This window comes from Pinus tabuliformis, chromosome 5_1 (assembly GCF_031772625.1).
Source record: "Pinus tabuliformis cultivar Carrire ecotype Pingquan chromosome 5_1, CPIR1, whole genome shotgun sequence".
Classification (NCBI taxonomy): Eukaryota; Viridiplantae; Streptophyta; class Pinopsida; order Pinales; family Pinaceae; genus Pinus; species Pinus tabuliformis.
The window spans coordinates 510,706,251-510,850,429 of NC_142305.1; the positions used below are offsets into that span (position 1 = coordinate 510,706,251).

At 39.4% G+C, this 144,179-nt stretch overlaps 1 protein-coding gene across 1 annotated transcript; it reads right to left on the reverse strand.

Annotated features, from left to right (window-relative positions):
- Nucleotides 1–31,272: 31,272 nt before the first annotated feature.
- On the reverse strand, nt 31,273–86,576 carry LOC149165740 (ACT domain-containing protein ACR4-like). Its single transcript, XM_089429918.1, has 4 exons — nt 86,505–86,576; nt 32,041–32,155; nt 31,853–31,905; nt 31,273–31,758 (listed from the first exon to the last, which is right to left on the reverse strand). The coding sequence occupies exons 1-4, from the start codon at nt 86,574–86,576 to the stop codon at nt 31,273–31,275; spliced, it is 726 nt and encodes a 241-aa protein (XP_089286044.1).
- Nucleotides 86,577–144,179: the final 57,603 nt, after the last annotated feature.

A 144,179-nucleotide genomic window follows, 5' to 3' on the forward strand; every position in this document is an offset into this window, starting at 1 on the left:
TTTAAACTATGTTTGATATGTCATCGTGTCCGATAAGTTACCCACCTAATTACCATTGGATTTGTGGCCTGTTGATCGGACGACCCAGATCTTTTCGCAGGTACATTGTCGCATCGGATCTCCAAAACAAACCCATTCTAGTTAACTTGTGCGATTACTGTTGGATCTATGGTTTGTTGACCAAACAACTCAGATCTTCTCGTAGGTTTACATTCAAAGCCATCCCATCAATCAAACAAAATACTTCATTTCTTTTAGACTTTGCGGGGGTAAATAATATAAGGGAACTACATTGAGGTTGAACCCCCACAATGATTCTAGGCCACACGTTGTGGTCAACCATGCTCACGTCATGGTCAACTGCGGGGGTTGAGCCTTAATTAACCTTCGTGCTTATTGTTTCCCCGCAGCACACCTCATCATACTCATCAAGCTATCACTTGATCACGCCTCTTAAACCTGCATGGCCTTTAAACAATGGTTTGATTTTTCATTTCTTTTGATTTTTATTTCATTTTGTGATAAAATTGAAAATAAGATGAAAATAAAAATGGAAGCTACAACAGCAGTAATGGGCCTGGAAGATCAATGGATGATATGAAATGCAGAGCCCCCCCCCTTTGCCACAGTTTCGGGGTGCAGTTCCAGTCTCCAAATTTTATGGACCTCAATTTTGTAACGTAACCCGCATATATTTTTCAATGGAGGTTCAGTGTGAACCCCCACCTCCTCCCCGCTTACAGTAGGGGGTGCACGTTAGACCCTGGACTATTCGATTACCATCCCTCTGTGACTAGATCACTGCCAAAACCTAGGCTTGGCCCCTGTAATTAGCCATATGACTTTTGACTTAAGACTCTTACCCTAAGTCCCTGCTATTCCAGCCCTCTTGACCGTGTTCCACTCTACTTGGCTTGGTCATATGCGAACATTCCATTTGAACCCCGACTCTATGCCCCAAGACTTAGATCTACACCCATGCCTTAGTCCTTTTGTCAAGACTCATCCCCAGCACGTGCGCAAGGGTTAATCATGACTTTAATTCACCAATGATAGGGTTGAGGTCAACCTCTCCACAAGGAACCACTGCGGTTTTGATCTCACGACCTCCCAACCACCAACTAGTCAACTAGCATCTGGGCTTTGATTACTCGACTCACAATTGGGCCTCGACCGGTAGTCAAGCTGCTCAATAATCGGGCTGAAAAGCATTTGTGAATCCACCCACTCATATGAATTGTCGACCCTTGACCTATGGTTCCTCATGGAAAGCCCCAACCAGTAGTTGGGTTACTTAGTACTCGGGTTAAAAAATATTTGTGAATCCAACTACTTGGCTGACTTGCCGACCCATGACCTGTGGGTCATCACGAAAAATATTTAGCTTGCTTTGTGGACATTTTACACTTATAAAATTTTCATGATTTCTCTCATCTTTCCCCCAGGCCTGAACTTGCATATACGTGACCAACAGTTAGTGTGTATATATATATATATATATATATATATATATATATATATATATATGTATGTATATATGTATGTATATATATATATATATATGTATATATATATATATATATATATATGTATATATATATGTATATATGTATATATATATATGTATGTATATATGTATATATATATATATGTATATATATGTGTATATATATATATATACATATATATATATATATATATATATATATACATATATACATACATATATATATATACATACATACATATATATATACATACATATATATATACATGTATATATATATATATATATATATATATATATATATATATATATATATATATATATATATATATATATATATATATATATATATATATACATGTATATATATATGTATGTATATATATATGTATGTATGTATATATATATATGTATGTATATATGTATATATATATATATATATATATATGTATATATATATATACACACACATATATATATATACACACACACACACACACACACACACACACACACACACATATATATATATATGACATGCCATCTCTTTTGAGCTATACAAATTTTAAACTAAGGCCTGATAACCAATTCATTTCAATGAGATGATTAATTTTATACAACAAAGATTTATCCATCTCCCACGCTCAGGCCAATTAAACCATTATTCAAAGTCAAGATGAATACATATACATCTCCATCCCTTAAGAAGAATTCAGTGAACCATCAACACTTATTTATATGAAGAATCATATCTATTTTGGTGTTATGGAAAATTTAGCAACATAGTGACTAGCATGCATTATTCAATTCAAGGATACATATGCAAACATGAATATATTAGTCCTTTCGGGAATAACCATTCCTCAAAAATTACACATCATTTAACATATTTCATTCATATAGGAATCAACATTCCACATCATTGACATTGGCAATAAACCGACATATTTAACATATGCATGACATTCAAAAGTACATGGGTTTAAATAAACACTTATTTTATGAAATAAGTCTGGCAACTGAGATTGATACTTCAAATCTCCACCTAGCCTAAGACAAGTTGTAGCCAAGCCTTTCTTGCAACTATCATCCCTGAGCCATATTGTAGAGCTTGAGGAGGACTTCTTACAGGAGTAAAGTTAACACCTCAGTTGAAACAGGGTCTTCAAAGGCTACACTACCTTTACCCACCAATTGTTCAGGAGTCAAATAAAATTATCAGGGAACCACTTCCTTCAGTCTTCTCAACAACTTCCAGCATTTATACCTTTGATATTTAATTTTAGTCAATATCAATTCAAAGGTTCCTTAGAGCACAAGCATTCACAACTCAACACTAAGGGAAGGGTTCCTTTAAAGTATGGGAAGGTTCATCAACAAACAAGCTACCATGAGAGCATGGAGATCACCCTTCCAGGGAGTTCTTCAGTGAGTGCAAGCACCAATGTTCCTAGCCTAGGGCCACATCTGGTGTTTCATCAACCCTATAAGTACCTAAGTGTGTCTACCTCCTGACTGGTAGGTTCATCATTTTGCAAACTTCCTAGTGGGTTCATTAGACCATGGGAAAACCACTCATAGTGGATTCATCGACCTCAAGGCAAGCCATTGTTATATAAATTCTTTTATCTCAGCCAATAAGCCACACATAGTGGTTTCATCAATTGCACTGCTACAGAGTGAACTCTCTCTATCATAATGAGTTTTTCTTCTAGTCTAGGACGAACAACCCCTTCATTCCCACCTTGGATCTCTTAAATAATTATCTTCTCGTGCCTTCCAATTCCAATGCTCGCCCTTTCTCGGTTTGTGGAGTCATGGCTTTTCTACGTGCATAGAGATGATTTTCCCTTCTATTGTGCACAAAGGCCATTCTTTTCTCATTAATTCCTCCCACAAAATGTTCTAGGCACCATTTCTGGTTGCGTAGTCACCCCTATCAATCTACTACCGTAGCCATACTCCCATTTAATTTTGATTTTCTCTCTTGTAAGTTTTTCCAAAGAGTTAGTATGGTTCCCAACTATTCCTTTTTTAGTCGAATTTATTGTGTCGCTTGTTATCACCAAAAAATTGATCATTTAGCCTAATTTACTAGATGGATCGAAGTACACCATGTAAAGCCAATTTTACCATAGTAAAATTGCTTTCACTGTGAGAAATTACATAATAAACCACCTTTGTTAAGTAATTTATAGTAGATTGCATACAGCTGATGAATATCATAGTCCATCGGACAGAAGCGCTGTAGAAAAAAAGCTACCGGGGTTTCGCAGGCTGTGAGAATCTCCATCCATGGACAGAGGCAGAGGAGGGAGCCCATCTCCCTCCTTCAAGGAGGTCGTGGCCAACAAGGGAAAAAAGCCCCCAGAAAAAGTCAGAGAAATAGTGGAAGAAGAAAGGAGCAATATGGAAAAGGAAGAGGGGGAGAACAAAATAAGGGAGAACAACAGCACTAGAAACAAGGAGGAAGAGGACAAAAAGAAACAGGAAACAAAAGAGAAAAAACAAAAGGGGCCTTGTAAACCCAAAGCTGAAATAATACCCAGAGTCATTTTAAATGATCCTGGTTGCAAGCGCACAAGGAGCACATGCAAACCTATGCAATCATTTGCAAATTCATGGGACTCTAGCCCACTGAAAAAGCCTTACAGACTTGGATCAAGTACCACTGGAAACCCAAAGGAAGCATAGATCTACACCTTGGGTCAAAGGGTTTCTTTACAGTGGTGTTCACAAACATCGAGGATAAAGACAGAGTGTTTGAAGGAGGGCCCTACTTCTACGCAGTAGCAGGTCTCTACATGAGGCCATGGAAGATGAACTTTGTCCCAGAGAGGGAAACTTTCACCTCGGTCCCGGTTTGGGTAAGACTCTATTCCTTACCTCTTGATTATTGGCAACCTGAATCGTTAACTGCCATAGGCAACAAGTTAGGTAGATTTATCAAGACCTCAGAAGCTACTAGAAGAGGAAAATATACTTCTTTTTCCAGGATTTGTGTGGAGATGGATTTATCAGGAGCTCTTCTGGATGAGGTAATACTAGAAGTTTTTGATGAAGAATGGATTCAAACGGTGGACTATGAACATATTCCATTCAGGTGTCATAAATGTCATGAACATGGGCATCTTCTCAGAGACTGCCCTCTCAGCAAAGCGGAGAATATTACTAAAACTAACACAATGAAAGACCAGGATAGCTTTCACAAGGTGGTCCATAAAGGAAAAGGCGGAAAAAGAGGGCCAAAGCTGCAACAAAGGGACAGATATCAAAGCGGGTAGAATAGGTTCCAAGTATTGGAAGAGGAGGAAGAAAAAGCAGCAGAAAATCAAGCAAGGGAAGGAAGTACGAGGGAGAAGGAGAAGGAAGGTAACTGTGAGCAAACTCAGGAAAATGCTAAGCAAAAAGAAATAATGACGAGTGATACAGACCTAGAGATGGATCAAGAAATGACACAGAGTGAAATGGATCTGGAGGAGACAAAACTGCAGGAGATTCTAGAAAGAGAAAACCTAGATCTGGAAGGGTTTTTATTTCAAGGAACATCTGGAGGGGTGGAATCGTTACCCCTGGAAGAGCTCAATAGAATACAACAATTGTATTTATGGAAAACTCAGGAAAAGGGTCCGGAGAAAGAAAAAAAAAGGAACAGAATGAGCAATGAAGGAGTGAAGACAATAAAATCTACTCTAGGATTGGCTACCAAAAACCCAGGAAAAAAGAGAGGCAGAAAAAAGAAAAATGAACTATTGATGGAATGCGGAAAGCTCATGATAGATTCAGGTAAGATGAAAGATCTTACCAGCTACTCCTTCACAAATATTTAATGATGAAGTTCATTTCTTGGAATATTAGAGGTCTAGGCAGTAAAAGAAAGTAGAGATTGCTAAATAATAGAATGAAACAGGCTGCTCTGGATATAATTTTTATCCAGGAAACAAAATGTTCCATTCAAAGGTTAAGACAACTTCATAGCAAGTGGCTCAATAAATATGAATATCTAGAAGTTAAAGCAGAGAATACAGCGGGAGGTATTCTCACGCTCTGGAATCCCCAAAGAATGGATGTAATTGATGCCGAAGCTGCACGGAATTATTTATCAGTAGTGATACAGCCTGTTGGTGATAGGAGTACCTATCTAGTCACGAATGTGTATGGCCCTCAAAGAATAGAGGACAAACTCAAGTTTACAGAATCCCTAATGAATCTCAGGGAAAGACATGCCGGAATACCCTGGATTATGGGAGGAGATTTTAATATGATAAAATCACTTTCGGAAAAAAAGGGGGCACCAGAGCCCTTAGTAAAGACTCCTTAGCCTTTCAAATCTTTTCAGATAACATGAAACTAGTGGATGTGGAGACATGTAATGGCCTCTTCACCTGGAACAACAAGAGAGGAGGAGAGTCTCAGGTAGCTTCAAGATTGGATAGATTCATTATCTCTGAGAATCTCATGCTTTCAGATAAGGAAATAACAGCTAGTGTTCTTCCAGTGGGAGGTTCAGATCACTGGCCAATTCAAATGGAGATCCAGGGTATAGGCACCCCCCGGAATAGACCTTTCAGATTTGAGAATATTTGGCTTTCACACCCAGACTTCATTAGTAATATTGGGAAATGGTGGGCTGAAGATCTACAAATTCAGGGAACTAGGATGTTCATGCTTCATAAAAGATTAAAGCACATAAAAATAAGGCTCAAAGAATGGAATAAGAAGAATTTTGGCAACATTTTTGCAGAAAAGAAACTGGTGGAAATTAAAATGCAGGTTCTCAACCAAGCTATGATCTCGGAAGGTTTTGATAAAGATAAGAAGGATCTAGTGGAGAAATATCATCAAGATTGGGAAAACTGGTGTAAACGAGAGGAGATTTTTTGGAGACAAAAGTCTAGAGTTCAATGGCTCAAAGAAGGGGAGCGTAACACTAGATTTTTTCACAATTCCACCATGGCGAATAGAGCACACAACAGAATATCTTCACTAAAAAAGAAGGATGGAAAACTTCTTCAATCCCATGAAGAAATAGAGGCCGAGTTGGTTCAACACTTCCATGAAATAGCCCAGGAAAATAATTCTGATAGAGAACATTTCATCAAGGACGTCACTATGCATATACCTAAGCTAGTGACTAGAGAGGATAATTTCAATCTCAACAGACCAGTGACAGAAGAAGAGGTCAGTGAGGTTCTTAAAGACATGCAGAATGGCAAAGCACCAGGCCTGGATGGTTTTAATGTAGACTTCTTTAAAGCCTGCTGGAATGTTGTAAAAGAGGACATTTTGAAGGTGGTGGAAGACTCTAGAAGGAACAGAACCATCTTACAGGCGCTCAATACCTCCTTCATCTCTTTGATTCCTAAACAGGATAATGCTCAGACACCAGATAGGTACAGACCCATAGCACTTTGCAATGTGGTCTACAAAATTATTTCCAAGGTTGTATCCAATAGACTAAAACCTCTTCTCCCCTCTCTGATATCGGGGGAATAATTAGGGTATGTAGAAGGTAGACAAATTTTGGATAATATTATTCAAGTGCATGAAGTGGTTCACTCTTTAACCAGTACAAGGAAATCTGGTATGATTTTGCAACTAGACATAGCAAAAGCCTATGACAAGGTGAACTAGACCTATATCAGGAATATACTTAAGGCTTTTGGTTTTGATCACATCTGGGTAGGATGGGTAATGGCCCTAGTCACCTCTTCCAGCTTTTCAATTTTGGTCAATGGCTCTCCTTCTGAGATTTTTATTCCTTCCAGAGGGCTGAGACAGGGGGACCCGCTCTCTCCCTTTCTCTTCATTCTTATGATGGAAGGCCTCGGATGGGCTATCAAGCATGCTAAAGTAATGGGTAGAATTCAAGGTCTCACTCTGAAGGAGAACGGTTAGGCCATAACTCATCAACAATTTGTAGATGACACCATGTTATAGGGTATCCCCACTGTCAAAGAGGCTCGGGCATTCAAACAAATTCTGAATGACTTTGCCATGGCCTTAGGTATGGAAGTCAACCTCTCCAAATCCAATTTTTTTTCTTTAATACCAATATTGCTATTCAAAGAAACATCTCCAGAATTTTAGGATTTCAGAGGGATTCCCTCCCTTCCAAGAACTTAGGAGTTCCTTTAACTGCAAAACCTCTGCACAAGAGAATTTGGGAACCCTTGATCACCAAAATGCAGGATAAAGTTAGAAAATGGACGAGCAGATCGCTAAATTTGGTAGGAAGACTAGTGCTAATAAAGGCTGTGCTCCAAGCAATTCCAATTTTCGTGCTTTCAACATTACCAACCCCCATAGGAGTCTTGCAAAAATTCAGAAAAATTCAGAGAGACTTCCTTTGGGGTAGGGAGGAAACCAAGAAAAATGGGCCTTGGTCACTTGGGAAAAGATTTGTAAACCCAAGAAGCATGGGGGCTTAGCCTTAGATGACCAAGAGATCCTAAGTAAAGTGTTAGGAGCCAAACTCTGGTAGGCGCTGGGTGACAAATCCTAAGGCATAATGGGCGAACATATGGAAAGAAAAATATGCCAGCTTGTGGCATTACACTGACCTCATTAGAATGTTTGGAAACATAAAAGGCTCGGCTATCTGGAACAAAACCTGGGCAAACAGAGGTTTAGTTCAAAAAAATAGTTTTTGGGAAATCAGAGAAGGAGACCTGGGTCTTTTCTGGGAGGAAAAATGGCAACAAGAACTAAGACTGCTAGAAGAGGAGTTTTTGAACCTAAAACATGAAACTGACACCCAAGGTTTAAAAAGAGTGAAAGATTTTTGGGATAACACCCACAACAATGAAAAGTGGAGGAAATGGAAGAATATAGAGTGCAGGAATGATGAGATACTGACAACAAAGGCAGAGGCTCTTGGGAAAAAGTTGGATCAAAGAATGATATTAGTTTCTATTGGGCAGGACCAACTCAGATGGGGAAACAACAGTGAAGGCATCTTCAATATCAAGGAAGCAAAAAATATTCTCCTAGAGCTGGTTTCCCAGGCTCCAAACCGAACCTGGCTGCACCTTTGGAGACACCAAGGGTGGATGAAAATAAAACTCTTCATGTGGTTGGTTCATCACAGGAAAATATTGACCTGGGACAACATTAGAAAGAGGGGCATGTTAGGTCCTTCCATCTGCAAGCTCTGTGAAGCCCAAGAGGAAACTATGGAACACCTTCTCAACAGCTGTAATTACACTTCCAGGCTATGGGATGCTTTTGCCAACATCTTTCAACAGTCGGACAGGGATAAAGAGAGTATTATTAACACCCTTATCAGATGGAGGAGACACTTTTCGGATTATGAAGTTCTCAACCTTGCTTGGGCTCTCATGCCAAGTTTTATTATTTGGAATATTTGGAAAGAAAGAAACAAGAGAATCTTCAAAGAGGAAAAGAGACATGCTCTTAGCCTGTTTGAGCAGATCTTAAAGCAGATCAGGGAAACAGTCAGCTCTTTAATCAGGAATTTTCCCAAAAATCCTCCCTCAGGTACTGAACTTCGAACTCTCAGGCTGTTAGGATTGCAGGAGATCATCTTACCACACCAGAACAAATCAGCTAACAAAAAGGATGCTGAAAAGGAGTACTGGCAACCTCCCCCAAGAGGCTTTTTGAAATACAATGTTGATGGGGCCTCAAAGGGTAACCCTGGTAAAGTAGGATATGGGGGAGTTCTGAGGGACGAAGCAAGTAACATCCTCTCTCTTTTCCACTGTCATTTAGGAAGAGCTACCAATAACATGGCAGAATTAATGGCAATGGAGCAAGGCCTGGAATTTTTGAAGCAGGAGGACTGTCACAATGTAATCATTGAAGCCGACTCAGAGTTAGTTATCAACTCGGTAAAAAGAATTTATTGTGTCTCAAAGCCACAGAAAGTCTCACAGCATTGGAAATTGATCCGATTTTTCCAGAGAATTCAGGGTCACCTTCAAGGGCTTAACTCTGTCAGGTTCAATCATGTGCACAGAGAGGCCAACAAACTGGCAGATTTCTTGGCCAACCAAGGGGTTAGATGCAAGGACAACAGAACTCCGACGGGCTGGCAAGCTCTACCACAAAGCATTTTAAAAGCTCGCAGTCACAACCTGGTGGAAAAGGATAAGGAAGTGTTATGGAATAAATCTCAAAAAGATAGGTCTCAATGATCAGATCTTGGCTGGTTTCTCTCTTTGGGGTCAAACAGGTAAAAGGATGGCCCTAGATAATTCTAGTGGATTGGATTATCTCTTCTTCTTTAATCCACTATGTAAGGCAAAAGTTTTCCTCAATTCAGGAAAAAGCTTTAGGGAATAATCGTCTGTAGAGGAGATGGGGGCTTCCGCATCCTAATTTCTATGGTCTGGTGAATACTCAGCAGCTTGAGCGGTTTTCGGGATATTGCATCGCTTTCCAACGGAAAGGGGTTTTGGAGTATGGGCAATGATTCCATACAAAGCGTGACACGTGGTGGATGGGCGGATTCATAAACTACCCATATCGCGCCGTAAAGGTCGATTACATCCGGCGGTGCGATATCACACACAACCGTCCATATTTTCGAAGCCATCCGACGGTCAGGTTGGATCGAGCAGTTTCGTGGTGCGGGAGTTTAAATACCTTGCTTCTTTCAAAATCATTTTGCATTTCCGCCGTCAGATCAAAAGAGGATTTTGAACGAGGGCGTTCAAAGAGACTAGCCAACGGGGAGTTTTCGCGAGTTTCTGTGGTTGGCACATGGGCCCTAATATTCCCATTCCCCCTTTTTGTAAGAAACTAAAAGAGTTTGGAGGGTCTTTCTCTGTAGGGCAACATTCTGGTTGGCCCTAGTCCACAGAGGGTGGCGAATGTTTGTATATTTTGTAAATTGCTTACATACATGAAATAGAAGGTCCGTTTCTTGCTTTAGCAAAAAAAAAAGTAATTTATAGTTAAACCCATGAAGAATAATTAAATAAATCATTATTTATTTGATTTTCTTCTAGGAATAATTAATCAAACCATTGTTTAATTATTAATCTTTGTCATATTTGACCCAGTCATGAAAAATAAATAGATAAATCATTAATTATTTTATTTTTCTCCAAGAATAATTAATTAATCACTAATTAATTATTATTCTTTATCAAATTTGACTAAATCACTTAGGAATAATTAAATGAATCCTTACGTGTTTATTATTCCTTAACTAATTCATTTGGATGATGAATAAATCATTTATTTATTTATTATTTCTAAATAAAAGCTTAAATACTTTTTTCCTCCTAACCAAATATAATAAAATATTCCAAGTGGTTATTTCAAGAATGGGATCAATAATATTTTATTATTGCTCATTATTCGAGGATAACTCAATATTTTTTTATAAATAGAAGGGTTTTCCATTCATTATTAACTTTTGATTATTTTCATTGTTGCACTCATTGTTGTAACTCTGATTATTTTCATTGTCACACACCATATTTTTGTTGAGTTTATACATTATAGAGGAAAGAGACTCTACACAAGCTGAAGACGTTTGAGGATAGCCAAGAACCCATCCCATAGAGGGGGATTGGTAACATTTATCTGTTCTCTTCACAGGTGTTATAATAAAATTATTCTTTACATATCTGGTTTCCATTGGATGATTGGAGTTATTACTCTTTTTTTTTGTTTTTTAACTATGATTGTGGCATATATCCGAATTTTGGCAGGTTTTGTTTCTATCAGTTACTGCAGATCTACAATGTTTAACAACCATTTATATTGTTGAGATTGTGTGTCATCCACAATCTTAAGTGGGTTCTTTTCATACATCATTGAGAAGAAAACACTACAACATCGCTCGTTCATTTAAAGCACACAATTCCGCATTAATATCAACCAGGTTTCCTTAATCAAATTCTCCTTCCCCAAGCTATGGAATATGTGTCTCAATTTCTTAGTGATTTTTACTTTGACAAAATAGAGATGATATATACAATAAGTGGGAATTCACCAAGGGTGTCACAAACCCCTCCCTTTGGAGGAACACTACCCTTGGTGTTCCATAACTGAACATAAAACAAAACAACCTTTAAGACAAAAACAAAATTTATCTAGAGCTTTATATACACAGTTTTGTACAATTATTTACATTTTCTTTATTCAACAAACAAAAAGGGATATGTTTCTTGCATTTGATCATCTATTTCCCACATGGTTTCCTCGGACCCAATATTCCTCTACTGCACCTTAATTTGTTCTATTACTCCATTCCATAGAGTGAGTTGCCTCCGGTCCAATATCTATAGAGGTTCTGGCTAAAATTCTCCCTTTGGTTCTATCAATAGCAGAGGCTAGTCAACCACATGATTAACATCTTATACATATCTTTTAAGCAAGGAAACATGGAAAACATCATGATCAACTTTTATCAATGAAGCAAGGCCAACCTATAGGCTATTGGCCCTACTATTTCAAGCACTTCAAATTAACCACAAAATTGTGGTGTCAGCTTGGCACATGACCCAATTTTCAAGGAGTTTTTCTTAGCCCTGACTCGCAAGTATACATGCTCTCTAACTTCGAATGCTTTATGTGTTCTATGTTGATTTGCATATCTCTTCTATCTATCTTGTGCCACCTTTAAATTCCTTCTAATAGTTTCCATTTCTTGCTCCACTTATTTTAACATATCAAGCTCAATGAGCAACCTATTAGTTAGATCACTTCAGCTGATATGAGTGTTGCAACTCCTGCCACAAAGAGCTTGAAATGGGTTCATTTTTAGTGATCCTTGATACCCTTTATTGTATGCAAATTCTACAGGTGGAAGGTATTCTTCCCACTTCTTCAGTTAGTGGATTACATACGTCCTCAACATATCTTCAAGGATCCTATTTGTCGTCTCTGTTTTCCCATCAGTCTGTGGATTATAAGATGTACTAAAGGTCAACTTTGTTCCCAAGCCTATAAATAATTTTCTTCAAAACTTTGAAGTGAACATGGCATCTCTATCTGGAATAATCTTCTTGAGAATTCCATGCAATCTCACAATCTCCTTAATGAAAACTTGAGCCACATCACTTGCTAAATTTGTAGACTTAACAACTACAAAGTGTGCCACTTTGCCTAATTTGTCAACCACGACCATGATTGCTTAACACATTTTTATTTTTTATTTTTTATTTTTATTTTTATTTTTTTAATTTTAATTTTATTTTTATAAATTTTAATTTAATTTTTATTTTTATTTTATAATTTTATTTTTTCCCTGGTGTATTTTTTGAATTTTTGTTTTAATTTTATTTTATAATTTTTTATTTTTAAATTCTATTTTTATTTTTATTTTTTTATTTTGTTTTATTTTTTAATTTTTAATTTTTAAAGGTATTATTTTTTTTAATTTAATTTTGTGTGTGTGTGTGTGTGTGTGTGTGTATATATATATATATATATATTTTGGTTTTTCCCTCATTTTCGATAGTTTTTAAAATAAGAAATGATTTTTATACCTGTGAAATATAAAGTATAGTGTAATCAGTTTGGGTCAAATTGCTTTGACTCTTAATTAATTTGCAAATTTTTAAAAATTATTTCCAAAATTTAATAATTTTTTTAGAAATTGAAAAATATTTTTTTTTTAAATGTGAATTTCTATTTTTTGATTGGTAGATGTCTAATTTTATGTGGTTTAAAATCATTTTGTCATAATTAAAATTTGTTTAAAAACAAATCTCTAATCGCCAAGTGTCCTCATAAATTGGAAATATTTAAGACTTTTCCTTTGTTTTCTCAATAAAGCACCGAGGACAATGAAATGCAATTAATTATGTAAAAGATTTTTTCCATAATCAATATTTTCTTTCCATTCATTATCATACTTATTTTTAACAATAAAATAATTATTAACCTATAATCATTTGTGGCTTGTTTTCTCTTAATTGTTGTATTATTTTTAATGACAATATTTTTTTTCTAATAACAATGTGTTTTCACATTTTTCCATTAATATATTTTATTAATCATAATATTTTTTTGATAGTTTACTTTTTTAATTGTCCCATTTTTTCATAAAACTATGTTATCATGTACCAATAAATTATTAGCAATTTGATTCCCACTCCACCAAGGTTGTGGTGCTTAAATCATGCACTTAATATAGCTAAGTTATATGATCACATTCACCCCAATGTTTTTTATTTTGGTAAAAAGACTTTGACTTTGAATTCATTTTGAATTTTTTAAACAGATTTTACAAAGTTTATAAATTCCATCTTATTGTTTTTACTTTAATTTAGCTATCAATACATTTTTGCATAAGAGGAAGGTACTAAGCTTCAACTTTGCATATTACACTTGTTTTTAAATGTTTTTGTCCCCTTAAAAAATTATTTACAATTTTTTCCTTTTTCTTTTTATTTTTATTTTTAATATATATATATATATATATATATATATATATATATATATATATATATATATATATATATATATTAGATGTGGAACTAGCAACCTCCTGAGATATATTCAACAATCTGCAAGCGACAGATATTAGGAACTCATATTTCATCATATAGTTGAGATGTTCGAAGACCATCGAACATTGGAGCCGAGATCCCAAATTCCAATTAAACAATAAAAAATAAATAATTAATAACTAAACAAAAAGTATGTAATGCCACTATTAAATTCAAAGCTGACTTTATAATTTTTCATTTTTGATGGTACTAATGGTGAAGGTTGTAATGCCAATTAATTGGTAATTTTCACACCAAAAATAAAACAAATAAAAGTTAGAAAATTTTGAAAAACATTTAAAAGACAAAGCATTTAGAAAAATGAAAAATAGAAAGGTAATCAAACTTTAAATGTTGAGTATTAGATTTTTCCATAGTCATGGTTTTCGGTTTTTAATGTCATGGTTGAAAAATATTTGAATTCTAACCGTAAATAAAAATGTGATGTTGCATCACCATTTTTTCATTTCAACGTGTTTTTTCATGACTTTCATAGTAATGATATTTAGTCAATGCGACGATTGAAAAATGTTTGGATTTTAACCCTAAAAAAGGGTGATGTTGCACTAGTTTTGCATTCCAACATGGTTTTTCATGTCTTTTGTGACCATGATATTTGGTTTTAATGTCATGGTTAAAAAATGTTGGAATTTTAACCTTGAAATAAAAAGATGATGATGTTGCATCACTATTTTTCAAAATCAACATGAAAATCATGATTTGATGCGACCTCAAAAAAAAACTCGATAAAGTTTTCGCTAAAATGGTAACATTGTTAGTAATAATCAAAATTTCAATAGAAAAAATGATAGCACCAGGAATGCTTCCCTTAAGCATGAAGAATGAATTTTCAACTACATTCAAAATTGAAATAATAGACCAATCTGGTTTATGGCCTCTTAGATATGGTCGCTTAAGCTTCAGTGGGATAAAATTGTTGTATAAGAAGAAAATAGTAAGTGTATTTCCTTTTATTAAACAACTGACCAATCTTTCTGAGATATAAATTTTGGGAAAACAACATAAAAATGAGTTTATTCCATTTATTGAACAACTGAATAATATTTGTGATGCCTACATTTTGGGAAAATAACACAAAAATGTTTTTACCTAAGGTAATTGTTGACAACAAGAGCCCCACTTGAGTTGATTCACTCAGATCCTTGTGATCCCCAAACCCCCTATGTTGGCAATATCCAATCATTTATAACATTCATAGATGATTTCAATAGAAAATATGGGTCCATTTCTTAAATAATTAATATGAGGCCCTTGGGATCTTCAAGTTGTTCAAGGATCTAGCTATAAAATAGGGTGGATGCTTCATAAAGGTCTTGAGGACTAATGAAGAGGGAGAATACATATGAAATGAGTTTTTGAACTTTTTCAAAGAACATGGAATCAAGGAGTAATTTACTATTATGTATACAACACAACAAAATGGTGTAGAAAAAGGAAAAAATTTAATCATTTAGTAAATGGCTAGGAGCATGCTAAAGGCTAAGGGATTGAGTCACCAACAAGTTTTTGGGTGAATCAATATCAATTGTAGTTTATTTGTTGAATATATGTCCCACAAAAAGTGTTTTTAACATTAATTCTGGTTGTGTTGCATATGCGCATACATCCAAGGAAATAAGGAAGAAATGAGATGATACAATAGAGGAGAAAAATGCATCTTTACTGGATATAGTGATCATTGAAAGGAACACAAAATATGTAATCCTAACACAAAGGAGTTAGTAATCAATAGATATGTGATTTTTGTTGATGATGAAGCAAGGGACAATCAACAAGGAACAACGCAAGGTTTCACCATAGCAATACCTTTAATGTAGTTTTCAAATGGTTCAAAAGGTGTCATTGCAACAATACCCCAAAGATTTGACATTCATTGTGGAACACAAGATGTCACCCAAGCAACACCACCTCCATTAACAAGATTCCAAGTCATTACCCATGCTACACCTCCATCTAGTACTCTAAGAAAAACAGGAAGAAATGATCCATCATCTTCAAGAAAAACAAGAAGGTTGAATGAGATATATGAGACATGTAGATGTGAAGAGGATGATAATGAATTGGTGATTTTTGTTTTATTTTTTGAATTTTATCCTATTTACATTGCGGATGTTGTAAAATAAACAAAACAATATTTCCATAGATGAAAAATTGAAAGCAATTTTGTAAAATGAGACATGGGAGCTAGAAGACCTTCCAAGAAGAAAATAGGTTAATTGTGTGAAATGGACTTATAAAATGAAGAATATTGCAAAAGGAAAAATTGAAATCCATAGAGCAAGGCTTGTGGTCAAAGGCCAAAGGATGTAAACAACAACAAGGAAGAGATTGTAATGAAACCTTTACTCCCATAGCAAGGATGGAAATAAGGAGAGTTGTCTTGGTAATAGTAGTTCAACATAAATGTTATAGCAAGGATGGAAATAGGGAGAGTTGTCTTGGTGATAGTAGTTCAACATAAATGTTATAGCAAGGATGGAAATAGGGAGATTTGTCTTGGCAATAGTAGTTGAACATAAATGGAAAGATCATATGATGGATGCAAATTCAAATTTTATCAATGGAGTATTAAAGGAAGAAGTATATGTTGAACAACCACCTAGTTTTGAGATTCTATGGTGTGAAAATAATGCACATAAGTAGGAAAAATCTGTGTGAGCTCAAGAAATTTCATATAGCTTGGTGTAACCATATTGACTCATACTTGTTGAGCAATGATATTAGTAAAAGAAGAAAAGAGCCAATAATCTATATCAAAGTCAACAATCAAGGTGAAATACTAATTATTTTCTTATGTATAGATGATCCAATTTTATTGGGAATAATATTTTGGCCATGAAAGTGTCGAGATCAACAATGAAACCATAATTTGAAAAGACACATCTAAGTTTATTGAGATGTTTTTTAGGTATTCAGGTTAAACAAATCAATGAAGGTATTTTCATATCTCAAGCTAAGTATACAAGAGATATTTTGAAGATATTTTGGATGTTAAATAGCAAGGTAGCACCAACACTAATAACAATAGGTCTAAAGCTAACCAAAGATGGCTATGGTAGCAATGTGGATCCAACATTATATGAAAATATGGTTGAAACTTTTTGTATCAAATAACAACAATACCTAGAATTATGTATGCAATCTATATAATATCCAGTTCAATGAAGACTTCAAATTAACCACATCGACAAATAGGAAATAGAAATTTACAATATGTCAATGGCACCAAAAGTCATGAAATCTCATATTCACATCAATGTTCTCAAATTATTTGGTTACATGGACATAGAAAGAGTAAATTTAAATATATTTTCCATCTTGGTTCAAGAGCTATTTCATGGGATTATAAAACAACAACCCATTGTGTTAGTCTCCATGACAAAAATTGAGTATGTGGCAACAAATGCAAAAACATGTCAAGTTGTATGGTTAAGGAGGACGCTATTAGATTTGAGTCAAGAAAAAGAAGAAGGAACAACAATATTTTGTAATAATCTATATTTATTCATAGCCACAAGATATCATTCATAAGGGAATTGGTTGGTATTGAAGAGAAAAAATCCACTAGTACAAAATGGCTAATTAGTTACTAAAAAAAGGACTAAAATTTGCATATAAATGACTAATTCTCAGTCGGTGATCAATAGTGGCTATTATACGATACCTTATAATGCAGCAAAATTTTAGTCGTATTTAGCTTAGTCATTAATTGGCTGTCTCAATTTTATCATCTATTAATATATTTAGTCATTAATTTGGTCATTGATTTAGTCATTAATCGTCACAATTAATGACTAAATACACAACAAAATATACTACTACACGACCACTTGAGAAAACCAACTAATGACCAAAGAAATATGACTAAAATGTTGGTTTTGTTATAAGATACTATAAATTAGCTACTAATAATCATATATATGCAAATTTTAGTCATCGTTTGAAACCAATTAATGACCAAAGTAATATGACTAAATTTTGGTCGTGCTATAAGATACTTTAAATTAGTTATTAATAGTCGTATATATGCAAAATTTAGTCATCATTTGTTATCAAATTTTTTTCATTTACAGTAGTAATTTATCTTTATTTAGTAGTGTTGACGGTGCTAGACCCACCAACATGTCAAGGGGATCTCCCTAGTAAGAAGTCCCAATTAAACCTCAGACTATTTGGTGTAGGAGCCCCAACAGTGGGTCGTAAGGTAATGCCTTGACCGTGATGTCACATAGAGGCAAGTAAGATAACTCTGTCAGTAGCAAGGGTGTGACTGTTGCAGTGAGTCAAGGAAGATGTATGAGAGGTTCTAACACATAAAGGGGAAGATTAGGGTGAAGGTGAGTTCCAGGTTGAAAGGGATCAGTCCCAACTCGGTTAGGAACACACAACACAAAAGGACATACACAACTTCCGACGGAGCAATCCACTCGGATGCGGTAGTCACAACATACAAGGTAATATAACACGTAGAACACTCATGGATCAGTCCGAACGAGTGCAACGGTTGTTACAACAAGGTTCATGTGAAAGGTCTATCTGGTGTCCGGAAAAGCAGTTGACACAGACGGGGCAACATTAACATCATATACAACATATTTGCAACAAGATTCATATAATTGCATGTGAATCAATTGATACACAAATAAATAAGTTAAACAACATATATCATTAAGGAAACCAAAGCAATCCAACTACAATAACAACATATGCATGAAAATGTGTTCGCTCTTATTATATAAAAAGTGTAAGTTCCAATCATACAATACATCCATGTAAACTTGCTAGCCCCATCAGTGAAACGTTACAGCCACATCCGCTTGCTCCTCCAAAGAGATGTACTAGCTCCGTGCAGTGGAGAAGCCAAGGCATGTTACAATACTATCAAAGCTTTCTTCAAGATAGTCTTAATAGAAGCTTGGCTGACCAAAAGCCTATACAATGTGTTATGAGGGACTATTTATAGCAAAGGGTGGGGTGACCCTTGACATTCCCCTTTATGACAGTTCAACTACCCTCATGACTCTTCACCTACTTTATGGTTGTTACATCCATCTATTGACACTTGACTTACACTTGACATGACTCAACATTACAATGCACATGTACTCATGTGAGACAACATGGCTTGAGAAAGCCTTGCAAGACATCACTGAAACTCAGTCCGTTGTGATGAGACCAACTCTTTGACATGCTTGTGATGGTTAAGGTGGTGAGTTGATGCCAAGCTTGGTTGTCCGTGATGGTGTTTATGCACCTCATGGTAATATCTTGCTGAAGCAAACTATTGCCTGTGTTGAAACCGGTGCATTGGTTCGGCCCCCTTTCATCCAACTCATCTACTAACATGCGCATGGTCTTCTTGGGTGTGACTGAGTCGGAAACACACTGATGCATAGTGTTCGCACTGATCTTCAAGTATGTGCTGGTGGTCATGCAGATCAACTTGCCGAAGTACATTTTCAGCTCTTGTTAGACTTGCTTCTTGTCTTCGCCTTGGTGAATGTGTTGAATGGGTTGGATTGAATGCGTGCATACAATCACATGCATGTTGTTGAATCCCTTGCATGTGATCAACAACACTATTCAACATGTCTGCTCTGTGTCAGATACTGGGATGGATCTTTAACTTGTACGGGTGTAGTTTCATCCGTGAGTGCACGTTGCGCCCACTATTGTTCATGTTCCTACTGCAACTCATTCTTTTGTCTATGCAGCTTCATGTTCTTCCTGAGTTGTTGTGTCAGTACATGCAACTCCTTCTCTATTCCATTCTCTATCTTCACGTGATCTTCATGTCGCACCGTCACCTCATAGCATGAGTCTCCAAAGTTTCTTTCATTATCAGTGGATCTGCTTGATCTTGCAACTTTTTTCCACCTCTATGTTGTCAACAACCTTCCTCTTGCATTCATTGCATCCATTGCATTCGTTGTATTTGTTGTATTCAACGCATTAAATATGTTTCCTTCAGCTGCTGTTCATGATGTTGCTTGCTATGATATCTTGATGTTCTTGTCTACTAACAACTTGATATATTCGTGAGTAGGCAAGCTCATAGAAATTTGATCGACTGCATATCTGGGTGTGCTCTCAACGGTGTCTTCGACTCCGCTCTCTTGGAAACCATTGTACCTGCACTACCGAGAGGAAAATGAACACATACAATACCTGGAGACATCGCAACACTCATGGAAACCAATATGTTAGTCGAAAACCAAAATGGACTTGAGAACTCACTTGCAACATACTTGTGTGACTGATCATGAAGGTTGTGCAATTTCGGCTGGGAGGTCGGGAGACCGATTGTGCCAAGAATGCACAAGGCACAGTCTGAGCTGCTAGGAGACTGAATGAATGCCGGAACTGTGCAATGCACAGTCCAGTTTGGTTGTGACTGCTGGAATTGTGCAATGCGCAATCTTAGTTGGTAATGGCTGCATGCTCAGTGACGACATTATGCAATTTTCTTGGCCAACAGTCACTGTACCTCAGGATTGCGCAAAGCAGGTCTGGGAAATAGTTGCTTGGCAGAAATGTGCATTTTTGGAGAGGAAGGAAGAGCCTTCCCACTCAGGATTGTGAAATGTTGTCTTGGTGAGGCAGAGTCCGGGCCAAGGTTGGCCAAACTTGTCGACGGGAAACTGAAAATGAATGTGGGTGTGAATACTGAGTGTAAGCATAATTGAATGGTCATGTAGGAAAATGGTGAATGACAGATTCAGAAAATGGAATAACATGCATGTGGGTGAGGCGAGTCATCGAATCGATGACCGTTCGCGAAAAATAGTTTCATGCATGCGACAATAGTGAGATTTTGATGAAAACTGAAATCAAGCAAACAATACTCATACAAGCGAAAACACAAAAATCGACAGAAATGCAACACAAGGCATGGGAAGCGGGCTTACCCCAAAACAACTGAGATGAATGTGCCAATTGCACCTAGATGTGATGTGGGATGTTAGAGCTACAAGGTTGATGTGAGGAATGAGCTCTGCAGCATCCGGTTGATGAGTTTTGATAACATCGAGGTTGTGACGCACATGCCACAAATCTAGGGAAAGCGACACTTGGTGGGAGGTTTCTAAATTGATCCTTGCGTGCAACCTCCAACTGCTAAACATAAATCCCTGAAATAAGGGATGCCTTTGCATGTTGCCTTGGGAGAAGCAACCCATGCATGCAAGTCCATTTTTCTCGATCCCGGAGGGAACTGGTCAACTCGATTGCACATGCAAGAGACTGCTCGACTGCTTGAAGGAAATACGCATTTCTGGCTGGGAGTTGGGCTGACTGCCCAGGATATTTGCACAATTTCTGGGAAGATTAGCTGACTAATACCTAAATTTGCGCAAATTCTGGGCAGAGTAGCTGACTACTACCCAGATTTTCACAAATTCTGGGTTGAGCAGCTCTGCTGAGGAAAATTGTGCAATTCTTGCTGGGAGTGTTGACTGGAAGAATTGCGTAATCTTCGAGCCCAGTAGGCTGCTAGACAGGATTGCGCAATTTTTGGGGGAAAGGATCGCTACTCTCCATAAATGCGTAATTTTCAAGGGGAAGCTGCTCAGCCTACAGCTAGACCAAGTCCAGGTGAACAAACTTTGAGGGGAATGGATCGACTGTGATCAACAGGCTGCCTTTGTGTGAGGAAAACACTGAAGCTTGAGTACTTGACAAAGCAAGACAAAGTGTTGTGAAAGGTTGGTAGGAAGGCTCCAAAACAAGATAAGGCAAAGTTTTGGAGGGTGGTTGTAGCCGCTACAACACTTGGTGACACACCGATAGAACTACAACTCTTTGCATAGACCTTGTTCGTGAAAAGAAAGTCTAACACCTCCAGAAGTATTGTTCAGTTCTCACCTCATCTTGGTTTCATACAAGCTTGATTGAAAGATGTAGCATCTGCCAAACTCTTGGTCGATTGACACACATTCCAAGCCAAGGAAACACAATTGTTTCGATTGGGGTTGAGGGGTATATAAGTGCATAAGCAATATAGTCATCAGAGTCTTAGTTTCATCTCTGGTGTTTCTCCACTGCCAGCAGGCCTGGATAGTACCCCGGTGGAGTCACATAGGAACACAAGCATGGCTCCGCTGCCAGTGAGCCTGGTCAGTACCTCGACGGAGTTACTTGAATCACCTCCCTGCACAAGAAATCTTTCTCTTCTTTCACCTTGTTTATTTTTCATTTTTCATTTCTTGACTTTTCATTGTTCATTGTTCATTTTCACTGTGCGTAGCACTTATCCATTTCAGAGGCAGAAGAGGGATCCCGACTTATTGAGAGAAGAAGAGGTTTTTTCAGCAAAAAAGTAGTTTATAGTATCTCTGACGTGCTTGTTAAGGTTTTCCCTCTCACCTTACTCTACTTGACTGAGCTAACAAGGGTTAAACCAAAAGCAACCGACTAGAGAAGGTGACACTAGTTAGTGCGCAAGCGTTGTGTTATCACCAAGGTTCACTTCGAACAATACATATTTTCCTTCGACGTATCATGGATTAAGAGCAACAAGTTCATCATACAGAGGCAAGATGATAGATAACCAAGTAGTGGTAGCGGTACAAGCCCTCTTGTACTTTACCCAACTTGCTTCAAGAGTCATACATGGTTTCATGCAAGACTAACCTACGAACGAAACAAACGAGCTAACAAACATCAAAGCAAAGCAAAAGCAGAAGTGAAAGTGAAAGCAAACAAGCAAGAAAACAAAGCATATAAGCAAACAAGCAAACAACTGAAAGCAAACACTACTCCTACTCCTACACTAATGGTGCATGGGCCTGATCTCGTGAAGTGATACTTCCAATGTAGCCACCGACGCATTGGTATACCCATGTTGGTGAAGGCTTGGTCCATGAGTAACCCAGTTGTGCGAACCAACAAGCAAGAAAGATATAACAATGAAGAAAACCACACTTCGTGTTTAAAAGTTCCCATGAGACATAAGTGAGTGCATGTGCATGACGGGAAGTCCGTGGACTTACCATGGTGCTCTGTGACACTACGTGCAACTTTGAAGCATAAGCACACTCTTGACTGTGACATGAAAGCAAACAAAAGAAACAAAGATAACTTGCATCGCGAACGAGTGCTTGCAATGTAAGACTCCTGCAATGCATGAGCAATGAGATCGCGTAGTTCGAGTGGATGAAATGTGATCTGTGAGTGAGATGGATCTTTAATGCATACAAATGAGTGATGAGGAGCCTTGGGAGATTGAACAATTTCATGATTAGAAGTGAGACGAACCTCAAGAGAGCGAGGACCTGACATAACCATCAGCTCGTGTTGAAGTGCCTCGACAGTCTTAGGTGTTTCAACTTCATCATTAGATAGATCATCATAAACAGGTGGCTTTGAAAGATCAATTGCGATAGATTCGTGATTGTGATAAAAAATGGAAGTAAAAGGATCATGACTGCCACGATCAGAAAGATCAATGAATTCTTCAGCATCCTCATGATCAGACGAATCAAACAGAGGGGTAGATGGAAAGAGAACAAACTCATCCTTTGTATCTTTGGAAAATACATATGAATGATCAAGTGGATCTTCAATTAGTAACTCATCCTCTCTGTTTTTGAGTGATGGACTAACATCGGTGAGTCTTGCAAGTGATCAACAATGCGTGCATCCATGGATGAAGACATACATGCAAAATCATGGATGGTAGGTTCACCAAAGAGGCTAGGAAAGAATAGAGGGGGCTTGGACAGAAGGGAGTCATCCTTCGCTGAGTGTTGATGCTCAAGCTCCCACTCATCCTATTCATGAATGACAGTGCATGTTGGTTGTGCAACGCCAACTCCGTCAATGGGTTGTTCCTCGTTCAAAACAAGTGAAGAGTCTGGAATGGATGAACATAGGACAACATCATTTGGAGGAACATCCGAGTGCGAAGACAGAGGTCGTAGAAAAGAATGAATATGAGAACTCAAAGGACTCACAACCAAATCTGCATGAAAATTGAGTGAAGTGATGTTGGGAGAGTGTGAAAGATGAACAGGTGTGTGAGCATGATCTTCAACATCACTTGGTAGTGGTGGAGCTGTTAAATGAGAAGGAGGCGGACAGTCAGTTGAGACGGTGTCTGCATCCACATGAGATTGCACAACTCCATTAATAAAGAATGTTGAGTGAGGCTTGATTTGAAGCTTTCTCTTGGGACAAGCAGATTTCTTAAGGCAATACTCGAACCGATCCCAAAGATAAGCAAATTTCAACTGGATCCTCGGAGCTTGAAACTGCAAGTCACGGAAGTGTTGCCAAATATCAATAACTAATTCATGCGGAGCCCTCCATTGTTGTAACATTTTTTTATCAAGATGGTTTGGATAAAGTGATAGAACATGTCTTCAATGAGATCACAGAAGTGCTCAAATGAGTGCACAGTGTCAGCCAGTAGGTTGAGCACCCAAGGAAATGGAGATTTGCAAAGTGTGTGTGCAAGCAGCAAACCAACTTGTTCATCAGAAAACTCATACTCCTCACGAAGCATGGAAATAAAGTTATGTAAGTGCTCAGGCTAGGCCACTTTGCCTTCACCATCATACGTGTGAGAGGACAAGAGATTCGAAAAACACCGTGATGGAAGAAGAAGAGTGCAAGACATCTTCACGATTCGAAAAACACTACGAAGGAAGAAGAAGAGTGCAAGACATCTTCACGATTTGAAAAACACCGTGGGGAAGAAGAGTGCAAGACTCCATGAAAGATATGCAAAGGTTCAAAACTAGATGAGAGGAGACAACTTGTTATCAGGCAGTCCTTCTAGCACCAGAAATGTTGACGGTGTTGGACCCACCAACATGTCAAGGGGATCTCCCTGGTAAGAAGTCCCAATTAGACCTCAGACTGTTTGGTGTAGGAGTCCCAGCAGTGGGTCGTAAGGTAATGCCTTGACTGCGATGTTGCACAGAGGCAAGTAAGATAACTCTATCAGTAGCAAGGGTGTGACTGCTGTAGCAAGTTAAGGAAGATGTATGAGAGGTTCTAAAACATAAAGGGGAAGAAAAGGGTGAAGGTGAGTTCCAGGTTGAAAGGGATCAGTCCTAACTTGACTAGGAACACACAACACAAAAGGACACACATAGCTTTCGGCAGAGCAGTCCACTCGGATGCGGCAGTCACAACATACAAGGTAAGATAACACATACAACACTCACGGATAAGTCCGAACGAGTGCAATGGTTGTCACAACAAGGTTCATGTGAAAGGTCCGTTTGGTGTCTGGAAGAGCAATCGACACAGACGAGACATGATTAATAGCATATACAACACATTTGCAACAAGATTCATATAATTTCATGTGAATCAGTTCATACACAAATACATAAGTTAAACAACATATATCATTAAGGCAACCGGAGCAGTCCAACTACAATAACAACATATGCATGAAAATGTGTTGGCTCTTATTATGTAAAAAGTGTACGTTCCAATCATACAATAAATCCATGTAAACCTACTAGCCCCATCACTGAAACATTACAGCCACATCCGCTTGCTCCTCCAAAGAGATGTACTAGCTTCGTGCAATGGAGAAGCCAAGGCGCATTACAATACTGTCCAAGCTTTCTTCAAGATAGTCTTAATAGAAGCTTGGGCGACCAAAAGGCTATACAATGAGTTATGAGGGACTATTTATAGCAAAGGGTGGGGTGACCCTTGACATTCCCGTTTGTGACAGTTCGACTACCCTCATGACTCTTCACCTACTCTATGGATGTTACATCCAGCTATTAAAACTTGACTTACACTTGACATGACTCAACATTACGATGCACATGTACTCATATGAGACAACATGGATTGAGCAAGCCTTGCAAGACATCACTGACACTCGATCCACTGTGATGAGACCAACTCTTTGACATGCTTGTGATGGTGAAGGTGGTGAGATGATGCCAAGTGTGGTCATTCGTGATGGTGTGTATGCACCTCGTGGTGACATCTTGTTGAAGTGAACTCTTGCCTCTGTTGCAACCGGTGCATTGGTTCGACCCCCTTTCATCCAACCCGTCTGCTAACATGCACATGATCTTCTTGGGTGTGGCTGAACTGACAACACACTAATGCATAGTGTCTGTGCTAATATTCAAGTGTGTGTTGGTGGTCATTTGCATCAACTTGCTGAAGTACATGTTCAACTCTAGTTGGACTTGCTTCTTGTCTTCACCTTGGTGAGTGTGTTGAATGGGTTGGATTGCATGTGTGCGCACAATGACATGCATCATGCTGAATCTCTTGCATGTGATCAACAACACTGCTCACCATGTCTGCTCCGTGTCAGCTGCCAGGATGGATCTTTAACTTGTATGGGCGCAGTTTCATCCATGAGTGCATGTTGTGCCCATTGTTGTTCCTATTCCTGCTACAACTCATTCGTTTATCTGTGCAGCTTCATGTTCTTCCTGAGTTGCTGCTTCAACACATGCAACTCCTTCTCTATTCCATTCTCTATCTTCATGCGATCTTCATGTCGCGTCATCACCTCATAGCCTAAGTCTCCAAAGTTGCTTTCATTATCAGTGGATCTGCTTGATCTTGCAACTTTGTTCCGCCTCTGTGTTGTCAACAACCTTCCTCTTGCATTCATTGCATCCGTCGTGTTCAATGCATTCACTGTATTCACTGCGTTCGATATGTTGCCTTCAACTGTTGTTCATGATGCTGCTTATTGTGATATCTTGATGTTATTGTCTATGAACAACTTGATATCTTCATGAGTAGGTAAGCTCATACACATTTGATCGACTACATCTCCAGGTGTGCTCTCGACGATGTCTTCGACTCCACTCTCTCGAAAACCATTGTACCTGTACTGCTGAGAGGCAGATGAACACCTACAATACCTGGAGACATGGCAACACTCATGGCAAGCAATCTATCAGTTGAAAACCAAAATGGACTTGAGAACTCACTTGCAACATACCTGTGTGACTGATCATGAAGGTTGTGCAATTTCGGCCGGGAGGTTGGGAGATCGACTGCCAAGATTGTACAAGGCATAGTCTGGGATGTTGGAAGAATGAATGACTATTGGAACTATGCAATGCAGAGTCCAGTCTGGCTGCTGACTGCTGGAATTGCACAATGCGCAATCTCAGCTGGTAATGGTTGCAGGCTCAGTGACTGCATTGCGCAATTTTCTTGGCCAGTAGTCACTGTCCCTTAGCATTGCGAAAAGCAGGCATGGGGAATAGTTGTTGGGAGAAATGTTCATTTCTGGAGAGGAAGGCAAAGCCTTCTCTCTCAAGATTGTGCAATGCTGTCTTGGTGAGGCTCTTGGTGAGGCAGAGTTTGGGCCGAGGTTGGCCAGACTCACCGACAGGAAACTAAAAGTGAATGTGAGTGCGAATGAATGTTGATACTAAGTGTAAGCATAAGTGAATGATCATGCCTACAAATGTTGAATGACAGATTCATAAAATGGAACAAGATGTAGGTGGGTGAGGAGAGTCACCGAATCGGCGACCATTCACGAAAAATAGTTTCATGTATACGACAACAGTGAGATGTTGACGAAAACTGAAATAGTGCTAGGACAAGCTAATATACATGTAAACAACAATAAGCATTCACTGAAATCAAGCAAACAATACTCATACAAGTGAAAACAGAAAAAGCGACAGAAATGCAACACAAGGCATGGGAAGTTGGCTTACCCCAAAACAGCTCAGCTGAATGTGCCGAATGCACCTAGATGTGATATGGGATGTTATAGTTGCAAGGTTGATGTGAGGAATGAGCTCTGTAGTGTCCAATTGATGAGTTTTGATAACATCGAGGTTGTGACGTGCATGCAACAAATCTAGGGAAAGTGACACTTGGTGGGAGGTTTATGAAATGATCCTTGCATGTAACCTCAAATTGCTAAACATAGATCCATGAAACAAGGGATGCCTTTGCATGCTACCTTGCGAGAAGCAGCCCATGCATGCAAGTCCATTTTGCTCAGTCCCGGAGGGAACCAGTCAACTCAGCTGCACGTGCAAGAGACTTCTCGACTGCTTGAAGGAAATGCACATTTCTGGCTGGGAGCTGGGCTGACTGCCCAGGATATTTGCATAATTTCTGGGCAGAGCAACTGACTATTGCCCAAATTGCGCAAATTCTGGGCTGAGCATCCCTGCTGGGGAAAATTGCCCAATTCCTGTTGGGAGTATTGACTGGCATAATTGCGCAATTTTGGAGCCCAAGAGGCTGCTAGACAAGATTGCACAATTTCTGGAGGGAAGGTTGGCCGCCCTCCAGAAATGTGCAATTTTCAAGGGGATGCTACTCAGCTTGCAGCTGGACCAAGTTTGGGCGAACAACCTGTGAGGGGAATGGATCAACTGTGATCAACAAGCTGCCTTTGTGTGAGGAAAACACAGAAGCTTGAGTACTTGACAAAGCAACACAAAGTGCTGTGAAAGGTTGGTAGGGAGGCTCCAAAATAGGTTAAGACAAAATTTTGGAGGGTGGTTGTAGCCGCTACAACAAGTAGTTTCATATTCATTATATAAATGACTAATTTAGTGCAAGACATCACTGACACTCGATCCACTGTGATGATACAACAAGTAGTTTCATATTCATTATATAAATGACTAATTTAGTCGCCGTATATTAATTTTATTTGTGTTCATCATAATCAATTTAAACTATTAATTTAGTAGTTTTAGATTGATTTTATGTGTTCATTTTTAATCAACATAAATTAATTTGTATGATTTTGGGACTAAATTAAAAAAATGTCATACAATGTGCATGTTGATATAATATGAAAATGTAAAGTTCCATATGTTAATTACAATACTAAATAATATCAAGTACAACTATAAATTATATTATATGAAATGTCAAATATTACAATATATGTTTCCAACTTAATATTGGTTGGACTACAATTTACACATGAAACATTGTTTCATCTCTTCAAAACATTATCATTGTGTTTCCGAGGAATTGTAGTTGAATTTTCCAACTCTAAAGACTTGACCATCAGTTTGTATGTGTGTGTATCATGTAGGATATTGGCTTTAAGGGTATCACTAGATCAGTTATCTTCTTTCTCTCTCTTTCTGCATTTGTCGTTACATTGTTATTGTTCTCCTCTTTCTTCAATCCCTGCTTCCTATCATCAATAATGAGTTCATCTTTTGAAAATGAAAGAAGATACAATACAGAGTATAAGACATGAAAGACAATGAACACTAAAATATAAACTAAAGTAGACTATAAAGTATTTATACGACATATAACTCAACATCAACAATGTCAATGTCATTTTTCCCCAGAAAAGAAATAAACTCGAACAAGTTTTCTTCAATTGGGCTATAGTGGCCACTATGTGGCCAGATGACTTGTATAAACAAAGTAAATAAAACATCACGATAGAAAATAACACCTTAATATCTTCTTCCATGAATTCTAGATGTCTTGTTTCCATAATATTTAGAATCAAAATTAGCAAACTAGCACAAATCATAATAAATTCAAATTAGGGCAGCCCCAAAAAAAGGAATGACCAAATATTTTAATAAATTGGGTTACATGGATCTAAATAGGAATTTAAAAGACAATAAAGGAGAGCAGTGAGATGCAACCACAACATTCTAAACTTGACAAGAGGTAGGGTTAAGAGTAGGGGTAGGTAGGGTTAATAGTAGGAGTAGGTTCAAAAGGCAGGGAAAAGAAAATGGGAGGAAAAGAACACATGTGCACTTTCTCCCAACGCAGTAGGCAACCACCAAAGATGTGTCTGTGACATAACCTACTGATCCATGTATAGTTACGTCAAACAAAAGCCCTGCATAAAGTATAACCTTTTATTTATAACTAAAATTCACAAGAGGAACATCAAAAATATTTTCATGATTACGACACTCTTTTATAAACAGATCAATATAATAAAAGCTTTATTACAAAATAACAACATTAGCATTGACTTAAAGAGGCTAAAATACTTTTTCTGCTACAAGTCTTGATCTTTTCATTGTAGAGTTTTAAACACTTACCAAATGCAAAGCATCAATGCTGATATCACGAGCCTCTACACCATCAATAGTTCCCAGTAGAACATTCAAAGAAATATAGATATATCTATCACCAAAAAAACATTGTTGGAAACATCTTGATTGTTCTTGTCTATTGGAATATTAAAGGTAGACAATTTTACTACATACTTGAGTTGGCTCAGATGATGAAGCATAACATGAAACCATTGAAATTGCTTGATTTAAATATGCCTATAAGGCATCACAACAATAATCAAAACTAAGAAAATTCATTATTTCTCGAGAAAATATTCCTATATGTCATGAGGAAATGAAATTTGTAAGAAAAAATATTAAGGTCAGATATTTCACCTATTTATCATCTAAAATGTTTAAGGCATGGTTTCCAAATCTTGAAAAATTTAATCAATGCCTCAAGCCCATGGTGAAAAAGACAATTAGAAAAACAGAAAGAGAACCTAGTTGTAGGAAACACTTACAAATTCAAGTCCATTTTCACGAAATATCTGTGTGACATCAGAGAGAAGACCAACATGATCACCACTGCACAATTCAAGTCTCAGCCCCTGTAGATTGGATCAGATCAGACACTTCTCATCACCAACCAACCATATGCTCAGTTTGACTCACCTGGAAAAATCATAATTTATGTATCTGTATATCTATTTGTGAGTCTATGTATATCCTTGTCTATCTGTGTGTGTATACATATCTATCTATCCATCTGTCTATCTGTCTGTGAGTATATATCCCTAAAATCTCATAATATATCCCTATTATTTCAAAATTCTTATATGAATAATGTGACATACCTTAGGGAATATTCTCTATATGGCTGCTTGTAAACATTGGATTACTCGTCGTCATTTTGCTTATGAGTTCACTGGACAACCTTTACTCGTCATTGTTTTGCTTATGAGTTCACTGGACAACCTTTACTCGTCATTGTTTTGCTTCTGAGTTCAATAGAAAACCATTTATACATCTAATATAATACTCCTTCACATCCAAAAAACAGAGGCATAAAGTCCAATCAGTACACTAAAAAAGAAATATGAGTAAAATAGTTAAATACTTGATAAAAATGTACTCTCTCAAAGTGGTGTGTCAAAATCTATACCTGATAAGCATCAGGTCCTTCGACATCAATGGTGCCATGAAAAACTACATATTGCATGTCGGTTAAAGTGAATATAGGTAAAACAAATTCTTTGGCCGATCTTTGCACTTGACTTTAATAATTGAACAACCTTTTCTTGACCTAGTTCTGCAAAGTAATGAAAAACCTGACTTGATCACTCCTGGACTCTGCACCACCATTATGTGCTCTTTCATAGTCACCATTATGTTCTCTTTCATAGTCATAATTGGTGAACATAATTTGATGTATATGCCTCTCTGTATGAGTAATAACCATAGAAACAACAGTCTTGGCACCCTGCTTGTCATTATCCCCCTCCATAACACTACAAAGTTGAAGCTTGATCTTTGAAATCCTTTTAGAGTCATCAATTGGAGCCCCAGTAAGTTCATCAATAACATACACCACAACTAAAACCCTTATGTTGTGAGTCGAGACCTCAACTGCAACAATATTATAGTTAAGGTTTGTGAGAAGTACAAATACTTCAGAAAGCAAGCATGGCCTATCTATTGTTGTTAATTCGATTGTTGTGTATTCAACAAAAACCTTTACTCCAACGAATCTCCTCACTGAAGGAAAAAGGCAAGCATTAGTTCCTAGGGACTACAATCATAATAGGCAGAATTAGAAAGTGATTCCTTAATGGAAATAGGCACTATTCGAAACTTTTTGAGGCAAGAAAGAGATATATAAATACCTGCGGTATATACTTAATAACTTGTTCATCTCTAACTTTGTTGCCATCGTTGTCTATTACATGGAATACTTACATAACAAAAAGTAGGTTACATTGGATTTAGCAATTCCAGGTGCCTTCTTTCAATTTGATTCATGGTTTTACAACTGAATCACTAAAACAAATTATGGTCGAGTCTACAAATTTGCCATCCATAAACCATCCTCCACCAAAAGATATGTAAGCCATAGAAATGGTAAGATGCAAATTTTTCAACACTTGTACCACTTCTAGAAGAATGCCATGCTTATTGGCATTGTCAACCTGCAATGAAAAGCATGATTACAATTGAAATCAATTTACAATTCAATATCTAATTCAGTGAACTTAGAAGACAAGTTTCATACGTAAAATTGGAAATACTTGAAGAATACCTTCACGAGCAATACATTTTTACAAGTAATGTTGTCAATTGAACCCCTATTAGAAAGCAAATAGAACTAAGATAAATGCTAGTATTAATATCAATGACAACAAAAATATGGCTGCAAGACTAAATAAATATCAACACAACCAATGCTTGAAAACCATTTAAGGTAACAAAGCCAAGGAGTCCAAATCCAAAATGGAAACTCATATTGGTTTTATAAATTCCATTGATGAATGATCAATATTGCATTCTACTAGTTTAGAGGACTTGTTGCAAACATAAGAAACACCCCCATTCTAACTTAACTCTTCCAAGGACTACTTCTCAATGACTCATATGTAAAGCTAACTTACAGACAAACCAAATCTATCAACAACTCCCACACCTTGCTTTACCTCCTCTGCACAAAGTAATGCTAGATTCTATGAATTAAGCATTCACTAGTGATGAAAATCAAGCCATCCACATCATCAGTTAACCATTCACAACCGACATAACCACTCCATTTATGTAATTCCCAAAGACCCATTTTAACAAGAGAGTAGTTGAAATGAGATATTAACAACCAATAAAAACACACAACAATGAACAAATAGGCCAAGTGAAAAACAACGAAAATTGGAGGATTCATTCTGATGATCAATTTCTCATATTCATCATCAATGTCCAAAGAAATAATCCAATGCAATTTTTTCTTATCTTAATAATCGAAATGCAAGCTTATACTCTGCTACAGAAATGAATGTAATAAGAAACTCTCAACACACATACATAATCTTTGTAGCAGTCATATGCAAGTAATTTCAAGTGGGCATGAATTCAAAGACCCGATAAAAACCCAAACGAGGGAGAAAACATACAAAATTTGAATAAGAGGTAATACATTTTTATGGTGTTGTGGGTCTCCTACTTTGATTCCTATAACTTCACCCACCTCCTTTCTTTCCCAAATTTTTCATTGTGACCACACCCACTTTATATAGTGAAAGGCTATTTCAAACATTACCTGTCCACCAAAAAAACATCCTCAAAAGTACACCTTTCGTTCACACTGCAATTTCAGGTACTTTGAAGCTAATAAAGAACCCAAAACTCTTACCTACAACCCAAACCCTAACCCTAATTCAATACAAGCAAAAAATTCTATGATGGGATTTGACTATGATTATCCACCCTATCCTACTCAATAGAGGTTATGGAATCCCATCTTTGTCACAACTTGAAAGAACATGTGGCCTTCCTGACATGGATGATCCCAACTAACTAGGGTTGAGTGCACATTCAATGGTGTGAAAAATTCCCCACATGTCGAGAGATGGTATCTATATATTATATGCCTCGATCATTTGAATAATTTGTCCATTTCCAATCTTGTCTTTATGCAATAAAAATACCTAAAATAGATGTGTGTACCCACCTGTTGCTATTTAACATGAAAATTTATATTAATATTCTATCTTTCTTTCAAGAATGAAGACATGTTTCTAATACTTTACAACACAAGGGTTATTTTCATATCACAAGGCAGTTGAGCATGCAATAGCATACCTAAACATGATAAGGCTAATTAATTTCCTAGATGTCTACTATATAAAATCTTGTTAGAAATATTTCATAGATTTACTGTCAAATTCAAGTACATAAAGTGTGCTTAAGCAAAATAAATAAAGTTTTTTTTTCTTTAAATATGTGTGCCCCCGATAACTAGAGCAACAAAGAAATAATTAGTAAAGCAATTAAGAAAGAACAATTTAAAAAATGAAAGTTTTAAAATTCCTACATAGCATTAATGTACAAGTTGTATATGCAAAAATTCCTTTCCACTTTTGCAATATTCTTGTCATTTCTATGTTCGGTGAAAATTTGAAAAAGACAATTCTGAAATTTGTTTACTTTCTAAAACTTTTACATGTTTCTGTGCGCCAACTGGCATAGTCTCAATTTCATCTCTGAGAATGGTTGATGAAATGGCATAGGCTTGAGATAACGACTTAAGTGCATTATTTTAGTATAACTCATATCATTAACATTAATATATCCACTCTCTGCTTTTAGGGTTTAGTCTTCAAGTCTTAGCTTTCCTCTGCTCTGCATATTCATCAAACTCAACATGCAAAGCTCCCACATTATATCCATGGTAGCCATTGTTGAGGCAGGGGAGAGATGGCAAGAGGTACAAAAAATCTAATAGCTTCTTCAGTGTACCAGGAATTCTTGCAACAAACTGGATTATGATGATCTCCATTTTCCAGAACACAACACAATCGCATGTCTCGTTGCATTAGTAGAATTATGTGGTGACTGGTGTAGAAATAAATGGGAGGCATTGAAGGAGAATTGAATCCACATCATGTGAACTCATATTTCACTGAGAAGGACACTGTCGTCTAATGTTGCACTACTTCTACTTTAGTACTTCAACCAATTTTCCATGCTTCTATACGCTGTATCCTCTCATGTCTTGCACTAGTTGGGTGATCAGTGAAATTGATACTATCATTATTGTAACTCCATTGTTATTGGAGTTACCTATGGTTGACATTGTAGTTCATCTTTCACTAAGGAGGGTGCACAATTGTCTAATGTTTCACTTCTCAAACTCAATGTTTCCTTAGTACTTTGACCAATTTTCCATGCTTTTGCACATTAGATTCACTCCTCTCTTCAACTACTTGGGTGATCAATGCAATTGTAATTTCCATTCCATGACGATGAATTTTTTCATGCCCCAACAGTGAGTTCCATTCACACTTTAATATGTGGTACAACTCTATTGAACAAAGGGAAAGGTCTCCACCCATTCCTCAAAGCTGTCAAATTCACCTCCCACAACTCAATGAAATCTTCCAAGGCACTAATGCATTGATGCCTCCATGCCCAGTGTTCCACTCCTTACGAAACAAGCTGCCTAAAATGGCCTCAATGAGAGGAAGAGGATGACTAGCATGGACCGAAGTGATTGCAATTTTCAACTCTCTGATAAAGAAAACTTCCTCCTCTACCCAAATTTTCACTGAACTTGGTACCTTTCCTTTGGTGCACTTATACTCCATTACTAGCACATAGGAAATGAGCCACCTTGAGGAATTTGTTAATGGGAAGAGGGTGGTAAATGGAAACTATAGTGGTAAATAGGTAGGAGTGCTCTGCCTCTTCTGTGGTTCCCATACATGAAGGTGGGTATGCATCTTCTTTGTTAACTCAATTTCCTTTCCACTTTGAACCATATAGGTTAAACATAATACATTTCCTTGGTTGACTCCTCCATTGTATTTATTCTTCCACTTAGAAATGAATTACTTTGCTTATCCAAGCAAGCATTAGGTAATTTTAGCATTGTTGTTGCAGTGAAATTCAATTTCACTGCAAACCGAGTGAACTTTTCCTCTAACAACTTCATTGAACCACTGCTCACCAAATGATTTATTGAACTCCACTCTGAAGCCCCTATTGATACTCTTCCTTCTATGTCCAAAATCTCCACATATTCCATTGCTAGGTCACACAAGGCCTTGAACCACACTCAAAGTTGTTATCCTAGTGACAACATTCTCACTATAAGATGATAGAGGGTTTCTAGGCATTGAAGATGATCAAACTGTATGAGGCACCATTTTGAAACTGTTGACGGTGTTGGACCTGTCAACATTCAGGGGATCTCCGTGATATGGGGTCCCATCTAAAACTCACATCATTTGGAGTAGGAGTCCCAACAGTGGGTGGTAATGTAATGCCTTGATCATGGAAATGTGCAGAGGAAAGTATGATAACTTTGGGTGAGATCAAGTCTATGACCCTGTGGAGAGTCAAGTGTGATTCATGAAGGTTCCAACACATGAAGTGAAAAGGAAGTGCTCCCCTTGGAAGCCTGTAATAGTGCGCGGCTTGGAAGGAACATAAGAACGAAAAGATATCACAAGCTAAGATGCAAAATAGTCCACAAGTTAAAGTGATGAGTTAATCCAAAAACATGCATTCAACAAGATTCGTACGAATGAAAACAAAATAGTTCATAAGCATATGCGTAAGTTAAATAACATAATTTCCAATACAACAATAATGGTCCTACTATATTAACAACATATTCATGAAAGCTTGCTAGCTATGATTTTATTATTATATGTGAAAGTTCCATCCATACATACACCATTAACAACCACTAGCCCCAAAAGTGGAACATTACAATCAAAAACACCTACTCCTCCAAAGAAGTATACTAGCTCTACGCTACAGATAAACTAAGGTTCTCCACAATACTCCCAAGATCTTCCTAAGCCTAAGCCTAGCCAAAATCTTGGCTCCCAAAAGCCTCTTACATGAGTTATGAGGTTCTATTTATAACAAGAGGGGGTGAATCTTCGAATCCCCTTTGTGACCTTTGGACTACCCTCATGACTCTTCAACTTCTTCACAAAATACCACATTACATTACATGATGACTTTTCATATTCCAATATTGACACTTGGAATTTCACTTACAACATAATTACAAATAATATTGCATTTTACACTCATACCCATATAGGACAAAATAGGGTAGAGACAACTTGGTAGCCTAACAAGACAAGACACTATGATGCTTGAGTTTGGGAACACTCTAGCTCGACAACCTCCACCTAATGCTTTTGGGTCATGTATCGATGCCAAGCTTGGTATTGTGCGATGACATCCCCAAACTGCATGACGATGTTAAGATGGAAGCAGACTCAAGCCTCCATAGCGTCTTAGTATAATGATTTTGAACCAGTCTTAAATTCTCTCTTGAGCAGGAGCAACATGGTTCTAATCTGGATGGGACCACCGATGTAGTTCTGCATGTTTTGTCTGTTCGACTCTAAGTCCTCCTTGGTGGCAACCTATCTTAGCTGCTCCAAGTACTCTTCAATCTCCTGTTTGACTTTGTGTTTGCGTTTAGCTTCGGTGAGTGAGCTGACTGGTGGGATCTTGTGGGTTCTCACCGTGAATTCCAATACTATTGTACAACCATACATATGGGACCTAAATGTTTTTAATGAATGAGGCGATTTGATTGTTATTTTGAATCAACATTCAAACTCTTGCTTTATCCAACTCTGCCCGCGACTTCATATTCTTTACCAAAGTGAGAGGTGCCCCTTTGTATTGCCTTGTCCATTCTTGCATGGAAGTGATGGTAGTTTGCACATTCCTAAGAGTCTTCACAAATTCCTTGCTCTGTTGTTGTAGGCTATGCAAGTGGAAAAATTCCTTATGTATGGTCATGAGCTTCTCATACAGGTCCCGCATGGTCTCTTTAAGTGTTGATACCTTACCAAGTATCGTTGCTCTCATTCCCCCCCAAGCAGGCTTGTGCATGAGTTGCATTCTATGATGCTTCGCGGAGTTGTTCTATCCCTTGCTGGGAAACCTATAGATTTTGTATCAATTTCTTACTCTCAACCATCAAATACTGATTGTTTGATATTTTCATACCCACGAAGGCCAAGTTTCATTCAACAATGGAATTTGGATTCCTATTGGTGTCCACCACTATCACCCTTTCTCTAATGAATGCAGGTGATGCATGATCAATGCTAGGGGCTAACTCTGCGGTTGGAGGTGGTAGAGTTTGAACGATGATCAATGGGGCATTCAACATCAGATCAATATCTTCATCCTATGGTTCTCGTCTGAACTCCATGTCCACAACTTCAATCAAATATTTGATCGGTTGAGTAAGATCTCGGTCCTGCATTTGTTCACTCTTTCCCTCTACTGTTAGCCGGTTTGCATTGTTTCTTTTGTCATTAGGCCTTGCCTTTCTTCTTCTTCCTGCTTCCTCTTCTATTGTTGTTATTTCCTCCCACAGGGGCTTCACTGGGGGAGTAATACCATACCACGTGCATTCACATTGCAGGATATATATCAAGGAAAAAATGACATATTATATTGGGGAATATATAGGGGGTAAAGTGTTATTATATTGGCAAGTATAAAAAATGGAGCTCAAAGGTAATGAAAAAATATAAAGGGGTACAAAAAATGTTAATGAAAAAATGGGTACCTACAATATCTAGTGAAAGCATAGGTTTTTTAAATTGGGAAGGTATATTGGGTTTGTATTGGTAGGGGGTTAGATAATGTGAGTTTTATAGATATTTTTCAATATGTACTGAAATTAGGGGTATTGTTTAGTATGTCATGAATGCATGTGATATGCCAGAGGTTTATTGAGTAAATCCCCTGTGTTTCCTCCTTGGCTCCCGTTCTTCCTTCAGTTCTTTTTCTACTTACTTCGATCCCAGTTTTGCTACCTGCAAGCTCTGCTTTACTCTCTTCCTCAGCTCTACTCTCTGTATCCTCTACTTCCTTTTTCTTTTGCTACCAAAGTTTCCTGCATGAAGGTTGAATCTGATTTCACTCTGCATCTTTGTTCTCCCTCTATTTTGTCATCAACTTTATCTTTCACTAATCTTGTACTGGATTGTTTCCTTCTGCTACTGCTATTGGAATTGTTGCCATGTTAGTGTTGACTCCTTTTCTATGAATAGTTGAGTGTCCACATATATTGGCAAGTTAACATGTGCTTGCTCAACTCCCTCCCTAATACTGCTTTCAATGGTATCTCTTGAAGCATCTCTCTTTGGGGCCATGGTAACAATGACTACTGGAGATAAGTGCTTCACGAGTGTGGTACCCGTGGGACAAAAAGGACTCTCATGGCAAGCAAACATTAACTCTTGCAAATATAACTTCCAACATGATCAAGCAACAATTAGGGAATTCGATGAGAGGGATTACATAATTTTCACCTACAAGAGAGAATGATAGGCTATGGGAACTGTGCATTGCACACTTCCAGTAGCCAAGGGTGTAGCCTAAGGCTTGAGACTATGTAATGCGCAGTTCAGCCTGGGCAGATCTTAGGAGAGACTATGCATTACGTAGTCTTAGTGGCCAAGGTTGACAGGTTGAGCCCTGGAAATACACAATGCGTAGTTGGGGCCAGCCTGTACTGCGCACTACGCAGTTCCAGATGCCAATCTTGGAGCTTGAGCCTTAGAATTGTGCAATTCCCAGCTGGGCAAGGAAAAATTCGGCAAAGGGAAGTGCAGATCTACCCGATGGAGGTGTGAAAAACAAGCAGAACTTAGTGATAATGTGAGCTTGAGTGCAGATATGAATAAGTGAGGATAAATCAATGAAAAACAAGTGCAGAAACTCAACAAACAGAAAGAAACTCAAGTATGCGAGGAGAGTCACTGAGACGACGACTATTGGTGCAAAAACAAGAAAATCAATGCGACACTTGTGAAATGCAAATGACAGGTTGAAACAACACTTCTACAAACTAAAGCAAGTTAAAAATCCATTAGCCAAGAAGAGAAACAAGTGAAACAACACTCACACAAGCCAAACTAATAAAAGCGACAAAAAAGCGACAAAAAGTGACAAAAGCAAAACTCACCCGAAAAAGTGACGACAGTGCTCTGAAGGTTCCTTGATCTCCTCGGGAATGATAGAGCTTGATAATCGAATGTACAAATGAGATATAGAGGTGTCCATTACATATAATTGAGCAAATTGGAATTTATGACGTGCATGGCTAAAGTCAAGGAAAAGGCAACACTTGGCGGAAGTTTCTATAAATCGTGAAAGTGCCTCCTTCGAAATACTAAAAAGAGATCCCTATTTCCTAGAGATATTTTTTTTTCTTTTTCGGGGGAAACTTGCCATGCACACTCTCGAGAAAGACTGTGTAGTTCGGGGGAATTGGGCAATTTTCCGACTCAGTGTGCACTTCATAGTTTCTGATATTAGTGAGGGTTGTGCAATTTTTGGGCTTAGTGATGGGCTGCCTTCCATGACTACGAATTTTCTAAGCTCAAGGTTGACTTCCAGTCTAATCTATGAAATTTCGATCATCAAGGTTGACTGCATTCCATGACTATGCAGTTTCTTAGCTCAAGGCTGACTGCCAGTCTAAACTGTGCAATTCCAATCATCAAGGATGGCTGCCTTCAACGATTACGCAGTTCCTGGAGGAAAGACTAGAACTATTATGTGAAGAAGTTGGGAGATCAGCTTGTGACTTAGAAGAATCGACTAAGTGAGAAAACACAAGCAAAAATTAAAAGATAAGTCTTAGTCGAAGCATGAATACTTGGATCAATGCAAGATGATCTCTTGTTAGATAAAAAGGAAGGCTCCAAAATCGAAGCATAGGAAAATTTTTGGAGGGTGTTTGTAGATGCTACAACAGAAACCAACCATCATAATCACTTGTTGTCATTCATCTTCACCATAAAAAAAGAAAAATATTAAGAAAATACTACTATTTCCATTCAATATGAATGTGATTCTTCATTCATAAACAAGGACATATGTATATATAACCTTAAAACAACCTAGATGTTTAACGAATGTGCAAGAATATGTTTGGCCTGAAACAATTTTTTTGGGCTAATTTAGTAGAATGACTTAATTCATCCATTTATAGGCAACATAAAAAACACAGACTTTCCCAACTCAATCATTTTGATGTCAAAATCCCCAAACCTCTCCATATATATCCACAATGTAGAGACTATAGCCATTGTTTGTGGCTATCGCTAAAAGTATCATAATTTATAGAGGTCAACAAGACTCCCCACCTTAATATTAAATTTTAGGATTATTTTCTGTCATATAATATGCATCCTTACATAGTGAGTTTAGAAACTAAGGTCCCTGATGGCAAGGGATAGGAAACTCAAGCTCATTAGAGATCGAGCCTTAATTTTAAATTTATTATTCCTGTAACACCCTCCTCCCACATCTACTCAAGCAACTGTCCAGTCGGGGTAAAGATGCAAGGAGAGGCCACCATGATATGATTAGACCTTATAATTTATGTTAAGGAAGTGAAAACGACGAAAACACACCATATAGACATTCAACATCATCATTATGACCCTCAAAAACCAACCCAACATTTCTTCCAACCAGCCCCTGGGTCCCACTGAGATTTTGGACCACTTGACCCCCAAACGCTCCCATGTTATGGGTCTTCCAGCGTCCAGGAGGCTCTGGATGCACCCATGCTATAGGCATGCCAGTGTCTAGGGACTATTTTGGTCAGTGTTATGCAACGTCCCCAGGATTTGAGCCACTTTTTCAAGCCGAGAGCCCAAGTCACTTCCCAGAATTGAATGACACCTTCAGAATAAAGAGATAACAAGGAAACGATGATGCAAATATAAATACTTGAACAAGCTCTTAACTGGACCCTTACTAGCCATGATAGGTGTTTTGTCAAACATATCACGAATATGTAATTTACATATGTAAACAACAGATTTAAGCATAAGGTTCTCATACTTATTTGAGAATCACTATGAAGCATTATTCCCTTATATCATTTGTTGCATTATCATCTATTAGGTCATAGATACATTGTTCATTAATTTACAAGTAAAAACATGATGAGAGCCATATATAGCCACTATCATAAAACATATACATAACTATCATAATAGCAGAAAAAACCAAGGAAATCACAGCCATATGATCCACATATAAACTAGTATAATACTTATAGAAATACAATGAGAAATAACCTCATATTGATGATGCAAAATCCAAACCCAGGATGGGACATCCATGTTCCACCCAACCGTAGAATGATTGAGCCAAATCTCTCTTCAGTCATTCACCCCTGTGCCATATTCCAAACATGAATGTGGGATCTCATATAACACATCAATCCAAAACCATCCAGGGCTACCAGAGACCATCTACCTCAACCCATCAAACAATGATTCCACCTCGCGGTTCGATATCACAAAATCATCATCAGATTGGTCTTTATCCAAGCCTTCTAGGGCTCCAGAGCATTTGTTCCAACCAAGGCTCTAGGGCTAGTACATCAACCCACAACTACCATTGGGCTCTAGAGTGTTTGTCCAACCAGGCTTCGGGACTAGTAACTCAACCCACCAAGGGCTCCAAAGCGTTTGTCCAACCAAGGCTACAAGACTAGTAACTCAACCCAAGTTGTTACAGGGCTCCAAAGCGTTTGTCCAACCAAGGCTCTAGGAACTAGTAACTCAACCCAAGCTAAGGAAACATGAGAACCAACCAAAACAAAACAAGGAAATAAACCCACAATATCCATGGCTATCCAAGAAATGGCAAGGCTAGGCAATCCACTGTCAATCCAAGCAATCCTCCATGCCAGTGACAAATCATGACCAATAATCCACATGCATATGCCATGCATGCCAAAACTAGTGAGGAAAACATACATGCAACTTGATACCTGCAAGCAAAATCCATTGTAGTTGTTGATCCTAATGTCCTCTTACACTTTCCTGCTCTTCCTCTACCTTCTTGCTCCAAAAATCCAAGTATGCCACACCTCCAAGAGTGCTCCAAGAAACTCTAAGTATCCAAGAGTATGAGAGAGAGAGAGAGTAATAAGAGAGCTCCAAAACTAAACTAACAAAAGGTTACCAACTGATCCTCAGAAGCTTTTTTATGAATGAGGCCTCTATTTTCTTCATTTTCTATTATTTTCCTTCATTTTCTTCCTCACATGAAACCTGTGACCTTTCACCTCCCTTTTCTCATAATTTTCATTATTTTCATAAATAAATGTGCCAAAAATGCCATTTTTCCTTTCCAAAGCCTTAGCCATTGCCTTTGCCTATTTCCTTAGCCATATTAACTGAAATGAACACCCACACCAAGATGTCTTGCCTAACATTCAGCTTGGAATAAGTGTCCCATCAATTGTGGTTATTATATATCCTTTATTATTTTTATTACATGGAATTTTCACCAGGGTTGTTACAGAACCCCCCCCGGGGGAACACCATCCTTGGTGTTCAACAACACCTATAACCACAAGACTTGTATAAGCAAAACATAATATTGATGGAGCTTTATAGCTTAGATCGTTGTAGTATTTACAATGATCACCCCACTGAGAAGCAAACCAACATGACAAACATAGCATCATAATGACACGACACCCATATCACTTATTGGAGATTTATAACATAGTTCATGGTTTTATTTACATCCATATACATATGTACATATACCAAAACATATATAGAACACCATACCAAAACTGCTTTGCCTCAATCGGCAAACAATGAAGGATACATAGTCTGCATCTGATTCACCATCTCCCATGTAGCTTCAACAGGCCCAAAGTGCTTCCATTTCACTTTAACTTGCTTGATTTCTTAGTTCTAGAGCATGAGAACCTTTTACTACAATATACATTGAGATTCCTGCTAGAATTCTCTATCTAGTTCCACCTGCAATACAGACCAGCCAATCACATGATCAATATCCTTAACATACTTCTTAAGCGATGACACATGGAGAAAATCATGGAATTTCACTGTCGGAGGTAGTGCAAGTCGATAGGCTATTGGCCCAATCCTCTTAATAATACTGAAGGGTCCACAAAACTGTGGTGCTAGCTTGGCACACGATCCAATCCTCAAGGAGATATTCTTCGGTTTGATGCATAAGTACATTTTTTCCCCAACCTGGAACTCCTTGAACACCATTTTCTGATTTGCATAGCTCTTCTGCCTATCCTGTGTTGCCTTTAGATTCTTCTTGATTACCTGAATTTCATGTTCCATGTTTGCCAACATGTTTGGTCCAATCAACACCCTGTTAATTGGATCACTCCAACTAATGGGAGTATTGCAACTCCATCCATACAATGCCTCAAAAAGATTGATCTTCAAATATTCATGATACCCATTATTGTAAGTGAACTCTACCAGTGCAAAATACTCTTCCCATTTTAATTGTTGATGCATCACGTACATCCTCAACATGTCCTTCAATATCCCATTGACCCTCTTTGTCGGTCCATCTGTCTGTGGATAATAAGTTGTACTGAAGGCCAACTCTATGCCCAAACCTACAAATAAATCCTTCCAAAACTTGGAAGTGAACTTTGCATCCCTGTCTAACACAATCTTCTTCAGAACACCATGCAATCTGACCACATCTCTGATGAATACTTGTGCTACATTGCTAGCTGAGAATGTTGGAATGAATTGTGTAGCCTTTGTCAACCTATCCACAATAACCATGATGGAATCATGTTGCCTTATTGTCCTTGACAAACTTGTGATGAAGTCCATGGAAATGACCTCCCATTTCCATTCTGGAATTGCAATCAGTTATAGCAATCCACCTAGATGCTTACACTCTTCCTTCACATGCTGACAATCAAAACACCTACCTAGAAACCTTGGTACATCCTTCTTCAGATTCAGCCAATAATAAAATTTATTCATTGTTTTCATTGTCTTTTGATAACCTGGGTGACCCGAATATGGTTTCACATGAAACTCTCTCAAGATTACCTTCTTGAGCTCACTACTATCTGGGACATATATCTTGTCTCCGAATCTAATGAATCCATCTGTTGTAAGGAAATAATCCACATCCTATGCACCTACACTTGTACTTGTAATCCCACCTGTACTTGTACCTTTACTTCTGTAGAAATTTTGAATAATTTAACACATATTCAACAGAGATTATCCTGATCATGTACTATTGCAGAATACATACACAATACATAAGCTCCTCTACGTTGATCATCAATATAGCAACATCAATAACAATAAAACATCAAGAGCATTCACACATTAACACAGTATGTAACCCGGGGAAAGCATCTCGCTAAAAACCCCACACTATCTGTATATTAATGATTGAGACCATGTAACATTACAAAGTACAATGCTTATCACAAGCAATCCAGTACCAGCTCCACCTGTTACACACAATACAGCTAAGATCTAATCTCCAAATCTATTCCACTGCTTGCCTGCCTCCACTGCTCAATACCTGCTCAAGAATTGAATGAGAATGGTTTACCAAACTTGTATTTAACCTCCAAAGAATCACTCACACTAGGAAAGACATGAGCAGAGGCTATAATACTTGGTATTGGCCAATTCATTGGCATACTCAATCCCTTTGATTGTGCAAATCCTCATGCACAACTATAGTCACAACTGATAGCAATCTGATCCTCTAACACCTGTCCCTGTTGAACTGAACATGCAATGACATGAAACTGAGTTAACTGATGTATTCTATAGTTACATTATGAGTTAATAATTAGTTTAACAACTCATCATTAGTCTATTTGCAGTTAGACTAACTACAACTAGTTTAACTAAGTCAAACTGAACACAACTCCATCAACTCTACAATCAACTCCACCAAACTCAATTGATTGAGTTCTAACTGAAGTCATACATGCAACAAATCAACTAACTCATAAGAAAAGCGTACTTCCTTCTGACAGGTGCATGGGCCACATCTATAGCTCAAACTGAAGTGCTCCAAGAGAACAAGATCAAGTTTATAGTCCAAATATTATTATGAGACAATAATATTTGACTTTTCAATTTTTGAAAGCCAGTCTAAAAATAGACTTTGATAACTCCTGCTGTGATCATCCCTGCTGGGATCCAAAAATAGAACTTGCACCATAATTTGCCTGCGGGCCCACTTAGTGAAGGAGACTCTTTTCACTAAGCTCCATCATCTTGTTGCATTCTCAACAAGCATTTCTTGTTGCACACTTTTCAACAACTACCACCTGTACCTATACCTGTACTACTACCCGTACCTTTACCAATACTTTGCTGCAACCTGTGCATAATCTCCATATACCTGACATCTCGATGACTTGCCTACAAGATCCTATCTTGTAAGTCTTTCCCTTAGGAGATCATAACTGTTAAGTGATTTACCTATATCCACCTGCTAAGGGTATATGCCACTATGTTCTCTTTACCTTTGATATATCTGATCTCAAAATCGAACTCACTAATCATAGCCAACCACCAAGCCTGCCTACCATTCAGATTTGGTTGATCAAATAGATACCGCAACCCACTGTGATCACTCATCAACACAAATCTTCTGCCTAGAAGGTAGTGTCTCCACATATTCAATTCATGTATGATCGTTTCCAACTCAAGATCATGTGTGGGGTAGTTCTACTCGTGCTCATTTAGTTTTCACGACTCATATCATACCACTTGCCCATCTTGCATAAGGAATCCACCAAGCCCCCTATGGAAAACATCTGTGCATACTACAAACTCTTTTTCTGGATCCACAATATTTAGCACTGGAGCATGTGTCAACAACTGCTTAAGCTCCTCAAAACTAGCCTCACACTCCTCTGTCCATTCAAACATCTTACCCTTTCTATGCAATGACGTAATATGATATAGAAATATGTGAGAAGTTCCTGATGGACCTCTTGTAATAACCTACCAACCCCATGAAAGATCTCACCTCATCTACATTTCTGGTAGCTACCCACTCTGTGATGGCCCTTATCGTTTATGGATCTACAAAAATTCCCTCCTTGGTGACAACATGTCCTAAGTAGGGTACCTCAGTCTGAAATAAATTGCACTTGTTGAGTTTAGCATACAACTAATTCTCTCTCAACAACCTCAATACTGTTGCTAAATGCTCGAATTTCTCTTCCTCATTTTTAGAATATACCAATATGTCATCAATGAACACAATAACGCACTTAACCAAGTACGGACACAACACACTATTCATTAAGCACATAAATGTAGTTGGAGCATTAGTCAAACTGAATGGAACTACAACAAACTCATGATGCCCATACCTGGTCCTAAAAGTTGTCTTGTAAATGTCCTCCTCTTTGATGTGTACCTAATGATATCTGAATCTCAGATCAATCTTCGAGAACACTGTTGCTCCCTTCAACCGATCGAACAAGTCATCAATCCTTGGCAATGGATATCTGTTCTTGATGGTCACTTTGTTCAACTTCTTGTAGTGAATACACAATATGAGAGTACCATCTTTCTTCTTCACAAACAAGACCGATGCGCCCCAAGGTGATACACTTGGCCTAATGTATCCCTTGTCCAACATTTCCTTCAACTGCAACTTCAACTCTACAAACTCAGGTGTGCTCGTCCTGTAAGGTGCCTTTGATGCTGGAGCTGCCCTTGGCACTAACTCAATAGAAAATTCTACCTCCCTGTGAGGTGGAAACTCTGAATGTCCTTGGGAAATACATCCTGGAACTATTGTAGAACTGGGTACCTCCTCAAAACATCTGCATCCTCAACTTCCTTACCTTTGTCACTATAAATGTGTATTGCAAATAACACTCACCCTTTCCTGTGACTACACTTTTCCTGCATAGTTGTCACCATCCTAACTGATGTGGCTTTCTTCTTTCCCTCTAAGACTCTTGGTTCCCCATTTTCATCCAAGTGCTCAATATCTTTGTCATGACCATCCACCTTGGTTCTATGAATATACAAACAATCCATGCCCAATAACATACTGTATGATCCCAACAATAATATGTGTCGCAGTAGGCACACCATTCGAATCAAATGCACAAGCTCTTACCCAATGGTGAACTTGCTTCTTTGTACCTGTAGCCAACTATACTAACCAAGATTCTGCATGCAATTCCTTACTCAAACCACACTTATCCACCAATTCAAGACTAACATAGCTATAATTATATCTAGGGTCAATCAAAATAGAAGTAAATTGATCACAAAGCTTACCGTCCGTCTCAATGATAGGTGCTTGATGGTATTCCTATTTGTTATCCAATGTAGCATAAATACAAGGAATAATCTGACCAACATCCCCAACAATCTATGTGTCATGTGTACTATATATCTAAGGCCTACCACCCTGATATTATGGGCAATCTCTCCTGCGATGATCCCCTCCACAAGTCCAACACCACACAATCTCGTTATTCTGCTCCTTAGATCGATGTCCTTGTCCTTTATTTGATGCATTGAACTTCTTAGATGGTGCTACGTTCTCTTTATTTCCTATATCTTAGGGTCCAACCCTCACCCCTTTATTTATGTAATAGGTTCGAGTCATAGTTATAGTTAGTTAAAGAGTCAATAAAGCCCGTATTAATAATTGTAAGTGGTTGACCTACATTTAAGAAAGGGACCACAGTTAGTTGAAAACGGGCCATGGTATTAGATAGATGGTATTGAGAGAACCATGGTAATGACCCATGGTATTGTATGTATGAATCCTATCTAAAGGATAGAGACTCCCCATTGGGTAATATCGAGTCTTATTTTGTCATCGAGCTCTGCTCTGTTGGAGGTTTCCCCCTCGAAGAGGAAAGTGAACATTGCTTTCATCTTTGAATAATAAAATACTTGCTCTTTTTCTCATTTTGTTCTGTGTTATGGGTTGTATTTCTTCGCATATTTGGTATTCTGGAAGTTCTCGCAGGTCAAGAGCATAACAAGTGGTATTAGAGCACTTTCTAGGGCTGGTGGTACCTCCATTTTTGGCAGAATATTTTTTTTTAGGCTAGAGACGTGTTCCGGCGTCTTTAAACCACGGGATCCGTTGTTGAGCGCATAAACCTGCAGATTTGGGGAGGCATGTGTGCAGGAAATACAAGAGGTGGTCACGCTTGTTGGACTCCCTTATAACCCCTGTGGGTACCCCTTCGAGTAGTAGTGCATTAGACAAAAATGCGCACTGAATGCCTTCCACGTACCCTCTGGGTAGATCGAAAGCCCCCTAGGCTCTCCTGAAACCTTGCCTTAGATAAGCCATCGACCGTCTTGCTGCTATAGTACACTGAGAAAAACACTCATGGAGATTACTCACGTGTGCAATAGGGTAGTCGGGTAGTACAACTAAGGGTATGGTTGATCCTCCTTAGTCAGTGCCGTGAAATATTAGGCTGTGTATTATTATTGGACCCTTATGTATATGGCGATCTATAGCACCTGACACTCCTTTGAGATCCTAGTTCCCTCAACTCTCTAAAGATCGCCCATTATCTTATTTGGCAGATCAAATCCACCAATTGGGGTTCTACTTCTGTAGTATGACTCAGATCTAGTAGTTGGGGTTATGTCACTGCCGCAACAATCAGATCCATTAGTTGAGGTTCTACCACCATATTAGTATTCAGATCTAGCAGTTGGGGTCCTGTAGTCGCTGCAGTCCAACTCACATTCAGCCGTTGAGGTTTCGTAGGCATATTTAACCATCTGCGCAGTGAGGCTTGTGGCTCCTATAGTCTAGGCTGATTTTCGCAAGACATTAGGTAGCATCAAGTTTTCTAGAATTTGGCCACTGCAGTATTGATCAGTGGGGAGTAAAACTCTGTTGGTAGTAAAAAAAAATAAAATCTGAGGCCTTCCCGGGACGCTTACAAGAGATTTAGCCCATAATTTTTAGGGCGAAGAGCTGATCGTGGTGGTATCATTCACTTGTCAGCTTCAATTTTCAGGCGGTCCCAATTTTTTTCAAATTGACGATAAGTGACCAAGATCTGTGTATGGTAGAAACCAAACCTCAAGGCATGACCAATGAGAAGATTGTGCGCCTTGAAAAACAATTGGATTCTTTCAAGGACCTAGTGGAACAGATGCAGAAATTCATGGAACAATTTAAAGTGATCACGTCGGGGTTGCATCCAGAGGCACATGATCTTAATGAAGACCTTGAGGGAGAATCTAGCCATCATATTCACTTCCATGGAAATCACCAACATTCCCACCCTCGACCACCCAAGATGGACATGTATAAATTTGATGGCTCTAATTTGGAAGTATGGGTAGCACAAATGGAACAATATTTCATTCTGAATGATATCCGAGATGATCAAACTAAACTACGTGTGGGAGCCCTTTACTTAGACTTGGAAGGTGTTCTCAAAATCTCTTTGTGACCGCTTTGACAAAGACTAATTTTTTGGGTCGCCTTACCAAGCTCCGAAAGTTAGGCACAGTAAACGAATACATTGCAGCGTTTGAAACATCAGCCACCCACACAGAAGGTCTAGGAGATGAATTCTACTTGGAATGTTTTGTAAGTGGTCTCAAGGAAGCCATCCAAGAACATGTCTGGATGCACCACCCACCTACATGGGTAGACGCTTGCAACAAGGCTATCGAAGTGGAATGTGCTTTAGCTGCTCAGTCTCCTCGTCCAAATTTCATAGCCAAGGGACACCCCACCCAGGCTCAGGGCCCTACCCAAACACTTAAGGTTGAAAAGGTGTCTTTAACAGAAATGGCTGAACGAAGAAAACAAGGATTGTGCTACTACTGTGATGAAAAATACTCCCTGGGGCATAAATGCAAGGAAACCAAATTCTTTCAATTTGATGTTACTAATCACAGCTCACTTGAGGAAGCCCCACCCCTTGAGGGACCAAAGGACGAAATTGAGGAAACCCAGTAGGACAATGAGCTCCCAACTACGCCAGAGGAACCAATTATCTCACTACATGCTTTGGCAAGCATTTTTGCGCCCCCAACTCTCAAAATTAGAGGCTTTATTAAACATCGCCCTGTAGTAATATTGATTGATAGTGGCAGCACTCATAACTTTATCCATCAGCGAGTCACCAAAGTTGTCCATTGTTTTGTCAGGGCAGTCTCTAATTTCCAAGTCTAGATTGTTAATGGGGGGACAATGAAATGTGAAGGCCGCTGGGAAAATATCAAACTTTAGATGGGAGACTAACACGTAAAAACCCACATGTTTACAATTAACATGGGTGGTTGTGACATTGTCTTGGGTGCGGAATGGATTTGGACACTAGGCCCAATCACAATGGATTTCCAGGAGTTATATATGAGCTTTAAGCAAAATGACCACATGCATACCCTCCATGGACTCCAGGCAAATGCTCCTCCTATCATTAGCTCGCATCGAATGGAAAAGTTTTTGAAAAAGGGCCATCATGGAGTTATTGCCCAGTTTAATGCCATCCATGCCATAGAGCCCACTACTCCTCATATTCATCATGAGATGCAACAGGTCTTAAACCACCACCAGCAGGTATTTGACAAACCTAAATATCTTCCACCCTCTAGAGGGGAACATGATCATAACATCACTTTGGTCCCAGGGCCACAACCGCCGAATGTGCGCCCATATCGATATCCTTTCGCCCAAAAGAATGAAATTGAAAAAATCATCAAGGAACTCCTTGAAGCTGGTGTTATTCATCCTAGTATCAATCCTTATTCATCACCAGTTGTCATGGTGCTCAAGAAAGATGGGGAATGGCGCATGTGTCTATACTTCCGAGCCCTCAACAAGCTCACTTTCAAAGACAAATTCCCTATCCCGGTTGTTGATGATATGCTTGATGAACTACATGGTGCCAAATTCTTTTCTAAGCTAGAACTTCGCTCAGGCTATCACCAAATATGCATGAAAGAAGTAGACATTCCCAACACTGCTTTCTGAACTCATGACAGCCACTATGAATTCTTCGTCATGCCCAGTTTAGCCAATTCAATGTCTTTGAATTGTCAATCATAAATTGTCAACTAGGGCGCGTAGATTGATGAAGTAAAGGTGCACAATATGTGCTTAGAAGTTATTTATTAGATCGTTATGTATTTGTTAAGATCTAAACTTGAGATGGAGGTGGTGTTTGTCAATTATATTAGTGTTGTAATTCTTAAGGATGTTGGTTAAGTTTCCTAGGAGTTAATCTCTATTTAATTAGTTTGCAGATGGTGTGAGAGTGGTCCTACTTGTATTAGATTGTTTTGGGATTTTTGATCCTAACTCTTTATGTTGCAGCTTCTAATTCTATAAGTGAAAAGAGAAACTTATTCTATCAGCTATGGAGAAATACTGCCTGAAATCAATTGCTTATGAGAGATCTCTCACTCTTTTACTTATTCAATTTTTGCTCAAACAAAATAATCCAAGCAACATCTATACTATGAATTAAACACACTTCAACTATGCTAGATAATAAGCAAATGTAATAACCATGTTGTACTAGGTATAAAGCAAATTAAATAACAGGCTAAACTAGATATAAAGCAAATGAAAGTACTTATGCAAATAACAACTCGCTGGCAAAATCATTATGTTGCATTTTCACACAAAATAGAGCATTTGAAGAATGAAAGGAAATTGTATTGCATTTGATTAAAACTTGTCACTGTTTGTAGGGGCCCTCCACACAGCAGTTCATAACTTCCAATCAACACAACACTTGTGTTGAAAAGTGTGCAACAAGAAATGCTTGTTGAGAGTGCAACAAGATGATGGAGCTTACTGAAAAGAGTCGCCTTCACTAAGTGGGCCCGCAGGCTATTTTTGGCACAAGTCTATTTTTAGACTATGTCTATTTTTAGACATATGGATCATGTCTATGGATTGCAGGTTGCTGTTTATGGATGATTGGTCAAGTTGGGAAAAATAGATGGACTTCTATTTTTGATGAAAGTGTGAGTGATCACAGTGTGAGTGATCAAAGTCTATTTTTAGACTGGCTGTCAAAAATAGAAAAGTCAAATATTATTGTCTCATAATAATATTTGGACTATAAACTTGATCTTATTCTCTTGGAGCACTTCAGGATGAGCTACGGATGCGGTACATGCAGATCCCAGAGGGAAATACGTGGTTACCTATGGGATGACTAATATTTGCATGCAGGACTTCAGTTAGAACTCAAGTGAGTTGAGTTTAGTGGACTGGAGGTGCAGTTGATGGAGTTGTATTCGGTTTAGCTTTGTTAAACTGGTTGTATTTAGTCTAACTGATCAATAGACTAGAGATGAGTTGGGTGAATTAGTTATTAATTAATTCACAAGTTATTAACTCATAATGCAACTAAAGAATACATCAGTTAACTCAGTTGCATGTCATTGCATGTTCAGTTCAACAGGGACAGGTGGTAGAGAATCAGATTGCTATCAGTTGTGACTATAGTTGTGCACCAGATCTTGCACAATCAAGGGATTGAGTATGCCAATGAGTCTGCTCACGTATTTTCCCAGTATTGTAGCCTTTGCTCACGTCCAACAAAGTGTGAGTGATTATTTTGAGGTGAAATACGAGTTTGGGAAGCCATTCTCATAAGTTCTTGAGCAGGTATTGAGCAGTGGAGGCAGGCAAGCAGTGGAATAGATTTGGAGATCAGATCTTAGCTGTATTGAGTGTAACAGGTGGAGCTGGTACTGGATTTCTTGTGATAAGCATTGTACTTTGTAATGTTACATGATTCAATCAATATAATATACAGATAGTGTGGGGTTTTTAGCGAGATGCTTTCCCCGGTATACATACTGTGTTAATGAGTTTGATTGATGCTTCTATGTGCGCCTGTGAATGTTTCTGCTTTTGTAAATTGATGATCAACGTAGAGGAGTTTATGTATTGTGTATGTATTCCGCAATAGTACATGATCAGGATAATCTCCATTGAATATGTGTCATATTATTCAAAATTTCTACATGGTATCAGAGCTAGATTTGTAGAGAATTTGTAGAAAATTTCTACATCGTATCGGAGCGAGCTGATTTGTAGGAGAAGTTCTACATGATATCAGTGCTGTATTGATCATCGGATCTATTATTCAGAAAGTGTTTACATTTTATTTCTTCAGGCAGAGTCTGTAATCGGGCCAGGTAGCCTCTGGATTCATCCTTCTTTTGGAAGGTGAGACATCCGGTGAATGCCCAGACAGTCAATCTCGATGAACCACACTAGTTGGTTTGAAACGCGTCGACAAATGGTATTCCATGTGATTTTCGCCGAAGAATTTCTCTCTAACTTGATATGGATCACAGAAGCTTGAACTCTATTAAGAAATACTTTGTTCTCACGAATTCTAGATCGGAAGTGGTTGAGTTTTGAGCTGGTGGAATTCGAATTTAATTCAAAAGCAAGAGATAAAACTCAGAAACATTCAATGTGAGAATGGAGACAGTATGCCCAGGTAACTCACGAAGTTCATCCAATGCCGAGATGAGCTGGGAAGTGTGGGGGTGACTGTCAGGATGAGGATGGTGAGTCTAGCACTCCTTGACCTTCCTAAGAGTTGGCATAGCTACCAGGACTCGGTGAATGGAAGGGAGAAACTGCCGAATTGGGAACGACCATGGTCAGATTTGATGCAGGAGGAGATTAGACAGAGCACCAGAGACGATTCTTCATCCATGCAGGATGAGGAGAACTGTGCCTTAGCGAGTAAGGTGAAGAAGGGGAAGGAGAAGGTTTCTCTTTCCGAATCTTGTTCTTCCAGTGATGGGAAGAAGGTTGACAAGTTGAAGGTGAGATGCTTTCATTGTCATGAGATTGGTTCACAGGTCAAGAACCTGTATGCTCTTGAGGTTCAAGATGCATGCGAAGCCTTGAGCAGCGAGGCAACTGACGGAGACTTGGTGGTTGAGAGGGAGCGTATATTACTTCTCAACATGCAGAGCCAGAAGAAGTCTCAGACGATTGTGGAGGAGCCACGATTGGTGCAACAGCTTCAGGAGGTTGTGGAGCAACCACAACAAGGGAAGCTGAGAGGAGATCGAGTAGAGACATCTACTCATGCAGAGACCTCCAGTAGGGGGAAACTTCGAGCCAGGTGGGCTGAGGGATCGCATGCAGCCATACCTCCAGGTAGGAGGTGGGGTGATGTGGATTGATTGTCCCAAGGAGGAGGGGCAGGATCCTTGAGGTACCCAACCTCTTGGATGAGACCTTGCTATGGGAGCCCCAGATGTGTAGTAGCAGGAACTGATTGATTGGGTAGAGACAGATGCGGATGGAGCGGCAGAGAGAGCGACAGTGCAGGGAATCCCAGGACAGCGCATAGCTAGCAGGCTGTAGCAATGCGAGAGGCACAAGTGTTTTGCACAGTGCTAGGTGGCACAAAGAGGTGTGCAATGGTGCGAGATGCATGGAGATGTTGCAGTAGCGCAGATGTCAGAGAGGGAGCACTTGTTAGCAGCAGGTAGGGCTTCAGCATCAGAGGGTGTTTCTATCCCAACAGGGAGGTCAGTTGGGAGGTGCAGTGCGGATGCAATGCTGGGAGATAGAACCAGCAGCAGCACAGATGCAGTCAGAGATCAAAGTGACAGAGGCTAGAGCAGTCAGATACTGAAGAGCACAGAGATGCAGAGTTTCAGTCGACAGAGGCAACAACAGTCAGAGACTTTGATGACAGAGCAAGTGGACCGGCCAGATGTGTTGCATGGAGAACATTCCAGAGTTACAGGATCGGGTTTGAGAGGAATCCTTTCTTGTTGAGAGGGAGTGTTGAAAAGTGTGCAACAAGAAATGCTTGTTGAGAGTGCAACAAGATGATGGAGCTTACTGAAAAGAGTCGCCTTCACTAAGTGGGCCCGCAGGCTATTTTTGGCGCAAGTCTATTTTTAGACTATGTCTATTTTTAGACATATGGATCATGTCTATGGATTGCAGGTTGCTGTTTATGGATGATTGGTCAAGTTGGGAAAAATAGATGGACTTCTATTTTTGATGAAAGTGTGAGTGATCACAGTCTACTTTTAGACTGGCTGTCAAAAATAGAAAAGTCAAATATTATTGTCTCATAATAATATTTGGACTATAAACTTGATCTTATTCTCTTGGAGCACTTCAGGATGAGCTACGGATGTGGTACATGCAGATCCCAGAGGGAAATACGTGGTTACCTATGGGATGACTAATATTTTCATGCAGGACTTCAGTTAGAACTCAAGTGAGTTGAGTTTAGTGGACTGGAGGTGCAGTTGATGGAGTTGTGTTCGGTTTAGCTTTGTTAAACTGGTTGTATTTAGTCTAACTGATCAATAGACTATAGATGAGTTGGGTGAATTAGTTATTAATTAATTCACAAGTTATTAACTCATAATGCAACTATAGAATACATCAATTAACTCAGTTGCATGTCAGTGCATGTTCAGTTCAACAGGGACAGGTGGTAGAGAATCAGATTGCTATCAGTTGTGACTATAGTTGTGCACCAGATCTTGCACAATCAAGGGATTGAGTATGCCAATGAGTTTTCTCACGTATTTGCCCAGTATTGTAGCCTTTGCTCACGTCCAAAAAAGTGTGAGTGATTATTTTGAGGTGAAATACGAGTTTGGGAAGCCATTCTCATCAGTTCTTGAGCAGGTATTGAGCAGTGGAGGCAGGCAAGCAGTGGAATAGATTTGGAGATCAGATCTTAGTTGTATTGTGTGTAACAGGTGGAGCTGGTACTGGATTGCTTGTGATAAGCATTGTACTTTGTAATGTTACATGATTCAATCAATATAATATACAGATAGTGTGGGGTTTTTAGCGAGATGCTTTCCCCGGGATACATACTGTGTTAATGAGTTTGATTGATGCTTCTATGTGCGCCTGTGAATGTTTCTGCTTCTGTAAATTGATGATCAACGTAGAGGATTTTATGTATTGTGTATGTATTCTGCAATAGTACATGATCAGGATAATCTCCATTGAATATGTGTCATATTATTCAAAATTTCTACAACTTGCACACAAAAACCAATTCTATTCACACGGAATTCACAATCTGTTTAAAATTATATCATTCGACGTGCACCCAAATCACAATGCAGCCATAAGTTTTATAGCAAGTCTCTTGGCATAAATGTATGAATAATTCAAGCCTAATATCTCTATCCTATCTAAACTTATATCACTAAAACTTCGTTTTGTTATTCCGAAAGAAAAACGATAAGGTTTCGATCGAATCTCGGGTTCTGTTTTGCATTAATCTGGCGGTTGACTTGGAGTTTGACCGTGATCTCTTGTGCTTATCCTCATGAACAGTTTCGAGGGGATAGGAAGGGATCCATAAGGGAGCCATCCTCTATCCATCTGCACCATTTGATGCTGACCTGGAACTCTGGAACCTTGCAAACAATGGAGACAACTACAAAAACCTGGATTAGCTGCAGAAATAGACTGATTCGGTAGCCAATTGCAACTTTAACATAACAATAGGGTATAAAGTTAAATATGAACAAGAAGACATATTATTGCATACCTTCATCAAAACCTGGTGGATATGGCTTTATTTAGGTGGTAAATATATAGGAAAAGAGAGGATCTTTAGGCAAAAAGGATGTCATGGTAGGACAATCTTTGGACTCTACATTCCCCGGACTGGAATGTTGTATGTCCTCATGCACTTCTTCCTTGTCATTTTCTTGTGCCTCTTGCTTATCATCTCCATGTTTCACTATTTTCTTCTTTTTGGCAATGATAGACATTCTAGGCTTTCTCATGATAATTTTTTACTTAAAACTGATAATTTCTCTCTGCATAATTCTATTTTCTTTCTTGAGCTTTTTGTTTTTCTTATACCACAAGCTTAGATGAAGGATCATATTGTCACTCTTTGCAATGTGGATCTCACTTTGTGTCTTCAATGCTTGATTCTCATTTTTGAGATACCGATTCAGTGTTCTAGTTCAAAGGTCTCCTGCTTTAAGATGTTTGAGGTTGATTGTTCATTTACCTGGTTGCTCCCTTCTCTATTGCTCTGAATCATTTCCTTTGTTGTTGTCTCTTTCCTTTCTAGTGACTCTATATAGTCATAGATTTCCTGCTGAGCGGGGTCAATACCCAGACTATGCATTGGGCTTCTTAAAGGTGAGCTGTATGGTTGTGGTGATAGTCTTGGTGATGATATTAGTGACCCTATTGGAGAATTTCCAAGGCTTTCAATTGGCTCATCCTCTATTGGCTCATTCTCTGTTGGCTCACTCTCTGTTGGCTCATCTTCAGTTGGTTCCTTTTCATTTGGCTCATTTTCTATTGGAGTATTCTCTGTTGGCTCATCTTCAGTTGGCTCCTTTTCATTTGGCTCATTTTTTGTTGGAGTATTCTTTGTTGGCTCATCTTTAGTTGGCTCCTTTTCATTTGGCTCATCTTCTTCAATATTAACGTATTCTGTAGTTTTTGAGGTTGATTGTGGACTTGTGCTCAACCTTGTGCTCCTTCTCAATCCTGGGGTTTGTATATTCCGCACTTTCCTCCTTTTATTCTTTGATTTTTATTTTAGAGGAGGGGTCTTAGTGTGTGAGGATTCTTCTTTACTTGGGATGGCTTTCTTTCTTCTAGGGTTTCCCCTCTTCATTCTCTGCAAAATATTTACTATAGGCAGTTCTTCTTCTGATACTTTTGCCTGAGTTTGAGGTGCATGTTCCTTTATCATTTCTATGGTTCTCTTCCTCCCTCTGAGGGCCCTACTGCTACTTTCTTTTTTCTGGGGATTTTTCTTCAAAGTGGTTCCTTACTAGGAAACTCTCCCAGTTATCCCCTATACTTTGGAGATGAAATTCGACCAATATTTTTACCAGGCCATGATGATACATGGTGTTTTCTATACATTGAATTTTCTTCTGAACATTTGTAGACATTTTCTTGAGGCTATTTAGGAGGAAATAAGGGAGGTTCATCTAATGATCCTCAAGGAAGTGCATCATCATCCTAACATGATAAAAATACATTTGCCCAAACCTACCCTCACAAGTGATAAACTTCTGAAGCACAAGTAATAAGTTTCTCCATTTGTTTTTAAGAGTAGTGCTAGGAATACCTTTCTTGTAGACCGTAGTGTCCATGTTCGGATTCTTGAGGAAGACCTTCCAGTCCTCGCTATCAATTCCCCTATTTTTAAACCATTTTTCTCCATTTCTTGGCAGCTCGGTAGCCTCGACAATCATAGACTCTGTTATTGTGAGCTTAATGTCCCCAATTTTGGCTTCAATTCCATCGAATGAGCACGCAAATGTCTTGGTTACTTCCTTGTGGAAGTCGTTAAATTTTTCAATGAACTACAACCATTGTCTCCTTTGCAGCAACTCCCTAGTTTGTGGGTACCCCTCTAGGAATTGCTTCCTTGCTGGCTCAGTTCGAACAATTATCCCCATTCTGAAGGATGCTTTTCCTAAAATATTGGCTACCTTGACAGGAAAATGGGGCTGGTAGGGTTTTCTAGCTGGCAGAAAGATGGAGTGGCTATGAAAGTTCAGAGGAGTGTAAGAATAGGGAAGAACAGATAGATTATCATAAGGATTATAGGGATGAATTCAACTGTTGGGCACATTTAAACTTATGATTTGGTAATTACTTCGGCAGATTTGGAATAAGGTTGTGACATGACTTTTTAAGTGGTGGCATATGATATCTTGTTAGGTGGCCATTACCCTTAGGTTATAATGATTGCATTTTAGTACTATATCTTCTTAATCATATATGTTTATATAACCTTCCCTATTGTTAAATTAAAGTAGCACATACCTTTGATCTTCTTTTTCTAACCTTATTTGTTGTCCTTTGATCTCCTGCAGGTACTTTGCTGTCAGTTGTCCTTTAATCCAAATCACCAAGTGTCCTTGTGGACTTCAAAAATTTATTAGGTTGCAGAAACTTGTCTTGGCTGCGGAAATTTGTCCAAGCTACGGAAAGTTGTTGATTCTACAGCTAAGAGAAAAAAAAGGCTTTAATAGATGAACTTTATTGTTTTTTTCTTTGAAAAGAAAATTTGAAGTGCCAACAAATTGGTTTTCACTTTAAATTTTTTGTATAAACATGCCAACAACATGTTGGTTTTCATGTTTATACAAATTTTTATTTTATATATATATATTAATTATTATATTTATTATAATTATTATTATTATTACATATATAATATGAAAAAATAATATATATTATATATATATAATAATAATAATATATATAATAATACATCTATATATATATATAAAGAATAAATTGAGTAAAAATTTCTAAGGTGGAAAAGAAGAAGAATTCTTCTTGACCATCTTCAGCTCTAAATTATCTTGAAATATTTTAACAAATTCCTCTTTTGTTAATGGCTTTTGGTAAAGCTTGCGTCGATGTCCATTTACTAATAGAGGAGTTTTCTCTTCATCAATAGTCCTGATTCTAAGTGCACCATTGTCAAAGACATTCTCAACTTCATAAGGTCCAAGCCAATGGGTTTGGAATTTCCGTTGAAAATATTTAAACTTTGAATCAAAGAGAAATGCCCAATATCCTGGATGAAATTTCCTTTCTTTAATGTACTTATCATGTCATCTTGACCTCTGTTGCTGCACTAAGTTGGTTCTCTGGAAGGCTTCTTGTATGATTTATTCAAGCTCATTTAGTTGTGTCATCCTTTGCTTCTGGGATTCTGACAAGTCTAGATCTAACTGGACTGTTGTCTTATAGGTCTGGATCTGGAATTCTATTGAAAGTAAGACTTTCTTCCCATAAAAAAGTTCATAGGGAGTATGCCCTGTAGTATTCCTCCATGTAGTTCTGTAGGCCCATAAGGCTTCTGGAATCTTTTCCACCTAGTCTTTCCTGTGTAGATGTACAGTCTTTGTAAGAATAACCTCAATCACCTTATTTGTGGACTCAACTTGTCCATTGGCTTGTGGATGGTATGGAGTTGAATTTCGATGTTTTATTTTGTATTGGTCCACAAGCTTCTGCACTAGTCTAGATGTGAACTATGTCCCTTGATCTGTTACAATTTCTCTTGGGACACCAAAATGAGTAAAAATATCCTCAAAAATAAATGAAACTATATCAATTTCAGTAGCATAAAGAAGTGCTTTAGCTTCTACTCATTTAGTGACATAATCAGTACATACCAGAAATTGTCAATCATAAATTGTCAACCAGGGTGCGTAGACTGAAGAAGTAAAGGTGCACAATATGTGCTTAGAAGTTATTTATTAGGTCGTTATGTATTTTTTAAGATCTAAACTTGAGATGGAGGTGGTGTTTGTCAATTATATTAGTGTCGTAATTCTTAAGGATGTTGGTTAAGTTTCCTAGGAGTTAATCTCTATTTAATTAGTTTGCAGATGGTGTGAGAGTGGTCCTACTTGTATTAGGTTGTTTTGGGACTTTGATCCTGACTCTTTATGCTGCTGTTTCTAATTCTCTAAGTGCAAAGAGAAAATTATTCTATCAGCTATGGAGAAATACTGTTTGAACTCAATTGTTTAGGAGGGATCTCTCACTCTTTTACTTATTCAATTTTTGCTCAAAAAAATAATCCAAGCAACATCTATACTATGAATTAAACACACTTCAACTATGATAGATAATAAGAAAATGTAATAACCATGTTGTACCAGGTATAAAGAAAATTAAATAATAGGCTAAACTAGATATAAAGCAAATTAAAGTACTTATGCAAATAACAACACGCTGGCGAAATCATTATGCTTCATTTTCACACAAAACAGAGCATTTGAAGAATGAAAGGAAATTGTATTGCATTTGATTAAAACCTATCAATGTTTGTAGGGACCCTCCACATAGCAGTTCATAGCTTCCAATCAACACAACGCTTGCACACAAAAACCATTTCTATTCACATGGAATTCACAAACTGTTCATAATTATATTAGCTGGTGTGCACCCAAATCACAGTGTGGCCATAAGTTTTATAGCAGTTCTCTTGGCATAAATGTATGAATAATTCAAGCCTAATATCCCTATCCTATCTAAACTTATATCGCTAAACCTTCTTTTTGATATTTTGAAAGCAAAACGATAAGGTTTCGATCGAATCTCAAGTTCTGTTCTGCATTAATTCGGCGGTTGACTTGGAGTTTGACCGTTATCTCCTGCGCTTATCTTCATGAACAGTCTCGAGGGGATAGGAAGGGATCCAAAAGGGAGCCATCATCTATCCATTCACACCCTTCGCTTCTGACCTGGAACTCTGAAACCTTACAGACAATGGAGACAGCTACGGAAACATGGATTAGCTGTGGAAACAGACTGATTCAGTAGCCAATTGAAACTTTAACATAACAATAGGGTATAAAGTTAAATATGAACAAGAAGTCATATTATTGCATACCTTCATCAAAAAATGGTGGATATGGCTTTATTTAAGTGGTAAATATATAGGAAAAGAGAGGATCTTTAGGCAAAAAGGATGTCATGGTAGGACAATCTTCAGACTCTACATGCCATTTGATCTCTGTAATGCCCCATCCACTTTCCAAAGCCTCATGAATCACCTGCTGAAACCCTATCTCATAAAATTTGTCCTCGTTTTCTTTGATGACATTCTCATCTATAGCCTAACCTAGGAAAAACATCTTCAACATGTAGACCTGATCTTGCAACTACTTCGGAATCACAAATTATTTGTCAAATTGTCCAAGTGCTCTTTTGGCATGGAAGAAGTCGAGTATTTGGGACACATTGTGGGTCGTGAAGGTGTCCGGGTGGATCCCAAAAACATACAGGCAATGCACGATTGGCCCCAAACAAAAACATTGAAGAGTTTGAGGGGATTCTTGGGTCTCACTAGCTACTATCGCAAATTTGTCCGCAATTATGGTCACATTGCTAGACCCCTCACTAACCTTCTCAAGAAAAATTCATTCCTCTGGACTGATGTAGCACAACAGGCATTTATGGCTCTCAAATAGGCCATGTGTTCCACTCCCATATTGGCACTGCCGACTTCACCAAATCTTTTGTGATTGAATGTGATGTTTCAACTACTGGTATTGGTGATGTCTTAATGCAGGAAGTTCGACCCTTGGCTTTCACCAACCAACAAATGAGTGGGAACATCTGGGACAATCTACATATGAGAAGGAGATGATGGCCATCTTATATGTAGTAGATACTTGACAACCATACTTACTGGGGCGACGTTTCCAAATCCGCATAGACCATCAAAGCCTCAAATATTTTTTGGAGCAACATCTATCCTCACCTTAGAAAAATAAATGGCTCGCCAAAATGTTGGGATATGATTATGAGATAATTTAAAAGAAAGGGCGTGACAATGTAGTAGCGGATTCTTTATGACATCAATTTGAGGATGAAAGCACCCTATTATCAATCTCTCTTCTCATACCAGATTGGATTGAAGAAGCTCGCAAGTAATGGTTTTCACAGCCCTCTTTCTCCCAACTCATTAATAACTTGAGAGCAGATCCTAATTCCTCAATTGGCTACTCTTGGAAGGATGAGATTCTTTGCTACAAGGATAGAGTAGTTATATCGCCAACATCTACCCTCAAAACGCGCATTTTGGCAGAGTTGCACTCATCCCCCACTGCAGGCTAAGAAGGCTTTCAAAAGACTTATGCTCGCACTTGTTGTTCTTTCTTTTGGACAAGCATGAAAACTGACATTCTTAGTTTTGTAGCTGAATGTGATGTGTGTCAATGCCACAAAGGAGAAACAATCAAGTCACCAGGCACCTTACAACCATTGCCAATCCATGCCTCAATTTGGACGGATGTTTTTATGGATTTCATTACTGGTCTTCAGAAGTCAGGAAACAAATCAGTCATCATGGTGGTTGTGGACAAACTTTCTAAATATTCTCATTTTTGCGCTCTACCCCACCCATTTACCCTCACTTTGGTGGCTCAATCTTTCATGGACCATATCTTCAAACTGCATGGCATGCCCACTTACATTGTTTTTTATTGTGACCCGACTTTCACCAGTAACTTTTGGAAAGAACTTTTCAAGCTACAAGGCACCCAACTCCAACTAAGTACTTCCTATCATCCCCAAACTGATGGTCAACTTGAAGTAGTCAACAAATGTTTGGAGACATACCTAAGGTGATTCAATTTAGAAAATCAACATCAATGGGTACAGTGGCCACCTCTAGCTGAATGGTGGTATAATACTAACTATCATGTAGCCACCAAGATGACTCCATATGAAGCAGTGTATGGCCAACTCCCACCTTCACCTACTTCTTATATCCCTGGATACTCTAAGGTGCAAGTAGTGGATCAACTCCTACAGAACCGTGTAGCCATGCTAGCCTATCTTAAAGATAATCTCCATCAAGCTCAGAATCGAATGAAGCAACAAGCAGACCAACATCATTCAGAGCGCACATTTCAAGAAGGGGATCGACTATTCCTGCAACTGCAACCTTATAATCAAACTTCACTCAAAGAAAAGGGCTGCCAAAAATTAGCTCCAAAATTCTACGGACCTTATCAAATACTTCAACGCATTGGAGCAGTAGCCTACAAGCTAGCCTTGCCACCAACTTCAAAAATCCATCTAGTCTTCCATGTATCATGCCTCAAGAAAGTGGTGGGGAACAATTGCAGAATTCAAACCAGTATACCTGAATTGGATGAAGGTTCACTCTGGCTCCAACCTGAACAGGTCCTCGATACGCGAGAATGACACCTACGTGGCTGCACGATCAAGGAAGTCCTCGTCAAGTGGAAAGACACCTCTCAAGAAGATGCAACCTGTGAACCAACCACTATTCTTTAGAAGTTTCCACAGCTTCAGCCTTGAGGACAAGGATGCTTTTTATGGGGTAGGGCATGTTAGGGTCTAAACCTAACCCCTTTATTTATGTAATAGGGTCGACTCACAGTTATAGTTAGTTAGAGTCAATAAAGCCAGTATTAATAATTGTAAGTGTTTGACCCACATTTAAGAAAGGGACCACATTTAGTTGCAAAAGGGCCATGGTATTAGATAGATGGTATTGAGAGAACCATGGTAATGACCCACGGTATTATATGTATGAATCATATATAAAGGATAGATACTCCCCATTGGGATAATCAAGTCTTATTTTGTAATCGATCTCTGCTCTACTGGAGGTTGCCCCCTCGAAGAGGCAAGTGAACATTTCTTTCATCTCTGAATAATAAAATACTTGTTGTTTTTCTCATTTTGTTCTATGTTCTGGGTTGTACTTCTTTGCATATTTGGTATTCTGGAATTTCTCGCAAGTCAAGAGCATGATCCCAACAATAATACATTCAAGTGTGTTGCGGTAGGCACACCATTCAAATCAAATGCACAAGCTCTTACCCAATGGTGAACTCGCTTCTTTGTACCTATAGCCAACTGCACTAACCAAGATTCTACATGAAATTCCTTACTCAAACCACACTTATCCACCAAGTTAGGACTAACATAGCTATAATTAGATCCAGGGTCAATCAAAATATAAATAACTTGATCACAAAGCTTACCGTCCATCTCAATGATAGATGCTTGATGGTATTCCTATTTGTTATCCAATGTTGCATAAATACAAGGAATAATCTTACCAACATCCCCAACAATATATGTGTCCTGTGTACTATATATCTAAGGCCTACCACCCTGATACGACAATCTCTCCTGTGATGATCCCCTCCATAAGTCCAACACCGCACAAGCTCCTTATTCTGCTCCTCAGATCGATGTCCCTGTCCTCTATCTGATGCACTGAACTTCTTAGATGGCGCTACGTTATCTTTATTTCCTATACCTTGAGGTCTTTCTTGCTTCTTATCCCATTTTCCTTTGTTCCTTGCATTACCTTTCTAGTCTGGCTTAGTCTCAGATCTACGCTTCAATTTCTCATAACAATGCCTTAGCTTTCAGATGGTCTCCTTCAATGATCTAGGCTCATCTAACTAATCATGTCTTTGAATGCAACTGGTAATCCACGAATGAACCTCTGAAACTTGGCCTTCTCCTCCATGAGATAAGGAACATACCTTAGTAGCTCCAAGAACCTTTTAGTGTACGCCTCATCTATCATCTATTCCATCTTTAGATCATAGAATTATTTTTCCCCGTCATCAAAGTATCTCTCTGAAAAATACTTATTCTTGAATAGCCACTCAAATTCACTCCAATTCAAGTCATCCTCATGAATGCATTCGACATTCTTCACTTCTTCCCACCAAATGTCTGCTTTTCCTTTGAGATTGAATGTATCTACTCTGGCTTTCATGTTCTCTGAATAATCATGTAACCTGAAGAACTTCCTCATGCCAAGAAACCATGCCTCTGCATCCTACGGTTTCTTCATCTCTCCATCAAAAGTAGGTGGCTTTGATTTCTAAAACTCATTCAGAAAGTATTCCCTATCACTCCTCCTGTAAGGATGGTAACGATGATGATCATAGTGCCTATCTGAATCAGAACTAGAATAATACATGTGTCTATCCCCTCTCCTATCAGGAGTGTCCAAAGATCTACCATCTTGTAGGTTTTAACCCCATACAGAAATTACCTGCATACAAATTCTAAAACACAGAAAATAAAACATGAGAGAGCATAACACATAAAACACATATACACAAAGATTTTCCCCCGGATCCCAAAACTGGTACTACCAGCTTGATTTTTCATTATGTTCCTTTCAATGTTACAATACATATTTATACATGTCGAAGCATCCAATACCATGGACCGAAAGCGATCGCGTCCAAAACCATGGACCGAAAACTATCACGTCCAAAACCATGTGCAAAAAAAATGCACAAAACCATAGGTAGGTCTACCCAACCTAATATAGGGTCCAAAACCAAAATTTTATGCGGCGCTGCCCCAAACCCCATAGAGTAGGGTTCCCTGCACCCCTCAAACCCCCTTGTGACTCCCCCCGCTATGCAATCGGTGCAACGAAGGGGGGGCTCCGCCCCCCTTCTAACCCCCCTGGTTAACTACGTGGGCTAGTTGTGGAAAGAATATAACACAACCCAACATTCTCCCACTTGTTGTTTTCTTTCCACAGGGGGCCACAAGAGAGCTTCGTCATTTATCCAGCCTTGCAACGCTCATTATTTCTCTACACCAAGAGAACTTCTCAAAGCTCACAGATTTTGTCAATGCATCTGCAGTATTCTTCAAAGTGTCCACCTTTACCAGCAACACATTTTTGTCTTCTATCATATCCCAACAATGTAAAATTTGAAACGGGAACTATAAACTCAAAATGGGGACTCTGGCAAAAAAACCCCGAAAAAACATCAAAAACAGTGCTAAAAGCGAAAAGTGTGTATATTGGAACGATGGTTTTTTTTTAGGGTCAATTTTGAACATGTTTTAAGAATGCAGTGAAAATGAAATTTTCGTGCAAAATACAGCTTGAAAACGAAAAAGTGATGATACTGAAACGATGATATTTTTTTAGGGTCAATCTTCAAAATTTTAAAAAAATTCTAGTAAAACCAAATTTTTATGTGCCGAACAAAGTTGTTTATTAGGAAAAAAACACACTAATGTTTTTGGTAGAATATCATTTTTCTTTCCTAAGTATAAATTCAATATGTTCTCAGCCATAACATGCTAGATACAAAAGAAATTGAAATTTTTTCAACTATAAAATTAAAAAAGCATGACATTATGAACAAATTACATCACTAAATGAATTCAAAAGTCATTATTTGTATATTGAATAAAACATACATTATATCTCTAATTTAATGTTGCATTGTAGATATTTTAAACAATACAAATTATCATAATTAAGACATATAATCCAACAACATAAAAATGCCTCATAACTTCTCATTTAACACCAATGGAAATCAGAAATTTTATTTCAAGATACGATGCATACATCAGTTATATAAAATGTCTTAAACAATTATTCAAAATCACTCATATTTTCTTGCACACCATCAAAATTCACATCTTCATATGAGTGACTGGATGCTGACGAAGATGTTCCATATTCTTCTCTTTCATCAACTAGTGCCCCATCTGAGTCCACATGCATGCCCACCATTTCAGGTTTCAAAATTATTCTAGATCTACGACTGGTTTCAGCAGTCTCCCATCTCAACACTGTTCCTTCTGGTAACAACCTTTTCAGAATCTCTATCGTCTTGAAGCGAAGAGTTCCTATCTTTGTTAAATTGAAGTAATAAACATGTATGTCAAAATCCTCCAGTTTTAATATGTCTGTGCAGCGCAATTTATATTTGTACCCTTTCTTTTTCTCTTTCCGCCATTTTTTTTGTCAACTACCATCTCTAGCTTATACACACCATTGAATGAGTGTGTATTTGTGGCATACCAATGTATTTCAACACCTATAACATCCTCATTTTCTATAAAGACCTTTATAACTTCAGCAACCTAGAATGGATAGCCATTGGGATCTCCATCTACTAGCACTGTGATCATGCAACCCTCCTTAATATCCTGTACTGAACCCCTGTAAAGGTCTTCCATGGCTTCACGTTGTGCACGAGATCTTCTGGAACCAATATACATCTCTCTTTCCTCTGCCTGTTAAGAATTAATAATACCTTGAGATTGTTGTTGTTCAACAATGTTTATTTCCTCATGTTCATTCGACACATTTTGTGGCCAAATAAATGGATTTTTCAAAGGTATATCTTCATTTGTTGTTGTTGAAATGATATCACTTTGATTATTGAAAAATGACTCCTACCAAACTGAATCAACAATGTCAAAGTACTCATATGTATATCTAATACATTTTTTAATTTCTTCTAGGCAATCAGAATAATTTATATCTCTATTTTGTCTGCGTGCATTATGAACTTCACCAACTGATTGTAATAACAATATTTTTGATGCAAATATTGGATGATCTGGAATGAACTTCAAAAATTGTAAACCTAATCACTGTGCCCATTCTGCAGTAGTTGAATACTTCTTGCCCCATATTAATGTTTTGCCATCAATTTTTTTGATTCGAAATTGATGTTGGAAGCTAATGTCATTAAGTTGTTCAATGCATTTCCCCTCACCATATGATCCCAGAATAAACCTTTGCATGTCAATAGTTTCTTCCAACACATCAAAAGTAGGCTCTGGCATGTATGATTTCTTAATACATTCAAGTAATGATGGCAAGCTCCCAACTTCCTTCCTCCTCAATGTGACTGAACAATGACTGAACATCTGATCAATATGGTCATGAGTGTGCCCAACAAGAAGGAAACCAACCTTTACCTTTTGAAAAATTCTCAATTCAACAAGCATGTTTAGATATCCAAAAGCAAACTAATTTTTGTTTTCACAGCAAGTGTTGTCCAATTGTAGATACAAAACTTCAGGAAGATTACCAGACCAATGAGAAAGCACATCATGAATTATGGTTATGGTCAGATTTGCATCATTATGAATATTTGGAGCTATGAAGTACACCCTTGGCAACATTTTCCCATTGAAGACCATACAACCGACCAAGTGATACTGAATAAAATTTTCCTCCTGTAAATTTTTGGGTGTGCGAACAAAATGTGGTAAAAGTGTTTTCTTCTGGTCTATACCATCAATTATCAAACCCAAATATCTATTCAGATTATCATAAAACTTCTTTCGATGCTTGTACAACTTTTTCCTTTCGTTTGTTTGTTGTTCGTGATGCTCCTGAAGTTCTTTGACAATTGAATCTACACAACATAAAAGAAAGCCATTAAGAAATATGTTTTCATAGTTGATGACTATACAATTTTAAAAGTTAAAGTTATGAATGCTTACCTCTTTTTGACCCTTCACATTTGTCCCTTTTTGATCTAAGAGAAGCACATGTACTGCAAATCCCCATCCTTGTCTTCTTAGGAATACGGACATTGTTGAATTCTTTCTTCCATACCTTCAGAAAATATTGATATGTAGTAAACCGGCCATGTCCCTCAGCACCTTCTACATATTCTTTGTATAAGTTGTAGATTTCTCGTCATGAAAAATTATCTAGAATATGTATTGTCTCTCTATTTGGCATACACTCTCCATGCTTTGAAAAGAAATCTTTCATCCATGGCATTGCATTGTTTGATAATGGCCCAAATTGTCTTTTATGACGTACTTCTGAATAAAATGTGGGATCCTTTTCCAAATTTTCTTGAATTCTCGAGAGACGAAAATTCCCAATCGAATGAAACATTTTGAAAGATTTTCTATAGATAAATAAAGTCCTAATATGATAATCATAACCTGACAATGTAGATTGCATGCACCCAACTAAATATGAATTTTGCATGCTTTTATTCATTCACAAATATCTCTTCCTACTCTCTAATGCAAATTTGAAATCCATATGTTTCAAGCAATATTTTTGGAAACATTCACTTGAAATGAGAACGCTGATAGAACTTCTTCTCGTCAGATATTCTGCTCTACCCCTTGTATAACTAGAACATCATGCATTGATACGAAAAGGTCTGCTCCTACTCCTCGATATAATATTTCTTGGCAACATCTCCATCATTGGATCATCATTTGTATAAGGATTTTCATCATCATTAAGAGGAATGTTATCCACACTATGATCAGTTGTGCTTTTCAAATACTGACTTGGAGGATATTTTTCATCTTCCCCTTCTTCAGTGCTACTGTCATAGTCCTTAGAATTCGGATTGAATGGAAAATTTGACTCGATGTTTAATGGATATTCTTCCTCATGTGCATTTTCAGTGTTGCTCTCATAGTCCATATAATTAGGACTACGTCGAAAATGTGACTGTTTACTTATTGAAGATGCTACATCCTATCCTTTGTCACTTCTACCTTTATACTCATTAGAATTAGGACTAAGTGCATCATCCTATTCTTCATCACTGCTGCTCTCATAGTCCTTAGAATTAGGACTAAGAGGACACTGTGACACTCCATTCTTTTGAAATTCATCATCACGCTCTTCATCACTGCTGCTCTCATAGTCCTTACAATTAGGACTAACTGGACACCGTGACACTTCATACTTTTTAAATTCATCATCATGCTCTTCATCACTACTGCTCTCATAGTCCTTAGAATTAGGACTAAGTGGACACTTTGACACTCCATTATTTTGAAATTTGTTATCACGCTCTTCATCATTGCTACTCTCATAGTCCTTAGAATTAGGACTAAGTGGACACTATGACATTCCATTATTTTGAAATTCACCATCATACTCTTCAACAGTGCTGCTCTCATAGTCCTTAGAATTAGGACTAAGTGGACACCGTGACACTCCATTCTTTTGAACTTCACCATCATGCTCTTCATCACTATTGCTCTCATAGTCCTTAGAATTGGGACTAAGTGGACACCATGACTCTCCATTCTTTTGAACTTCACCATCATGCTCTTCATCACTGTTGCTCTCATAGTCCTTAGAATTGGGACTAAGTGGACATCGTGACACTCCATTCTTTTGAAATTTGTCATCAAGCTCATCATCACTACTGCTTTCATAGTCCTTTGAATTAGGACTAAGTGGAATCTGTGACTCTTTATCTATTTCAAATTCTCCATCCCCTCTTTCATCAGTGCTGCTCTCATAGTCCTTAGGATCAGGACTAAGAGGAAGAATTGAATTTCTATTCATAGTGGAAGAATTCCCGCTATATTCATCAATATGAATAGAGTTGTTACGCGATGAAGATATTGATGCTGTATAAATTGAAACTTCACTATCAGGACAATCCATCCCTTTCAAATAGAAGATGTTGAATGATACAAATGGAGAGTCTCCTAAAGATATTATATAGCTTAGAGAATGAAATTTTTCCTCCATAAAGTTTCGCGAAAATATTTCCCTCCAAAAAGTTTGTTAGATTTATTTCCCTTCATTATTTTATTCTACAATTTATTGAAAAATGTAAAGTAATTTTTTTTATGAAATAAATCATTAAAGTTAAAATTGTAAACTACAACTTCTACATTAATCATTTTAATAGTTAAAGTATATAATATTTACTAAACAATTGAATGTTTTTTTTTTTTTTTTTTTTTTTTTAAACTTTTATAATACATTCTAAAACAAATTAATCCCACATTCACCCCGCTATAAAACAATTCCATAATATTCGCTTTACAATATTTTCCTTCGTCACCATAAAAAAATTAACATGTTAAATTTTTTTAAAACAAATTATCCCACATTAACCGTACGGTAAAACATCTCCGTAATTTCACCTATATACTAAATTCCATTATCACCATTACTTACATCACATCAAGGTTTTTCGAAGTTCGTTGAAAGACTTGCGAATTTGTGGAGCAACTACATTCATATCAACAACATATTCAACGAAGAATTCTCGTAATTGAAAGGTTAGTTAAATTTTTTTCCTTAAAAATTTTCATATTAAATTAGTTTAATGAAGTAGATTTTTTTTTAAATTAATACTTTTTGTGAGCCAAATTAACCAATACATCCATCGTGAGCGTGGTGGGCCTGACAAAACTCACGATGGCAACCCACCCCACAGCACCACGGTGGCCCGCCCACCTGCCCAGTGGGCTGTTGGGCGATTCCGGGAATCGCCCAATAGCCACCTCGGGAGGGCAAGCGGGCGGGCAGGTGGGCGGGCGGGCAGGTGGGTGGGTGAGGGCGGGCGAGAGGGTGGGTAAGCGCGAGTGAGGGCGGGCGGGTGAGGGCGAGCAGGACGGTGGCTGAGGGGGGGTGGGTGAGGGCGGGGTGGGGGGATGGGTGAGGGCGGGCAACTAAGGGTTGGGTGGGCAGCAAAGCGATTGAGGGCATGTGGGAAGGCGAGTGAGGGCGGGTGGGAAGGCGAGTGAGGGCGGGCGGGAGGGTAGGCGGGTGAGGGCGGGCGAGCGAGTGAGGGTGGGCGAGTGAGGGCAGGCAGGTAGGCGGGCGAGTGAGGGCGGGCGGGCAGGTGGGCGAGTAGGTGGGGCTGCAACACCCACCCCACGCCACCCCAGCGGTTCGCCCGCCTGCCAAGGGGGTTGGGCGATTCTTGGAATCGCCCAACCCCCATGGCCAAGCGGGTGAGCTGCCAGGGTGGTGCGGGGTGGGGTTGGGTGATTCTCGGAATCGACCAACTCCCGCAGCCGAGCGGGTGGGTCGCCGGGGTGGTGCATGGTGGGTGTCGTAGCCCCACCCCGCACCACCTCGGTGGCCCGCCCGCTCGATCAAGGGGGTTGAGCGATTCCGGCCAAGCGGGCGGGCCACCGGGGTGTGTTATCGGGAAAACTAGTGTCCATTCAGAGCTGCTAGTCCCACTAAGACGGGCAGCTATCTTAGAAACAAAAAAACTAAAGTTACTTGTGTTTTCCTTTATGAGAGATAGATGAGACAGAAGCAGAGAGTACCAACCTCAGTCTTTTGCTAGTCTCCTTGCTTGTTTCCTCTCCCCTTTGATAGATCTTTCACCACTCCTTTCTCGCTTGTCCTGCTTCAAAGAACACCTGTAGGGTCAAAGCAACAAAATACCATCAAAGCATAGAGATCTATAACCATAAACAATGTAGGATCAGATGTACATTAACCATACAAATGCATATACAAATACAAGATTCAAAGATATACAAGCATATGGAGGAAAAATCAAATAGCTTTATTGATAGAAGTAGTAGAAGAGAGGATTACAACCAAGCTGTCTGATCCGGCATCATCCTCCCAGCATGAAAGCCTTCTTCACCTCATACAAAGCAAGATCACCCAACAATGTCTTCAAAGAGAAACCAACAACACTTCCTTGCAAATTACAAAATTCCAACCCCTTGGATCTCTTGGATGAGGGATCCATATATAGATGTTTACAAGAGAGTGAGTCAACTTCTGGGATTTTGATTAGTGTCATTTCACTGATAGTTCTTGGTTCCACTTGGAGATTTCAGATCTCTTACTCATCCCTGGGCGAATTCAGAGAGGCAAGTGGCATATGAGCAGTTTATAGAAGATTCTCTGGGTTTCCACCTAGCAAACTGCTTCTGCCATTTGTCTACTCTCGCTCATCACACCCTACAGAAGGGATTTCCAGTATGCATCGCACCCCCCATGTGTAATAGGTGAGATGCATCGCACCCTATGCATGGAGCAGTCTGTATGGTCCAGTTTTGACCAGTTTTGAGTAGTTTTTCATGGAGAACTTCTGGGAGATGATGTAATCAGCTGACCTTGTTCATTTAGGGTATGAAACAAAACTTTTAGGGGTTTATAAGCCCTTATTTTATGGACATATGTGATTGGGGTTGCAGTGCCAAAATATGTCTATAACAGTTTCCCCCTAAAGCATGAGGTCATAAATCCTTTGATGTCGGGTGAAATGCTTTATAATGAGGATTCGAGGTTTTTCAAACTGGAAGGTGACCTGTAATAAGATAAAATACAATACATTATCTTCAAAATATTTTCATGATCTAGTTGAGGTGGGCATTCCCATGCTCAGCTTTATAAATTCATATTCATGTACATAAGATAGACAATCGCCTGTGTGGCAGACTAATGATTCTGGTAGAGCCATCATCCTTTAGTTTGGATGATTATCTATGCAGTTGTGATGTACATTTGATGTCTTTATTTTCCTAAATATATCGCAGCTCGGATGGATGAAACTAGATCCGGGGTCTTCAAATTCGTTCAATCTTCGCCCGAAGTACAAGTCGATCGATATGAAAAGACGTTCTGATGTTGAACATGGAAAGACACCGCCTGATTACCAGCCAATAATGTAAGTTGTTAACAGACGCGAGAGGAATCACCGATAATGATGATGACCCTCAAGGTACTGCAGTACAATTCACGTGGTGTGAATACATGAGTTGATGTCGAACACCACGTAAAATCTTTTGGTCGAAGGCCATTGATGTAAACCTGTTACCGGAAGTGAGAAACTTGCCATTGAGGCATGCAAGCTTCAAAGTACTGAAAGGGTTGTTCCCAAGTCAACTTCTTGGATAATGAGCTGATGTCGACAAGAAGTGACCCGTTGTAGGAGGGCCTTAATGAATCCCAGATCTACGACACAGAACGGAGCAAATGATTTTGTGGAGGTGAAAACGATCTGATGATATAAGGTTCAAGGTGGCAGTCATGAAAAATGGAGAGTGAAGGTATTGCAGCGGATGAGACGTTAGCTAGGTTGGTGAATTCTCTGAGCGACTTCTCTTGAACATATCAGCGAAACTGAAATGGATTGGTAGCATTAACCCCAGAAATGGATGATACGGTGGACCAATGATGATATGATCGGTGAACAGAATAACCCAACCCGACTCAATCATGGTGACGGAGTGAAAGTTTCATGTTCAAGAGCGACCTGCTATCAATGAAGCTATTCAAGTTTTCTTCCCTTTTCCCCAGTCATTGCTGACCAATACCTCTTTATTTTTGTCAAGCTTGAGGAGGATAATATATGCTTGTTCTATAATTTTCCCTTTGGGAAAACCTGTCACAATGTTTTAACGAGCCTAGCGACAGTGACACTCGCTCTTGTCTGCATGGAAAATCTTGTTGCTATTGTTTTAATGAGTTTAACGACAAAGATAACTCGATCCTTTTCAATTTTAGAAAGTCTAAAAGGAGACGTAAAGGCAACTCTAGTGGTCCTTTTTCGTAATGTAATCCCTTAGGTTCGAAAAAGTGTAAAATAATATGAAAGGGATGACTTTTTGATAGTTTTAAGGAGCCGAACAAGACAAGCACTTGATCTTTTTGTGTAATAATCACTTAGGTCCAAAAAGATTAAAATCTAGAGGAGGGATAGCACTTCCGACCGCTTTAACGAGTCGGAGAGGCCAATTGCTCAGCAATCTTTTCATATTTTACGAGTCAGATGAAAAGAGCTTAAAGGATACTCATTTTTTGAGGAACGAGTGATGTTTTTGGATAGAAACTGGTTCCAAGTAAGGTTTGGAATTTTCAATCACGGCAGTGTAAAGAAGGTGACTAATAGAATCACTCGTCGCAGCTGTTCCTCAAAAGGGTAAACAATCAAATGGACACGTATGATCGGCTAAACAAGAGTGGAGGTGATGGTAAGAACACGACCAAGGTTCAAAAGCTGATAATTCCGTGATTGCAATGGTTATTTACCGAAGGTGGGGTTCATTTTTTAATGAGCTTAAACTCTATGGGAACACTTGCTCATTTCTAGGTTTATTTTTTAACGAGCTTGAACTTCGCGTAAAACTGCTCATGGCGAGGTTTATTTTTTAACGAGCTTGAACTATGTGTAAAACTGCTCATGCCAATCGTATAATAAGGATGTCTCATCAATAGGTTCATTTTTTAGGGAGCTTGCCCCATGCGTAACTTTGCTCCTGAGCCTTTCGTTATGCAAGCTAGGAATGACCAACCTACAAGTTTAAAGGGTTAAGAGCCTACAAACTAAGAAAATAAATGGTTGTTTTTCACTTGCATGCAAAAAGGTTTGCATGCCCCCAGGTATAAAGTAGAGTTTCCAGGTTACCATATGGAAGTTCTTGCATTAGCAAGATTGTTCCATCTGCATCGCAGACAAAACGCTTCCGTGGCGATGTCCATCGAAATAGAAAAAGGTGAATGGTGGGAGCTTCCACTCACATAACGTTTGACGAGGGAATCCTTTTCCAATCCAAATCCATTTTCCTAAATGGACAGGGGTATCAGACTAGTCATATTCCTACACATAAACCTACCTTATATCCGGGGTTTTCCTGCCGAAGCAGACCAGGGTGCATGCCTCCTGGGTTTTAGTCACAATCACCGAATCACTCGCGATCATCAAGTGGATGGACTAGAGATTGATTAGACATTCCTTGTGCAAAAAGACTGTTAGGGACAACATTTGACTAATAGCTGTGTTGGAACTAGGGAATGAAAGCTGATCAACTAGGTGGACCACTCCACCTTCATGTGGAAAACACATCGCTCGGAAGAGTGAGGAAACGATAGCTCCCATGCTATAAATGTAGTCATGCCCAAGGAGTATATTTTAATCTAGAGGTCCCTGGACTACCATCACGTTTAAATGAATGGTTTTCCTTCTCAAAGTTATAGGCAAATTTGGAAGGATCCCTAACGGTCGACTGGTTCCTTTGTTGAAGCCTGTTAGATTTCAAATCTCAGGTAGAAGCGATGGCGAACCAAGCGCTTTCTAAGTAGTTGAGGAAAGGATACTCACAGAAGCCCCTTCATCTATAATAGTACCAACCGTGATCATTCTATAAGCTTGTACCATGATTCAGAGTGGTACATTAGATGGTAGGCGGGGCCTGCCTAGTAGATTCCAATCGAAGGAAACGACTAGATTGCTTGGATGTGGGACTCAATAAACGGCCAGATGAATCTCTAACGAACTTCCTTCTTGCAGTAAAGGAATGGGTAGATTGCCCCCATGTTCATCAGAGTCTGTGTTTATGAAGAGAATTTGAACGATGTCGTTCTCATTCTCCTTGGTGACAGTATCATTTGAAGGTGGATCCTCTGGAGACAAGATTGGGTCAACTGCCGTCTTGACCTGTTGACTTTGGTCTGGTGTGGACTTAGAGGGTTTATCTTCAATGATAGGTGCTTCGACCGACAACAAAGGTGTGTCAGTCGGATTTTCAACTAGTGATGGACTCGGCAAGAGTTTTTTGTATCCAGGAGGAAGTCGCCGCGGTGAAGTAGGACGGTTATCCAAGACTCTCTTAGCTTTGTCTAGGAAGGGACAACAGTGGAGGGCATGATCGCCTTCACACAGTCTACAAGGAAATTTGGATCTTCCTTTTTGTCCATTGACTTCGTTTTCACTAGTTGACAGTGTGCTCTCAACATGATCGTCAGCGGTTGAAGACACCGGATTGTGCAAGCGGGGAGACCAATCCCTCAAGATCCGTGGGATGCAGGGACAATCTCGATGATAGTAGTCTCCCTTGCAAATGACACATGGAGATTTAGGTTTGGAAGGTGCAGTTTGTGGATTTTTGCCAGATGATGTATGGTTGCCCCTTTTTGCTGTTGGATTCTTCTTCTTCTTCTCTTTCCCTTTCTTCTTCTTCTTAGTTACTTGGTTTTTAGCGTGACTAGCTTCACCAACCAAAGAGGAATAAGGAGAGGGAGAAACAAACGAAGTAGAAGATTGGGGAGCAACTTCATCTAGTTGCTGATTGGATTGCTGAGGAATTGTGGTTTTTTGAACGATAGAGGTCGAGAAAATCCATACTGGCAAACCAATTGTGAGTCTTGGAAGGGACAATGTAGCCATGTGTGGAGCACCAACATCACCCCAAGAGGAGAAGGGACTAGGATTCCCCGAAGGGGAAATCCTTGATTGGTAGACTCCATTATCTCAACCTAAGACCAAGGAGGGAATAGTGACGTGATTCCAATTAAAATAAATTTTATGACGCTTTGACACAACTTTCTTTTTCAATTTTTAAGAGTCAAGAAAAAGCTAAAGATGACTCTAGTCACTTTCGATTTTTAATGAGCCTGAAGTGACAAGTGCTCAAATTGACCTTTTCTTTTAAGGAGTCTGAAAAGGAACAAAAGTGACTACTCTAGAAATCTAGACAGAGGGGATTACCAAATCAATCACAAAATTGCAGAATACATTTTACGGTACGACAGTCAATCTTCCTGAATTGCTGTGTTCAGTGCATTGCGATTGATAGGGCGGCAGACACGACTTCCTAAGGATAAAGGATGTACCCTATTGTGGTCTCCCAATATATACTCGACGGTATGTGGGAGCACAAGTCCGTACTGGCACTTGTTGTCTCAAATAGGAGGAATCACCCAACCTACGATGAAAGCGATAGTTACCAGGCTTTACGACGCGGGAATACGTCTCTAGCCTGGACTTCTAAATGTTGTGTGTTAGGTTCCAAAGCATTTTTATGTTCATTGAAGTTTATTTTACAGTTGATCTTTCTTAAGAAGTTTGCCTTTAAGGTTCACCACGTGATGTAGATATACAATTCCTAAATATGCAATCTAAGATGATAAACAGTCGTTTACTTTTTTTTTTGCAATGAAAATCCTAGCTACTAAGGAAAGAGAAATGAAATTCTTTCAACATAGAGCAGGGAGCACACACTAGATGCACTTTTCCTAAATCAACTTCAGCATGCAGTCTTAATGCAAATGCACATGCATGTATTGTTTTTCAGTTTCCTTAATGTGAGAATGACAAGAAGAAAACTAAGTATAGATCTAAAATCTCTTCTTTCAAAGCGACAGTACTAACAATTTTCTTTTCAAAAAATGAAAGTAAGGCCTAGATGACACTTTACGATTTCGAATTTAAACTTGCTTTCGACACTTGAAATACTAATGATTCAAAATACAATGGCAAAAGTGTAATCGACTATCTAAAAGAGGAATGCTTTATGACACTCTTTTTCTTGACTGAAAACGAAACTTGCGACACTTTCAAATCAAAAGACGACAGTTCGATTAAGCTAGTATTTGCAAAGGAGAACTGTAAATGATGAAAAATACATGAAAAACATTCACAATTCCTTCTGATGGAGGCTGAATAATGCAAAGGAAGATGGTTTCAACAGAGATATACTGATCATAGAAAACAAAACTACTGAATAAAGTTGAAGACAATAAAGAAAAAACCAAAATTTGGAGGCAGAAACAGTCTCATTCAATCATCGCACCTGTAACACAGGGAAACAGGGATGCATCTCACCTGCAACACATGGTAGGTCCGATGCATCCAGGTTGCCAAGAAGAGATAGTGCGATGGACCAAGGATGAGATTGAGCTTGGTTTTCACTTACAGTTTGTAGCTAAGTTCAGGGATTTAGGCTGAGCTAACGATTGTCAGTAAGCACAAAGTATAGGGGCTGATCTAATGAGGTTATTTGAGCTACCACCAGGGCACTTAGGATGTTTGTAAGCTAGATGTTCATTTCATAAAACCAACCCGGAGATTGACTGAAGCAACGTTGATCTACTTTTCAGTTGCATAGCAAAAGCAGTTCAAAGGCTAGCTAGCTTAACTTCAGGCTCCGTCTGTGGTTTATAAAGCAAACAACAGTAACAAAACAAACAAACTATTCGCTCCCCAGTGGAGTCGCCATTTTGTTATCGAGAAAAATAGTGTCCATTCAGAGCTACTAGTCCCACTAAGATAGGTAGCTATCTTAGAAACAAATAAACTAAAGTTACTTGTGTTTTCCTTTATGAGAGATAGATGAGAGAGAAGCAGAGAGTACCAACCTCAGTCTTTCGCTAGTCTCCTTGCTTGTTTCCTCTCCCCTTTGATAGAGCTTTCACCACTCCTTTCTCACTTTTCCTGCTTCAAAGAACAATTGTACGGTAAAAGAAAAAAAATACCATCAAAGCATAGAGATCTATAACCATAAACAATGTAGGATCAGATGTACATTAACCATACAAATGCATATACAAATACAAGATTCAGAGATATACAGGCATATGGAGGAAAACTCAAATAGCTTTATTGATAGAAGTAGTAGAAGAGAGGATTACAACCAAGTTGTTTGATCCAACATCATCCTCCCAGCATGAAAGCCCTCTTCACCTCATACAAAGCAAGATCACCCAACAATGTCTTCAAAGAGAAACCAACAACACTTCCTTGCAAATTACAAAATTCCAGCCCCTTGGATCTCTTGGATGAGGGATCCATATATAGATGTTTATAGGAGAGTGAGTTAGCTTTTGGGATTTTTATTAGTGTCATTTCACTGATAGTTCTTGGTTCCACTTAGAGATTTCAAATCTCTTACTCATCCTTGGACGAATTCAGAGAGGCAAGTGTCATATGAGCAGTTTCTAGAAGATTCTCCGGGTTTCCACCTAGCAAACTGCTTCTGCCATTTGTCTGCTCTCGCTCATCGCATCCTACAAAAGGGATTTCCAGTATGCATCGCACTCCCCATGTGTAATAGGTGAGATGCATCGCACCCTATGCATGGAGCAGTCTGTATCATCCAGTTTTGACCAGTTCTGAGTAGTTTTTCATGGAGAACTTCTGGGAGATGATGTAATCAGTTGACCTTGTTCCTTTAGGGTATGAAACAACACTTTTAGGGATTTAGAAGCCCTTGGTTTATGGACATATGTGATTGAGGTTGCAGTGCCCAAATATTTCTATAATAGGGTGGCGCGAGGTGGGCACCGCAGCCCCACCTCGCGCCTGCTTGGCTGCGGGGGTTGCAATCTGATCTAGTGAAAGGATATAATAAGCCATCTTGAAACTATTGGAAGGTGCTTAACCTTACCTACCGAAAAATATGGATGTATTGCATAAGAAAGGAAGGAAAGATGGTAGTTGGAAGATTCTGTCTGTGAAAGCCAGCCAGTATGGGCCCGACCGGGGTGGGCGCCGCAGCCCCACCCGCCCTCCCGCCTTCCCGCCCGCCCTCACCCACCTACCCACCTGCCCTCACCCGCCCTCTCGCCTTCCCGCCCGCCCACCTGCCCTCACCCGCCCTCCCGCCTTCCCGCCCGCCCTCACTCGCCCTCCCGCCGACCCTCACCTGCCCGCCCGCCCGCCCTCACTTGCCCTCACCCGCTTGCGCTCCCACCTGCCATCACCTACCTGCCCTCCCACCTGCGCTCACCTGCCCACCCACCCCGCCCTCACTCGCCCTCACCCATCCTCTCGCCCGCCCTCACCCGCTCGCCCTCCCTCTCCTCACCCACCCACCCGCCTTCCCGCCCGCCCGCCCATGCCACCCTCACCCACCCTCTCGCCCGCCCTCACTCGCCCTAACTCGGCCGCCCAACCCCTACCACCACGGCGGCCCGCCGCCCGATCGCGGGGGTTGGATGATTTATGGGGCGATTTCTGGAATCGCCCAACCCCTGTGGTCGGGCAAGCGGGCCACCGGGGTGGCGCGGGGTGGGGGTTGCGGACGAGCTACCGGGGTGGCGTGGGTGGGGGCGGGCAGGCGAGGGCGGGCAGGAGGTCGGGTGGGTGGGCGGGCGGGTGGGGCTGCGACACCCACCCCGCGCCACCCGAGGGGCAGGTGGGTCGCCAAGGTGTTGCGGGGTTGAGAGCGGGTGGGGTCGGGCGGGCAAGGGCGGGTGAGTGGGCGGGCTAGCAGGTGGGGCTACGACGCCCACCCCGCGCCACCACAGGGACGGGAAGGCCGCCGGGGCGGCGTGGGGTGGGGCTCCAGAGCCCCACCCCGTGTCACCAGAGCCCCACCCTACGACGCCCCGGCAGCTCGCCCACCCTTGGGGTGGCGCGGGGTGGGCGCTGCAGCCCCACCTGCCCGCCTGCCCTTGCCCTCCCACCTGCCCGCCCTCCTGCCCGCCGCCCTCCCACACCTACCCTCCCGCCCACCCTCCCTCACCCGCTTGCCCTCCCACCCACACGCCCTCACCTACCCTCTTGCCCACCCTCACCCGCTTGCCCTCCTACCCACCTGCCGTCTCACCCACCCTCACGCCCACCCTCCCTCACGCCCACTGTGGCAGCCCCCCGTACCACCCTGGCGGCCTCCACGTGGGCGGGCGGGCCGCCGGGGTGGCGCGAGGGGAGGCTGTGGCAACAACTCCTACCATTTCTCGCCCCATTGATCTCCTTCTCCATCTTCAATCTACCCCTCAGCCTCCCCCTTGAGGGGTAGATTGAAGACGGAGAAGGAGATCAATGTGGGGAGAAATGGTAGGAGTTGTTGCCACAGCCTCCCCCCGCGCCACCCCGGCGGCCCGCCTGCCCGCGGGGTGGCGGGCGATTTTCTTAGTGTTAATATTTTTTTAATTTCAATTATCTGATTATACAAATAAAAAATTTATGATATATTTTCGTTGTTAATTTAAGTTAATATGTTTTCATTATTTATTGATTTATGTGTTTCTATTTTTCAGGAAAATGGTATCAAAGAAGATCTCTGTGAATCTTTCTGGACCCAAGACTCTTAAAGGTGCATCTTCAAAAAACATTGGTGAACGAACTCCACCTGAGCTCATGGCTACAAATATTTCAAGTGCCTCAAATGATAATAAGATGATTTCATACTAGAAGAATTCAAAATAGGTGAAATTTCCATCAAGAATCTGGTATGTGAAAGAAAGAGAAATCCAAAATGTGAATATATATCTATATATTGATATACCGAATGATAATGGAATTTATGAGGTGATAGGAAGAGTCATAGATATGTGTTCGGTACCAGACACTGAAGTTGTTTACATTCTTACAAAATCTCCCAAGTCACATGAAAGGATTAAATACCGACTATCATATTCATTGTATGACATGAGAGAGGTATCTACAAAGTTGTGTAAACAAATCGTAAATGAGATGAAACAAAACATCGTAAGTATTGTTATTTGTATTTGTATTTTGCGTTCTTGAACGTGTCTCACTATATTTTTTAACTTTGTTTTTATTGACATATGATATTTTGTTTGGCACAATTTTGTTGAAAGTTGTTCAATTAGGTTGGGAGGCATTCATTTCATAGAGAATGATATCATGAAAGTTGTTAGCAGTTTTTACTCAGTGTCAGAAGAAGATATGGAAAAAAAGAAAAATGTAGTAATTGATGATGCTACAAAACTACATCCAGAGGATCAGAAAAAAAGGCCTCTAGTGGATAAATATAGTAAGGGTAGACAAGTTACTTTTGAGGACGATGAAGTTGAAACTGACAGTGAAGCATATGTTGCCGTTACTGAAGATGACATTGGAACTAAGAAGAGCTGTAAAAGACCAAAAGTAACAATTCCCAAGAACAAATCTGTTGAGAATGTTATGACGAAGAAAAGTAAAGTTGAAGATTTTGAGGTAGTCATTGCTAGCAGTCAAGAACCTAGTGAAACTTCAAAAGAAAGCAGAGAAATCATTACACCAGGAGCTAATTTAGAGGATGGCATTATAAAAAAAAACAAAATGCTATTCGACATAATTTGACAAAGAGAAACTTAATTGATGGTGGTCGTACATTTCAGCGTAATGTTAGACAAACCTATAAGGCAAGTGAAGGATAATGTCAATATCAAGTCAGAAAGCCACATCATCTGCATGTTCACAACTTGAAGACATTGATGAGGTACAATCCATATGCTCATGTGGTTAGTTATGTGCTTCTTGTTGATTCACTTCAAGTTCCCAACAAAGAAGCATTTGATAAGTCAAAATGTTTTGAATACAATTACTATGTGCTTGGGGGAAACCATTCTGTAGAAGCTCAAAGACAATTGATGGAGGAATATCCTAATAACCCACGTTTTGAAACAATGAAATGTATCATTTATGATGGTTTATCATATACAGAAGCAAAGTTAGTGGCATGGGATCATAGTTCAGATAATGAATATAGGATGTCTATGACTTTCATCCAAAGGGTTAGATTTATTCATAGTGAATTTCAAGAAAAATGTGGTGGGAATAGGATAAATATTACTGTAGATTTCCGAAAGGAATGTTGTATGGAAATAGGCTATCAAATTGAAGAGAAAACCAATTCAAAAGGTGGAAAAGGCAACAAAATTAGTGATTTATTCAGAGGTGTTGATAACATTTTCCAATTGACATTTAGAACTAGAGATGTTTGGAAGTTGATTGATGAGATTTTTAGCATGTGGGAAAACATTGTCATTAAAAACCAGAAGGTCAAAAAGTCTAATCCATTGATATGTAGTAGCAGTAAATCAGCTCCTGAAATGAAGCAGCTTCCAGAAGATATGACTATCATAGCTTGGAGAGCAATGCAAGGAGTGACAGATGAAAAAATTGTCAAAACAATATTATCTCGTATGAGGTCAGGGGAATTATCATTGGAGGAAATGTCTGAAGAATTTCAAAAAATAAGTTTGTTGAATTATTTTTATTTATTTCTAGATTATAATTTTCTTTTAAATAAAACATGTTGTTCTTGGTAGTATTTGTTATACATATCATTATATTAACTTTTTGTTACTTTATCTATGCAGTCACAAAGTTTACATGAAAATTCAAGAACAAATAGTTAAATTTTTGAATGAAGATAGTTGGGATGATGTTGTATGCAACTATCCAGATTCAAGTTCTACATCAAATTTAAAAGATTTTTATCTTGCATTTAAAAAGGTATCTTGATTTATATATTCATTTTTATTCATCTGTGTACTATTTTTAATTTATAACTTACACATATATTTGTTTATTTTATAAAAGATGAAGAAGGATGATAATGGAGCACCAGATAGTTTTAAAACCTTTATTGAAAAAATAAAGATCGAAAGACTGAGGAAGCAACGTATTAAGAATGTTGAACTTGATCCAACTCTTACTCATTTCATTTGGAATGGGCTAGACACTATTCAATATCAAGTAATACAAGGCGACTGTGAAGACATTGCTAAACTCATACCTAAAAGGGATTATGCCCTAGTTATTGCAGATATTCCCCATGGTTTCAATATTCCAAACATTGACTATGATAGTGACCCTTATACTTATCAAGCTCTTAGTAAAGTGGTTGCGAGATTTGTAGAAGTCACGTCATCACCATTATGGAGATTTGTGACATTTCATTCAGACACACAATTGGCAATGATATTGTCAAGCTTCGAGGGGAAAAAAATTCAAGGATGCAACTTACATGGTAAGACGTTTAAAATGTATATTTGATTAATGTTGAAAAATTCATTTATGTACAAGTTAATTGAACTTTTACTATTTCATGTTACAGGCAAAAGTCAAATCTTCTTAACTGTGAAGATCAACAATTTATGAATGATTGTGAGTTCATTCATATTGATAGTTGAGCAAAAGATGATAGCTATATGTCTATGATTTTTAATCGGGTAGACGGAAAGAGTCATAGCCAAATACTGACTTATGATGTTATTGTGAGAAAACTAACATATGAAGACAAAGAAGCAAAAGGAGAAATAGTTAACATTTATCAAAAACCACAATTATTGATTAACTATCTTATAGACATATGTTCAAATGAAGGAGATTGGGTTCTGGATTTATTTTCTAGCTCAGGTAAGTTTTATTATATGGAATTGAATTTCAATATGTTATTTTTTAATTAATATGTCATTGTACTAATTTACTTCATTATTTCTTTCGTGCTTGATAATTAGGTACAACACTAGCATGTTGCCTTCAAAAAGGAAGAAATTGCATTGCAATTGAAAAAGATCCAATACAGTGCAATTTCATTCAGCAAAGAATTAATGCTCTTCAATTTCTTCGAGATGCAATGCAAGAAATTGGGTTGAAAAAAGGGGACTTTAGTGAATCATGTGTGGCAAAAAAGGAAAAGGAACCCCAACCACCATTACATGGAATGTTTGGAAAGACATACATTGGGAGATTTGCAGACATCAAAGATCCATTAGAAGAGGAAAATGAGCAAAAGGAAACAGAAAATATTGTGGAAGAAGACAATGATGAAACTCTAGAAGACGAAGATTTTGGATTACATGACATTGTTGATGAAATTTAAGTTATGCTTGGAAACCAAGCTCATTTTTTGTAACTATTAAGTAGTTATACTTGTAATGTTTTGACTTTGACATTTTATGAGAAGAATAAACACTCAATTAAGGTTGTTATGCGTTCAATATCTATAATATGTGATTTTCGCATTAATTTTTAAGTTAATCATTTTTTTTTGAAAAAAAAGTGATTATTATTATATTTTTGACATGAAATTCATAACAAAAAACTATTATTTAACCATTTTTAGTTAAATTTTCGTATAAAAATTGTGATTTTGACATGTCAATTCTAGCAAAAAATTATCAAAACGTGTAGTTTTTTAGTTATATTTATCTTAAAAATGGTTATTTTTATGTCCATGTTAAAAAATATCGTTTTTTAGAAACAATTATTTCATGTGGATTGAAAAATTAATTAACGATGTATAAATATGTAGAATATCGAAAATTCAAAATATCGACCTTCTAATTTAAAAATGCAAAACAATAAAAACCTCACTACAAAAAAATTAAAATTAAATTTTGAGAGGGCGAGGGTTTGGATCTCTACGGTACGCAATGGCTCTCAAGCTTACCCGCGTCTGCCAAACCTCCAGAGACTCCATTAGAAAGAAGCCTGAATCCTCACGACTCGCATTGGTCACCATCGGTTCGCCGAGAGTAAGCTTTTTATGTTATCTGCAGCAGTCAAGGTTTACAAGAAGAACAGAGGTGCGATTTTGGCCAGATCTGTTGCATACGATGCTTACTCAGACGACGAAGATAGCGGGTAAACCCCTAATCGGCATAAATGGGTTGGATGTGCTTTTGAAATGTATACGGATCAGGCACTTGACAGACTGCTCTATGGCAGTTACTGCCCCTGAGAGCATGCTTTGTGAGGGTGCTGTCTCTAGCAACAACGGAGCTCTCAGGATGAAAAACCGCCGACTCTACCAAAGGTATGAAGAAATATTCCAGTTTTTTGCATATCAGAACATTGATCTGTATTATTATGATGACAATCGTGACTTCCATCTGTTCGAACAACCGCCATTGAGCCCTAATTGGGCAACATATCCATCGATCCGCGACATTGAGCACAGATCGAGTCTCGGGCTCTTAGATCCAGACCTTCTTATTGCAGAACGACCCTCTTTCTGGTCAGATCTGGAAGCCCACACACTAAATAAGCTGTTTCGAAGTGAGAAAAAGGTGCAGAGCGGAATTACAGGGATAGTTCTGCCAAAAACAGGATCTGGAACCCTGGTAAGAGATCACAGTTTCCAAGTTTTTGTAAAAAACCTGGAAGGAAAATCGAAAATAATTTGGGTAAAAGAGAGATTCTATCGAGCAAATATAGAAAATAATAATGCAAGACTTGAGTTACCCCATCAGAACACAAAACCTAATACAAGGGGGCAAAGTGTTACAAGACACAAAATACCTTTGGGAATACAATATTGCACCTCTGTCAACAATCATCCTCAATCTAAGGTTAAGAGGGGGTGCAACCAATAATAATAGAAATCTAGATAGGGCGGGAGGAAGTGGTACTGGTTCAATTGGGAAAAAACCAGGCAGCATTTCCTTCAAAAACGTCCTACAAGGGAAAAACACAGAAGAAGCAACACCGAACCAAACAGGTATGGACGCAAGGCCATACATTGTGGAACTACTGAACCACACACCAGAATACAACATAGATACACCAGAAATAGATGAGCACTGCACTATATATGAAAGACAAGCAATAATATGTAGATTTAACTGCTTTTGGCCCAAACCGGCTGATCTATTTCTTTGGATCTTCACAAACTGGACCACGCACTGCGAAATACATCTCTGCTCCAAAGGTTTTTTCATAGTGAAATTTCTATCAGCAATAGATAGAGACATAGTAATGTAGGAAGGACCTTGGTTCTAGGGATCCACTGGAATCTTCATCACACCATGGTTCCTAGATTTTGATGGAAACACAATGGTTGTCTCCAAGATGCCAGTTTGGGTGCAGCTACACAACCTCCCATTACATCTCTAGAATCATCAAGTACTAGCTGGAATTGGAAATACTATTGGGCGTTACATTAAAATGGACACCCAACGAGTGGAGGAAAGAATATATACTTTTGCACGAATATGTGTGGAAGTAGACCTCAGCCAAGGCCTGCCATACCAAATTCAGCTGAAGCATAGATAAAAGAGCTGGACACAGGTTCTAGATTATGAAAACACTGCATTCAGATGCCGAATTTGCCAACAAACCGGACACCTACAAAGCACGTTCCCAGCAGTCAGAAAGAAGAAAACGGAAAAACAAGCAAAGGGATGGAAATTTCCTCCACCTCCCCATATGACGAGGAGGAAGAAGAGATGGACTATGCTAACCCAAATGAGACCAATCAGATGAACAAAGAACCAGCTGTAGAAGACACAAATCCACAGGAACATATAAACACAACATTGGCAAGAAAATCAGATACTATGTATATGGTCAGAAATAAATGCCAACACATATTAGACACGTCAGATTCTGATAAAGATAATCCACAACCTGTGGCTGAAACTGCATTAGAAATTATAACTCCCACAAAGTCACAGGGGGTTTGGAGAAAGTTTGAGAAGAAAAGAGGGCGAAAAGTCTGACTTTTCCCCACCTGTGCATTAATATTTTTGCTAATTCTTGAAATCCATACACCCTGCGTGGTGATGAAGGATCTATGCATCTTTTTGAGCACCTTTTTTGAAATCTGTTTACAGCATATGCCGAGAGGCATCTACAACATGTAATTTTTCAATCATAATGAAAGATTACAATTTTTCCAGTGGACAAAAAAATAAATTAAAATTAAAATAAAAACAAAAAAATATGAAGAAAACGGCCACTTCAAAAATTATTAAATTTACAAAATAATTATTTACATTCCATATATTAGAAAAAAAAAAAAAAAAAACCTTTTAAAAAAAGGGCCTGGTGTAGAATTACCACTTTTTAAAATCAACATCAAAAACACTACCATTCTAAAACACAATTTACATAAAAAAAATTATAGTGCCAAAAACTATGCTCTAAAAAACATGTGTGTTCTGCATCACCACTTTTCAAAATCGGGTCACTTTTTTGCTATCTTTATAAAACGGGTAACAGTATGAGTTCCCGTTTCAAAGTTTACATTGTTTCCCTCAAAAAGTGATATTGAACATCAATGTGCTTTGTCTTTGAATGATATGCAAGGATCTTTGCCACGAAAATTTGACTTTGGCTGTCACAGTGTATCCTTATAGCTCCCTGTACTAACCCCATACTTGAACACAATCTCTGCAACCAAACTGATTCCTTGCTTGCATGAGTAGCTGCCATGTATTCTGTCTCTATAGTTGTTAATGCCACTGCAGATTGTTTCTTACTCATCCAACTAACTGCACCTCCAAATAGGTTAAACACATACCCCACTTGTAGATCTTCTCTGATCTAGATCTCCAGCCCAGTCTGCATCAACAAAGCCACGAATATCCAACACCCCGTCGAATCTTGGTCTTCCTTGGTAGCACAAACCATAATGACTAGTGCCACGCAAATACCTAAAAACTTGCTTCACTGTTGTCCACTGCTCCTTCCCTAGTTTTGACATAAACCTGCTCAATACTCCCACTACATGTGTAATGTCTGGTCTAGTACAAACCATCACATACATCAGGCTACCAACTTTAGTTGCATATGGAACACGGGACATGTCCTCTTCCTCTTCTTGTGTCATGGGACACTGTTCAACAAATAAATTTACACCTACAAGAATAGGAACCTTCACCGGTTTACTATCCTGCATATTAAACCTCTGCAATGTTGTCTCTACATACTTCCTCTGGTTTAACCAAAGCTTCCTCTTTGCCCGATCTCTTTTAATTTCCATGCCCAAAATATAGTTTGTAGCACCAAGATCTTTCATGTCAAATTTGGAGGACAAATAGGTCTTCAAATCCTGGATAATTTCTTTGTCATTTCCAACCAGCAACATATCATCCACATACAAGACCAGATAAATAATACGGTCACCAATTAATTTAAAATACACACAACGATCTGCTTTGCTGCTGGTAAAGCCAAGTCCCCGTATAAATGTATCAAATTTCTGATACCACATCCTTGGTGACTGTTTTAACCCATACAAAGACTTCTTTAACTTGCATACCAATTATTTCCTACCGTTCACCGCAAATCCTTCAGGTTGCTTCATGTAGATCTCCTCTTCCAGATCCCCATGAAGAAATGTTGTCTGCACATCCGTCTGTTCTACCTCAAAATAAAAAGCAACAACAACAAATAAAAGTAATCTAATAGAAGTTACCTTGGAAACAGGAGAAAAAATATCACCAAAATGAATTCCCGACACCTAGGAATAACCTTTTGCTACCAACCGAGCTTTGTATTTCTCCACCTTTCCTTCTGCATTTGTCTTCTTCTTGAACACCCATTTGCTGCCAATGGGTTTCCTTCCAGCCGACAACTCCACCAGATCCCAAGCCTCATTTTTGTGTAAAGATGACATTTCATCAACCATGGCCTCTTTCCAGAGTTTTCCATTCTTTGAATCTACTGCTTCCTTCATAGTTCTGGGATCATCATCAATAATAGATAAAGAAAAATTTGAACAAAAAGTAGATGGACTATACCTTTCTGGCTGCCTTTTTTCTCGAACTGATCTTCTCACACTCGGAGTTTGTGGCTCTTCATCTTCTGATTCCTCTTCTGTTTTAGAGTCTGATTCTTCCTCATTTAGCTCAAACTCTATCTTCTCAGGTTCCTTTGGTTGGACTTCATGTTTAATAACATCTTTTACCTCTCTGAACACCACATCTCGGCTGTACACAACCTTCCTTATTACTGGGTTCCAAAGCTTATAGTCTTGTAAACCATCCTTATACCCAATAAAGATGCACTTTTCAAATTTACTATCTAACTTGGTTCGTTTCTCCTTTGGAACATGTATATATGCATCACATCCAAATACCCTTAGATGTGAAAGAGAGGGTTTCTTATCAGTCCATACCTCTTGTGGAGTCTTATCCTCCAACACTGATGAAGGTGATCTGTTGACCAGGTAACATGTTGTCTCCACTGCCTCTGCCCAGAATTCCTGTCATAACCCGGCACAACTGAGCATGCTTCTTGCCCTTTCCATCAATGTCTTGTTCATTCTTTATGCAACTCCATTTTTCTCAAGTGTGTATGGAGTAGTCTTTTGCCATGCTATACCACACTTCTTACAAAATTCTTCAAATTCCTTACTGCAAAACTCTCCACCGTTATCTATCCTCGGCACCTTTATCTTCTTCTCTGTCTAGTTTTTTACCAGAGCCTTAAATTCTTTAAACCTGTCAAAGACTTCAAATTTCTTCTTAAGGAAATATATCCATGTATTTCTTGAGAATTCATCTACAAAGGATACATAGTACACAGACTTACCCAATGATGGAACCTTCACAGGTCCAAACACATCACTATGCACAAGCTCTAATATATGTTTCGCCCTCTTACCACCAGAGGGGAAACTCACTAGATTCTGCTTCCCACATACACAGTTTTGACAGAAATCAAAATCTAGAGAGCTATTACTCATACCTTCTACCATACCTTTACCATGAACTATTCGAAGGCCCTTCTCTCTAATATGTCGAAGCTTTTGATGCCACAACATGGTCTTCTCTCCTGAGACCACTAGATTTTCTGCTCCACTTTCAGTAACCACAGAACTATTGCACCCATTAACAACAATGCTACCTTGAAGCTTGTATAGAGTTCCAATTTGAACTCCCCGCATCAGTACCAGTGCCCCCGAACCATCTTGCAGGTATCATTATCGAACAATGTTTTTACACCTGCATCATCCAGCTTTCTTACAGAAATCAGATTTCTGGCTAATGCAGGAATATGCAAAAGACCCAGAAGTGTTCTAACCCTTCCACCTTGCAACTTCAACTTTACTTTTCCATGACCAACGATTCTAGCCTTCCTGTCATCCCCCAAGAAGACATCACCGCCATCATATTTCTCATACTCACAGAACCACTCTCTATGGGGAGTGAAGTGAAAGGATGCACCTGAGTCAATCAACCATGCCTCGTGATCTACATGTGTACTTGAAGAAGCCAAGTACACATCCCCACCTTCATCTGAGGTGGTTTTCGCCTCTGTAGAAGTAGCATCATCAGATCCCTTTCCTTTATCAGGAGCTTTAGATTTACAGTCCCTTTTGTAGTGCCATTCCTTTCTGCATTTTCAGCAGACAACCTTTACAGGTTTTACTAGAGATTTAGATCTCCCTCTAGATTTAGAACTCCCACTCGATGACTTATTTCTGTTTCTGTTCTGGGACTGTCCTTGTACAAACAAGGCATCACCATTTTGGCTCTCCATATTTTTCCATATCATTTCCTCCGTCAACAAGGATGAGACTACTTCATCAAATTGCAAGGCAGTTGCATTGTTACCTATTGCAATAACCAGACTATCCCAGGAATTCGGTAGAAAACACAACAAACTGATGCACTTATCTTCATCTGAAATATTAATATCAACAGATGATAACTGACTTACCACAATATTAAATGCGTTCAGATGCTCTGTCACCGAGTCTCCATCTTTCATCCTCAGGTTATACAATTTTTTCCATAGGAACAATTTATTCACCAGAGACTTAGATTGATATAAAGTCCCTAACTTTTCCCACAAAGCCTTCGCTGTAGCTTCCCCTAATACACTGAGCAATACTAAATCTGAGACACACAATCGTATTGTGCTCTTTGCCTTCCAATCGAACTTCTTCCATTCTTCATCGGACACTCCCGTTGGTTTAGTACCTAGATCTACCGCGATCCACTGATCTTTATCCACCAACAGATCCTCCATCTTGAGTTTCCATAACTTAAAACTTTGACCATTAAATTTATCGATCTCTATCTTTCCACTGCTCGCCATCTTCTTTCACCACTAGAATCGATCCCGCAGATCTCCTACTGAATAGGGTCTACCATAGGCCCAAGCGAAACCCCTCAGCAGCAAAGGCATCCCCTTGAAGCCAAAATAGCTCTAATACCAAGTGTAGGTTTTAACCCCATACATAAATTAACTGCATATGAATTCTAAAACACAAAAAATAAACAATGCGAGCATAACACATAAAACACATATACACAGAGATTTTCCCCTGGATCCCAAAATTGGGACTACCAGCTTTATTTTTCATTATGTTCCTTTCAATGTTACGATACATATTTATACATGCCAAAGCATCCAATACCATGGGCTGAAAACCATCGCGTCCAAAACCATGGACCGAAAACCATCGCATCCAAAACCATGTACGAAAAACATGCTCAAAACCATAGGTAGGTCTGCCCAACCTAATATAGGATTCAACACCAAAATTTTACGGGGCGCTGCCCCGAACCCCATAGGGTGGGGTTACCGCACCCCTCAAACCCCCTTTGACTCCCCTCGCTACCCAATCGGCGCTACGAAGGGGGGGCTCTGCCCCCCTTTTAACCCCCCGATGAACTATGTGGGCTAGTCATGGAACGAATATAACACAACCCAACACATCTCTAATTTTGTCATCTCTATATGACCTGTGACCACCATGCGACCTACTACTATATGCCCCATTAGTTTTGTCCTCCTGCTCATAGCTAATCTGACATGGTCCATGTCATTGCAATTCTGACATACTCTGAAGCATCACTGCATTTACCTCTGCTTGTTTCGCCTGTGCTTGCATGATTTTGTCATTATTTGCCTTACAAATCCTTATTTCTTCCTTTAAGCTTCTCAATGTATCTACCAAATCGGAAGAATTTCCAACACCATACTGCTTATTTGATTCATAGGGAGAGTCCTTGTAGTCTACCATCTTGCTAAGCATTTGATATTTCTTCCTACAAGGTATATCATGTCAACTAAACCAAATCATAATGAACCAATGTACCTTAGTATAGATCGGGGAGGATACCTTGTCTACAAGATAAATAGATCAACATGATACATGTATAACATGATCATGGAAACATATAGAAACATAACACACAAACATATAACCATGCAACCATCATTCTAGCTAGGGTCTAGTGATCAATGCATGGCCTTATCAACAATGCATACCACGACCTCATGCATGACAAAAATGATTACATCATTGTACACTTGACGACATACAAACCTTAACATGCATAAGCAATGCGTAATCAACCACACTCATGCATAAACACATATAATCAAGCATAAATGAACAATACTTGACACCAAGAATACAAGAATGATACATGTAACCAAGCATACAAGAATGAAACCAAGAATACAAAAATGATACATGTAAGTGACATATAACAACATGTAACTAGTGATACACTCATGACGATGCACTCCACAATAACAACATCAACTTCTAGCTAGTGGCATCACTACAACCATGATTAACATCATGCAAATGCAACAAGCACATGGAATGCAAGCATAAGAGACACACATGCAACCGGCATGAATGCATGAACAATGCACACAACCCATCTAGTCTGAGGGTTGAACCATGCTCCAATACCACTCTGTAACACCCTCCTCCTACATCTACCCAAGAAACTAGTCAGTCGGGATAAACATGCAATGAGAGGCCACTATGATATGATTCGACCTCCTAAATTTAGTTAAGGAAGTAGAACAGACAGAAACACACCATAAAAACATTCAACATCATCATTAAGACCCTCAAGCAGGGAAAATTTTAAGAACCACATTTATATGTATAATAAATGGGAGAATCCCCATGATACATCGAAAAAATGGGAGGCGATATATATATATATATATATATATATATATATATATATATATATATATATATATATATATATATATATATTGGCGAATCTCTCACTAGATTATATTATCTTGTAAAGTCATGGCAAATATTTCATCGAATTATAAAATCTTGTAAGATCTTGGAAAATATTTCATTGAATAATAAAACATTGTGAAGTCTTGGCGAATGTTTTGTTAAAGTATGAAACCATATATGATAATAGGAAAACATATTCATTAAACTGTAATATACTAATATACATGTTTGGAAAAAAGAAACATAATTTTCTCTTCCTACAAACAATGTTGCAAGCTTCTGTGGCCGTGTTTGTTGAGGTTCTTACTGTACACTCTTTCATATCCTTCTATTAGTTTTGATAATATTCCACAACAAAGTTCTTGTAGGTGTTGATCTTGACAACCAGTTTTGTCAAGGTAGGAGAGATTAATCTTTTCTCTACCACTTTTGTTAAGCTATCACTTTGTCAAGCTATCAAATTTCTTTTTTATTCCATACACTCCAACTGCGAGATAAAAAAAACACATCAAGTTTGTTTACACCAACATGCCAACAAGTAGCAAGCCCCAACTATATAATATAAGAAAGTAGTAGGTATCCCAAAGGCCTAAAGGGGATCTAATGGAAAGAAGTGACCGTTGTTAGAAGCCTTCCAATCAATATATATTAATATAGATGTAGATTTATTATTATTTTAAATGGAAATCTTCAATTAAATAATAAAATTTAATTACCTCTCTCCCAATCTAAATTGCTTATAGCATAATTCACTACCTTCATACGTCTTGCATTTTTTAACAACGTTGTAACATGTGGATTAATTTCCTTTTTGGTGCACAATCTCCGCCTTTTAGGACAATATGGTGCAGTGGCCCAACCCCTGCAAATCATTACGACAAACTAAGAATAACAAAGAAGATGAAAGGTTGTACAAACCAGCATATTTTTCAAACAACTAATCCAACATCAATACCTTAACTTTTTCATGAAGATATGATATTGAGAACTTTTGGAAAATGGTGGGAAATATAGGCATGACTATCTCTCTTCTGCGATGGTGATGCGGAAAGAGTGATAAGATTTCACTGTTTTGAATTTTTTTTGTTAAATCAGAAAAATCAATATTAATGGAGATATTGGTATTTTTTACTAAATTTTGTGAAGTGACTAAATGTAGCTTTAACAATTCACCTTAAGATGTTTTTTACAATATAATTTCCTAAGTCTATTTAATATCTTCATTATCATAAAAACCAACCTATATCCATCTTAACTCCACATCTACCACTCTTAGAATGATGAAATCTATTTATCCCTCTCAGGGCTTGGTAGACTTAGAATTAAGATGGATCTAAGCTGATAGAATTTCCCCTTTAAATAGTCTATGCTCACATGAATACCATGGTATTACCGTGGGTCAATGCCATGGGTTATCATAAACCTAGAGCTTAAAAACTACTATTAGTAATTTATAAAAATTAGTAAAATTAATAATTTATTTTTATTTTTTATTTTTTAACCTAGTTAAAATGTTTAAGTGACATTAAAATACAAGATCCATTTTTACTCTTGATCTACCAAGCCCCCAGAGGGATTAAATATTTTTTCACTCTATGATAGTTTGCATATCACGATATTTGATCCCTCTTGACGCTTAGTAGATTCAGATGGATTTATGCTGGTTTAATTCCCCCCTTTTAAATAGGTTAAATTCCACATGAATACCATGGGTCAATACCATGTGCCATCTTTATTTTTATTAATACTAATATTAGGGTTAATAATGTTTTTTGCATGGTATTAATAATAATTTGGCCCATGGTATTTGGCCCATAGGCTTCACCTAAATATAACGTATTTTTTGAGTGTTCGTAACTATAAGGTGACTTATGGAGTAAATATAAAAAAAGTTTATTTATTTACCATACCTCTCTTTTATTTATATTCTTATTAATTTACCATACCTCTTTTATAAATATGGTATTTGGCCCATATGATTCACTTAAATAAAACCTCCTTTTTGAGCCTTTTTAAATAGAAAGAGGGTTATGGACTAAATATAAAAAGAGGTTTTATTTATTTACCATACCTCTAGTTTATTTATATTTTTATTTATTCACCATACCTCCACTTTATTTATATTTTTATTTATTTACACCCTTACGTGTTCGTAAATATAAGGTGACTTATGGAGTAAATATAAAAAAATGATTTATTTATTTACCATACCTCTCGTATATTTATATTTTTATTAATTTATCATACCTCTTTTATAAATATGGTATTTGGCCCATAGGATTCACTTAAATAAAACCTCTTTTTTGAGCCTTCTTAAATAGAAAGAAGGTTATGGACTAAATATAAAAAGAGGTTTTATTTATTTACCATACCTCTAGTTTATTTATATTTTTATTTATTTACCATACCTTTGGAGTAAGTATAAAAATATGTTTTATTTATTTACCATACCTCCACTTTATTTATATTATTATTTATTAGGACTAAATACAACCTCCCAAACCACCTCCCAAACCAGAAAATGGGCGATTGCAAATGAATTTAACATTGCAAAGCAGAAAATCAGGTGATTGTAATGGAATATAACCTCCCAAACCAAGCGAATGGGTCAAATGAGTCTTTTCATAATTTATCCGCCCTTTTTTTGGGCTAAAATGAAAAAAATAATTAATTTTTAAATAAAAATTGGGCTAAATATATGAAATGGGTGTTTTATAAAAAATTTGCCCCTTTCAAATGAAAAATCCCTTAAATTTCGCCCTTGGGCTAAAATTCGCCCCTAAAATTTACCATGCCCTCAGGAACCAACCTAACCTTTCTACCAACCAACCCCTGGGTCCCACTGAGATTTTGGACCACTTAACCCCCGGACGCTCCCATGCTATAGGCCTGCCAACGTCCAGGAGGCTCTAGATGCTCCCATGCTATAGGCATGCCAACATCCAAGGACTATTTTGGTTAGTGTTGTGCCAACGTCCTTTAGATTTGAACCATTTTTTCAGGTTGAGAGCCCAGGTCACTGCCCAGAATTGAATGACACCTTCAGAACATAGAGATAACAAGGAAACAATGATGCAAATGTAAATACTTGAAAAAGCCCTTAATCGAACCCCTACTAGCCATGACAAGTGCTTCATCAAACATATCACGAATATGTAATCTACACGTGTAAACAACATATTTAAGCATAAGGGTCTCATACTTATCTGAGAATCGCTATGAAGGATTGTTCACTTATATCATTTGTTGCATTATTATCTATTAGGTCATAGTTACATTGTTTATTCATTTACAAGTAAAAATATGCTGATATCCATACATAACCACTGTCATAAAACATATACATAACCAACATAATAGCAATAGAAATACCAAGGAAATCACAACCATATAAGGCACATATAAGCCAGTATAATACTCATAGAAATATAATGAGAAATAATGTCATATTGATGATGCAAAATCCAAATCCGAGATGGGAATTCCACATTCCACCCAACCATAGAATGACTGAGCCAAATCTCTCTTAAGTCATTCACCTCCATGCCATATTCCAAGCACGAATGTGGGATCTCATAGAACACATCAATCCAAAATCATTTAGGGCTACCAGAGGCCATCCACCTCAACCCATTAAATAGTGATTCCATGTCACGGTCGGATATCACAAAACCATCATCAAATTGGTCTTTATCCAAGCCTTCCAGGGCTCCAAGACTAGTAAATCAACCCACCAAGGGCTCCAACGTGTTTTTCCAACAAAGGCTATGGGATTAGTAACTCAACCCAAGTTGTTACAGGGCTCTAAAGAATTTTTTTAACCAAGGTTCCAGGAACTAGTAACTCAACCCAAGCTAAGGAAACATGAGAACCAAAAAAAAAGAAAAGGAAATAGCCCACAATCTCCATGGCTATCCAGGAAATGGCAAGGCTAGAGAATACACTGTCAATCCAAACAAACCTCCATGCCAGTGATGTATCATGACCAATAATACAGATGCATATGCTATGCATACCAAAAATAATGAAGAAAACATACATGAAACTCGGTACCTGCAAGAAAAATCCGTTGTAGCTGGTGATCCTAATGTCCTCTTGCACTTTCCTGCTCATCCTTTTCCTTCTTTCTAAAAAAATACAAGTATGCCACACCCTCCAAGAGTGCTCCAAGAAAACTCTAAGTATAAAAGAGTATGAGAGAGAGAAAATAATGAGAGAGCTCCAAAACTAAACTGAAAAAAGGTTACCAACTGATCCTCATAAGCCTTTTTATGAACGAGGCCTCTATTTTATTCATTTTCTATTATTTTCCTTCATTTTCCTCCTCACATGCAACTTGTGACCTTTCACCTCCTTTTTCTCATAATTTCCATTATTTTCATAAATAAATGTGCCAAAATACCATTTTTCCTTTCCACAGCCTTAGTCATTGCCTTTGCGAATTTCCTTAGCCATATTAACTAAAATGAATACCCACACTAGGATGTCTTGCCCAACATTCAGCTTGGAGTAAGTGTCCCATCAACCATGGTTATTATTTTGCCTTTATTATTTTTATTACATGGAATTTTCACCAAGGATGTTATAATTCCATATTAGTTTCATTAGTCACTGAAGATGGCTAATGGAACTACAAAAGTACAACATCCATATTTTACATTGGGAGTTCTAAAGCATCTCAGACAAATAGTACAAAAAAAGTATATATGAAATGTAATATGTACAAGAAATACAATGGATAACAAGAAGAACCAATAGGAAAATGGGGGCGAGGACAAAAAGGAGGGTTGCAAAAAAATCCCCATACTAGTAAAACCCAACAAAGATGGTTGAGTACAGTGTCACCCAACATATTTCTTAACATCTAAGGCATATTTCTTAACATCTAAGGCCATAAAATGTTGGTTATGATATTTGCTATAAGTCTAACAACTGGCTTGGAACTCTAAGGTCTACACTACTCAACCAATCTCTTAGTGGTGACTTTAACATAAAGGCATAGTAAAACCACTAAGATGAGAACAAAAAGGATTCACAATCAAATCTTCACTTACAAGTAGAAGGAATAAAGACACAAAGAGGGAGTAACTATATCTCAATTTGTAAAGAAAGAACAAAGAAACAAAGTAAAATATCTTAGCAACAACACTAAATTTCCTATTAGGTCTACAATATTTTGAAAATGAATGCTCATGAGCCATTGAAGGAACATGCAGACATAAAAAATAGCTACAATTTCCATTCCTAACTTTAGAAAGAGGAAGCTCATTAAATTTTTGAAAATATCAGGATGATATGTCTATAAAGTTTCTTTCCTTGAAAAGATAGCAAATGCTTTGAGGAACTCAAATGCCATTAGATGTTATGCAAGTATGTACTATGACTGGCACATTTTATTGCTTTCTTTTCTTTTAGACTTGGTCAATTCTCGCAAAATTAGCTGAGAATTAGAGGCACATTAGAAGCATGAAATCCACTAGCAAGTCAATTATGATGGATTTCAAAGGGGTGATAGCATGGAAACCTACTACAATAAATAGAAATCTAGGAAGATAGGGAAATCTATAGTAGTACTCTAAGGCATACTTACATATTTCAACCCCCTTGAAGACAAAATCACATATGGATATCAATTTTCCACTTTGTCCTGCCAATATTCCTTCTTAGCTAAAAAATAATAATACACTAAGTAATTTCTTTCACTGTTGACAACTCGGATGGATCAAATGTAGTATACCTAGGGGGAATAATATGAGGTACAAAGGGGAGTGTGGATTGATTGACGGAGGCCGCTGGAGGCGATTCAATCTTCTCTCCCGCGCTTGACTGGTTCTGCTCTCTAGGCTCTGCCTGGCAGGCTGCCGCCAGTCGATGCCTTCCTCTCTCCTGCGCGCTGCGCTCCCATCCTCGGGCCTCCTGCCCGGCCCTACGCTGGGGCCCATTCCCTGATCTCGCCCTTTTGAGCTGGCTTCTCAGTCTTGAATGGCTGGGAACGCCCCCCCCTCCCTGGTCCAGAGAACCATGCAGAGCTCTTCGCTTCCCTGATCCCTGATATTGCCTCTGCAAAAACTCGTCCCTCTGTCTCTAAGTTTATCAAGAAACTGGATGAAATCCCCGAGGTATCTCTCCCTCCATCTCTGCCAAGGAAATCAACAATCACCCTCGCTGAAAGAGGTCTCATAGGACAGTTCACTGGCCTCTGGCCTTCTCCAAGATCAGTCCAAAAATGGGTGGAGCGCAACTGGATCGCAATGACACAAGGGAAAATAGCCATCAGATTTTGTGGAAGGGGCTATTATACATTCATCTTCGAAACAAAAGAGGACAGGAATCTCATATTTAGAAACGACCCCTACTTCATGGACTCAAGAGGCCTCTATCTGAACAGATGGACACCAGACTTCGATCCGGAAATGGACATCCCAAGCGCAGTTCCGGTTTGGGTCCGCCTCCCACACCTGCCGCTCCATTGTTGGGGGGACGAATCAGTAAAGGCAATAGGGAATGCAGTCGGCAAATATATCGACAGATCCGAGCCAAGGGAGAACATGCATGCGTGCACCAGGATTTGTGTAGAAGTAGATCTTGGGAAAGGCCTGCCGGAAGCCATCAAGATCAAGGTCGACCAATGGACGCACATCCAATAGCTGGACTACGAGCAACTTCCCTTCAAATGAAAGGTATGTCACGAATACAGACACTTTGCAAATAGATGTAGCAAATCAAAATCAAATGAATCCATTGAAAATGAAGAATCTCTGGATGGCCAATGGGAACAAGTAAAAAAGAAAAAATCTTCTTCCTCTCAAGGGCCCAGCTCTAAGCCCTCCCTGGAAAACCCCCCCCCCCTCCCTCCCCTCCCCCACCCAGCTCAGCTCTCTCTTTTCCCTCCACCTCCAACCCTTTTGAATCCTTGAAAGTTGAATATCCTTCTTCTCCTCCCCCTTCCCCTCGCAACAACTCATTAGCTGTCATCTCCTCACCTTCGATCCCTCTGCCCTCCCCTCCTCCCACAATAGAGAGAATACTCACCAGAAATAAACTGAAAGAAACCAGTCTTCCCTTAGATCCCCCAAGAAAGGCAGGTAGAAAGTCAAACGAGGAACTTAGAGACAAGGCAGCAGCAAAAGAAATGGCTACTGGAGCACAACAACCAATGGACTCCTATCTAGACAGGAAAAAAGGAAGTGGGGAAAAAACCAAGGAGAGAAGCGGGACTCACCCAAAAACTGGTAAATGATGAATCTGGTCTCTTGGAACTGTAGGGGGATGGGCTCCTCCTTAAAAATAAATGCAGTTCGTGACTTAATAAATCAGGAGCAGCCAGACATTGTCCTCATCCAGGAGACCAAAATCTCAGACCAAGATTTTCAAAAACAAGTTAAACGATTCAAAAATTTTGAAGGTTACTCAATAGGATCAGAAGGAGCATCAGGAGGAATAGGAACACTCTGGAACAAGAATAAATGGACTCACATTGACCTCCAATCTTGCAATTGGTGGATAAGAACAAAACTCAGAAACAAAGCCTCTCAAGAAGTCTACAGCATATACAACATCTACGCTCCAAACCATTACAGGGACAAATCAACATGTTGGGACTCATTATCCTTAGAATTACAGTCCTCCCACGACAGTAGCATAATTCTGGGAGGAGATCTGAATCTCATAAGAAATGTGGATGAAAAGTTAGGAGGAAACTTTCATTCGGACCCCTCAAGAGAGGCGCTGGAGGCTATAATCCAGTCTCATAATCTCATTGACATACCTCCCTTCAACGGGAAATACACATGGAGTAACAAAAGAACAGGCTGCCACAATATCAAAGAGAGGTTAGATAGATTTCTCGTGCAGGAAAGAATCGCAGCAAGCTTCTCTTCCATCAAGAGCAAAATCATTCAAGCTTCGGCCTCTGATCACAAACCTGTGGTGATGAACATGGAAAAAGGGAGAAATCTGGGGCCCCTCCCCTTCAAATACAATAAAATATGGGATTATAAAGAAGACTTTCGCTCCCTCGTTCAAAATCAGTGGGCAAAGGAAGTGTGGGGATCGCCTTACTACGTCTGGGAAACCAAATTAAAATCCCTAAGAGTAGTCATTAAACAATGGGCCAAGGAATACGCAGCAATGGAGAAGAGGAAAAAAATGGATCTGCATACGCAAATGGAGCAGTGGAACAAAGAAAAGGAGAACAGCCAACCCACAAACGAAGATATAATCCATGAAAATGAAATGTACAGGGAGCTATATAGACAAAATCGAGCTGAGGAAGAGGAACAAAGGCAGAAATCGAGGTGCCTATGGCTGAGGGCGGGCGACAAAAATACCTCCTTCTTCCACAACAACATAAAGCTCAGGCGCGCCGGGAATCAGATAGATAAAATTGAGGCAGAAGGGCATGAGTACAGCGACCAAGATGAAATTAAGGAGGCGGCTTTCAACCACTTTAAATCTCTTCTAGCAGCAGCCCCTCAGCAGTCGGACAGCTCTGACTTCCTCAGCGCAGTTGAGAACAAAATCTCAGACCCTCAAAACAGAGATCTGGATCAGGAGGTCACAGAAGAGGAAATTAGGGAGGCAACATTTAGTATGCAACAGGACAAGGCTCCGGGCCCTGATGGTTTTACGGTGGCCTTTTACCGAAACCATTGGGACACAATCAAAAAAGACTTTGTGCGGATGGTCAAAAACGTTTTTAAAAATCACAAGATGGGAGACAACACAAAATCCTCACATCTTGCTCTCATCCCTAAGGACGTTAACCCTCGTTCTTTCGACCGCTTCCGGCCAATTTCCCTTTGTAATGTTTCCTACAAGATAGTAACCAAAATTCTTGCCAATAGGCTCAAAAAGCTCCTTCCTTATTTAATCTCAGAGAACCAAGGGGGATTTGTTCCCCACAGGCAAATCACAGATAATGTCATACTTATTCAAGAGGCAATTCACAGCAGCATCAGCAGGAAGGAACGAGGAATGATAATCAAACTTGATATGGCAAACGCTTTCGATAGAGTCGACCACCACTTCCTAACTGCAGTTCTCAAAAAGTTCGGGATTTCAAACAACTTCATAAGCACCATCTCTGGTTGTATCTCCAACCCTTGGACTACCCCTCTGATTAATGGTCGCCCAAGCAGGTATTTTAGAAGCACCAGGGGATTGAGGCAAGGCTGCCCTCTCTCCCCTTTCTTATACATCATAATGGCGGAAACTCTGAGTATTCACTTAGAAAAACTCCGCAAGCAAAAAGAGATCACTGGAATTGGTATAGAAAGAGGGACTAAAGAGATTAATCATTCGCTCTTCGCGGATGATACCTTTCTCATTGGGGGAGCCTCAAGCCTAATGGAAAAAAGATTCAAGAAAGTCTTGGACGCCTTCCTAACTGCCTCTGGAGGGATGTTGAATAACAAAAAATGCAAGATCTATACCTAGAATGTCCCTGATCAAATAAGGCAAAGAATATCTCTGATCCAGGACATTCCAATGTAGAGGAACTGGAGTTATTTCTCTTATCTTGGTCTGCCTTTAGCCAAAGAAACAGTTAAGGCTGAGATATGGGCCAAACACATAGAAAAGATGAGAGGTCTCCTTCAAAGTTGGGGAGTTTCTTAGCTAAATCTGGCTGGTAGATCGACCCTTATAAAGGTTGTTCTCTCTACTCTCCCCATCTACCAATATGCGGTCACTTTGGCTCCCGCCAGCACACATAAGCACATGGAATTATTAATGAGAAGCTTTCTCTGGCAGGGGGGAAAGCAAGAATCCAAGAAATTTAGCCTTGTCAAATGGGAACAAGTCATCCTTCCCTATGACAAAGGTGGGCTCGCCATTAAAATTCCGAGCTTCTCCAACCGGGCTATGGGCTTTAAACTGATTTGGAGAATCCTCACTGGCAAAGGCTCTTGGTGGGTGGAAGTATTGAAGAGGAAATACCTGAATGGACCAAATTTTAATCTTCTTTCCGAAACAATAGCTGAAAGATCTTGCACCCCTGTTTGGAAGCTAATTAAAAAAGTCCTTCCTCAGTTCAGAGAGAACATTTCCAAAGTGCCTGGAAGCGGCAAGGAGGTCAATATCTGGACTGATAGAATCATGGGCGCCAGACCAAGAAACCACAACCAAAACCTCAGGCCTCTGCACATCTGGATGGAAGCTAACAACTTAACCTCCTTGTATGATATTTCAACTTGGGACCAAAACACCTGGCAGGGCTGGAAGGACCTTCAAATCCCCAATGAACTCAGAGAACTATGGCTCAATCTTAAGGTCTCCCTCACAGGCGTAGCACCCACCAACAGAGGGGCTAAAGATAGGTATATATGGGACCCAAGCGGTGGGAAATTCACTGTCAGAGATGGTTACAAATTCCTCCAGGAATCCACTTCGACAGCCAAATGGAACCTCTTCACAACTGTTTGGAAATCAAAATGCATTCCAAAGGTCAAACATTTCAATTGGACTCTCCTCAAAGGAAAGGTGCTTACCGCTGAAAATCTAAGGAAAAGAGGGATCTTGGGGCCATCAATATGCTGCTTCTGTCACGCTGAGGAGGAGAGCAGCCATCATCTATTCTTCCACTACCCGCTCGCTCAAAGTTGTTGGACTCAGATAGTCAGACCAATGAAAATTGAAGAGACTTTTGATCAGCTATCCTCCCTTCAAAAAAAATGGGTAAAATGTTATCCTTATCCTAAGAAAGGTAAAAACAATATCACCCGTATGTGGAAATGCATCCCAGCTACCCTTAGTTGGCAAATATGGTTAGCTAGGAATAACTGTATTTTTAATGACAAGAAGCCTAACCTTGTCTGCATACTGGCAAAAACAACAACGCTCATCTCTGAAACAATAAGTGCAAACTTGGTCGCTCCTCCAGACCAATCAAGATGGCACAAAGAAGAGATGGAATGGTATAACAAATTCAGCATCAATCACAGCAACAATCAACTAGCACACCCCAAAGCTAGCACGAGAAGAATACACTGGAAGCTCAGAGGCACAAGGGAAGAAGTAAGTCAATGGATCCTAGATCAGAATCGCCCTACTTTGCATTTCGACGGGGCCTCCAAAAATAACCCGGGGGAAGCTGGAGCAGGGGGTATCATAAAGGACAGCCAAGGCAAAACTCTGGTAAGCTACGAATGGGGTTTGGGCCAAATTTCCAACAACCTGGCTGAAGCTTACAGCCTCTACTTACGCACCCTAATTCTGAACCGGCTGAGAATCAAGAATCCAATAATAGTGGGAGACTCGGCCATCGTCATTGCAGTTATGGTGGCGGGAACATAATTTAAAAAAGAGGCCCTTAATAATGTAAAGCTCGGGATTGAGGATAATGTCAAAGAAATGGGAGACACGACTTTCAAACATGTTCTAAGAGACAACAACACTAAAGCGGATCATTATGCCACTAAGGCATCCAACAGACAAATCAGCCAAGTTAAAGAAAATGATCTCATATATGAAAAACCAGTCCCGTAGTCGGCTTAGTTGCCTTTCAAACTCTCCGACCAGTCATTCCAGCATCCATTCGACCTTTTGTCTTATCATTCCCCACCCTCCTTCTTGTGATCTCTGGCCAAAATCAGTCAAGTCGCACGCTACAAGCCAGGCTTTGATTTTCGACCCCCCCTTCTCCATGCCCACCTCTCATCATTTTTGGTCCGATCACAGGATCTCGATATCCCAGCTATCTCGAGACTCTCCCATGCATAATTCAGGTACAAGTATTTTCAAGATCTCCTTAGACTGCCGCAAAGATTTTAAGCTGGTGGCTAATCCTAGCCAGATCACTGAGCTTATGTCGCATCCTCGGCCCGCTCACCCTCCCACTCCGCTCTATATATTCACCAATCCTTCTCTCTACGAGCACATCAGAAACACGTCCCTTTCTTCGCAGGAGAGTAAAGGTTCTATTTCTGGCATTCAGCTCAAGAAGTTCTGCATCAAGAGAGGCCGCTATCCGTTCAAATCGGTTGTGAGATCGTTCTCAAAAGCTCCCAGGGAAGTTAGCAATCTCCAAGATCAGAATATCGCCTTCAGCTCGGCAGCTCCTCTACCCCTCAACAGTTTGGTAAATCTCTGTGCCTGGTTCTCCATTTTAAGTGTGATTTCTCCCCTGCTCTGTTCCTTCTTCGTAGTATTTTCCCTCTTTTATGCAGGTCTCCTTCCTCTTCAGCCCATCTCCTTTTCCCTGTTCCCGCTCTGCATCCATATCAGTTCCCTGGAAATGGCAGAGATCCCGGAAATCATAGAGCATACTGAGGCTCCGGAAAATCGAGAGATGCCCGAGAATCCTCTGGACAGAGTGCTTGGAAACGGCAACTGCACGCTGTGTAAAGCCCATTGCTTTATGATTGCAAGGTTTGTCAAACATTTCAACGAGCTCAAAGAGGACTTTCAGGCAGATAGCAGATCAAAGAGAAAGAAACTGGAAAAACACAAGGCAGAGATAGAAAGCCTAAAGGAAAAATGCAAACACATGGAGGAGGCAATCGCCCACATCAAATCCATCATTCAGAGTATGCAAGCTGAGACTTCAACCAGAGCAAGCGTCAAGAAAGAACCCCAGATTGATGACTCTGTCAATCAACTCTAGTAATCTAACTAATGACTAGCAAATTTTGTCTTCTCGCAGGTCTATTTGTAAGGCTATACAACCGTTTTCTTTTCCAATCTACACTACTCAAGTTTGTCTATAAGAAGTCGGGGTCTGCGAACCCATTTTGGACTTCTCTTTATCTACCTCCATCCACTTATGTAACTGGATTTGGCTCCAAGCAGTTTTATAATATATAAGTACCCGATTATGTTAAAAAAAAAATATGGGGTACAAAGGGAGGTACCTAAGGGAATAATGTAATAATGGGATGGGCCATAGTAATAAATAAGGTGGTTAACTCGTATCATGTAAGGGACCACAAGTAGTTAGTAATAATGTAATGGGCCCATGGTATTAGATAGATGGTATTGAGGGAACCATGGTAATGACCCATGGTATTGTATGTATGAGGCCTATATAGAGGCTAGAGACTCCACATTGAGAGATGTCAAGGATTATTGTATGAACATGCATATGGCTTGTGGAGTGTTCTCCTTCCTTAAAGAGTGAATACATGGTGTTGCCCTACCTTAAGGGTTTTGATCAATAGAGAAGCATTTCTATCTATTCAAATATTTTTATTTCTGGGTCTATTTTCATTGTCTTATATTTTCATATTAGATCCATAACAAGTGGTATCAGAGTTATAACAAGCGGTATCAGAGCACTTTCTTGGGCAAAAGTGGAGAAATTTTTTAATTTTTTTGCAGGAACTTTATGGGGCGACAAGTTGTAGATCATATATGTACATTTTGGGGAAAAATCTGCAAAATCTAATTGTAGATCTAGATTCTTTGTGAAAAAATACCCAAGTTCAAAAAACAATAAGCCAAATCGGAGTCTGGATGAAGGAGATATCGCTGATCTAAAAAATAGTGGTGTTGTAGACATTTTTCGGGGCGACAAATTTTTAGATCAGATCTATACATTTTGGGGAAAAATATACAAAATATAATTGCAGATTTATATTTTTGTGAAAAAATACCCAATTTCAAAAAAGTAATTGGCCGAATCGGAGTCTGGATGAGGGAGATATTGATGATTTAAAAACCAGTTGAGTTGCAAACAATTTTTCGGGTCGGCGGGTTTGCGGAGCAGATCTACATTCTGGTGCAAAATCTGCAAAATCTAATTGCAGATCTGGATTTCTTGTGGAAAAATACACAAGTTCAAAAAAAAAAATCAGTCGAATCGGAGTTCGGAGGAAGGAGATACCGCTGATCTAAAAATCAGTGGTGTTGCAGACATTTTTCGGGGCGGTGAATTTGCAGATCAGATCTGTATGATTTGGGGCAAAATCTGCAAAATCTAATTGTAGATCTGGATTATTTATGAAAAAATACCCAATTTAAAAGAAAAAAACAGTGGAATCGGAGTCCGGATGAAGGAGATCTCGTTGATTTAAAAATCAATGTTGTTGCAGACATTTTTTGGGTGGGGAGTTTGTAGAGCAGATTTGTACATTCTAGTGTAAAATCTATAAAATCTAATTGCAGATCTAGATTTCTTGTGAAAAAAATACCCAAATTCAAAAAAAAATCAGTCGAATTGGAGTCAAGATGAGAGAGATATCGCTAATTTAAAATCAATGATTTTTTTCAGCAATTTTTGGTGACGGTGGGAGAGTTGTAACGCGGATCTGAAATTCTAGTGTCTGGATCCGGATTTCTACTACATGAGAAGATGCAGAATGGTTGTTCCATTTCCGAAAATAGGTCATAATAGGGATTCTGAGCAATATTGACGGAATTGTGGCCATTTCAAATTTTCGCCAAGTGAATTTTTTTCAAAACACTCTTCATGGCGGATCTTAATTTTACAGGGAAAGATGATAGCCCTACTATTGAAGAATTCATACAGAGACAGAAGTTCACATATGGGACACTTTGGAAGATTTCAGTGGGGCTTAGTATGAAAGATGAGGCTGCCAGATGGTGGTTCTCACTTGACCAAACTGTCAGATGAAGAACTGGAAAGAGTCCTTTTAGACAAATGGTCTCGTGCTAGAAAAAAGGAGAATGAGACACGTAAGGGGTTATTTTCTACGGTTGTCTCCTTATTGCAGGTTCATGGATTGATTCAGAAGGAGAAGATGATTATGTCTATAAATCCTAGCTGCAAGCATAATTTTATCAATGTTAATTTGGCAAAAAAATTGCAAGTTCCAACCAAACACATTGAAAACACACAGGTTGATGATGAGGATGTTCAAGTTTATAAGGATTTGAAGCTTTCTATGGATAAGTATGTGTTGCATGGTGATTTTTATACTTCAGATATGGATAACATGGATGTTGTTTTGGGATATCTTTGGATGGAATCCGTGGGTACTATCAATATTAATGTGCAGAAGAAATTCCTGAAGCTCTGGTATAAAAAGAAGAAAATTACATTACAAGATATTTTCATCACTAAACAGGTAGATTCCAAGGAGGCTGAAGTAGAAGATGTTCCAGTGACTGACATATCAAATGATGAGCCATTGATGGTAGACAGCTAAACATAAATATCAAACCAGGTACCAGAAAAATTGGTAGAGTCCAAGGAGGCTGAAGCAGAAAATGTTACATCGGATGAGGACTCAGTGGTTGAAATAATATTGGAAGATAAGTAACAACAAAAGATGCCACAACATGCACTAGCTACCAATCAGGCTCCATTATTAAAGAAAAAGACATCGTGGTTTAAAATTGTAGCATATCACCACCCACATCACCCCGCAAGAAAACAACCAACAAGATGGAAACAAATTAGCCACAAGGATAACAATCCTGGCATGACAAATAGAGAGGAGCAACGATCCACACAAAAGAGCCACGATGGTCAGCTTCCATCCCAAGCGAGCGAGGCACTAGCTAGATTGATGGTTCACCTTTCTCTGGGATGGCTAGATGCACGTGCATGGTACCAGTGGACTACTTTTTTGAGTAGATCTTATTATTTGTGTTCTTCCCATGTTTTGGGGACGAAACATGTTAAGGAGGGTGGAATGTAGTATACCTAGGGGGATAATATGGGGTACAAAGGGAGGTACCCAAGGAAATAATGTAATAATGGGATGGGCCATAGTAATAAATAAGGTGGTTAACCCATATCATGTAAGGGACCACAAGTAGTTAGTAATAATGTAATGGGCCCATGGTATTAGATAGATGGTATAGAGGGAACCATGGTAATGACCCATGGTATTGTATGTATGAGGCTTATATAGAGGCTAGAGACCCCACATTGAGAGATGTCAAGGATTATTGTATGAACAAGCATATGGCTTGTGGAGTGTTCTCCTTTTGTAAGGAGTGAATGCATGGTGTTGCCCTACCTTAAGGGTTTTTATCAATAGAAAAACATTTCTATCTATTCAAATCTTGTTATTTCTGGGTCTATTTGCATTGTCTTATAGTTTCATATCAGATCCATAACAAGTGGTATTAGAGCTATAACATCAAACTTCTATAGGGAAAGAAGATATATTTCTATTTAGTGTCCAAAAATGACCAAAATAGGTCAATGGGACCCAAGAGTACAACAAGGGGCAGTTGCAAATGAGGTTCTGTAGACATTTTGTTGCAAATTGCTACATAGAAAAACTTCCACAACAATCGTTAGAAAGCACAAAGTTCAAACACCTTCTAATAATTGTTAGGTATGTGTTATATTCTTTCTACGACTAGAATCAAGTGCCCATGACTTAAGTGACTGATACTTTGACTTAAGTGATGTGTTGAACACACTTTTTTAATGTATCTGCAATTTTAATCAATGTGGGTCTTCTCAGAATTATACATAAAGGGCACTGGTTAGATTTAGAATTTAGTTCTACATCTAAAGAGTGTATACACTTTAAATTTGAGTAAATCGACAAGGAGAAAAGCCAAAAATACAATTAAAAAAAGTAGTTTTTTTTCCCTCCAAAATATTTACATGTACTTCTTTTTAAATTTAAAATATTTTGATTGTTTACATATTATGTACATGAAAATTTCATGGGCACTTTTATGTTGAAATTTCCTCTAATGTAACCAACAAATGAGAAATGAGGCCTATAGATCCTAAAATATGTAAGAAAGAAGTATGTCCAAAACTATAAAGAGGCCAAATAACTCCAAGATATCAATACCATCAAAGGTCCATGCAAAAATCCAAAGAACAAATTTCAAACTTCTCCAGCAAAGAGGTTAGTACTCTGTGATGAGTCCCAACTCAAAAACCTAATTAAGTACTCATGTACAATTGACCAAAACATCAAAAAGTGAATATCCTTATGGATGAGAATGGGGGTTTGGTGGTTGAAGAAAAAACGAACAAATAGCTAGGGTTTCAGGTTTCTGAGCTCCATGGAGGCACGCAAAGGGGGGAGTTCCACTCCCTCCTACAAGCAGGCTGTGGCCAGTCGCGGCAAGAAACCTTTGGAGTCTGTCAGAGGGACTGCTAAAGAAAGGAAAAAGAATCTAGAAGAGGATTAGGAGTTTACGAAACCAAGACAGGTCAGTAGCATGAAAGACAACGAGGAAGAAGACAAAAAACAAGGAGCAGAAAACAAGGCACAGAAGGGGCCATGTAAACCCAAGACTGTCGTCACTCCCAGAGTAGTTTTAAATGATCCTACTCTACAGGCACATAGGGACCACATGCGGACCTATGCTATCATTTGTAATTTCATGGGATTATGCCCCCCTGAGAAGGCATTACAAACGTGGATCAAATACCATTGGAAACCGAAAGGAAGTATAGAACTACACCTTGTGTCAAAGGGATTCTTCACGGTGGTCTTTACAAATATTGAAGACAAAGACAGAGTGTTTAAAGGAGGACCCTATTTCTATGCGGCAGCAGGCCTCTACATGTGACCGTGGATGATGAATTTTGTCCCGGAGCGAGAAAATTTTACTTCAGTCCTGGTCTGGGTAAGACTCTATTCCTTACCTCTTGATTATTGGCAAACAAAATTGTTAGCAGCCATAGGTAATAAACTAGGGCATTTTTTTAAAGCCTCTGAGGCTACCAGAAGGGGAAAATATACTTCCTTTGCAAGAATATGTGTAGAGATGGACCTATCGAGAGCCCTACCAGATGAGGTTATCTTGGAAGTTTTTGATGAAGAATGGGTGCAAATAGTAGATTATGAACATATACCTTTCAGATGTCGCAGATGCCATGAGCATGGACACCTATTTAGAGACTGCCCTCTCAGCAAGATAGAGAACAAAGGGAAAACAACAACAATGAAAAACACTGAGATCTTTCACAAAGTGGGTCATAGAGGAAAAGGGGGCAAAAGGGGGCCAAAGCAACAACAAATAGAAGGGAAACAGGCTAGTCTGAACAGGTTCCAAGTTCTCGAAGAAGAGGAAGAAATACTAAAAGAAGATCAGGTAATGGAAGGAAGCTTAGGGGAGAAGGAGAAAGAAGAAGACAGGGAAATAGCACAAGGTGTTTCTAAATAGAAGGAAACAATGATGAGTGATGGGGAACTTGAGATGGATCAAGAAATGACTCAGAGTGAGATGGAAACGGAGGATAATGAACTGCAGGAGATTTTGGAAAGAGAAAACCTAGATCTGGAAGGATTCTTGAAACAGGGCACCATTGGAGGGGTAGACTCAGTACCTCAAGAAGAGTTCAACTGAGTTTAGCAGTTGTATCTATGGAAAACTCAGGCAAGAGAATAGGAAAGGCAAAATAACAATGAAAGGCAGGGCAGCGAAGGAGTGAAAACTATGAAAACCACACTAGGATTAGCTCCCAGAAACCCAGGAAAGAAACGAGGTAGGAAAAAGCATAATGAGCTACTAATGGAATGTGGAAAGCTAATGATAGATTCAGGTAAGATGAAAGATCTATCCAGTTACTCTTTCACAAAATGAAGTTCACAACTTGCAATATTAGAGGCTTAGGTAATAAAAGAAAACAGAGAATACTTAGCAATAGAATGAAACAAGAAGCTCCAGATATGATCTTTATCCAGGAAACTAAATATTCCATTCAAAAAATCAAAGAAATTCATAGTAAATGGCTCAATAGATTTGAGTTTCTAGAAGTTAAAGCAGATAACACAGCAGGAGGCATACTCACTCTTTGGAATCCCCAAAAGATTGGTATAATAGATGCTGAGGCAACTAGGAATTGTTTATCAGTGATTATTCAGCCTGTAGGAGACAATGAGACTTATCTGGTCATGAATGTTTATGGCCCACAAAGAATGGATGACAAAATCAGATTTCTAGATTCTATTGTAGAACTAAGAGACAGGCACGCAAGAGTTCCATGGATCATGGGTGGGGACTTCAACATGATCAAATCACTGACAAAAAAAAAAAAAAAAAGGAGGAACAAGAACTTTAAGCAAAGACTCTACAGCTTTTCAAACTTTCATAGACAATATGGAGCTAGTTGATACTGAAATGAATAATGGCCTCTTTACTTGGAACAACAAAAGAGGAGGGGAGTCTCAGGTAGCTTCAAAGTTAGACAGATTCATTATTTCAGAGGACCTTATGCTAACAGACAAGGAAATGATAGTGAGAATTCTTCCCTTTGGAGGCTTGGACCATTGGCCAGTGCAAATGGAGGTACAGGGTATTGGAACCCCAAAGAAAAGACCTTTCAGATTTGAGAATATATGGCTTACACACCCAGATTTTATCAGCAACATAGCAAGATGGTGGAAAGAAGATCTAAATATTCAGGGAACAAGAATGTTTCTGCTCCACAAAAGACTAAAATACATCAAGCTCAAACTCAAAGACTCGAACAAGAATGAATTTGGTAACATTTTTGCAGCGAAAAAAGAGGTTGAAGGTAAAATGCAGACACTCAATCAAACTCTTATTACAGAGGGTTTTGATAGCGGCAGAAATGAACAAGTCACCAAACTTCATCAAGACTGGGAGAACTTATGTAAACAAGAGGAAATATATTGGAGACAAAAATCTAGAGTGCAATGGCTAAAAGAAGGGGAACGAAACACCAATTTTTTCCATAGATCCACTATGGAAAACAGATCCCACAATAGGATCTCTTCAATCAAGGACAAGGAAGGTCATATTCGCAATTCCATGAAGAAATTGAAACTGTATTAGTACATCACTTTCAAGGTATAGCGAAGGAAACCAATGAAGATAGAGATCATTTTATCCGATACTTAACTAGGCATATACGTAGACTAGTTTCCAGAGAGGATAATTTCAATCTTAACAAGCTAGTGACTGAAGAGGAGGTAATTCAGGCAGTTAAGGAGATGCAGAATGGAAAAGTGCCAAGCCCTGTTGGTTTTAATGTGGATTTCTTTAAAGCCTATTGGAGAATTGTTAAACAAGATATTGTGAAAGTAGTGGAGGATTCTAGATTGGATAAAACCATTCTGAAGGCACTCAATGCTTCTTTCATCTCCTTGATCCCCAAACAGGATAATTCTCTGACTCCAGACAGATTCAGATCCATATCTTTGTGCAATGTGGTGTATAAAATAATATCCAAAGCGGTTGCCAATAGACTAAAACCCCTTCTTCCTGCTCTCGTTTCTGTGGAGCAGTCAGGATATGTGGAGGGTAGACAAATTCTCAACAACATCATTCAAGCGCATGAAGTGGTTCATTCATTGTTAAGCAATAGGAAGGCGGGAATGATCATGCAATTGGACCTTGCCAAAGCGTATGATAAACTGAATTGGACCTATATTAGGAAGGTCCTTCTAGCCTTTGGCTTCGATCATAACTGGGTGAGATGGGTCATGGCTTTGGTCACTTCCTCTAGCTTTTCAATTTTGGTCAATGGCTCTCCTTCCAAGACCTTTACTCCTTCAAGAGGTCTTAGACAGGGAGATCCGCTCTCTCCCTTTCTCTTTATCCTCATGATGGAAGGACTTGGGCGATCCATTAAGCATGCTAAAGAAGGGGGTAATATCAAGGGTATCCAACTTTCTGAAACTGGTAAAGCTTTGTCCCATCAACAATTTGTTGATGACACTATGCTGCAGGGAATCCCCATGGTCAAATAAGCTCTTGCTTATAAACAAATCCTGCAAGACTTTTCCATGACCACAAGTATGGAGGTAAATCTATCCAAATCTAAGATTTTTTTTTTTCTTTAATACTAATGTCGCTATTCAGAGAAATATCTCTAGAATTTTAGGTTTTCAAAGGGAGGTCCTTCCATCCAAGTACCTGGGAATCCCTCTTACTGATAAACCCTTACACAAAAGCATCTGGGAGCCGGTCACTAATAAGATGCAGGACAAAATTAGAAAATTGACTATCAGATCTTTAAACTTGGCGGGTCGGTTGGTGCTTACAAAATCAGTTTTGCAATCAATCCCCATCTTTATGCTTTTAGCTCTTCTAGCTCCAAAGGGAGTGTTACATCAATTCAGAACCATTCAGAGAGACTTTCTTTAGGGAAAGGGGGAGGAGAGGAAGAAATGGGCCTTAGTAGCATGGGATAAGATCTGCAAACCGAAAACACATTGAGGTCTTGGATTGGATGATCCAGATGTTCTCAGCAAGGCTCTAGGAGCAAAAATTATGGTGGCGTTGGGTGAAGGAACCAAAGGCTCAATGGGCTAGTGTTTGGAAGGAAAAATATTCCAGAACTTGGCAAGATAATGATCACATAAGGATTATGGGTAACATAAAAGGATCCCACATCTGGAATAAGGCATGGGAGAACAGAGACCTACTACAGAAAAAAAAAATTTCTGGGAGATCAGAGAAGGAGACCTGGATTTGTTTTGGGAAGATAAATGGCAACAAGAACCTACTCTGTTAAGAGAGGACTTTCTGGACCTTAAGAGAGAAACTGACACCAAAGGGATTTTAAGAGTTAGAGATTTTTGGGAACAAACCAGTACAGAAGACAAATGGAGAACATGGAAGACTTTAGAATTAGGGAATTATAACCCCTTGAAATCAAAAGCAGAAGCACCACTGACTATTTTGGAACAAAGGAAGATTCTGGTTTCAGAAGGGCATGAACAACTCAGATGGGGCAACAATAAAGTAGGCACCTTCAATATTAAGGAGGCCAAAAAGTTATTGCTTGAGAGAGACTCCAATACATCAGACAAAGTGTGGTAGAACCTGTGGAGGCAGCAAGGTTGGATGAAAATCAAACTCTTCATGTGGTTGGTGCATCATAATTTTTTTTTGACTTGGGACAATATTAGAAAGAGAGGTGTGCTAGGACCTTCTAGATGCCAGCTTTGTGAAGCTCAAGAGGAGACAATGGAGCACCTTCTCAATGATTGCACCTTTACATCTAGCTTGTGGGACACCTTTGCCACAATTTTTCAACAAACAGACAGGGACAGAGCAAGCATTAGAAATACCCTAAATAACTGGAGATGAAACTTCTCCGAGTATGAGTTTCTTAGCCTAGCTTGGGTTTTAACTCCAGGCTTCATAATTTGGAATGTTTGGAAAGAAAGGAACAATAGAATTTTCAAAAATGTTCACTACACCACCCATCTCATTTTTGAGAGGATCTTAAGACAACTCAAAGAGACGGTGGGCACTTTTGTGAAAAACTCCCCAAAAAACCCTCCTTCTGTAACAGAGATGCAGATTCTGTGTTGGCTGGGGATGCAGGGGCTTATTCTGCAAGGGATGGTCAAGAAGGTTATGAATCCTGCTAATAAGCTAGATTATTGGCATCCTCCCCCTCAGGGTTTTCTAAAATTCAACATTAATGGGGCCTGAAAGGGAAACCCAAGTCTTGCTGGTTGTGGAGGGGTGCTTCGTGATGAGAAGGGATGTATTCTTTTTATCTTCCATTGCCATCTGGGAAAAGCTACAAATAATATGGCTGAATTAATGGCTCTTGAACAGAGTTTAGATTTCCTGAAGCAGGATAATCTCCAAAACACTATCATTGAAGCCGATTCTGAGTTGATCATTAACTCGGTTAAAAGAATGTTGTGGAACAGAGCTGGAAAAAGTCTCAAGTAATTGGAGGCTAACACAGGTCTTTCAAAGGATACAAATTCACCTCCAAGATCTTTGCACAGTAAGCTTCACTCATGTCTGAAGGACAGCCAATAAACTGGTAGACATTATGGCCAATCAAGGAGTATGTACTAAAAACAGGGTCAAGTTGATAATGCGAGAAATGTCTCAGAACAGATTAAAGGAGTAGTGTTGTGGTTAGGCGGAAGAGGACAATAATATTTTTTGTAACAGGGCCATGGAAACGGGACCTGATTGAATTTTTTGCACCTGTAAGAAGTCTTTTAGCGTGTAGGTTTCAGAAGGGCAAAAATGTTCCAGAAATGTTAGGGAGATGGCCGGAAAAAGGGTGCTTCTTCTACCTTTGTTTGGGCACCGGATTCCAGTCCTCCGTGGCAACCGCAAAACCACATTTTATTTCGGCGGTGACTTTACCACCCTTGAAGCAGTTTCCGATATATCACACCGCTTTCAGGATGGAAGCAGTATTTTTCATTTTGGTGCGATTCCACTCAACACACAACACGTGGTGGAGAGTGGGGAGGAAATACCGCCCCTCATCGCGCAGTAAACTTCGGGGGGTTAAGGGTGCGCAATATGATTTGCAACCGTTGGATCATTCACGATCAACCTACGGCCAGGATTGATCGTGCTAGTTGGTGGGTCCATTTTGGGGGTTATTGTTCGAGCTGTTTGAACGCACCATCTGGAATCGCACGCACTCGACGGATTTCGAGAGGAAAAAATACACGTTGGTTAAGTGAAAAATGGACCCGATATATTTATCAATTGAGATCTATTAATTCCATCGGGTCTGTTTTACCTGTTAAACAGTGTGCTTGTTAGCCATCCGATTTGTTTCTCAGCCGCTGGATCTTTCGATCCAGATCTAATAGCTTGATGTGGGATTATGCCTTTTGTATACTATTTCTTTTTATAATTTTGAATAGAAGGATCTGATCTTGCCTAAAAAAAAAGAATATCCTTATGGATGCTAATCCATCTCATCAAAGTGCATGGATCCTTAGCCGTTACAACCACTGATTGAAATTAGGAACCAATGTTTGATATAATATCACTCCTAAAATTTAGTTGATGTTGAAAAAATAGTAAAGCATAAAGAAGATTTGGAAGAAGTATTGCACACCATCCCCACAATGTTGAAGTAGGTGGTCATAGATGATAACAATGGATGTCACAAATGATGAAAAAAATATGGAGGCACTAGTTGAAGGTAACAATGAAATTGAAGAAGTTTTGTGTATCAAAGAGGGAAATCACCCAGGATCGCGCGCGCGCTGCTCTGGAGCCGTGAAGCCGTCTGTAGATTGCCGCCGCAGCCAAACCCTTGGACGCCGCCATGAGCGGTCCTGGGGGTGGGGAGTCTGCTCCCACCCCTCCTCTTACCTCCGCAGATGCCTTCCACAGGCTGCTAACTCAGAAAGGGAAGAAGCACCAGCACGCTGAAGTGCCTAAATTCATTAAAAAGCTGGACGAAATTCCAGAGATCGCACTCCCAGAGGAACAATCAATAAAAATCGCTCTTGCATTGTCTGACAGAGGCCTGGTAGGGCAGTTTATGGGCCGATGGCCATCCACTAAGTCCACGGACGATTGGATACAACGAAACTGGAGGCCACAGCTGGAAAATAATGTGATTTGTTACGCTGTAGGGCGAGGCTATTTCATCTTTGAATTTACCACCAAGGAAGATCGCGACCTGGTTTTCAGAAATGGGCCGTACTTTATGGGAAATCAGGGATTGTATCTCAATAAATGGAGTCCTGATTTCGACCCATCCGTTGATGTCCCCAAGGAGGCGCCGGTCTGGGTGCGGTTACCCAACCTCCCTCTTCACTGTTGGAGCTATCAATCCCTGCAGAAGATCGGGAATGGGCTGGGCCGATTCATTGACAAAGCCGATCACAAGGGCCAATATACTTGTGCCAGAATCTGCGTAGAAGTTGATCTGGAAGCCGGGCTACCAGAAGCAATTAAACTCAAGGTTGGAGAATGGCAGCACTACCAGAAGTTGGACTACGAGCAGCTGCCGTTCAAATGTAGAACTTGTCATGAGCATGGACACTTCCAGAGAAACTGCCCAAAAGCCCCATCAGGGAACACAGTTGAAGAAGAGGGATGGAAAGAAATCAGAAAGGGAAAGGCCATCCCAAAGCCTCCCGGACAGAAAACTACCGGCCCATCGGGAAAGCCTCACATCAATCCAAAAGCCGCTGCTACTTCTAAAGACGGATCTCCATCTGGAGAAAAGATGGATGATAAGGAGAACCAAGAAGGAACCGGAAATATGGAGAAACAAGGAAAAACAAACGAAGCAGAATCATCAATCCCCACACCAGAGGAAGGTCAGAGGGGAAATGAAGGTAATGAAGAACACATTAGTCTAGCCTCAGACTCTGAAGGCGATTCAGAAGAGAGAGATTCGGAATCAGACAATTCGTTAGCCACTCCAATCAAGACGACCAGAGGGCGGAAATCCAAGAAGAAACAGAGAGAGGAAGAAACTTACAAAGATGTCCTCCAGGGATCCCAAAAAACTCTCAAATCAATGATGAATACCAGATCTGGGCGCAAAAGCAACAAGGCTCCAATGGGAGCCTCCTCCCCCCACAAAAGTAAATAATGAAATACGTCTCCTGGAACTGCAGAGGTTTAGGCAGCAGGTCGAAAGAGGAAGCCCTGAAAGATTTAGTGAGAATATACTCGCCTGAAATCCTCCTCATCCAGGAGACAAAGCTGGAGGAACTCCCCCTCCTCCAATCTAGTAAAGTTTTTTGGAACAAAGGCCATGGAAAAGCGGTTAGTGCAAGAGGTGCCTCTGGCGGAATAGCCACCTTCTGGAACAGCACCATATATGACTTTATTCAAGAAAAAAGCAGCTCTCACTGGCTCTTCACTCAGCTACTCCACAAGGATTCTGGTCAGCAAGTAAGTATGTTTAATGTTTATGCTCCAGTTTTGTCAAGTGAGAAAAAAATCTGCTGGAATTCGCTCCATACTTTTCTTTTAGAGCAAAACCCCGAGAATATCATAATAGCTGGTGACCTTAATGTCACCCTCAATATTGATGAGAAAAAGGGAGGTTCCATTGTTAGGGATCCTGCCAGAGAATGGGTGGAAGACATATTGTTGGGCTGGGACCTGGAGGATATTAAACCATCTTCAGGAAAATTCACTTGGTCCAATAAAAGAACAGGCCCCAATCATATTGCTGCCCGACTGGACAGATTTCTTGTCCACTCCTCCTTCCTAACCAGCGGTCTCTTGGCTTCTTCAAAAATTCTTCCAAATCTCACCTCTGACCATAAACCCATTCTTCTCGAGCTTTCCCTTGATTGCAATCTTGGCCCCATTCCTTTCCGGTTCAGCCCTTTGTGGATCCAGCAAGAAGGCTTCCAAGATGTGGTCTCCGACTCTTGGAATAGGCCTGTCCATGGTTCTCCTTTCTTTGTGTGGGAAGAGAAAATTAGGACTCTAAAAAGAAATCTAAAAGCCTGGGCTAAAAGACTGCAATCCCCCTCTTCCAAAAGAAAAGAAAATACAAATAGGCTTGCTGATCATCAACTAGAAATGGAGCAAAATCCGGTTTCCCAAAGTATGCTACTAAAAGAAATCGAGCTCCAAAAAGAGGTTCATAGATCTAGCAGGGAGGAGGAAGAATACTGGCGGCAGAAGTCTAGAATTCTCTGGCTGAAATCCGGCGATAAGAACACCAGCTTTTTTCATAAGCAAGCGGAAGCCCGAAAGAACTTCAAATCAGTCTCAGAGATTAAATTCCAAAATACTGTGGTCAAGGATTTCGAAGGCATCAAGAAAGCTGCATACTCCTACTTCCAAGATCTGTATTCGGCTCCTGAAGAACCAGCTATTGATCCCCACTCTTATCCGATCAATTTAATACCCACTTGTGTCAAGGATTCGGACAACGATATGCTGACAGCACCGATTAGTATGGAAGAGCTTGAGGAGGCACTGAACAATATGGAGCCTGATAAAGCCCCAGGGCCAGATGGGTTCTCTGTAAGGTTCTTTGTGACTTGCTGGTCAATAATCAAAAAAGATCTTCTAAGGATGGTCAGAAAATCCCAGAATTGTGTCAAGATAGGTGGTGGCATCAACTCAGCCTTCCTAGCTCTGATTCCAAAAGAGAAAGGCGCCTCTGACTTTAGTAGATTTAGGCCAATATCTTTGTGTAATTCCAGCTATAAATTGGTCTCAAAAATAATAGCCAACAGGCTGAAAAATATCTTGCCTGACATCATCCCTGAAAATCAAGGCGGTTTCATTAAAGGCAGAAAGATTTTGGATAACATAGTGCTGGTCCAAGAAGCAGTCCACTCTAGTTGTCAAAGAAAGGAGAAAGGCATGGTGATTAAGCTCGACTTGGCGAATGCATTCGATAGGGTGAGGCATGAATTTCTGTTTGCTGTGATGAAGAAGCTAGGCTTTTCAACAAATTTCATCAACTGGGTGAAAGCCTGTATTGCCTCGCCTTGGATTGCGCCCTTGGTTAATGGCCGTTCTACTGATTTCTTCCAAGCTTCCAGGGGCCTGAGACAGGGATGCCCTTTATCTCCGCTCCTATATGCTGTCCAAGCCTCGGTGTTAAGCTTCCAACTAGATCATAATCAGCAAATCCAAACATTGCCTGGCCTCAGAACCACTCACAAGGTGAAAGACATTAATCATGCCCAATTTGCTGACGACACTCTGCTGCTTGGAGGAGCAAGCTTGATCTCTGCAAGACATTTCAAGAGGGAACTGGACACTTACAGGCTGATTTCGGGCAGCAAAATAAATTATAGAAAATGTTCTATCTACGGCTGGAATTGCTCGAATAAAGAGCTATTTGACATAGCAAGACTTTTAGAAATGGAAGGAATCCGAAATTGGGAGTCATTTAAATATCTCGGAATACCAATCTTCAAATCTAAGCCTAAAGTTGCTCACTGGCTGCCGCTGCTTGACAAAATAAAAAATAGAATCCAAGCCTGGGGTGCCTCATGGTTGAACAATGCAGGGAAAGTCATCCTCATGAAATCGGTCCTAATAAGCATGCCTCTATTCCAGAACTCAATCCTCCTTGCCCCAAAAACCTTCCTCAGTAAGCTAGATAGCCTGTTGAGAAGATTTCTGTGGGAAGGTGGGAATAACAATGATAGAAGAATCCATTTAGTGAACTGGGAAATCCTCAGAAATCCCTTTCAGGAAGGAGGCCTCCAGCTGCGCAATTTGGCGGCTCAAAATCTTGCTTTGGGTTCCAAGATTCTTTGGAATTTAGTCTCTGGAAATACTAGCTGGAGTAAAAGAGTCATTTGGAAGAAATACTTCCACGGGCAGCGATTGAGATGCCTGGACAAACCTCCAAGAACTCTAAAAGGTTCTCCAATATTCAATCTTTGCAATGCTGCAAGGGAACAATTCAGCCAATATCTATATTGGATCCCGGGTAATGGAAAGAAAATCAATATCTGGGACGACTCGATCTTGGGTGACCAGCCAATGAAGAATGTAAATGGGCTTGCAAACATTAAAAATTGGCTTCACTCTCGTAATCTGCACACTTTGTGGGACATTTCGAACTGGAAAGCAGCTCCTGACAGAACCTGGGATGGGTGGAACCTGGGAGAGGTCCCCATAATGCTGCAGGGGGAAGTCTCATTATTACTAGATATGCTCCAAGGAAAATCGCCTTCAAAAACCACTGCTAAAGACAAAAGAGGCTGGGGGTCCAGCTCTGGCCATTATACTGTTTCTGAGGGTTACAAAAGAATTATGGTTGTTCCTCATGTTCCTCCAAACCCGGCCCAATGGAAATTTATATGGGACTTTCCAGCTCTCCCAAAAATAGACTTCTTCTGCTGGACCGTGGCACATCAAAGCATCCTCACCAGAGATAACTTGAGAAGAAGAGGGATGGAAGGACCTTCTAGATGTCCTCTTTGCAAGTCTGATGAAGAAACTACCAATCACCTGCTGCTGCTATGCCCCTACGCTCAAGAAGTCTGGAGGGGGGTGCTGATGTTAGAGCCCATCCTTGCTCTCCCAGACAACATTCCTGCCTTGTTCAGAACCTGGGCCAGCTTATCTCCTTTCTGCCTGAAAAAAAAAAGTCTTCTTAAAACCAGCTGGATGTGGATCCCTAAGTTTATTTGCTGGAAACTATGGTTGGAAAGAAACAATAGAATTTTCCGAGAAGAAAGCTGCAGCACAATAAAAGTTATTTCTAAAATAAAAGCATTGTTGGGAGAGGCACTGGAAGCCAACACTTCATCAAGGAATGAAACGGGACTGCTCAGAGAAGAAGAGAAATGGTTCAAAGAACTAGCTCCAATGCTAAAGGAAAGACCCCCACAAGCTGTTCCCGTACATTCCAGTTGGGAGATTAGACTGGAAGAACAAGAGTTTATCAAGTGGAGATCGGCCTTGGAAGATCACTGTTTATTCTTTGATGGGGCTTCTAAAGGAAACCCTGGGGTTGCTGGCAGCGGGGGAGTTTTATTGAGCCCAGGAGGCTCCCCGGAACTGAGATTCCATTGGGGTCTTGGAATTGAATCTAACAACAGAGCGGAGGCTCTGGCTCTGTGGCAAGGGCTGACACAGGCGATCAAAAGAAATATCCTTTCTCTCTCAGTCTTCGGAGATTCAAGACTCATCATCCAGGCCATGATAAGTCCTAAGAACTCTCACCAGGTCCAGTTAGCCCCCATCATCAGGAAAATCAGACTTCTGCTGCCCAAATTTAACAAAATCTCATTCTTTCATATCCTAAGGAACCTCAACTCTCTAGCTGATACTGAGGCCAACCTTGGTGTCCTCTGTTCTCGAAGATCCCTGGTAATTAACTCATCAGAATCAACTTGCTCAATACCTTAAATCTCCAGCCCGGTCCTTCTTTTCCTTTTGAAATAGGGGTTCTCTGCTCATCCATTTTGTAATCCGACATCCCAAGGCTGATCCAAGATTCCGAATTTCTTCTGTTGCTTGATTTGTCCCTGTTTCTCCAACGAATTTAAAGGTTCCTAAAGGGTATATCTCAGTGAAGTTTTGCATTCCCTCTGTCTCTCTCTTCTGAAGGATAGGATCAGAAATCTCAGAGTCAGTCTTCCCTGGGAAGTGGCATTTGTGATTTCTCCCAAGTTCTGCATTGGAGACTCAAGTCGTTGATGACTTCCTCTTACTCTGAGGTCACTCAGATTCGATGTCTGCTGGGATTGCACTTAAAAGATCCGCAGATAGCCACCAAAAGCGAAGTTCTGATACACAGCTAGCTCATGATCGGACTAACGTCTTACTCCAGGTTCTTCAAACATCCAGGATACACAGAAACAAATCAATGCAACCTAACGTTTAATGAAAGGATCCCTCTGCTCTTTTTGCATCTGTTGACCGAAACCTGCCGGGCGACTTCTCCATCCGTTTTCTGAAAGGACTCCATACCTCATCCTGCTGCTGCTGAACGTATTCATTCCAGTGAGATCAAATCTGCCAGATCGAATCCTGCATCCTTCCCTTTGCTGCACGCCCCTATATGCGCTCAGTTATGGAGGAAAGCCGCAGATTTCAGTCACAGAATCAATTCCTGGGGTTCGAAAATTTCATTGCAAGGATTCCTAAAAGCTCATCTACTGGAACTTAAGTGCCACGCCCAAGCATCAGGACAAAGCCAAGTACGCACTCCTTCTACAAAATGGGGGACGACAGCGACAGAGACTCGAGTTAATAAGTATTGACAAACAAATGGAAAGTGCCATAGGTTATTTGCAGAGAAATCCCTCTATTCTCTGAGGAGCAATCTGTCATTTGAGAACTTTACAGGGGGCGACGTCTCATCTACAGCCAATAAGCCGAAGTAGTTTATTTCTTCACTCCAAACCCTCGTTTTGAACAGCATTCCTCTCGGATTGGATCAGCATTCCCTTGCATCCTCTGTTCTCTGTCATGGACTCACCTGAATTGTAAAGCACGCGGTAGCTTATTTACCGCCACTTCAATATAACCGTTAATGTCCAAAAAAAAAAACAATGAAATTGAACAACCATGCAAGAAACACTAGGCTAGCTTCAAGGCCTACAACACAAGGCTAGTGATGGAGGTAAACACCTAGTGACTTTCTAAGAATATTCACATTAGTACCCAAAATCCACTACCCAAGGTGCCAAAAAAATATGTATTAAAAGAAAGGCCATCATGGACAACAGTCCATAGTATGGATCTCGAAAAACGAGACCATGATAGGTACTCATGTAGAAATGAGGAATCAATTCCCCTAATTTATCCAACTTGTGGAAAAAAAATAAATCTAAAAAGGAAATAAATGCAACATGCAACCAACAAATAGAAAGAGAGAGAAATTGTTTTCTCAATACTTCAAACAAGGCTAAAAAATGAAGGCTTCAGTGGAGATTTATGGCGAAACGCTACTGATAAACTCCAAAATATAGTAAACTAGCAAATGTTTATGCTATACACCTTCAAAAACACAAACTCCTTCGCGTGCAAAGCCAAGGGAATATATCCTTGATGTCAATATTAATACACAAGCCATGTACCGATTCCACTCTCATAGACATATTGCAAAATAATGTAGCAACAAACCTAAATATCCATAATAAATGTGCAACTAATAGAGGCATAAACCTAAATAACATGCAAAATAAACATATGATATAATCCCAAGACAAAGGGATCCCATGTATTATTTTACCAATGACTAGAGTTACCAATCAATCAATTCAATTTAAGGCAATTCTCACCCATCTCAAAACTCACCATTCCATTAGCTTTATGACTTGATGGACAAAGGAAACATCCATCAAGGTGTGCAAGAAGGTTGTTGTGGATTATAGAGGTTATGCAACAATCATATGTGTTACACAAAAATATCGTCACCGTGACTATTTGCAGTCAGTATGGATCTATCATCACTTTTACTGTCCTCCTAAGCAAGTCTCAGACCTCAGCTCTTCAATTCAAGCTTTGAAATGAGAGAAAGACATTGAAAATCAACAAAGCTCTGGTTCTGCACTTTCTCTCACTGTTGCTTGCGGTCCCGCACCCCCTGTTCACAAAAACTGCGGATCTGCCCGCTCTGTCCCTAAAGGAGTGGGTGCGGACCCCTGTGAAAGTGAAAAAGGCGCAAGTTTATTCTAAAAAACTCACTTTGGGTTAATTCTAGATGATTCTAGAAGGAATTTTGACGTGGATTGGTTGCTCTTAGGTGGTTCATGCATCCCAAAAGAGAAGGAGCTAATCCCTTGATGAAAGGAGCTATCCCTTTGAAGGAGGGCTTTATCCCTTTGAAGGAGGACCTAGTAACTTCCCTCCATTGCACTATAAATTAAGGCATTGGGCTAGTTGCTAGAGAGGTTAGAAGCTGAACATTTTTGAGGGTAAATGCTGGTGGAATTGAGACTTCCTAGTTAAGCTTGAGAGGAGAGATCACATACCTTTTTTGGCTTCATTGGGAAGAGAGTGAAACTTGTCAAAGTAGAGGAGACTTCTTGTTGGACCTTGGGAGGAGCTTGTGCAGCATCAAGGCACAGGTTGTAAAGTTCTTTTTTGATTTGAATTAATACAATCAGATTCATTTTTCTCAACAAATTGTCTTATGTCATTTGTTTCATGAATTCCTTGATCATCATGTTAAGTATGCTTTATGATATTGGCTTTTCAGGTGCTATTTGATTTGTTTGCTTGTTTGTGTTTGCAGATTCGCAACAAGGGAGCTCATTTGGATCAAAGGACCGAGGCTTCCACAAACTTGAGTTTGACCCAAGGTAGGGCTAAACACTTGTTTGCCTTTGTTTATAAATGCATATTTAGAGAAAGATAGTTTTTGATTGGCTTGCTTGTCACTAGATATCGTTAGATTCTAGGAAGGTCTATCTTGTCCGCAAGATCGACTCATTCCGTGTGACAAAATGGCGACCATACTGGGGACTTGATTTTTTCCTTGTTTTTACTTTGACCTGAGAAACTGTGTTTTTGTTTCTGTTTTTGGCTTGTTGTGTGTGGAATTGGGTAGATTTAGTAGATCTAGGATTATTTTTTGTTTTTCATAACTTTGGGAGAGGACCGCACCCTCGGCTTGGGACACAGTGCGGACCTATCCGCACTTTTGCTTTTAGCACAGAGCAGTACCGCACCTGTGTTAACTGTGGGCCTACGGACCCTGTCAAAATTTTGGAAAACCTAAGATTTTCTCTGTTAGTCAGCTTAGTTTTTGTTTAGATGTTATTATCCCCTACCCAGACCTGCATATAACCTGTCAGAAGCTTTTCTTAGGTTAATTCCATTGGTGTTAGGGTTTTAGGTGAAATTCCTAGAAGTTTTGATTTTTGGGTTTGGTTTTCATTTTGGTCTTGTAGTAGCTTTGAGCTTAGAAGCTGTAGAAGCCTCATATCACCTTGGTTTTTACTAGCCTTCTTATGAGTCTGACCATTTTCAAAATCTACCTTTGTTGAGGAATCCACCTTGTGTTTCCTCTTTACGAAACTTCGAAAAGGCTTGTGTTAAAAGTTTGGATTTCATTTTTAGAAAAGAAAACAAAAATTGGTTGTTTTTTGACTGATTTGTGATTCTGGACAAATTAGTCCTTAGTTTGCTTATAGCTAAGTAAAACATCATTGAAAAAGACATCTTGTAAGCTTTGACTTCAAATAGTTTTTTATAGTTTATAGATCTCAAGATTAGTCATTTCCATAGTTTTGAGTGTTTTATAAAAAATAAAAAATAAAAATCTCTTTTGGAAAAAGTTTGTTTTTGTAGTATTTGAGTGTTTGAAAGAAAAAGGGAATTTTTTGTGAAAATAACTAGTTGTCTCGTTTTGAGTGCTTTGAAAAAGACGAAAAGCTCTTCTTTTAATTTGTTTGTTAAGAAGGATTTGTGTTTACAAGTATTTGCATTCTCAAACTCTTTCCTAGCTAGAAGTTCACTGAAGGGAAAAGATTGCTTAATCATCTTAAGTGCATTTTAAGTGATTTCGAGTCGAGTCTTCACACCACGAGTTTCATCTCTGCACCTCTTGACTTAAACAAAAACCAATAAAAATAACGCTTAAAGTAAAATCTATCTAGTAATATTTTTATTTCTAGGGCTCTGATACACCAACATAGCTTAGGCTAGTGTCTTGGAGTAGGGAGTAATTAACTCTCCAAGACAGTAAAACAAGCAAGTAGTTGTATCTTGTGGTAGGAGAGAAATCCAATTGTTGCATTTATGCTCTGGGAAAGCTCCTCTTAAAGGAGAAGCACGAGATCATGTCCAAACCAGTGTGGGAATCAATCCTTCCTCATTGGGAACGATGCCAGATATTCATGTATTAAAACGGTAAACCTCGGATTAACCATCGTAGAGGAGCCTGGGGTCACTTGTTGGTAAACCCTGGATTATGTCAAGGAGCCTTCAAGGGGATTGAGCTTGTTACTCTGCCCTTGCGTGCGTATCGGATTGTAGACTGTTCGCCTGGGTATATTTGTTTCCGTTGGTAACCTTAGTGACCATATTCTATAGGATTCTTCCTAAGGTGATAGTGGTGGGAAGATCCCATTGTACCTAGAGCAGACATCGGCTAGACTCACTTGGATTTTTTGGGGGGTTCTCTTCACTCGAGACGGTTTAGTGGAGGAACTTGTGCCACTCTATTCATTAAGCAGGTTGACGGGGTAACTGTTCCAACCGCCATTTCTGTATTGAACTCTGCAACGTTGGGCTTCATCACCAACTAGTGTTTTCAGTACGGAAAGTTACTATTTGTGTGTGATTTGATCTCCTAGATTCTTTAGGCATGTGATTCAAATTTGTTTGGTTCTTTAGAGGCTTTAGGCGATTTTGATTGATATTTTACTTTGTTTTCGTGTGAAGTAGTTAAATTTTTTTAATCGTGGCTGAATTACCGAGGAAGTCCTGTAGACTTCGGGGCCAACCTCCTGAGTTTTCACCGAGCCAGCCTAAAGGGTTAAGAGCCCTCGTAACTCCTAGAGACAATAGAGTTGGGTCACCAGAAGAAGGAGAGTCTTCTTTGGTGGTACATCCTGATTTTCAAGCTTTAGTAGCAGATTATAATCCACAATCGGTGTCTGTTTCCGAAATTACTGGTAGCTTTTCATCTACTAGTGATATAGGTGAGGAACCTGAAATATTCGAAATTGAAAGTGAATTTGCTGCTACTCCAACATCGGGGTTTACCTCTCCAACTTCTAGTGGTCCTGGTTCACCCAGGGTAGAAAGAATAATTACTCAAAATCTTCCTTCTGGACTTATAGCTATTGAAGAACTTGCTACTCCAGAAGAAGAAGTAGGCATCCCTATCCCTGAAAATCAACCTATTATTGAACTTAGGGAGCGTGAATCAATTTTTTACAGTCCACCTAGGAGCAGTGCTTGATATCTTTCATTGACTAATTTTTTGGAAAACTCAGGACTAAGTTTTTCACCACCTCGTATTCCTTATCACCCAACACCTAGAGGTTACTATCCTCCATTAAATATGTCAAGACAGTCGTCCATGTTTTCTCAATCGCCAGAATCCTTTTTGTACGGCGGTCCTTCTGTTCCCTCTCGGTATCAGTCACTTTCTGGTACTTTTGGGGGAGCGTCTCCTCAACCCATTGAACAAGGGTTATTAACTTGAAACAATGGTACTAAGCCATTAAGTGTAGAAGATATTCTCATGATGTCAGGTACTATTCCTAATCCTCAACCTCAAGGTGGCCAGTTACCGCCTGGGGGTTAGCCTCAAAATCCTCAATTATCGCCTGGGGGGCAACCTCAAGGTACCCAATTTGTGCCTGAGGGGCAACCTCAAGGACAGTACATACCTACGGGACAATACGTTCCTCAAGGTCAACCCTAGACTCAATATGTACCTCAAGGTCAACCCCAGTATTAATATGTACCTCAAGGTCAACCCCAGTATCAGTATGTGCCTCAAGGGTATCAACCCCAAGGTCAGTACTCGAACCAAGGTTTCCAACCACCCTTCGGTCAATCATATGTTCAAGGAACGGGAAATGTACCTTTGAATTATCAACCCTACCCTCAACCCGGTTATGGTCCTCAATATTCTCAACCTGTTATGGGTCCGTACCCCGGAATGAACTTAGTGTGGGATCCATCGCAAACTCAACAGGTCTTGCAACCGAATGTACGGTTGTCATATGAAAGTAGACAACCCTTAGTTTTTGGTTCACCCCAGCAACCTTTTCAGTCTACTATTCAAACTTCTGTACCTTCGGTAGTTTCTCAGCCTGGGCCGAGTACGCCTCGTACTCCACCTCAAACGGTTGTTGCAACTGCTGCAACATCTGTTCAATCTACCCCACCTACTTCTGGAGTATCGACAACTCCAGTTTCTACTGTTCCTATATCAACTCCTCAGACATATTTACCCCAGTTTGGATCCACAATTCAAACTTCGGTTCAGATGCCTGTAAGACAACCTAGTTCAAGTACGGTTGTCACAAGTCAACCACAATTTACTTATCAACCGTACCAGGGATAGTACCAATTCGGTCCTGCTATGTAGTAGCCAGTCTATCAGTATCAACCATACCCTGGGTATACATATCAACAACCTCAACAACCCCAGTACGGTTCGGTTAATCCTGGTTTTCTAGGACGATACAATATCCCAAATGCAATTCCAATTCCTAGTTATCCTGGATATCCTCCTCCTAGGGCTGGTCTCATGACCCAGAGTTTTAGGGACCCTAATCGTCAGTTACCGTTTATCACAACTTTGGACTTGCCTCACTTGTCGCGCCTAATGAACGATCCCATTAACTATCTTCCGTTTTGGCCGCTAATGCCGAATAAGTTGCCTAGTGATATTCCTAAGTTTGAAGGCAAATCGGGAGAGGACCCGTCGAACCATGTGACGACTTATCACCTCTGGTGTGCGTCTAATTCCATTTCAGATGATTCAATCCGTTTAAGGCTTTTCCAACGCACTCTAATTGGTCTTGCGGCCAAGTGGTACATTGAGTTACCACGAGCCCCTTTTTATAACTTTAGTCAGTTAGCTACCTTGTTTTTAACTCATTTTCAGTTGCCAGTCAGATATGACAATGGCACAGAATTACTAACTTCATTAAAATAGTCGACATCCACTTACATTTCAGATCACATTCATGAATGGAGACGTCGACAGCGTTTAGTGAAGGTTTTTATTCCGGATCAGATCTTAGCTGAATGGTTTGTAAAATCTTTATTGCCAAAGATCACTGAGGATGTAGCTAAGGCTGGAATCGTTACTGAGGAGCAAGTAATTGCTTAAGCGTAGTACCTTGACTTAGTTTATACCCAGTCAGGTACGTTACACAAGAAAATCCCCGATCTTCCTAAGCAAAATCAAATCGTTGTAGCTCCTTCAGGGTCTCATGTCGTTGACGGTATGATTGGTACGGTTAATACCAAAAGTAAGAAGAAGTCTTCCAAGAATTCTTCTCCTATCATAACCTTGCTAGATTCCTCGACAGGAGATTCTTCCGCGGAAATTTCCGCCAATATTCATGTTGTAGAGTCATCTACAACCAAATCAAAATCCGGTGGTAAGAAGAAATGGAAGAAGAAAAATAAAACAGATAAAAATTCAACAAAGAAACCAGAAAAAGCGGAATCAAATGGTGAGAAATGCAAACCTCGTTATCCTTGTCTCATTTGTGATGACATTTTACAAGAGACTGCCCTCATCGTGCAGAGGTTGCGAAGATTGTCAAAGGTTCCCAAACGCCTGCTGTTTTGAAGGATCCTTTTCCAAGTCAAGAAAGTAAGATGATAGGTTCTTCCTCAAATGCCAATAAAGAACCCATACTGATGATGTCCCATGTTAGGATTGCGACTCGATCGCATGATTATGGTAGTAAAAGTCCTGTTGATGGTAAAGAAGCAGAATCTTCTCATTCTAACCCATCAACCTCAGCTCCAAGTTCCGATCCGCTACAGATCGAGAAACCTAATCCAGACTTAGTAATCAAACTGCCCGCCAAGGGTATACTTCGAAAGTCAACTTTCAATCCACATGCGAGAGCGGCTCAGAACTATAGCAATGTCGGCTTTGGAAGTGCTGCAATCATGTCCAGCACAGCGTAAATTACTTTTGTCGATTATAGGAGCTGTTGACGTTCAGGACTCCAACCTAATAATTTTCGATCTAGAAAATAGTACACCACGCTTACCTCATCAAATGGATTTCCAGATCCCAATGATAGTAAAAAACAGACCTATTCATAGGACTGTGATTGATGAGGGAGCCTCAACGTGTATTATGTTGATAGAGTGTTGGAGATCGCTTGGTTCTCCTTCACTAAATCAATCCCCGATGATTCTAAAGGCCTTTGATGGCCGTGGGTTTCATCCTTTTGGCATTCTACAGGATTTACCTATAGGGGTTGAAGGAAAAACTGTTAATATAGATGTGGAGGTGGTTGATGCCCCTCTAGATTACAACCTTCTCTTGGGTCGTAGTTGGTCTTACGCTATGACAGCTGTCGTTTCATCGGTCTTTCGGGTTATAAAGTTTCCTCATAATGGAAAGATCGTAACAATAGACCAGGTGGCTTACTTTTCATCTGACCCAGCCTCTTCTGAAAGCATTCAGCATGTCGGTAAAACGACTATCCCGTATAAGGATGTTGCAGTAAGACTAGTTAAAGATGTCGGTTTACTGGGAACTTTTCCTTTTCCTCCGATCAACGCATCGTCTTCTTTTGCAACCATTCATATGATTTCGTCAGACACCATTGTTTATGATGATCCTTGGATCGTTCCTTCTGAATCTAAGATAGACTCATTTGGTGATGTCATGCCTTTGAGTCCATATGAAATTACGTATGAGGTCGTGCAATCATTTACCGACCCATCTTCAACCAAAATTGACTTAATGAATGTGGTCCATAAGGAATCAATTTTCACATCAAACTCGGATTCAACAACGTTTTTCGAACTTGTTCACTCTGATGATCAAATTCGTAAAATCCTATGTGTCGATGATTTACCATGGGAAGATCTCCATCACAGATCTTCGTTCTTACCCGAGAATGATCGTTTTGAAAATGATTTTTCATCAATTTTTTACTACTGAATATGTCAAGGAACCTCAGAATCTAATGAAAAATCCCAATTCCGAGTTAAATTTGGGAAACATTTCTCAAACTATTCCTATTGACATTTTGGTTAACCCTGGAATTGTTGAAAACATTCATATAGGTGCCTCGTGTACAGAATATGAAATTCAAATATATAAGACCCTATTTCAAGAATTCCGCGACATGTTTGCCTGGTCATATGAGGAAATGCCAGGAATTGACCGCGCAATTGTTGTTCATGAAATCAAAACTTACCCGGACGCTAAACCCGTCCGGCAACGTTTGCGTCAGATTCACCCGAGAAAGCTGCTGCTATTAAAGCAGAAGTTGAAAAATTACTCAAAGCAGGTTTCATTTATCCGATTCTGTTAACGGATTGGGTATCGAATATTGTTCCTGTTAACAAAAAGCAAGGGACAATAAGAATATGTATCAATTATAGGGACATTAATAGAGCCTGTCCAAAGGACAATTACCCAACTCCCTATATTGATCAAATCATTGATGATTGTGCCAGCAGCGAAATATTTTCCTTCATGGATGGTTTTTCCGGATACAATCAAATCAATATTCTACCTGCTGATCAACCAAAAACGGCTTTCATTTGTCCATGGGGGACATTTGCTTATTTCAAATTACCTTTTTGGCTCAAGAATGCCGGGGTAACTTTTCAAAGGGCCATGTCTTATGCGTTTCATGACATCAAGCACATTGTGCAACCCTATCTCAATGATTTGCCTACTCATTTGTTACATCGCGCTGATCATCTCGTCCATTTATGAGCAATCTTTATGAGATGTAGGCATTATCGGATTAGGTTGAATCCACACAAGTGTGTTTTCTATATAGAAACGGGTCGGTTGCTGGGGTTTGTTGTTTCGAAAGCTGGCATTCGCGTCGATCCCTCGAAGGTTGAAGCTATTGTCAAATTGCCTCCCCCTTTGAGTCTTCGCCAACTCCAAAGTTTGCAAGGGAAAGCAAACTTTTTGCGACGATTCATTCCTAACTATGCCAAGGTTACAAAGGGTTTTTCCCGGTTGTTGAAACAGAATACTCCATTCTATTGGGATGAGATAGCTCAGAAATCTTTTGATGCACTAAAACACGCGTTGACCCATGCACCGTTATTGCATCCTCCCAACTACAACTAGGACTACTTCTTGTATCTCGCCGCCTCCCATTCCACCATCGGAATGGTGTTAGTTCAGGAAGATGAATTCAGTACTGAACATGTGATATATTACCTTAGTCAAACTTTAAATCCAACTGAGCTAAAGTACTCACATGTGGAGAAATTGGCATTGGCAGCTATTCAAGTTGTCCAACATTTTCGTCACTACATTTTACTACGTAAAACTACAGTAATTTCTGATTGCAACCCTATGATCTACATTTTGACCAAGCAATTGCTAGGGGGCAAGTACTCCAAATGGATTTTGATCCTGCAGGAGTTCGACTTGGAATTTGAAAAATCTAAGTCTAAGAAATCTTTAGTTTTTGCGGAGTTAATATGTGACTTCCCGCGTGCTGACACGGAAACTGTGGCAGAGGAGCCCCTTGCGGACGAATCCTTGTTTCTAATCAGCACTTTAGATCTGTGGTATGGGGATATCATTGTTTATCTCCAGACCCAATCCTTTCAGCTAGAAATTTCAAGGTTAGAACGTCGAAAAATATGATTCCAGTCCCAACAATTCAGAATTATTGGAGATACTCTTTATCACCGTGGGGAAGACTCTATTTTTTGACGTTGTTTAACTCATGAGGAAGCTGAAAGGGTTCTAAATGACTGCCACTCTGGAGCGTGTGGCGGTCATATGTATGGGTATGCCACAGCCCAAAAGATATTCGCTGGCTACTTCTGGCCGTCCTTGTTTAAAGATTGTATTAACACGGTCCGAAAATGCCACAACTGCCAAATTTTTGATCGAAAGATGCGCGCTCCACCTGCTTCTATCCACCCTATAATTGCCGTTGGTCCTTTTGCCAAATGGGGTATCGATTTTATTACATGTAACCCTGACTCGGCTGGGGGGCACGCGTATATCATCCTTGCGGTAGATTATTTTACCAAGTGGGCCGAGGCGATGCCTACATTTGAGGCAGACGGCAAAACAGCTGTAATTTTCATGTTCAATCATATAATTGCTAGGTTTGGTGTTCCACAAGCGATTATCACTGATCATGGGCGTCATTTTCGAAATGTTATGATGACTGAACTTGCAGGCCAGCTTGGCTTGCGTCACGATAGCTCAACTCCTTATTATCCACAAGCTAATGGTCTGGTTGAATCCATCAACAAAGTTTTAGTCATCATGATCCGAAGAATCATTGGGATTCATCGGTCGAATTGGCATAACATGCTATTTTCAGCACTTTGGGCGTATCGAACCTCAGTAAAAACATCAACAGGGTTCACTCCTTTCCAACTAGTTTATGGTCTGGAAGCTGTGTTACCCATTGAATGTGAAATCCCGTCATTGCAAATGGCCATCGAGTTACTTCCAGCCACTTCCGAAGAGGAAAAACGTTTGTTATACTTGGCTCAATTAGATGAGAATCGACGTGATGCTGCATTGGCGATCGAAACTCACGCAAAACGTATTAAAGCTCAGTATGATCGAAATGTGACCCCTTGAAATTTTTCGGAAGGAGACCTAGTCTTATTGTACGATCAAGCTAATGATAAATTAGGCGCTGGAAAATTCGTTCCTATGTGGCATGGTCCCTATGTTGTCAAGCGAAAGCTAGCGAAAGGGGCTTATGAATTGGTAGACTTTGACGGGGACTCTTTAGGTAAACCCAGAAATGGTCTTTACCTGAAGAGGTATTATGCTTAAAGAATGGGTAGGAGATTTTTAGTTAGGATAGTTTTCTTTCTAGCTGGTGTGTTTTAGTTTTAAAAAGTGTGCTTAGCTTAGAAAATGTTTTTCGTCATTATTCCTGCTTATCTTGGTTTTACTCTTGATATTTCAGATGTTTATGCCTCTCCAAACATACATTGGTTTCGATGGTGCTTTTCGTAATACACGGAACATTTCTTCCGCAGCTTGGGTTATCTATTCGCCCTCTAACGAGTTGGTATCTATGCATGGGGTAAGCCTCGGTCAAACAACGAACAACATTACTGAGTATAGTGCAGTGATTGAGTTATTATCTAAATCTATTTCATTTGGGATTCGAAGTTTGATAGTGAGGTTAGATTCTGAACTCGTTGTATTACAGCGTAATAGAGTGTATGCCATTAGAAGTCCAGTGTTATTGAGATTATTTTTGAGAGTGCGTCTCTTGGAACGTGAATTTGATTATATTGAATATCAGCATATTCCAAGATCTTTAAATACATTAGCAGATGCAATTGCTTCTCGAATGTTAAGTAGACATTTGCAATAATAATACATGTAAATTTAGAAGCATTCCATAACATGTTTTACAAGATAAGCTGATAATAGTGATATATATAGGAGTGTGTCAAAATATACATCGTCCTCGATCATAGGTTGAAAAACACCTTATGATCGGCAAAAATGATAAGTACAAAAAGCAAAAATGTCATATGTGTCTACAATAGGCGATCATCCTATCACTGGTGATGATCTCGATAAGAAACCACTGTACGAGCCACCTTACAAAGGAACCTCCTAAAAGGTCATGGGACCCCAATCACATAGCGTTGTAGTCGATGAGGAATGTCATCTATGCCGATCTCTGGAATGTCCCCTGTCAAGTGCTCTAGATGACTCTCCAACTTGGCCAAGGTCTCTGCTGATTTGTCCTGTGGGGCTGGTGCTGCTGCAGCTAGTTGTTTCCTCTCGTAAGGCCGGAGAGCGGCTGGTCGCTGTGGACCCACATCTGCATTTGAAACTTTTACTATCATTTTTGGGACGACATAAAAAAAAAATTTAATAGGAAAATGTTGAAAATGATTTTACCTGAGTCATCCCATTGCTCTCCTGGTGGAAGAGCCATGTTTGGGTCACCGCGAAAATCTACCCCAGCGTAAGGGAAGTCATGAATAGCAAAAACCTAGTTTTCCAACTAGTGGAAATACTCAGGTTTGAATTGAATGACCTTTGTCCCCTCGTCAGGATGACGGGCCATAACTGCAACCCATCGCATCAGTTTGGGCTCTCGAGGAAGCCCAGCTCCAACAGTAAGGTGCTGCGGGACCAACATCGGGACCCTCTCCAGACCAAAAATCACGACTAAAGCGCCATAACCAAAGGTCTTCAGTTGTCCATTCTTGGCTCTGGTCAGTTTTCCTTTTACATTGACCAACATAGCATTGCACCAGTTGAAGATGGTGCCTCGAAAGCAGTCAACTGCCATTCGCATTGGGATCCGGCGGCAATATGTAGTGCGGTGCTCCCGCAAAGTCTGGTAACAATAAACGTGATCACCATGAGTTCAGGATGGGATATGGTTTTAATATCTATCCCTTTGTCTCTAGCCTGGTTGTTGCAGAACTCTAGCCGGAGGCTATCGACAGACTGGCCACCTGGCCTAGTCCCGAATAGAGTCAAGTCTTCACCTCTCTTAGGCAAACCAGTCAAAAATAATATGTCTGCCGGCTCGATTTCGAGCTGGTAGCCACCAATGAAGAAGCACTGGTCTTGTATGCTCCAGCTGTCTACCAACCACTGCAAAAAGTCCACCTGGGCCCTCATTCCAGGTATGGCCCAGAATTTGTACAAGTCGCATGCCTTCAATGCATTGATCGAAGGTTGGTGATTTAACGCGGCAAGATCTACGTCCTCATGCTCCCGTTCTCACCAATCAAGCATGATGTATACTCTACATCCAACAAAAAGGCGAATTAGAATGCAAGAAATTAAATTGTTTGGGTCAATTTTGAGAATTTTTGGGTTAAAAACCCTTGCTGCGGGGACCGCACCCTCTCTATTAGAGACAGTGCGTGGGTCCGCACCTTGCCTTCATGGAAGGTGCGGACCCCTGACTTTTTCCCCATTGAGAAAAAGTCGGGGTCCGCGGGCTGCCAGTGTTATGCCTGCGGGCCCCCGCGCGCGGGTTTCTAGCCTAAAAACCCTCTAAAAAATGAAATAAAACCCTAAAAAACAAATTGAAACGGTTGAAATTGAAGAGTAGGATGATGTGGATTACCTGGAGGAGATGGCGTTCGATTCTGACGGATGGATTTTCCGCAATCTTCATGGGAAGTTTCTGACCAAAAGCACTATTTTCTCACCCAAATCTCAAACGGTAAAAATGAATTGACGAAATCCCTTTTTATAAGTTTTTTGAATAAATGAATTGTAAATTTGTTTATGTTTCACTTTAGAAAGGTAACTTTTGCAGCATTTTTATCCATCTCAAATAGGTATGAGTAATGTTTGCAATTTTTGTTCAGGATAACGGATTTTTTAGGCGAAATCGGTCATTTTCGACGAAAAAACATTTAGAGTCACCTTTAAGCTCTTTTCTGACTCCTAAAACATGAAAAGATCGCCGAGTTTTTCTTTTTAAACTCGTTAAAATGGAACTAAAAAGACGATCCACTTACAGCTCTTTTTCTGACCGTAAAAACATGAAAAGATTTCCGGATTTTTGTCGTTTCAAATTCGATATTGGTTATAAAAAGACGTGTCATTGATCTCTTTTTTACTTTTTTGGATCAGGGGCACTAATTACGAAAAGTACTCCTTGGTCGTAAAGATCAAGCGGTTATCTCAAGTATTATTTTATACTTTTTCAGGCTTGGGAGACACAAATTTACGAAAAAGGTCAACCCTGGAGTCTTCTTAAGTTTTTTCAGACTCTCTGAAATTGAAAAACGTCGAGTTTCTCCTATACTGGACTCGTTAAAATTTAACAGTAAAGGACCTGTTCATTTACAAATAGGAACGAACCACTCCTTCTTAGGGTTCGAATTTAAACTAAGTTGGTCTCATCCGAAGGATGAGCTTATAATCAAGCAAATGTTATCCTCCTCAAGCTTGTAAAAAATAAAGAGGTACTTGCGAGAAATGGTGGGGGAAAAGAGAGAAAAATGAGCCTGTTTGTCATACTTTGTAACCACTCTTGAACACGACACTTTTATTCACCTGGGTTCGGAAATCCTTTGCCTAACAGTTGATCAAACCACATTGAAAGTCTTCAGCCAGTTTCTGGGTATTAACTTTTAGTCAATTGTCACCAAACCATCTGCAGTGTCATTATGTGTTCAAGAGGTCACTGCCAATAAGCCATTCATCTGCAAAATATTTGTCATCCATCTTGACCATCCTTGAGTTCTTTGCAACTAAATTTCTTCAACTTGATCTATGATTTCGTGTTGTGGGCTTGCCTACGATGGATCGCTTTCTATCGACTTCAGCTCACTATCTAGAAATATGATCTAGAAATCGTCAGTACCTTGGGATCTGCATGCCTCAATGGCAGGTTTCTCGCCTTTAACGATAGGTTGCATCATTAACCTTCGATCAAAGGATTTCGTGACATGTTCGACATCAACACATCTCATGGATTGTACTGAGTACTTTGAGAGCCATTGACATTACTAGTGGTTTCTCTCACACTTGTTAACAGTTTACATCATTGACTGGTAATCAAGTGGTTTCTACCATGTTCGACTTCAACACATTCATTCGCATGGATAGAATCGTACTGTTTCGGGAAGTAGAAATGAAGACCCTGGATCTAGTTTCCGCAATCCAGGCTGCGAGGAATTTTGTATTCATTATATTGTGGACTATTCATAAACAGATGGCTGCGTCCATACTGTGTCTACATGTGTCTATACTTGTGATGTATTACAAGATAATTCCTAAATCAGAGCAGTAGTTGGTTTTCTAGTCAGTTTTGATCTGAGTATGGGAATTCCTACCTCAACGATGATATGATCTCATATATATATTTTGCATTGAATGTTTTTTACAGGTTCCGACCAAGCTCTCCACAAAATGATCCTTGAAATGATAAATTACTTCACTCTTCCTAAATCATAAATGAAATCCTCATCTACTACAGACTTCACACTTTAGGGGGCAATTTGTTACACAAAAATATCATCACCATGACTATTTGCAGTCAGTATGGATCTATCATCACTTGTGTTGTCCTCCTAAGCAAGTCTCAGACCTCAGCTCTTAAAGTCAAGCTTTGAAAATGAGAGAAAGACATTAAAAATCAACAAAGCTCTGGTTCCGCACTTTCTCTCACTGTCGCCTGCGGTCCCGCACCCCCTGTTCACAAAAACTACGGATCTGCCCGCTCTGTCCCTAAAGGAGTGGGTGCGGACCCCTGTGAAAGTCAAAAAGGCACAAGTTTATTCTAAAAAACTCACTTTGGGTTAATTCTAGATGATTCTAGAAGGAATTTTGACGTGGATTGGTCGCTCTTAGGTGGTTCATACATTCCAAAAGAGAAGGAGCTAATCCCTTGATGAAAGGAGCTATCCCTTTGAAGGAGGGCTTTATCCCTTTGAAGGAGGACCTAGTAACTTCCCTCCATTGCACTATAAATTAAGGCATTGGGCTGGTTGCTAGAGAGGTTAGAAGCTGAACATTTTTGAGGGTAAATGTTGGTGGAATTGAGACTTCCTAGTTAAGCTTGAGAGGAGAGATCACAAACCTTTTTTGGCTTCATTGGGAAGAGAGTGAAACTTGTCAAAGTAGAGGAGACTTCTTGTTGGACCCTGGGAGGAGCTTGTACAGCATCAAGGCACAAGTTGTAAAGTTCTTTTTTTATTTGAATTAATACAATCATATTCATTTTTCTCAACAAATTGTCTTATGTCATTTGTTTCATGAATTCCTTGATCATCATGTTAAGTATGCTTTATGATATTGGCTTTTCAGGTGCTATTTGATTTGTTTGCTTGTTTGTGTTTGCAGATTCGCAACAAGGGAGCTCATTTGGATCAAAGGAGCGAGGCTTCCACAAACTTGCGTTGGACCCAAGGTAGGCCTAAACACTTGTTTGCCTTTGTTTATAAATGCATATTTAGAGAAAGATAGTTTTTGATTGGCTTGCTTGTCACTAGATATCGTTAGATTCTAGGAAGGTCTATCTTGTCCGCAAGATCGACTCATTCCGTATGACAATATGCATTAATAAACTCGGTCCCCTAAAGACCATAGTGTTTGACTCTCATCTTCCCACAGTGAAAACATTGTTATGCCAACTAAGAGATCATGTATGCATGCATCTAATAGAGGAGGTCACCTAAAATGCCCATTCCACAATAAAAACAATAAGAAAACCTATTGGGGAGATCAATCTAGTTATATATCTTCATCTAGTTGATTTTCATGGGTGGTATGAACGTCAAAGTGACCTACAAAATTATTTATATTGAGTTGTGGATATAAGCACGATCTAAGCTTACATATATCTTTGGATGAAAATCATTAGATCTTGGGTAAAAGACCCCATTATTCAACTCAAATATCAACACAATCTATTGAATGCCACATCGAAGGACATGAATCTATTAATCTATTTTCATATTTATGAGGTTGCACCTAATCACTCAATGGGAAAATTGAGTTGATACACTTGAATAGAAAAAAAAGACACAGGAAACTACAACAAGCTTATACTAGATCTACAATAAGAAGGTGAGAGACCCCACACAAATCTACAAATCAAAATAATGGTTAATATTTAAGAAAATAAAAGAACTTGACCTTTAATGCCAAAATCAAGAAGTTGAGAAATGGGGCCTTAATATGTGCTTGATACATTCTCACACAATCAAGTAGGAAATGAGTGTCCACTATAATACCATGTATAAATATTAGTCTCATCCAAATCATAAATGAGGCTAGACTCCATAGAACAAAATAATAATAGAAATAATATATTTGAATATCTATTATTATGCCGATATGCGTCTTTCACTGCAGGCTTCAGGTGGGAAAACCCTGTTCACCCGAGCCAATCACAAACCTTGGTTTTCATTGTCCTCCACCCAATTGTAATTTTCCATATGGAACTGTTGTGTGGACTTCGTGGACTATAAACATGAAAGTTGCATGGTGGACTCCATGGACTGTCAAAATGAAAGCTGTGTGGTGGACTCCGTGGACTGTTACCAGGAAATCTGCGTGGTGGACTCCGTGGACTGTCACCAGGAAAGCTGTGTGGTAGACTGTCAACATGAAATTTGTGTGGTGGAAATCTCCCACAACTGTCGTCATCGACATCTACAGGTAATTTGTACCCATTTCTTCACCTACCGCATGAAAATGATGAGCAATGGACTAGGAAATTCTAAGGCTCACGTGAAAATTAACATGGCTGGAGGAATACTTTGCTAGAGATTACCCTAATGTTGCCATCGTCATCTACTGAAGGAGACCTGGTGCTTGTGTATGACTAGGATAAGGATGGGGGCAGGAAATTTTAGGTGCCAGTGAATAAGCACCCATTTATCTAGAATATCGAGAACCAGGGAATGATCCTGTAGAGGTAGAGTCAGCAGCGGTAGAGACATAGGCTTACAACATGGCATAGTTAGTTTCAAAAACACATAATAGGGTTTACTTTACTTTACCCAACTCGCCATAAATAAATAATATTGGCATGAACAAATAGGAATTCTCTATAATAGTCGCATGCACCACTTTGAGAATTTAAGAGTTCGAAAGCCATTCATTTTAGCAGTGGGTTGAACCATAATCCATATATCCAGTCACAGAGTGCCAGTGCTAGTCAACTTTGTCAAATTTCTTACCATGTCTTCACCTACCGCATGAGAATCATGAGTAGTGGATTGGGAAATTATAGGGCTCGCTCTAGAATGTACTTGCTCCATGCCCATTTATAGCCCATGGCCCGATCTTGGTACTTACTCCATGCCCATTTACAATGTTGTTATGTTCTGTGCCTGAACTAGGTCATCCATTTTTCTTATGGTCATTCCCTATATCTGAAATGACCACCCATTCCTACACAATATCTTGCATATGCTCATTGATAGGTGCTAAAACAAATAGCTCAAAATTCAAAGTTATCGGATTGATGTGGAACTTGGACAACCACGTAGTGCTCATTATCTTGAATTCGGTGCAACTTGTTTCACATGAAATAAACACCATATGCTCCCAAAATCATGTTATGTTTGCTTTCCCAAAAAAGAAAATTTTTGAAAAATGTGACAACCCAGTCAGCAGTCCGTACTACTGACTGGGCAGGTCTATGTAGCAGTTTGAATGGTCAATGGGCTCCTCCAGTGAACGGTAGGCTGACAAGTGTTAGTTTTTTTATTGGAAGAAATTTGGCATTTTGATTGGTTGGTTGGTGGCCAACCACAGCCTGACACGGCCTAGCTAGAGGCCGTCATGTGGCAGCCCTTGAGGCCACCAAAATTTTGGGTCAAGTCCGGGTGGAGGCATCGAGGATCGAACCCGCAACCACATAGCACATAACCAAGTCGTTTACCAACGCGTTATCACATTTAGTTCTTAACTACATAAAAAATCTACGTATATTTAAATTCAAACATATGCGCCATTCGAAGTAGGACTAGCCCTTGGGAACGCCCAACCACACGACCACCGATGGAGAGAAGTGTGGGGCCCGGTCGGTGGGGGCGAACCATTGGCCTTAGCCCTAGGCACGTGGCCCCCCATGTGTCCACATTTTTTGGAATTTAGGCATTAGTGGACATTTAAAGTGTTCAACCATTTCGCCCGATTTTCGGCGAAATTATCGCTCCGTTAGCACGTTTTGGGACAAAATTGTAGTATGGTGCCGGATATTGGGGAAT

Excerpts from the sequence above, each read along its gene's own strand:
- LOC149165740 (XM_089429918.1), bottom strand. The coding sequence starts at position 86,576 with ATGGTGACCAATGCGAGTCGTGAGGATTCAGGCTTCTTTCTAATGGAG. Across the intron at positions 31,906-32,040 it reads TGGAGGATGGTTTATGGATG|ACAACGATGGCAACAAAGTT; the intron begins GCAAATTTGTAG and ends TCCATGTAATAG. Across the intron at positions 31,759-31,852 it reads TTATTAAGTATATACCGCAG|TCCCTAGGAACTAATGCTTG; the intron begins GTATTTATATAT and ends TTATGATTGTAG.